The following is a 127376-nucleotide window of genomic DNA, read 5'->3' as shown; positions in this document are numbered from 1 at the left end:
CCTCCACGACATCGATTCAAACCAAGCAAGAAAATCTGTCCGCCATATGTTGTAATTATTCGTGAATGCGATGCAGATTGACCAACATCAATTCAAAACTATGCAGGTTGTTGAGGTGGTAAATTTTCAAAAAACTCTTCTACAAGTGCCTGTTTTTTCTTTCCTTTGAATTCTTGTTTGCAGGTATATTTCTTAATTCTTATTCACTTAACTTTCTCAGTGGCGGGAGGGGTGGACCGGAGCTCAAGCTCGGCCTTTACCAGCTAGGCGCTGAAGAACTCGTACTAGAGATGTGATAGTTGGGGCTTAGTTGAATGCAATGAGCTGCTCGAGCTCTAGCTTTGTATAATAATAGCTGCGTAAAGTTACTGGTTCACGCTGGCATTCAACGACAAGATCGGAGGGTTCGCGGTACAATTGATGATGGGCAACGGACCTTGCCAGACAATTGAATCGGGTTCATAATCATGTACTCATTCACCACCTTCTTCACAAACTTCAGCCCTAATGCCACCACATTTGTGGTCCCCGCTGAGATCTTCCCACTGCAGCTCAGGTCGACGTGTCTTGGCATATATGCCGCAGCTGACAAGGCTGGGTCCTTGGTGAATGCATTCCGTTTTGTGCATGCAGTGGACAGGATCAGTGTCAAGAAGACCTTAATCACACTCGGCGTGACCAATTTCTTTGGGATAGTCTTCATCTTCTTGGTGCCAGAGCCAAGGGGCCATTCGCTCGAGGAAATCTCTGGAGAGCATGAGGAAGATACTGCAGCTGAGTCGAGGACTGTCCCCGTTTAAACAGGCCTCAAAGTCTCCACATATGAGCTTTCTAGCAGATTTTGTCTATGTAAACTAGCTCTGGTACAGTTTTAGACCGTATTAGCTCTGAAAGCTGCCTTTTTTGGCCTCTGATCATGTTGACCTTTGTCGAATAGATTCATGCCACCATCGTTGCAGCTTGAACCATGGTCATTGAAGTAGAGGCAGATGTATCTCTGTGGTCATGTAATCTCGTTTTGACAAGTTAATCTAAGTTCTTAGCCCAGTAATAAATTCACATAACTTCCTATTCCTGCTTGCAATTTCCTTCTTGTTCTGCACTGATAGTTAGATCTTCTATCATCGATCATAGAGAGAGAAGTCCCTTTCATCTTGAGTTTCCGTACTTATTGCCCGTCAAATTGATGAAACTTTCAGCCGGATAGTTTCAATTCATTCAGAAGAATATCAATGTATAAGTATCCACTTCACAGAAATAGAAATTGATGATGATTGCGATGAAAGACCATTCCTCAAATCCTGACTAATTCGAAGTGGAGCTTCAAATTTGCACACAAGCACGAGTTCTGCTCGAATGAAAATTTTGGAAGATCGAGCTTTGAATGTAAAGTATGCATGCCCGGTTCCTTTGAGACGACCATCATCGTCTGGGGCTGGGCCTCAAGAAGCATCTTGCTTTCCAAATGCAATGAAAGACACCTTGAAGAATCCATCTCTCGTACAAGAAATGAATAGCATATTGTGAACCAACTCTTAGTACTTAAAATGCGACATCATTCCCATCGAATGTATAAAGGCATAAAGACAAGCTTACAGCAATGTGAAGTCCCCAGTTAGGGACATGAAAGGGAAAATAAGGATTAAGAGAATAGCAGAATCGAAGAGAGAGACACGCAATCAATTTCTCACTCGATTTTCTCACTACATGACTCTTCTCTACCTGAAAACAACAAATTATTTCACAACCTCGTAACTTATTAAAGCTTGAATTGAAGCAATTCATGCACTCACTGCATTAATTCCTCAGTTCAATAACTCTATTAGTTTCAAGCCTTCCCAGCTTTGCCCTTTAATGGCATAGATGAAGGCTCCTCATGACCATCTTTAGAAAAGTACATTGGCGTTCCGAGAAACAAGATCTTAAAGCAAGTAACAAGCAAATCACGTGGTCAAAGAGAAGCTACATATTGATCATACGGCAACCGGCTTCAGCTTATGTGCTATGCTCACCCTACAGACATACTCTCCAACCCCTGAAATCCAAAGCTTCAGTCATCTTCATATCTAAATGGAAGAAGGCAAGGAAGGGGTTTTTGTCCAAAGCTAGACAATTTTAGAGAAATACATAGCGTGGGCAACAATTGCAGTTTTCAAGCAATGCAGATCCCATGCCATCATTCAGTTCTCACATAAACATGATCTATGTGAAAACCAAAATATTGTAGTAAAATGTTGGGGACTATCGAAGAACATTAACATCAATATTTATGGAAAGCAGGCGCGATAAACATGTTTAATTCGCATGAATGGTCAGCACACAATTTCAACAATTCAAATCTACTCCTATAAACCCCCCACCCCAAAAAAAAAAAACAAGAAGAAAAGAAAAGCCTTGTTGGGTTTACTGTTAGAGCCAAACCAGCAGAGGCAAATTCTTACCATATCATGAAAATGTTAAGCAGAAACCAGAAGCAACTTATAAAGCAAGTCAGGACGCATCACCAAACCAGTAGACATGCAGTCTATAAATGCATTTGAAATGGAGTGAAGCAATATATGATCCCAAATCAAAATCACCACTCATTTAGTATTTACCATCAGACCTAGAGAGACAAACATAGATGACAATCAACAAAACATATGCAATCATTTCAACTCCCCACCGCCAGTTTTCCCCCGCAACGCTGTGAACTTTACTAGACTGAATAGTTTCTGTTTCAATCAGAAGACATAGATAGCCCGATGATGAATTCATCCGCCTCCTGCAGATTACCACGAAAGCATTACTCAGAGACGTCCATATCTAGCTTACTGACAATAACAGAGTCAAGTTCCAAACTCGAGGATGCCATAAAAACCGACAAAGAAGAAGAATTTCGACCCCTTTTTCTGCAATGTCCTTAGAAGTCGCTAACCTTACCGTTAAATTCATTACTGAGCGCATCTGGCGAATGCGCAAACAGTTCATAGATCACAGCAGCGAGAAAAGCCAGACATCGGAGCTTACCGTCGGAGGCCAAAAACAAAAAAGCCTTTGCTGGAGCAACGCCGGTGCGAGACAAATCCCAAATTTACGCCGAGGGAGAAGAACCCACCTCGCCAGCTTGGGTCCATCTTACGGCGCAGGGCATTAGGGGGGGAAAGGAAATTCCGTTCTTTCGGGAACTGCAGCGGCACGAATAGACCGAGGAGCATCGAAGAAGAGAGGATGCGGAAGCCGGGGTCTTTCCCAAGAATTTGCAGGCTCCCTGACCGTAATCGGAACGGCCCATTCGGGCTTGGGAAGAGCGCCTCGCTGCCATCGGTGGGACATTCCACAACGAGCCCGCGCCTTGTCGCCGCGTTGCTTCGACAAGCTGCGATCGCTGTCTCTTGGGCGAACTGCACCGACTTGAACAACGCTAATCTCGGTCGAACAGGAGTGAAGCTTGCGGATGAAGGACTTGAAACTTGCGGACGACGGAAGCTGGGAGAGAAGAAGGGACGGCCGCGATTGAAGCTCGCCAGGAGCGGCCGAGGACCGGAGCGGCGCGGCGGAGGATCGGGCGAGCGACCTGCTTAAGCGGCGGGAGAGGAGATAGAAAACGTGAAAATTTTGAAAATACTAATTCAATTCGGGGATTTTCTTTAAATTTTTTACCTAATTGCAAATTTCGGACCAAATTAACTCCATTCTAATAGCTGGAAAATGTTCATCCGCGACCATTTGGTCGGCTGGCAAGTCCACTGAGCTTTTTTTTTTTTTTAGAGAATGATCCACTTTAGATTTTTGTTTGAAACTTTTTTCATAGATTATATTATAATGTATACTTATTTTGACTTAGCATATATTTAGCGATTTTGAAATTGTAAGTTTCACTTATTTTACATAAATGAATATTGAATCTTCCGATGGTAGGTAAAAATAATTTTTAAAATTACATAAAGTGTGTGTAATTATTAGTAACTAGTGTGGTATTGTAATTAATTTTTTGGGACGAATATAGTGTTGCAATTCAACAAGTGCAAATAAGTACTAAGAAACTAACGTCAAACACTGTTTACTGCAACGGAGGTGGGACAATATTGAACTGCATGGTCATCTATAAGTATTGATTATGAAGGATGAACTTCTCTTTTTTGACTTAATTGACAAGTAACCTGTTCTTAGGAAAACTTGTTTTGGCCTCAGAAAAAGATAAGATCAAGAGCCATTTCCCAATGGTCGTTAGGATCCTCCCTACTCCAAACAATCGTAAGCCTTTTAAGTTTTTCAACTTTTGGATGGCCCATCGAACTTCTTGAGCTGGTAGCACAGGTATGGGATTCTTCCTACGTTGGCTCGGCCATGTATTCGCTTTGCTGCAAACTGCGTGCTCTAAAGTACAGACTTAAAGGCCTAAACAGGACAGCCTACTCGGATATCTCAACTCGTACGGAGGAAGCTAGAAGTCTACTGTTGATTGCCCAAAATGCAATTCAATTAGACCCGCTCAACCGTCTTTAGCTGATACGAGAGAGGATCGCTTGCGGGCTTTCTCAGATCTTCGCATCCAAGAAGAGTCCTTCCTCAGACAAAAGTCTAGAGTGCGCTAGCTTAAAGAAGGTGACCGAAACACGAAATACTTCCATCACTCGGTCAAGCGGAGCCATCTCCAAAATAGAATATTATCAATTATGGATGGAGATCTCTTGACCCCTCCGAAGTTCAGCAACTCTTTATCTCCCATTTTCGTAACCTTTTGGCGGCTTCCCCCCCTGCTGTAAAGCCTTCGTCTGATGATATTCGTGCTCATTTGAATCATACTATCAGCGATGCTCATTTTCTTAGCCTCTCTCGACTGCATTACGGATGATGAGATTCGGGAAACCATGTTCTCCCTTGCAAATGGTAAAGCCCCGCCCGGATGGATTCAACGCAGATTTCTTTAGCGGTCGTGGGACATAGTTGGTCCTTCGGTGATTTTGGCGGTTGCATTTCTTCAACTCGGGCCAACTCCTTCGACATTAATGCCACTATCATCACCTTGATTCCTAAAATCCCAAATGCCTCGACAAATGACTTTCGCCCCATAGCCTGTTGCAACACTATATATAAATGCATCACCAAGATTCTTGCTAACGGGTTAGCTTCCATTCTTCCTTCTATCATCAGCCCTCCTCAAAACGCCTTTGTTAAGGCGGAAGGATTAGCGATAATATCCTGCTAGCCCGTGAATTATTCTGTGAATTCCATCGTGAACCGTGCCGGCCTAAATGCATCGTTAGGTTGATTTTTCTAAAGCTTTTGACTCGGTGGATTGGAATTTCATTGAGCTAACCCTTAAAGCTTTTGGCTTCCCGGTGTGTTTATTGACCGCATCATGGCTTGTATCCGGTCACCCATGTTCTCCATCTCCCTAAATGGTGAGCTTCATGGTTTTTTCTCAAGCGGAAGGGGAATTCGTCAGGGTGACCCGATGTCTCCTTACATCTTCACTCTCGTTATGGAAGTATTCACTGGTATCCTTAACCGCCAATCCAATAAGCCAAAGCTTCGATTACTTTTGGAGATGCAAAGCCACTAAGCTCTCCCATCTCTTCTTTGCGGATGATGTCCTATTATTCTCGAAGGCCAGCTTGACCTTGGTGCGAATCTTAATGGATGGGATCCATCTCTTTGCCGATTGGTCGGGCCTATTACCCAATCTTCGCAAGAGTGATATATTTATCTCGGAGGGCCTCCTTCTCTTACGGATGCCCCAGTAAATGCCTCGAGCTTCCAATTAGGATCTCTTCCGTTTAAGTACCTTGGTGTGCCTATTATTTCTACTAGACTTAGGAAAGTAGATTGTGCTGCGTTGAATACTATCACCTCGAGAGTCCAATCTTGGACCAACCGATTCTTGTCCATGGCGGGCAGGTTGCAATTGATAAAATCGGTCCTCCACTCCATCCAGTGTATTGGTCGAGTGTCTTTATATTGCCTTCTTCGTTTATTAAGCGAATTGAACAAATCTTTCGACAATTCCTTTGGAAAGGGCCTACCTTGAGTTCGGGTGGGGCTAAGGTGGCTTGGGAGGATGTTTGCCTACCTAAGGAGGAAGGTGGGTTGGGGATTCGATCCATTCGAGTAAGTAACTTGGCGGCAATGATCAAGCACTTATGGATCCTCTTTACTGATAAAGAGTCCCTATGGTGTAAATGGATCCACTCAAACTTCTTAAAGCATAAGAATTTTTGGATAGTGCCTAAGCCAACGTCCTGTTCATGGGCTTGGAAGAAATTACTTGGTCTCCGTGACTTGATCCAGCTTTAGTTTAGATGGAATGTTGGCAATGGCTCTTCAGCCTCCTTCTGGTTCGACTATTGGCATCCACGTGGCCCTTTCTATAAGATCTTCTCTAATCGTGATATCTATAGCTCCGGTATTCCACGTCTTGCTACAATTAGAACTGGTTTGGCAGCCCTGTCCACCCCTTCCTCATTTGCGGGTGTTATTGCGACTTGGGAGGAGCCACTTTCGATCCTTAATGGGGAAAATGATCGACCGGTTTGGCCGGGTCACCCGTCCGGAACCTACTCTTCAGCTTCGCTTGGAATCTCCCCGAGGACGAGGAAGCCATTTAGTCACCGCTACAAGTTTATTTGGAGCCCCTCTCTCCCTCCTCGTTATCAAACTCACACATGGCTGATTACTGCAATCGCCTACCAACTCGAGTGAGGTTGCTCACCCATGGAAGAATCCCGGATGTGTCTTGTGCATTTTGTTCAATTAGACCGGATTCAATCGATCACCTTTTCTTTGGCTGCTCCATTACTCGCGGCCTTGCGGCCTTTTGGGCAGCGAAGTTTAATCTTCCTTGGAGAAACCAGACCTGGAAAGTGAACCTTTTGTGGGCTATTAATCATTTATCTGATTCAGGGTTCCATCAATCAATGGCTAGGTTTTCCTTTGGTGCCTTATGTTATCTTGTCTCGGAAGGAGAGAAACAATATCATCTTCCGCAACCAACAGCTCTCCCTCCCGGCCATGAAAGCCCATCTAATCAAAGTTGTCAAAGACAAGGCCCTTACATTCTCCAAGGTCCCGGATATCCCACGCAACAAACGTCTTCGGCTTAGTTGGGGTATCCACCCTTCTATCTTTGAGTAAGCGTTTCGGCCTCCCCTTTGAAGAGATCATTTGGCCGTCTCCGTTCATGTCTTTCTTTGCATTGATGATGCTCGTGGGTAGCCCCTCTTCCCCTTGTTTGGGTGGTTCTCTATCTCGTCTTACCCTTGGTCTTTTAGTCGCTGTTGTTGCTGCTTCCAGTTCACCCGGCTGCTGCTTTCATTTGGTTGTATCCTGGTGTTGTGGGGTTGTATTTTTGCCCTCCCTCTTCGTTTATTTTTGGCATGCTTTCGCCCTGGCTGCGTTGTTCGTCGGCCTCTTTTAGCTGCCTGTTTTTCTGTTTCCTTTTTCCTTCTCTGCAGCTCGAGTTGGCACCCTTCCACTCGAGTGGTACTCTGACATTCTGAGTGCAAGTTTTTGGTGCCGGCTCTTCCCTGATGTTCTTTGTATGGCCTCCTGGCTCTCTTGTCTATCTATATTACTTACCTTTACCAAAAAAAAAAAGATAAGATCAAGAGAGAGAGAGGTCTTTGCAATCTCACCATAACTTCTGCCGTCTGATCTTGTGGTAGACAAATTGAAAACTTTTATTTTCCAAACTTTCCATGGTCGTTACTGAGTGCGCATTCGAAAAACCCATCACGAGACATATTAAAGGAAAGCATGTGTGAGTGGAAAAATCGGGAATTTGTATATATTGCAATCTTGAGTCTTTGAATTTATATCTTACAATCACTGAAGTATCGGGAGACACTGACATTCATGAGAATCATGTAACCGGCAAGTGTGCTCGTAAGTTGCGAAGTGAAGATGATTTACAATCGAAGAAGGATGTGTTGTATGAAACGGATGGGACTGGGGGAGGCGCGGGAATGCAGTAGTACTCAACAGAACCTGCGCAAAGAGAAGATTTGCAACTTAATCTTATGTCGGCACCACAATTCATACGAACCTCAAACATATGGCTCTGAAAGTTTGAAGTTTATGTGAGTTAATGGGCAGAGTCTGCATATGAAACTATCGAGCTTCACATTTGGGGATTAGATTTTTCTTTGATCTTCTCAGAGCCGCATCATCCATGTATTTCGCCATATAACTCGAGCAAAAAATTGGCGAGTTACACTTTTTTCCCCTTCTACTGCAGAGAACCAGTCAAATGATTTCTTGCTTTAAGACAAAGTGTTTGGTTTATCTGCTGTTACAATTCCTGGTACCTTGTGAACACAGAGTGATTAGAAAAGAGTAAGCTCCCAGTTTAAGATGACACGGGGAAGGAACTTGAAATCATCTTCATTGTTGAGGTGCGTCCACTTCCAACCCGCTTCGCACTGGCATTCGAATCCAAATAGAGTGCTGGCGAGCAGGACGCACGACCCCTTTCCACATTGCACTTCGCCGCATAGCTCGTCTGCAAAATCGATACTGCTAGAAACATTTTAGAGTACTCATGAAACTCCAAATCGAGAACTGCTAGGTTATGTTAGCCATTTCCTTGGCCCATTGTGCTCTGAAAACCTCTAATTCATGACGTTCTCCCCATCCCCATTGAGCGACGCTTGTGGCACTCTTGACTCTGAGTCCTTCGCTTGCCCGAATCACATGCTTCCGTCGGATCATCAGCTCCCCCCAAGCATGTGTCACTTTTTTTGTTGTCACCGTTCAAACATAACATATTGGAAGCCACATCAATAGATTTTGTTAATTTGAATTAATGAATGACAACATTGAACATTTTTCATATAGTCTAGGAAGTACATCTACTAATAGTTCAGAAATCGCATTGACCAAATTGAATACCCAAAGATAACATTGCACATGGGACAAGGTTCAGGTTTGTCAAATGGGTAGATATGGATTGGGTCCGAATTGGGTCAATTAAATGTTATTTCTTTTGATTGGTAACTTATTACACCCTCAATTGGCCAGTTAGCAAGTGCCAGCGGCCATTCAAATGGCTGGAATCATCCTTTGATTCCTGAAAAAAGGGCACATGTCGTGCGGTGTGCAAAAAAAGCAAAACATGAGTTAAATCTAAATTTAAAAGATAATACCCATGATAAACTTATAATACAAAGAGATTCAAAAGTGAGAAATTGGATGTGAATGAGCCTTGGATATATTAAGTTGTTAGGCTTGTAGCCACGAACATCTTACTCGAAATTTTAATCATCGTATTTGATTTATTGCAATGTTATATTTACGTTAAACATAGGCATGATGCAATGTAAGTCGGAAAAAATCAAGTCTGAGTCAAATGAAAAGGTTCATGGCTGAGGCTCTCGAATGGCAAAATCGCAACAAGAAATCAATATCGAAAGAGAACTAATGAACTTGTGTGTTTAAGGATTCTCAACTAACACCAATGAAGGCAGATTGTGGCCTATGAATGAATCAAGACTAATGCCAGATCCATTCTCAATTCAGAAGTCCATCCTTCTTTCATCAGTTCATTGTATTAGCAAATTCCACAACAAGATCAGTGGATCTAAGTAGGGGCGTCAAGAACCGAACCGAACCGAACCGAAAAATTGAAAATGAATTTTTCGGTTCGGTTCGGTTTTCGGTTCTCATTAAAAATCAATATTTTTTTTATGGTTCGGTTTTTATTGGTTAACCAAACCGAACCGAACTACGAACCGATAAAATCTGTCCTCCTCTCCTTCGTGACTTTCAATTCGCCGATCTCCTCCATTGACGGACGGGGTTCGTTCTTCAGGAGTCTCAGATCTCTTCCTCTCGCTCTCTGCGTACATCGTATTTTGGTTCCAGTTCTTGTTTTTCTCTGTATCGCTCGTGTTTCTCGTTTCTTGATTCGAATCAATGGCGTCCGCTACTGGAACCTCCCTTTGCATGAAGCTCGCTTCGTGCTCTCTGAAGCAGACCCAGGTAATGATTTGTCCTGATCTTTTCTGGGTCTGCTGTTTCATGGCGAGATTCGCTGCTCTCTGTGTCGAAAGCTTTGATTTTTGCGATTCGGAGAGCTTCACGAAGACGGGGTTGACGGACAACCAAGATGCCTTGATGGCGGTGGCGGCGGCGGAGTCTTCGGACTCACCGTTGTCTAAGGCAGCGTTGTTCCACACCTGAAGCTCCGGCGCGTTGAACGCATCTGGGTACCCAAGAACACAGAAACCGAAAACCAAAAACCAAAAGCTAAAAACCGAAAAACCGAACCGAACCGAACCGAACCAAAATTTTCGGTTCGATTCGTATTTGGTTCGGAAGATTTCTTTAACGGTTCGGTTCGGTTCGGTCTTTCAAAAAACCGAACCGAACCGAACCGTTGACACCCCTAGATCTAAGTGTGATTCAAACAAATTCAACATGTGGACGCAACAAAAACGCATCAGATTCAATTTAGCTCCATACAATAGATTCTTGGCCCAATCCAGCAATACTCGGAATCGAATTTATGTCGCGAGAACACTAAACGTATCGAAGTGCATAGCTCCTAGAATCATTCTTAATGCAAGACAACAGAACTTGGGGAATGCCTATACAGCAAAAAACGATCAACACACATCCATATACAATGAGGAAACCGACGAAATTGCCTGTTAATGAGCTAATTTGGGAACTGGAAGGTCTCAGTTAAGAACACATTAGGCAATTAAACATTGTAGCATAGCAAAATTTCTCGACTCAATGCTAAATATAAAGGAGAATGACCTCGGCTTTTATTTCTTCCAAAATGATCGAGCTTAGGAATATCGCCGACTATGTAGCAGGCGCTTGACCGGTGAACAAAATGAAACGGTAATGGAGAGAGATTCACAGCCAATGTAAAACACAATCGACACGGAACATTCAAGGTTCTCATGATAGCTTCAGAAAGTCACAATTTCCATAGCGATGGAATTAAGAATTCTCGGTTTCTACCTCGGTAAAACAGAGCATGAAGAAATATACCTTGAAAGTGTAGGTGCTGGCCCCGCCATCACCGGAGACGATGAGGATGATGATCGGACCTGGGGAAGGAGAAACGAACAATCTCCGAGGACGTCGAAGACGCTGGCTGGAAAACAGGGGCGAACGAAGCACTTCCAGTGGCCGCGATGCTGGTGGTGTTCGGCGGTGGCCTGCGGCTGCGATCACTGACAGAGAGGGCGGCAAAGATTCAAAGAGGAAAAATCGACGGAGAATTGCTACTCAATACGAGAATTCCTTCTCTGTACTCCCTGCTCTGCTCTCTGAGATTCGAACGTAAAGAGCGTGTGTTGGTCGGCAATCGGAGACGAGTGGCGGCTACTAGTGGACTGGAGGTGGCCGAGTGTATGGAGACTGGAGAGGGAATCGCGACCATCTCGAGTTCGTTTCCAACGTTCAGATTGAGAGAGGACCGGGCTCGATCCAAATCTTTATGGGTTCCATCGAATTGGGCTTAATGGGTTTTATTAGAATTTTATGGGCCTTGTGTGGCCTGGGCTTCTTTTGTGGATCTGATGGACTGAGTATAATTGGGCCAGGTGCTTGATGGGCTTGACTTGAGGTCTGGGCTACGCTTGCGGTCGGACCGGGTTGGGCTATAACAAGGTGATCAAACTGGGCTGGAGCGATGGGCTTTGATGGACCTGATGCTTTATTTTTTATTTTATTTTATTTCCTGTTTATTTTTCATCATTATGTTTTCCTTTTTATTTTTTTATTTTATTTTCTATAAATAGTTTTTTTTTTATAACAAAAAATGAATGTTTGACTTGTTGGTGAAAATTCAGATGCTAATACTATTGTGATCCAATTGGACCTTTTCCACAATATCACGAATAATCAAAATTATATGTTGTCATATTTATCAATCCAAATTTGATGAAATTGACAAGCGTCAAAATACCAGAAACTTAGAACTCTCTCCGTAAGTTGGCACATAGAAAACATACGTAGATTTATTCTTTGGGTAATGTGATAGACAAAAATAAATAAAATGTATAAGCTATATGAAAATTCGTTTTTTTCTTTTAAATAAGATCTAGTGTGGGATCTAGAGATTCTTGAAATGTGAATACCTTGATCTAATAAATTTAATTTATGCAATTGGGTCTTTTAAAAGGACTCAATCAAAGGGCACAAACAAATACTCACTCGTGTAGTTGTGCATATAAGTTAGGGGAGTTTTTTACGTAGTTGTACTGGTTGAACAAATGTGGTCTTGGGGACTAAAAGGATGTTAAATACTAAATTGCATCAGTATGTCATCATCGTTGGTGTCATCATCATTCTCACTCTCTTTCGGCATTTTGCTGGGCAGTAATTGAAGGAAGCAATGACAGTCAAAACCTACAAGATCTTGGATCTTAATAAATATGGTCACCTCAAGATTAAGCCTTTTTCTTCTTTCCATGATAGTGCTGCGTTTGGTTTAGCTTTCCCAAGGCATTTTCGGCCTCCAAAACCCCTTGAGAAAATATTAGGGGTGTTTGACAAGCTTTTTGAAGTGGCATTCTACTAAATGCTAACTTTGGGAATGTTGAAACTAGGGTTAATTATTTTTTTCTTCTAAAACTATTCTCACTAATTATTCAATTTTCTGATTTTGCCTCTTGTTGCTACCATTCAAAACTACTTTACTCAAAGTTGCTTTACAAAGGTTTTTTTTTTTTTTAATTAAATACAATTTGCATTACCCCAAATCTCTTTAGGCTAAGGCCTTTGTATTTCTCTATTGGGTTTGAAAATGCTGAACTAAATGTACCATAAATAGTTTAACTAAGGCCTTTGTAGCTCTCACAGGTAACATTGCTTGAGTAAGCTCCTTGTCAGATGGCAATAAATGTGTCTTGGCACATTGAATCTTAACAAGATTTCTTTTCGGTAGATTCGTGATTTGGTGATGGATTGGATGGCCTTTAGCCAATCCAACGAAGCGGGGAATGATCATTGGGATGTGAAAGCTTGAAAAAGTGGGGGTCTTGGTAGAATAGGAAATGTCACCGCCCACTATGATTTGACAACAATGAGATATTAACATTATAAGTAGGAGAGTTTTTGACACTCAAAATCTCATGTGAGATGGTAAAGAACTTAAGATGAAAGTTGAAACCTACTCCAAAAACCACAACCTAAGTACTTTTTTGGAGAGTTTGACTCATGTTGAATGCTTCGAGTCATTACATGTGTTTATTCAAATTCAATAAATTTGTTTCACCAAGCAAAATAACGATAAGAAAGTACCTATAGCTATCAACCAAAAAAAGAGTACCTATAGCTAGTCTTACTCTAGCGCATTAGAATGCTAATTCTAGATCTGATTGACAAAGCGTCCGGTCTGAATTTGGACTGAATGTGGATACTATTTTCAAGGTGGCAAGCCTGAGCCACAAGCCTCACGAACTTGAAGTCATTGAGCTGGTCAATCCCCTTGCATGCTAATGGTTAGAGAAAGGAATGATAAGAGTGACATGTTAATTAGAACTGCAAAATTATTGTCCCTAAGTGAAGAACATGAGAAACTTCACACCAAAATTAAAGTAGAATTATTCACTTGCACGGTTGCCAAATGGCATGTCTTTCTTTGTGCTCCTATGAAGTAGCTCGCGTCATTGTCTGCCAGTGAATAGTGAAGAGTTCAACTCAATTTGCAAGGATCATATTTTCCACTTCGAGGGAAGGCTGTTTTGGGAGTTCTTTTTGGTACAAGTTCAGTGAATATACTTCAACTTCAATATGCAAGGCCGTGCATAAGTTTGTGAATTATATTAGGAGAGAGTTGATTACTAAGTGTTTAATTATTTTGAAAATCTTGAGTAAATTTAGTGATGGTTTGTAGGGAATTATGCATGTTAGACACTGTGTCAGGTTTTTGACATTAAGAAAATATATATATTATGTGAGTTATTGGGGACTAAGAAAAATTGAAAGTCTTTGAATGACTCAAGCATGGTTATAACCTTTGCTATATTGCTTGATCAATAATGAAATTTTATGTTACTCTCTCCATGGACAAGGTCATACTGATCAAATCATGTAATATGATGTTCATTATGCTTTTCTATATTTTGATTTATTATTCTGATTTAACATATTATTCTTATCTCGGGTTCAACCATGCTTCTTTGCATGGCCATCCCAAGTGGTGTGTCGTTGAACTGATCTAGACAAATTTCAAGTGTGATTCATAGATATTATCTAATCATGAACTTGAATAGCATTTTCTTGTTGAGAAATGGATTTATTAAATGCCAATACTCATTTGATTGGATGGAATTATCTTTTGACTTTACTGAATAAAGGGCTACCTATGCGTGTGCCAAAAAGAAGAAGCGATGAGTAAAATCTAAATTCGAAAGATAATGCCCATGATAAACTTATAATACAAAGAGATTGTAAAGTGAGCAATAAATTGTACGTCAATGGACTCCAGATATATTAACCTTTTAAGGTTTGTAACTATCAAAATCTTGCTCAAAATTTTAATCACCACATTCAATTTATTGCAATGTTATTTTTACGTTAAACATAGGCATAATGCAACGTAAGCTGGAAAAGATCAAGTCCGAGTTAAATAGAAAGGTTTGTGGTTGAGGCTCTCAAATGACAAAACCGCAACAAGAAGTCAATATTGAAGAGAACCGATGGACCCGAACCTACTGTATAAATGAATCAAGACAAACACCAAATCAGTTCTCGTTTCAGAAGTCCATCCTTCTTTCATCCGCTCATTGTATCAGCAAATGAACTATAATTTTATCCCACAACACAAGCAGTAGATCTAAGAGTGATTCCGGCAAATTCAACATGTGGACTCAATGAAAACACATGAGATTTAATCCAATTCCATACAAGAGATTTTTGCCCCAATCTAGCAATACTCAAAATTGGATTTGTGTTGCGAGAACACTGAACATAGATTTAAACCAAGGCAGAAATGTATCTGTGACGGCTCGAGTGACGGTGCGCGAGGAGGAGGGATGGCGGTACGTCTGCGCCTCGGTCCCCGGACGTGCGCAAGGAAGGGGTCCCTCTTGTCCTGCATCGCTTAGGGAGGGAGTCCTGGGCCAGTTTATAATGGCTTTGGCCCCTCTAATCTGTTGACGCGTTTTAAAGCCGTGAGGACTCAGTGTCCAAAGTGGACAATATCACACAGTGAGGCCCGAGTCGTTACAAATTAGTGTGACTGCTTGAGTGGCGGTGCACGGGGAGGAGGGATGGCGGTGCATCCGCGCCTGGTCCCTGCACGTGCGTAAGGAAGGGGTCCTCTTGTTCCACATCGCTTAGGGGGGAGTCCTGAGCCAATTTGTAACGACCCGAGTCCCACTGTGTGATATTGTCCGCTTTGGACACTGAGTTCTCACGGCTTTAAAACGTGTCACACAGTTAGCGTCGGCTTTAAAATGAGTCATCACGGCTTTAAAACGCGTCACACAGGTTAGAGGGGCCCAAGCCATTATAAACTGGCCCATGACTCATTCCTTACGCACGTCTGGGGACCGAGGCGCGGACGCACCGCCATCCCTCCTCCCCGTGCACTGCCGCTCGGGCCATCACAGTATCGAAGTGCATAGCTCCTAGATTCATTCTTAATGAAAGGCAAAAGAACTTAGGGAATGCCAATATAGCAAAAAACCATCAACGTAAATCCCATAGTCAATGAGGAAATCGACGCAAATGAACTGTTAATGAGCTAATTTCATAACGGGAATGTCTCGGTTACGGACACAAGAGGCGATTAAACATTGTAATGCAGCAAATTTCCCTTCGTTGAGCTTCTCCAGTGCACGTGCGCGAGTTCGTTTCCAACATAGAGAAAGAAAGATAGTGGGGAAGAGGGGGGCCAGTTCCGATGAGGTGGATCGGCTCAATTCAAATCTTTATGGGTTTCATCGAATTGGGCTTACTGGGTTTTATTAGAATTTGATGGGCCTGGTGTGGCCTAGGCTGCTCTTGTGGATGTAATGAGCTGAGGCGAATTGGGCCAGGTGCTCGATGAGCTTCGCTAGTGGTCTGGCTACTCTCATGGTCGGACCGGGCTGGAGTGATGAGCTTTGATGGTCCCGGTGCTTCATCTTTTTATTTTCTTTTTTAAAAATCTTTTATCATAATTTATCACCATCATTATTTTTTTTTTCTTTTTACAAAAAAAGTATGTTTGACTTTTCAGCGATAATCTAGGTGTCAATGCTGCTGACGCAGATGGGCCTTTCCCAGAATATTACAAATAACCAAATGAGATGATACTATTTTCACAAATCCAAATTTGATGAGAATGACAAGTATCAAATACGACAAAGTTAGAACTCTTTTTGTAAATTGAAAGTTATAGAAAATATACATAAATTTAATCTTCCAGTAATGTGATAGACATAATTAATTAAAGTGAAGAAGCTATATGAAAATTATTAGTAAGATCCAGCATAAATTTTAGATATTCTTGAAATGTAATTATCTTGATCTAGTACTTTACCAAAAAAAAAAAAATTATCTTGATCTAGTAAATTTAATTTATGCAATAATCACTCGTGCAGTTGTGGCTACATCTTAAGCGTACTTTTCATGTAGTTGTACTAGTTTAACACTTGCGGGCTTGTGACTAAAAGGATGTTAAATACCAAATTGTACTTGCATGATTGTTTCATCGTCGTCATCATCATTATTCTTACTCTCTTTCAGCATTTTGCTGGGCAAGAAATGAAGGAGACAACAACAGTCAAATCTTACCAATTGATTAATAAGCACCCTAAAGGTAATTTCTTCAAAAGACAAGTCGTGGTTGTAGTGTCACTTTTGAAAAAGAAAAGGGAAAATGAGACAATTATTGTCCTCTAAGGACTTGCAAGGGACGGTGGACTTTATTATATAGACTTTTGTTACTTCATGTCCGAATAAAAGAATATTACTTGAAAATTCTTTAATCATTGAACACTTATGAAAATGTTTTGTCAATCTTCAAAATCAATTTGGAAAATTTCCTCAACAAAAACAAAGGATGGACAGGCAAGTCATGAAAAGACCAAGATCATCCTAATGTGAAACACAACACATCACGTTTCTCCTCGAAGATGTTAATGTTACTTTGGAAGAAAAAGCAAAAGAAGCGGTAGACATTATTGTCCTAGGACCTGTAGAGGACCGCGGACATTTAAGACAACGAATTGACATATGAGACGCGTGAAGACCAATATGATCTTGAATTTGCAACCGCTCATCCAAAAAATTTGGGATAAGAATGATGTCGCAGTCATAATTATTGTATCTACTCCACTTTGATTTCAAATAGAACAATTATCAATTCAATTTTAAAAGTGTTTATTGTGTGAATTTTAATGTAATCATAAATTTATCAATTTTGCTATTACTGTTCTAAATCTTTCCGTAAGTTTTCAATCTAATCATCTCAATCAATTTTCTCCTACAATTGTTAATGTGTTGGTCCAGTTATTATTGGCAATCTTATATGGCACGTGCGACAATATGATACTGCGCTCCCCGTGGATTAGATCATACTAACTGAATCAAATATATTCTATATCCCATTTACTTTTTTGTTTTCTGGTTTATTATTGTTCGACCATTTGTTTTTGCAACAAAAATGAAGATAAAATACCGACATGTTTATTCTTAGTTTGACTTATATGTAGTCTTTTGTATTGACCGATTCCTTTGTCTAGTCTACTATTGGCCAGTCATTATAAAATTGACAGCATATTTATCCATTTTGCAAGTTTTTTCTACAATAAAGCAATAAATTTTAAGACACAAGATGTATATGTCGATGTGTAAACTTCAATTAGTCCCATGCACCTTCATGGCTCACATTATATTCATTTTGAAAGCGAGAGCAATTATTAGGTCCATATATGGGCGTGCATGGAAACGTTCCAAAGAAACGTTTCTGGAACACTTTGATTTGATTTTGTTTTAGAGAACGAAAAAATGTAAACGTGTTTGGTTGCGTTTTTTTTTTTTTTTTTTTTAACAAAATAAGAACAAAAAAAAAGAAACAACAAATTGTTGTTTCTTGTTCCAGAAACAAAAATGAAAAACGTTTTTGTCTTCTCTCTCTTCTCTTCTCGCCCAACCACGGCGAGGCTGCCAGAAAAAAAAAGAAAAATAAAAAGAAAGGAAAAAATGAAAAATAAAATAAAAATGTTTAAAAATTAAAAGAAATAAAAAAGAATAAAATTTACCAAACGTGTTTCTATTCATTTTTATTCCCGAAACAAACGTTACCAAACGCGTTCTTTTTGTTCAAAATCGTTTAATGTAAACACTTTTTTTGTTTATGTTCCCTAACAAAAAGAACATAAACGTTACCATTCGCACTTATATGATCACTTTCGTTAATAATGACGTATCCACTCTAAAAAATTGTCATATATGTTATGTGAAAAGTTATATAATTTTATTAATTGATTAATAAGCACCCTAAAAGTATTTTCTTAAAAAAAAAAAAAGTGGTGGTTATTTTGATTGAAATTTAACCGTCGATATGAGTACAATTACTCATCTCTTTGGTTCAGGATGTTTAGGACCTCCAGGTCGGTTTGCGAGGCTGCCGGCGAGAAGGATGGGAAAAAGGGAAGATCTATGTTCTCCTCTCTCCATGGGTTTTGATTGGATTTTCTCAAGCCGCTTCTTCCATCAACGACGGGCATTTCGTGACGTTCCAGCTCGTCACTGGCAATTCCAAAGAGGCTCAACTTTAGCAGCGCAAATGACGACTGCAAAGTTAAAGCCTTTCTTTTTCCTTTTGGCTCCACCGACAGTTTTGTTGATCGCAAATTCAGTGTAGCTAGCGCGAGTTTAAAACATTTAAGAAGAAAAAAGAAAAAGAAATGGGCGCCTTGTCTGCCATTATTAGGAGAAGGAAATAAGAAAACAGAAGAGAGGTGAACAGCGGGTGAAGCGCGCAGGCTCGGTGAAGATGGAGACGGTGAGGAAGGGGACCCACAATTTGGGCCAATATGCACTAGAATTGCGGGAGGAATCTTTCCATCTACACGCCGAAGGCAGCCCACTTGATAAAAAGCTGAAATTCTATCTGCCTTTCAATAGGACATTTTACCTCGGGTAGAATCAACGAATGTCGCATTACCCGGACTCTGGCCTCAACGTCCATTTTTCAGCGTAACTGGACGAAAGAGATGTCCACCAAGGCAAAGGCCACCTCGAATCTGACTAGAGTACTTAATGCTTAAAAAGTCTTTTATTCACACCCATCAGCTGGTGCTATTGTCCCGGACGTAAGGACTTTTGTTTCCTCTCCACTCAAAACACTTCCTTTCAAACTATTCAGGCACTCTTGTTTAATCCTCCGCCGCTCCCGGATCAAGCCATCATGCCCATCGCGGAGCTCTTTCTTGGCGCCCTTCTTCCTGTGCTGTTCCAGAGGTTGGCCTCTCCCGAGCTGCTCGACTTTGCACGCCGTGAGGGGATTGATAACCTGCTGAAGAAATGGGAGAAGATGCTGAATAGCATCAATCAAGTGCTGGATGATGCAGAGGAGAGACAACTGACCAGCACTCCTGGGGTGGAGTCGTGGCTCAAAGATCTCGGGAACTTGGCCTATGACATCGAAGACTTGCTTGATGAGTTCGCCACAAAGTCTGCGGAAAATAATTGCAAGGCACAACTCGGCAACAGCAAGGTGCGCTCCCTTCTTCCGAGTTGTTGCTTCAAATTGAGCCCGAGAGCATTTATGTTTGACCGTAAAATGAGATCCACAATCAAAGAGATGGATAACAAACTACAAGATATCATCACTCGGAAAGATACTTTTAACTTTGGAGAGAATAATGGGAATCGATCAGCATACCGTCGACAAGATAAGCCGCTTCCCACCACATATTTGCCCGAGCCTGGTTTTGTTAGTCGGAAGGATGAAATAAGCGAGATCCTTGAATTATTGACCAAAGATGAAGACGATAGAACATGTGCAAATCTAAAAGTGATACCCATCGTAGGGATGGGGGGTGTGGGGAAGACGGCTTTGACTCAACAAGTTTACAATGATGCGAGAGTCACTGACTATTTCGATGTGAAAGCATGGGCTTGCGTTTCCGAAGATTACAACGTGCTTGCTATCACAAAGAGTATCCTAGGGATAACCAACGGTCATTTGTCCTGTGAAGGTAAGGACTTCAATTGGCTTCAAGATAAGCTCAAGGAACACCTTGCGGGGAAGAAGTTTCTTGTCGTTTTAGACGATGTTTGGAATGAGAATTATGGAAATTGGACTACTCTATTGAAGCCTTTTCAATCGGGAGCGAAGGAAAGCAGGATCATCCTCACCACTCGTAACAAGAGCGTTGCTTCATTAGCCAGTGCTCCACCATATTATCTCAAAGAGTTGTCACAAGATGCTTGTATGACTCTGTTGGCATTTCATGCTTTCGGAGTAGGAAATTTCGATCATCATCCAGATCTTAAAGTATTAGGCCATAAAATAGCGGAAAAATGCAAAGGGTTGCCATTAGCAGTAAAAACATTGGCCGGGCTGCTACGCCATAAAGTCAATCCCCAAGAATGGAAAGCTATATTGAATAGCAAAATTTGGGACCTAAGAAATGAGATCCTTCCGGCTTTGAAACTTAGTTATCTTCATCTACCTTCCAATCTGAGGAGATGTTTTGCTTACTGTGCTATATTTCCAAAGGACTACGAAATTGAACAGGACAACTTGATCCATTGGTGGATTGCAGAGGGCTTGTTGGAGGTAAAAGAAGCAAAGAACCTTTGGAATACAGGTTTGAATTATTTTAATGAGCTAGTATCTAGATCATTATTTCAAAAGTCGAGTATAAACGGATCACAATTCTTGATGCATGATCTTGTGAATGACCTTGCAAAGCTAGTTGCTGGTGCAACTTATTTTAGCCCAGAGGAGTTTGAGTTTGAGGGTAATCAAAGTAATGCATCTTTTGCTCGTCATGCCTCATTCATTCCCAGCGATCGCATTGTGCCGAAAAGACTCGAGATATATCATCGAATGAAAGGACTTAGGAGCTTCATATCATTACGAAAGCCCTATGGTTGGTTTTGCTTGTCCCAGAAAGTGCTATGTGACTTGTTGTCGATAGTAAAGTACTTAAGGGTGCTTTCATTGAGTCATTATCGAATAAGAGAGGTACCAGATTGCCTTGGCAAACTGAGGCACCTAAGGCACCTTAATCTGTCGTATACTAATATCGAAATGCTTCCAAAGTCGATTGTTGCATTATATAACCTAGAGGCTTTGATGTTGCGGGCCTGTGAATACCTTACTGAATTACCGAAAGGTATGGAGAAATTGATCAATCTAAAATTTCTCGACGTTACCGATACTCCAAACTTAAGAGCGATGCCAATGTATATAGGTAATTTGGTGGGTCTTGAGATGCTGTCCAAATTCGTAGTGGGAACAAAAAATGGGTTAAGGTTGAAGGAGTTAAAAAACTTGAAAGACCTCAAAGGGGAGTTGTGCATCTCTAATTTGCATAAGGTTCAAGAAGTTGGAGATGCTAAGGAGATCGATTTAATCACGAAGGAGGGAATATGTCGGTTAACCATGCAGTGGAGTCCAGATTTTGAAATTTCTCGGAATGAAGACCTTGAAGCAGAGATCCTTGACTTTCTTCACCCTCACCAAAACCTTGAAAATCTCGTGATATCCTACTATGGTGGCCTAAAATTCCCGTCATGGTTAGAAAGTCCCCCACATCTTAACATTGTGCATTTACGTTTACATGGATGTTGCAAGGCCAAAACGTTGCCATCACTTGGGCAGCTATCTTCGCTTAAAGAAATGTATATTGAAGGTCTAAATGCTATATGCACGATAGGGTCTGAATTTTATGGAAATGATGATAGTTCTTTTCCATCCTTAATTACTTTGGAATTCAAGGACATGCCATTATGGGAAGACTGGTCTCATTGCGTTGGGATTGAAGAAGTAGGAGTTTTGTTCCCTCGTCTTGAGCATCTCCTCATTCAAGATTGTCCTGTGTTGATAGGAAAATTGCCTAGTCAACTAGGCTCCCTCACAAAGCTCGAAATCAAGTCTTGTCCGCATATGGATGCATCGCCCTCCGTCATTAGCCTTCCATCTCTCAAAGAATTAAAATTCATAAGTTGTAATGAGAGAGTGCTAAAGAGTTTGGTAAACTTGACATCTCTAACCTCTCTTGTCATAGAAGATGTCTTTGAACTTACTTGCTTAAATCATGAGTTTACAAGCTCCCCAGTCAAGCTAGAGGAGTTATATATCAAAAGATGTGAAAAGTTAACTTACTTATGGCAAGACAGAGATGTAATCCAAAATCTTGTTTGTCTGAAGAGGTTAGTTGTTGACAGGTGTCCTGAATTCATGTATCTTGTGGTTGAAGAAGGAGATATAGACTTGCCTAGCAACCTCGAGGCCATCTACCTAAGTGATTGTATCAAATTAGAGAAGCTCCCAAGCAAAATGCACTCCCTTAACTCTCTTAAACACTTGTTGGTCGAAAACTGTCCAAATCTTGTGTCCTTCCCCGAAACAGGTATACCGACATCTATGATATCATTACAAATCGAGGGCTACGATAGGTTGCAACATTTACCCAGAGGATTAAATGTTGACCCGGATGAACTAGGCAGCATCAATACCCGAGGGGACAAGATGTCTTGTCTGCAAAGTTTAGTGATCTCCAGCTGCAATTCTTTGCCAACCACTCTGTTCAGCGGGGGCATGTTTTTACCTATAACCCTCAAGAGTCTCGAAATTTGCTTTTGCCAGAACGTGGAGTCGCTCGCGCAAATAAATCTAGCCTATCTTCAATCTATTCAAAAGATTAAAATTGTTAGTTGCTATAAGTTGAGAAGCTTACCCAAAGGCCTAAACACACTCTTCGGCCTCAAATCCTTGAGTGTGTACCACTTGACTGCACTAGAGCTGGAGTGCTTCCCTCCTCTTCCTCTCGGAATCTCGACATTTGAGCTTTACGGTTGTCCGAAGATAAAATCGTTACCTAATCAGTTGCATCGGCTCACGAGTCTTCGACATCTGGATATTAATGGGTGTGAGAGTATCACGCGCTTCCCCAAGGGAGGATTGCCGCCTCAGCTAGAGAGCCTTTGGGTACTTGAATGCGAGAATATGAAGCAGCCGGTGAGGGAGTGGCTTACCCCGCTCACCTCCCTTCGACGTATGATTATCGACGGCAGCGTAGGAGGAGTGGGAGAGGAGGAGGATCTTGTGCTTCCGCTCCCTTCCTCTCTACTCGATCTCTATATCAACGATATGGGGAAAGTGGAAAGACTGTCCAGCAGTCTCCCTCCCTCTCTCCAGTTCTTAAACTTATGGAATTGCCCGAAGCTAAGGGAGTTGCCTCAGGATGGCTTCCCTCCCTCCCTAGAACTACTCCGGATCATGAATTGCCCGATTCTGGAGGAGCGATGCAAGAAAGGGACCGGCTACTATTGGCCCCTCATCCGCGAAATCCCGCAAGTTTCATTGACTGATGACCCCAACAAGTCAATTACTTGAAAAAAAGGATTCGGACTCTGAATATTCTACGCGGAAAAGATTAGGTATTTTTAATGTCTGAGCCTTGGCTCTTTTTGAAGAAGGGGATTCCATAGCATCAATGACCTCCGCTTTTCCCTCTGTCGTCTCTGCACCTCGATCGCCTCCCTAGGCTCCGCCTCTCCACTCGGTCGTCATCCTCACCTTAGATCACCCCAAGTCTCCATCTCCCGAAGATTCCTATGCCTCTGACATACTATTTCCATTCAAAAATCAAGGTATCAATCGATCTCTGCCATTTACTACTCCTCTACTCATAGTCACTTTTGTCTTAATGGATCTGTCGCATTTGGATTTGGATTTCTCGGCTTATTTTTGTGCATTCCATTCCAACAGTTTTCTGCACTGCCCATTCGCCAAGAGTCTAAATCTTGTTCGTCTTGCAGATTACATTGGAATTCCCCCGTTGATGAAGTTTGTCGGCATGGCACAGGGACCCATGGAAAGGTCTATGTTAAGTCTAGGAGGAGGAGGAGGAGGAGGAGGAGAAGCTGCTTTGGAATCAAAGATGCATAGCCATAGACTCTGGAGATGCTGGTTGGCAAGGTTCAAAGGGTAAGTAGATTTGTTTTCACTGTTTGAAAGACACAGGCAATGGTAATGGGGTATAATCAAAATCTAGGAAGAATCTCTTCTGAAGGATTAGCATATTGTCGGCATTCTACTTGTTCATTTCTAGCATTGTATCAAAGCGCATGTCAATGGTTTAAAACTTATCATCTGTTATGTTGTTTGTTATCATTTTCCAGTTATCTCATCGATGTGATTACGTCCACATTCTGGTGGGTGTGTGTGTGTGTGTGTGACGGATCAATTCTATGCAAGGGGAGCGTTAAGTTATACGTTATATATGCATTGCTTGGAAGGTTTCTTAACAGCTTAACTTTTTAAAAACTGCATTTGTGTAACATGCAGCAATCAAATCAAACAGCATGACCAATCAGCCAACCCTATGTTCTTGTTTGGTTCTTTCTTTTAGTGAGTGTGGATTGTCTGAAAGACTTTCCAAAAAGGATTATAAGGCTCTCACAATATCATCAAATTACAACAACATTTAAAGCTTGGACAGTTAAAAGCCGCTTATATGCCAGAAAGCTTTAGTTTATCAAATCTATTATTCATAGTCTGGTTGACTGTTAGTGTCAACTCTTTTTGTTGCCCAAGAAAGTTTTTGAAATGATTGAGCGTAAGTGTAGAGCCTTTCCTTTGGAAGGGAGATCCTGATGCTAAAAAGAGAGCAAAAGTTAGATGGACTGTCCATCCTCTTAAGCAGTTTGGAGGCTTTGGCATTCAAAGACTGGATTTGTGAAATCTTGCTTGTATTTTAAAGTGTGTGGAGAATTTTGTAGAGGTGTGGTCTCTATGTTTTGCCTGGCTTTATAGCTATCATCTTGACTCTAAACCAGATGCTACTTATGCTTGGAGGAATTTATTAAAAGTCAGGAATATTTTGAAACCCCGCATTGGATATATAGCGGGTAATGGAGATAATATCTCTCTTGGTATGATTTGTGACACGATGCTGGGATCTCACCGGAATCATCTCTCAAGGAGAATAACTTATGACTCTTCTCTTCCTCTGCAAGTCAAAGTATCTACTGTACTTCGTTACTCTCATTGGAAATGGCCCGAGGCTAGGTCTACAAGGTTGGTTTCCATCCAAGGATGTGGTGAGATACCGGAGAAGCGATGGACAAAACAGATCGGCCGCGATTGGACCTCATCCGGGAAATCCCACAAGTTCATATAATTTTAGCAGATAGATGAGTAAGTTGAAGCTTTTGAGTGTAACTACTCTAGGGGAATGCCAAGAATAACCCACCCTTCTTCTTTCATCATTATCTCCTCCCCTCCCCCCCCTGTTGTCTTGTCTGCACCTCCATCGCCACCTAATGCTCCTTTGCCTCTCCACTCTGTCGTCCTATTCCCTCTTTTTTATCATGCCGCTGCTCCTTCAGCTCTCGTGCAATGTCATTGCCCCCTCCGTGTTTCCCACCAAAGCCTTCTCTCTTGTCGACAAGGACAGGGTACGGAGAAGGGTTACGTGACTTCTTGGAAGTACAATCTGGTAAAGTGTCTCGATACTATAACTCAATCGGTCCATTTAAACCATGTCAGTAGTAGGGTTACGAACTAAGGCGAGTTTACTTTGAAATAGGGTGGGTTAAGGTGGATTATTTTTTTCTTTCCAGTAATTATGAAGTTATTGCGCTAAAAGGTGATTGCTTTGTGGATTCAAGATGCGTGGAAATCTCTGCTTTTGACAGGTTAGATATAATAATTGTGGTTAAGCAGAGTCGAGATGAATGTTGGAGTATCCAGATTGTGAATTCGGTTCTTGTTCTTAAAGGAAGTTGATGACTTGGATTGGCTTCATTCAACACCAAATGCACTGTCAAAGGCTGTTGTAGGAGCTGTGACTATGTAAATGTGACTGTTAACAGATACCATTTCAGATTGAACTACATGAACCTCTCTTTTTTGACTTAATCGAAACCTTAGGAAGCAAGTAACCCGTTCTTTGGAAAACTTGTTTTGGCCATTGGAAAAAGATAAGATCAAGAGAGAGACGTTTTCAAAATCTCACCTTAACTACCGCTATCTGATCCTGTGGTAGATGAGTTGGAAACTTTTATTCGAGCTTTTCACAGTCGTTACCAATTGTGCCTTCAAAGAATCCAACACTAGACATGTTAAAAGGAAGGTACGCATAAGTGGAAAAACTGGGAATTAGTATGAATTGCAATCTCAAGTCTATGAGTTTATATCTTACCATCACTGAAGCATGGGAAGATGCTAACATTCATGAGAATCATGTAACCAGCATCGCACTGGCAAGTGTGCTGGTAAGTTGCAGACTTCGTGCATGTCCTTCCTCCACAATATATCCAGTAGCAAGCTGCCCAGAAATTCCTTCAATACGACTTATGTACCAAAAGGATGAGGGAGGTGAAGATGATTTACGATCGAAGACAGATGTGTTGTATGGAACGGATGGGACTGGGGGAGACCTGGGCATGCAAGAGTGCTCAACAGAACCTGCACAAAAGGAAGATTTGCAACTTAAGCCTATGTCCACAAAAGCAAAACACAATTCATATGAATCTCAACCATCTCAACCATATGGCTCTGAAAGTTGAATGTTTATGTGAGGTAATGTGCAGAGTCTGCAGATGAAGCTCTCGAGCTTCATGTTCTAGGATTAGTTTTTTGTTTATCTTCTCAAAGTCGCATCATCCATGTATTTCGCCATTTAATTGGAGCGAAAAATTGGCAAGTTACACTTTTTTTCCCATTCTACTGCAGAGAACTAGTCAAATGATTTCTTACTTAAGGCAAAGTGTTCGCTTTATTTACTGTTACAATTACTGCAGCCTTGTAAACACTGAGACGGAACTTGAGGTCATCTTCATTGTCGAGGCACATCTGCTTCCAACCCGCTTCGCACTGGCATTTGAAGCCAAATAGAACTTGAGGTCATCTTCATTGTCGAGGCGCATCTGCTTCCAACCTGCTTTGCACTGGCATTTGAAGCCAAATAGAGTACTGGCATTGACAACGCACGACCCCTTTCCACTTTGCACTTTGCCGCATAGCTCCTCTGCAACATCGATTCAAACTGAGCAAGAAAATCAGTCCGCCATTTGTTGTAATTAATCAACATCGATTCAAACCGATGCAGATAGTTGAGGTGGTAAATTTTCAAAAACTCTTCTAGAAGTGCCTGTTTTTTCTTTCCTTTGTATTCTTCTTTGGAGGTATATTTCTAAATTCTTATTCCCTTAACTCTCTCAGTGGCGGGAGGCGTGGACCGGAGCTCAAGCTTGGCCATCACCAGCTAGGTGCTGAAGAACTCGTACTAGAGATGTGGTAGTTGGGGCTTAGTTGAATGCAATGAGCATTTATCTTTGCGTAACTAAGCATGAGCTCGAGCTCTAGCTTCGTATAATAATAGCTGTGTAAAGTTACTGGTTCACGCTGGCATTCAACGACAAGATCGGAGGGTTCGCAGTAAATTGATCATGGGCAACGGACCTTGCCAGACAATCAAACGGGTTCATGATCATGTACTCATTCACCTACTTCTTCGCAAACTTCAGCCCTAATGCCACCACATTTTTGGTGCCCACTGAAATCTGCCCAGTGCAGCTCAGGTCGACGTGTCTTGGCATATATGCCGCAGCTGGCAAGGCTGGGTCCTTGGTGGATGCATTCAGTTTTGTGCATGCTGTGGATGGGATCGGTGTCAAGAAGATCTTGATCACACTCGGCGCGACCAATTTCTTTGGGATAGTCTTCATCTTCTTGGTGCCAGAGTCGAAGGGCCATTTGCTCGAGGAGATCTCTGGAGAGCATGAGGAAGATAATGCAGCTGAGTTGAGGACTTTCCCTGCTTAAATAGGCCTCAAAGTCTAGACATATGAGGTTTCTAGCAGACTTTGTCAATGTAATCCAGCTCTGGAACAGTTTTAGACCGTATTAGCTCTGAAAGCTGCCTTTTTTGGCCTCTGATCATGTTGACCTTTGTCGAATAGATTCATGCGACCATCGTTGCAGCTTGAACCATGGTCATTGAAGTAGAGGCAGATGTATATCTGTGGTCATGTAATCTCATTTTGACAAGTTAATCTAAGTTCTTAGCCCAGTAATAAATTCACATAACTTCCTATTCTTGCTTGCAATTTCCTTCTTGTACTTCTGGCCTATCTGCGCTGATAGTTAGATCTTCTATCATCAATCATAGAGAGAGAAATCCCTTTCATCTTGAGTTTGCGTACTTATTGCCCGTCAAATTCATGAAACTTTGAGCCGGATAGTTTCAAATCATTCAGAAGAATATCAATGTATAAGTATCCACTTCACATAAATAGAAATTGATGATGATTGCGATAAAAGACCATTCCTCAAATCCTGACTAATTCGAAGTGGAGCTTCAAATTCGCACACAAGCACGAGTTCTGCTCAAATGAGAATTTTAGAAGATCGAGCTTTGAATGCAAAGTATGCATGCACAGTTCCTTTGAGACGACCATCATCGTCTAGCATGCAGTATCTTAGCATTATCCTGCATAATTTCTCTCTATTTTTGTTAAATTCATTGTGCTAATTAACTTATCAGGAATGGCTAATTTCTAGTATCACATCTTATTGAGGATTTGGGGATTTGAAATTTCTAAGTAAACCTGCTCGATTGAAGCCCTGTCTTTGAGGATTAATTAGCGTCTTTAAACGCCACGCGTCTCTCAATCGCGATGCTCATGGCCTCATTAGTGAATCACCAAGAACAAAAATGAAGCTGTTTCGGGCCATTTCCTGGCCCATTGCAAAAGGGAATCAAACCGGCCGGCGGATTGGCTGGCGAAAGCTTGCAGGAACAATACTCTTCCACAAAATTGGCTTCAGAACCCCCCACCTGCCCTGTTTGATTTACTATGTGCTGATGCTTTTAATGTATTTTCTCCACATATGACTTAGTTATTTCAATGAAATCGTTACTTATGACCAAAAAAAAAAGAACTTATCATAATAGAGAAAAGGCCATTAAATCAAAGATTTGAAGTGAGCAATGCGCAATGCTAATTAGGAAGTTCTTCGGAAGCTGCCATGTGCCTTCAATGGCTTGGTTTTTGGGAAGTTCCTCCTAAAGAAAATTTAGACATTAAGTCTCCATTCATTTCATTGAAACAACTTTTAAGAAAATGTTTTTCGAAATTTCCGATATTCATTTCATGAAAAATGAACTGGTCGAAGAAAATATTTTCCATCATAAAAAAAAAAGGCCTTCTAAAATAGAGAAAAATGTTTTTTGCTTTTGAGAAAGTAGGAAACGTTTTCCATCATCTTTCTTCCACTTCTAAACCGAGTGCTTTATAATTCTCACCAAACATCTTTATTTTTAGTTTTTAAATAGAATTTTTAATTTTCTTTTTTTTTCTTTTTTCCTCTTCTTCGACTGATCGTCGACCACGGCGATGGTCGGTGAGCAGCCAAAGACAAGCTCGAGCCTCGCCAAAAGGCGGCGAGGCTCTGCCTCACCTCGCCTGAGGTTACCAAAACACTAAGGAAACTCGCCCAAGCTTGCCAGAACAAGGTTCCAACAACCTCTAGCAAGACTCAAGCCCCACTCAACTCATTGGATTTGGAGAGTCACCTGAGGCCACTAGAGGTCGGTGAGGCTTTAGCGACCTTGGGCAAGGCTTGAGCCTTGCCTAGCTCGCCGACCTTAGGCAAGCTCGACCTCAATGGATCAGGTGATACAGAGCCTCACCACAATATTTGGGAAGCTGGAGCCTTGCTAGCCTATGGCAAGGCTTGAGCTCGCTTATGGTTGGTCATTGGCCGTCGCCATGGCTGGCGATTGATCAAGGAAGAAGAAGAAAAAAGAAAAGAAAAATAAACATAATTAAAATTGATTTAAAAATAAAATAATAAAAAAATCATTGATACAAGTGCACGGAGGAAAATATTTTTTATATCAAATGGTGGAAAATATTTTTCAATTCATTTTCAGGTTTCAGCCAAATACCAGAGAATATCATTATTTCCTTGGAAAATGGTTATGAATACATTTACTCGTCTCTTTGATTCATGATGTTTAGGACCTCCAGGTCGGTTTGCGAGGTTGCAGGCGAGAAAGATGGGAAAAAGGGAAGATCTATGTTCTCCTATCTCCATGGGTTTAAATTGGATTTTCTCAAGTCGCTTCCTCCGTCATCGACGGGCATTTCACAACGTTCGAGCTGGTCGCTGGAAATTTCAATGGGGGGCTCAACGTTAGCATCACCGGTGACGACTGCAAAGTTAAAGCCTTCCTTTTTCCCTTTGCCTCCACAGACGCGGTTTTGTTGATCAACCGACTTTCCTTCAGAGTTCGCTAGAACAACTTTAAAACATTTTCAAAAAAAATGGGCCCCTTGTTTAGGAGGAGGAAAAAAAACAAAAGAGAAGTGAAGGGCTGGTGAAGTCTGCAGGCTTGGTGCAGATGGAGACGGTGAGGAAGGGGACCCACAATTTGGAATAATTTTGGGGTGGATGGAGCCATATTGACGTGGAGCTTCCTTGACTCTGCCTTCGGGCTCATATGCCATGGAGACCTAGTTTTGCGTCAGAATTGCGCTAGAAGTCTTTCCATCTTCACGCCAAAGGCGGCCCGCAAGATTGACAAAAGCCATGTCGAATCTAACTAGAGGACTTGATGTTTAAAAAGTCTTTTATTCACACCCATCATTTGATGCTATTGTCTTGGACGTAAGAACCTTTGCTTCTTCTCCACCCAGTACACTTTGTTTCAAACCATCCGTGCACTCTTGTTTAAATCTCTACCACTCCCGAACCAAGCCATGCCCATCGTAGAGCTCTTTCTTCAGGCCCTTCTTCAAGTGCTGTTCGAGAAATTGGCCTCTCCCGAGCTGCTCAACTTTGCACGGCACAGGGGGATCCACACGTTGCTAAAGAAATGGGAGAAGATGCTGATCAAGATCGACAAGGTGCTCTATGATGCAGAGGATAGGCAATTGGCTAGTGATCCCGAGGTGAAGTCGTGGCTCGAAGATCTTGGGAACTTGGCCTATGACATTGATGACTTGCTTGATGAGTTTGCCCTAAAATCTGTGGAAAAAAAGTCTGATGCAGAACTCAGCCGTAGCAGGGGGCGATCCCTTCTTCCGAGTTGTTGCTTCAAATTGAGCGCAAGTGCATTTATGTTCAACTGCAAAATGAGATCCAAGATTAGAGAGATGGATGGCAGATTACAAGATATCATAACTTTTAAAGACAGTCTGCACTTGAGAGAGAATAACGGGGAGCGATCAGCATACTACCAATTGGATAAGCCGCTTCCCACTACGTATTTGCCTGAGCCTGGTTTTGTTAGTAGAAAGGATGAAAAAAACGAGATCCTTGAATTATTGACCAAACAAGAAGACGATAGAACATGTGTGGATATAAAAGTGATTCCCATTGTAGGGATGGGGGGTGTTGGGAAGACGGCTTTGGCTCAACAAATCTACAATGATGCTAAAGTCACAAGCTATTTTGATATGAAAGCATGGGCTTGTGTTTCTGATGATTTCGACGTGCTTGCTATCACAAAGAGTATCTTAGGGACAACTAGCGCCCATTTGTCATGTGAAGATAAGGATTTGAACTGGCTTCAAGATAAACTCAAGGAAAACCTTTCGAGAAAGAAGTTTCTTGTTGTTTTGGACGATGTTTGGAATGAGAAGTTTGGAAACTGGACTACCCTATTGAAGCCTTTTCAATCGGGAGCAAAGGGAAGCAAGATCATCATCACCACTCGTAACAGCAGCGTTGCTTCATTAGCCGGTGCTGCACCGTATTATCTCAAAGAGTTGTCTGAAGATGCTCGCATGACTCTATTTGCATTTCATGCTCTTGGAGTTAGAAATTTCGATTGTCATCCTCATCTTGAAGAATTAGGTCGGAAAATAGTGGGAAAATGCAAAGGGTTGCCATTAGCAGTGAAGACATTGGCCGGGCTGCTGCGCACCAAACTTAGTCCCTATGAATGGCAAGCTATATCGACCAACAAAATTTGGGACCTACCCGAAGAAAGAAATGAGATCCTTCCGGCTTTGAAGCTTAGTTATCTCCATCTCCCATTCAATTTGAGGAGATGTTTTGCTTATTGTGCCATATTTCCCAAGGACTATGAAATTGAAAGGGATGAGTTGATTTGCTGGTGGAGTGCAGAGGGCTTGTTGGAGGGAAAAGAAGGAAAGAATCATTTTAATGCAGGTTTGAATTATTTCGACGAACTAGTATCTAGGTCATTATTTCAAAAGTCGAGTAGCAATGGATCACGATTCTTGATGCATGATCTTGTGAATGACTTGGCGAAACTAGTTGCTGGTGCAAAGTATTTTAGCTTAGGGGAGTTTGAGTCTGAGGGTTATCAAAATAATGCGTATTTAGCTCGTCACGCCTCTTTCATTTCCAGCAGTCATATTGTGGCAGAAAGATTCAAAATATATCATGGTATGAAAGGACTTAGGAGCTTCATATCGTTAGTGAAGCAATCTAGGTACTATGCTGGGTCCTATTTGTCTGAGAAATTGCTATGCGACTTGTTATCTAGATTGAAGTACTTGAGGGTTCTTTCATTATGTCACTATTACATTAGAAAGGTACCGGATTGCATTGGCAAACTGAGGCACCTAAGGCACCTCAATTTGTCATATACTGATATTGAAATGCTTCCAAAGTCAATTGTTGCATTGTACAACCTAGAGGCTTTGATGTTGCAGAGCTGTGAAAACCTCACCCAATTACCAAAAGGTATGGAGAAATTGATCAATTTAAAATTTCTTGACATTACCGACACTCCAAATTTAAGAGTGATGCCAATGTATATAGGTAATTTGGTGGGTCTTGAGATGCTGTCCAAATTTGTAGTGGGAACAGAAAATGGGTCAAGATTGAAGGAGTTAAAAAATCTGAAAACCTCAAAGGGGAATTGTGCATCTCCGATTTGCATAAGGTTCAAGAAGTTGGAGATGCTAGGGACACCAATTTACTCACAAAGGAGGGAATATGTCGGTTGACCATGCAATGGAGTCCAGATTTTGAAAATTCCCGAATGAAGAGCTTGAAGAAGAGATCCTCGACTTTCTTCATCCTCACCAAAACCTTGAAAATCTCGTGATATCCTACTATGGTGGCCTAAAATTCCCGTCATGGTTAGAAAGTCCCCCACATGTTAACATAGTGCATTTACGTTTACATGGATGTTGCAGGGCCAAAATGTTGCCATCACTCGGGCAGCTATCTTCGCTCAAAGAACTATACATTGAAAGTCTAAATGCTATATGCACAATAGGGTCTCAATTTTATGGAACTGATGAAAGTCCTTTTCCATCCTTAATAACTCTAGAATTTAAGGACATGCCATTGTGGGAAGACTGGTCTCATTGCACTCGGATTGAAGAAGTAGGAGTTTTGTTCCCTCATCTCGAGCATCTCCTCCTTGAAGGTTGTCCTGTGTTGATAGGAAAATTGCCTAGTCAACTAAGCTCCCTCATAAAGCTCGAAATCAATTCCTGTCTGCATATGAATGTGTTGCCCTCCATCATTAGCCTCCCATCTCTAAAAGAATTAAAATTCATAGGTTGTAATGAGCGGGTGTTGACGAGTTTGGTAAACTTGACATCTCTAACCTCTCTTGTCATAGAAGATGTCTCTGAACTCACTTGCTTAAATCATGAGTTTACAAGCTCCCTAATCAAGCTGGAAGAGTTATATATGAAAAGTTGTGAAAAGTTAACATATTTATGGCAAGATAGAGATGTAATCCAAAATCTCACTTGTCTAAAGAGGTTAGTCGTCGACATGTGTCCTGAATTCATGTATTTTGTGGCTGAAGAAGGAGATACAGAGCTGCCTGGCAACCTCGAGACCATCCACATGAGGAATTGCATCAAATTAGAGAAGCTCCCAAGCAAGATGCACACCCTTTACTCTCTTAAAGACTTGTCAGTTGAAAATTGTCCAAATTTCGTGTCTTTCCTCGAAACAGGTATACCAAAATCTATGATATCATTACTAATCTGGGACTGCAATATGCTGCAATCTTTACCCAGAGGATTAAATGTTCATCCAAATGAACGAAGTAGCATCAATTCCCAAGGGAACAAGATGTCTTGTTTGCAAAGTTTAATAATCGCCCACTGCGATTCTTTGCTAGCCTCTCCATTTAGCAGGGGTATATTTTTACCCGTAAGCCTCAAGAGACTCGAAATTTGGTACTGCCGAGAAGTGGAGTCGCTCAGGCAAATAAGTCTAGACCATCTTCAGTCACTTCAAGTGATTCAAATTATAGGTTGCCATAAGTTGAGAAGCTTACCTCAGGGCCTAAGCACACTATCCAGCCTCCATTCCTTGGAATTGGCCTTCTTACTTGCTCTAGAGCTGGAGTGCTTCCCTCCTCTTCCTCCCAGCATCTTGCAATTTCATCTTCGGGAGTGTCCGAAGATAAAATCGTTTCCTAATCAGTTGCATCGACTTCTATATCTCCGTGATATGACGATAAAATTTTGTGATAGTATCCGCTTTCCCGATGGAGGATTGCCGCCCAAACTAGAGAAACTTCAGGTAGGGGGACGCATGAATATTAAGCAGCTGGCGAGCGAGTGGCTTACTCCCCTCACCTACCTTAAAGTACTGGAGATCATGGGCAGCGCTGGAGGATTGGGAGAGGAGGAGGATCTTGTGCTTCCGCTCCCTCCCTCTCTGCTCCATCTCTCTATCTGGAATGTGGGGAAAGTGGAAAGATTGTCCAGCGGTCTCCCTCCCTCTCTCCGGTTCTTATGGATCTCCGATTGCCCGAAGCTGAGGGAGTTGCCCCAGGATGGCCTCCCTTCCTCCCTCGAAGACCTCCGGATCATCAATTGCCCGATTCTGCAGGAGCGATGCAGGAAAGGGACCGGTTGCTATTGGCCCCTCATCCGCGAAATCCCAGAAGTTGAGATATGGAGGTAGAATATCTCTGCCGGCTCTTTGAAAAGGGTTCGTATTTTAATTTGAAAAGGGTGCCCCTTTGTTCGTCCTATTCCCTCTTCTTTGTCACGCCCCGCTCCTCCATGTTCCCCACCAGAGCCTTCCCTCTCGTCGACGAGGACAGGGTACGAAGAAGGATTACGTGAGTTCGTGGAAGCACAATCTGGTAATGTGTCTCGATACTGTAACTCGATCGGTCCATTTAAACCACGTCAGTAGTAGGGTTACGAATCAGGGCAAGTCTGCTCGGCTGCTCGCCTGGCCGAGCGCGAGGGATCGAGTCTTGGCTCGGTGAATTTTTAAGAATGCCTATGCTGATCGTTCTTTTTTTTTTTTCCCGATTGCAGTGTACGTTCCGTTTATAGCCTGATTGGACGGAGATGGACTCGTCGGCCCTCCTGTTCAACCAGCTCAAGGTTCGGAACTCATCTTGTTCTTCTTTCTATAGCCGACCTTAATGCGCTGCGGTTCGATTGATAGTTGATGGCTGGAACTCTTTAACAGGTGGCGGAACTGTTCTTTCTGTTAGCTGGACTGAATGCGATTGAATCAGAGGAACATGTTTTGCACATGGCGAAGCACATAAAGAGCGTTGCTGCAAAGTATGTTCTTGGGCGGAAATGGGGACTTAGAGAGAACGATGCTCCTCGCTTGTTTTGCTCTCTAATTAGTTTTCATCTGACTGACCTTGCTTTCCTCCTAAAATTAAAGCCATTGTTGATTCAAGATGAGCATAGTAGGAATCTTCGATCATGAAATGGGTTCTTAGATGGGTGAAGGTAATAGAAATCTCTGTTCCTCGACCGGTTGGATATAATCATCATGGTTAGCAATGTCTAGATGACTGTTGGAGTATCCAGATTGTGACTTCAGTTCTTAGAGTGATTCGATGTGCTCAATCTTAGACGATTCTTGTTGTTGCGAAGATAATGTCTTGGAAAAAGACTCCAAAATCGGCTATGTTTAATTTTTAAGTCAGCAATCGAGTGAAAGATGTGAGCAGATGGTTTTGTTTACTTGTGTAATTGAACCCACAGAAGCAAGAGCCCTTTAAGTACTCAGAATGCTGTTGAAAAGAAATTATGCATTAATTGTAGGTTAGAGTACTTGTTGATACATGGTAGTCATATTTGTGATCTGAATGAAATTGATAGAGGATTTCACTCCTGAAAAGCAGAGGTTTGTTATGATACTATTCAGTTCTTGATGTTGTGAGAAGCTGATCCATATGGGAATTTTGATGTTGATAGGTGAGACTTCAAGAGTTGTTCAATGAAGAAGGGTGTGAGGCAAAGCTACAGTTGAATGAAGATGGAAAGCCTTACATGTTCATTGTAGACTTGTATCTCAAGACTCCAATTAAGGACGGTTCCACAGCAGGAAAGGAGATATCTTTGCTGGAGGGAGTGGTGGAGCACGGGTTGTTCTTGGACATGGCAACCACCATGATTATGGGGAACGTGGAAAGACTATCCAGCAGTCTCCCTTCCTCTATCCATACCTTATGGATCTTCCATTGCCTGAAGCTGAGGGAGTTACCCCAGGGTGGCCTCCCTCCCTCCCTAGAAAGGCTCTGAATCTTCGGATGTGGGATTCTGCAGAAGTGATGCACGAAACGTTATCGACTCCTAATCCGCGAAACCCCAGAGGTTGAATTATGGTGTATAATAAATTTCTGAGCTGGCTCTTTGAAAAGGGTTCGTATTTTAATTTTAGACCCAAAAATTGTATGTGTACTTAACAAGTGGTTTTTTTTTTTTTCCTATTTCAGCATATTTTTAGTGAGCTGAAGCTTTTGGGCGTAACTAGAGTTCATCTGCTTCCCCTTTGTTGTCTGCACCTCAATCACCTCTGCTTCCGCTCTTCACTCTGTCGTCCTCACCTCTATATCCCTCTGTGTCACATTGCCGCTCCTTCAGCTCTCCCATGACGAGGACAGGGTACGAAGAAGTGTCTACTACAGTTGGAAGTACAATCTGGTAAGTGGTCTCATTACTGAATTCCATTGGTCCATTTAAACCATGTCAGTAGTAGGTTACGTATTAGGGCAAGTCTGTTTGGAAATAGGGGTGGATAAGGCGGTTTTTACTTAATTATGAAGTTATTGCACTAGGAAGTGATTGCTTTGTGGATTTAAGATGAGTATAGGAGGACCCTTTTGATCATGAAATGATGTTCTTAGATGGATTCAATGTGGTGAACGTTAGACAATTCATCTTGTGTGAAGATAATATCTTGGGGAAAAAAAAAACCTGAGAATCGGCTATTTTTATCATTTTTAAGTAGGCAATTAAGTGAAGGTGTGACCGGATGGTTTAGTTTACTTTGTAAAATCAAACACACAGAAACAAGAGCCTTTTTAAGTACTTAGAATGCCGTCGAATATAAATTCTGCGTCAAATGTAGTTTTAGAGGACGATACGTTTTTGATACATGGGAGTCATATTTGGGATCTGACTGGAATCGACGGAGGATTTTGCTCCTGAAAAGCAGGGGTTTGTCATGATACTGTTTAGTTCCTAATGTTGTGAGAAGCTGATCGATTTGGGAATTCTGATGTTGATAGGTGTACTTCGAGGGTTGTTCAATGAAGAAGGGCGTGAGGCACAGCTATGGTTGAATGAAGACGGGAAGCCTTACGTGACAGATAAGTCAAACTTAATTGTGGACTTGTATTTCAAGACTTCCAATTAAGGATGGTCCCGCCGCTGGAAAGGAGATATCTTCACTGGAGGGAGTGGTGGAGCATGGTGACGGGAAGCCTTACGTGACAGATAACTCAAACTTCATTGTGGACTTGTATTTCAAGACTCCAATTAGGACGGTCCTGCTGCCGGAAAGGAGATATCTTCGCTGGAGGGAGTGGTGGAGCATGGTGAAAAACCAGCATTGGTGTGAAGACATAGCAATGTTTTTGTCCAGCAGTCACCTTGGTGAGAATTGTAATCTTCATTAGATTCAAATAGATTGTATCTTGCATCTCTTTAATGGGCAATCATGCTCTGTTTGTTCTAAACAACTGAAATGTCCAGATGGGTCCTCCCATGCTTTAAGTGTAAATCATTTAATTTGCAGCAGCCCTTGTAACGCACATTATCGAGCAATTTTAAATATACTTTACCCATCAGTTTCTGCTGTTATAATAGACAATTGCATTCATGGTTATTACTTGTGATTACACTCCTGTTGACTGTCGCATATCCTTTGTTTATTATTCAATGTTGTTAATAAGACTATGGAAGTGATTCAACTGAAGGGAGACGAAAACCAGAGGTTCCTGGTGTGAAGCGATTTGGCCTTCAATTTTGAACCATTGCATTCATGCATGATAAATGTCATACTTTTTATTTTTTATTTTTGAAGAAACTGAAATTCACAAATACTGTCTACTGTTGAGGATGTTAAGAATTCTAGTTTAATCTTCAGGATTCAGCAAAGTACCATGGATTCGTCTTTGTTAGATTCCATTCAGCTGTCTACCATTTATCACCTTAATCTGATCAGAATCTCTCTTTGAAGATCAAATCTTTATGTGAAATTATCTAGAGATGATGCAATTAGCCTAGCTAAACACAAGGGGTGTCTACCCCAAGACACGTCTTATGATTTTGAAAAACAGTGTTCTGCTAAGGGCGTCAATAGCTCTGCTTGCTAGGCTGAATGCTAAAAGAAAAGCGAAGAAACTTAAGGTCAAGATGTTTCACAGAATACCGGTTCCGTTTGATCCTAGAATGGTTGCGATCTTCGGAAGCCTCGGTGAAGGGAGGAGTGAAAGCACTGGTCTCTTTTATTCATGCAATACAAGGTAGTGTATTGTCAACCAAACAATAGACATGTTTCTATAACAATTCTACACAAGAATGTCAATTCAACAAACAAAGAACAAAGTGCAACGTAAGCCATTGCACGAATTGAAACCGAGTATAATCTATACGTCTTTAGTACGACTCCACATGAAGCCTCAGTCTCGTGATGCCCTCTTCTAGTCCCCATTGAACCGGCCATCCACAGCAACTTCCCAGGTAGGAGTGCGCTGATGAGAAACAATAAATTAGGCATTAGGTTTGGAGAAAATTTCACTAGATTGTAGTTCATAAATATCATGTTTTATGTTCTTAAAGGAAGTTGATGACTTCGATCGTCTTCATTCAACACCAAATGCACTGTCAAAGGCTGTTTACTGCTGTAGGAGGTGGGACTATATTGAACTACATGGTCATTTATTAGTACTGATTATGAAGGACGAACTTCTCTTTTTTGACTTAATCGAAATCTTAGAAAGCAAGTAACCTGTTCTTAGGAAAACTTGTTTTTGCCATAGAAAAAGATAAGATCGAGAGAGAGGTTTTTGGAATTTCACCATAACTTCCGCCGTCTGATCCTGTGGTAGATGAGTTGGAAACTTTTATTTTCCGAGTTTTCCACGGTCATTTCCGATTGTGCCTTTGGAAAATCCAACACGAGACCATATTAAAGGAAAGCATGCATGAGTGGAAAAACCAGGAATTAGTATGAATTGCAATCTCGAGTCTTTGAATTTATATCTTACAATCACTGAAGCATGGGAAGACGATGACATTCATGAGAAATTTGTTACCGGCATCGCACTGGCAAGTGTGCTCATAAGTTGCGAAGCGAAGATGTTTTGCGATCGAAGACAGATGTGTTATATGGAACGGATGGGACTGGGGGAGGCGCGGGCATGCAGGTGTACACGACAGAACCTGCACAAAGAGAAGATTTGCAACTTAATCCTATGACGACAAAAGCACCACAATTCATATAAACCTCAAGCATATGGCTCTGAAAGTTTGAAGTTTATGTGAGTTAATACGCAGAGTCTGCAGACGAAACCCTCGAGCTTCACGTTCGAGGATTAGATTTGTTCTATCTTCCCAGAGTCTCATCATCCATTTTTTTCGCCATTTTACTCAAATGAAAATTGGCAAATTACACTTCTTTTTTTCCCCATTCTACTGCAAAGAACTAGTCAAATGATTTCCTGCTTTAAGGCAAAGTGTTTGTTTTACTTATTGTTACAATTCCTGCAACCTTGTCCACACCAAGATGGAACTCGAGGTCATCTTCATTGTCGGGGTGCATCTGCTTCCAACCCAATTTGCACCGGCATTCAAAGCCAAATGGAGCGCTAGTGTACACATTTCCACATTGCACTTCGCCGCATAGCTCCTCTGCAACATCGATTCAAACCAAGCAAGAAAATCAGTCCGTTATTTGCTGTAACTATTTGTGAATGCAATGCAGATTGATCAACGGCAAATAAAAATGAGAAGCCGTTATTGCAGGCCCTGAGTACGGCAACAGGCTCTAAGAAAGAAGTGCTTGCAATTTATACCAATGAAAGGAGCCAAACTGTCGGCAGCACTAGCAGTCACAGGCAGGAGCACAACAAGACGAGCTAAAAAAGCCATGGTTGTTGAGGAAGCCATCTCTTCAGGAGGAGAGAAAATGTTAAAGAGGATATGATCAGTACAGAAGCTTCTTCAGATATTAGAATACATCAACGCTTGAAACATGTTGAGGTGGTCAATTTTTTAAACTCTTCTACAATTACCCCTTTTTTTCTTTATTTTGAATTCTTGGTTGGAGGTATATTTCATATTCCCTTAACTCTGTCAGTGGCGGGAGGCATGGACCTGAGCTCAAGCTCTGCCTTCACCAGCTAAGCGCTGAAGATCTGGCATGAGAGATGTGGCAGTTGGTGTTTAGTTGAATGTAATGTGTGATTTATCTTTGCGTAAGTAAGCATAAGCTTGAGCTCTAGCTTCATATAATAATAGCTGTATAAAGGTACTGGTTCACGCTGGCCTTCATCAACAAGATTGGATGGCTCGCAATACAATTGATGGGCTTCTTCTTCATGACAGTGTTCATGTTCGCTTTGGCCACCCCTTACCACCAATGGACCTTCCGAGACAATCAAATTGGGTTTGTGATCATGTACTTGTTCGCCTTCTTTTTCACAATCTTCGGCCCTAATGCCACCACCTTTGTGGTCCCCACCGAGATCTGCCCAGCCTGGCTCAGGTCGACTTGTCATGGCATTTTTGCTGCAGCTGGCAAGGCCAGGTCCTTATGGGTGCATTCAGTTTTGTGAATGCAAGATCACTCTCCGCATGACCAATTTCTTTGGGATAGTCTTCACCTTCTTGGCGCCGGAGTTGAAGGGCCATTCACTTAGAGGAAATATCTGGAGAGCATGAGGAAGATAATGCAGTTGAGTTGAGGACTGTCCCTGTTTCAATAGGCCTCAAAGTCTAGAACATGTGAGCTTTTGGCAGACTTCGTTAATGTAAGTTAGCTTTATTGCAGTTTTAGACAGTATAAGCACCGATAGCCGCCTTTTTCAGCCTCTGATCATGTTGACCTTTGAAGAATAGATTCATGCCATCAATCCTAAAGCTTGAACTATGGTCATTGAAGTAGAGGCAGATGTATCTCCATGGTCATATAATCTCATTTTGACAAGTTAATCTAAGTTCTCAGTCCAGTATAAGCTTTCAGATGCCTTCCTATTCCTGCTTGCTATTTCCTTCTTGTACTTCTGGCTTCTGTGCCGATTGTTAGATCTTCTATCATCGACTGGGTCATTAGGTAAGCATAGAGAGAGAAGTGCCTTTCATCTTAAGTTTCCGTGCTTATCCCCATCAAATTCATGAAACTTCCAGCCGGATAGTTTTGATCCATACAGAAGAATAGCAATGTATAAGTATCCACTTGACGGAGAAATAAAATTGATGATGATTGTGATAAAAGACCAATCCTCAAATCCTAACTAATTCGAAGTGGAGCTTCAAATTCGCACACGAGCAAGAGTTGTGCTCCAATGAGAATTTCAAAAGATTGAGCTTTGAACGCAAAGCATGCATGCATGGTTCATATGATACAACCATCATCGTTTAGGCCTGGACTAGTATAGTCCTCAAGAAGCATCTTGTTTTCCTCTTGCGAAGAAAAACTCCTTGAAGAATCTATCTTTCGTACAAGATATGAACAGCATAGCATGAAAAAATCATTGAAGAATCTATCTTTAGCACTTAAAATGTGACATCATTCCTGTTGAATGTAGAAAGGGGTAAAGACAGGCTTAAAGCAATGCAAAGTCCCCAATTAGGGACATAAAAGGGGAAATAAGGATCAAGAGAGTAGCAGAATCGTAAAGAGAGATGTGCAATCAATTTTTCACTCGATTTTCTCACTACATGACTTTCTTGTATCTGCAGATAAATTTTTTTCACAATCTCATAACCAATTAAAGCTTAATTTGAAGCAATTCATACCTCCCTGCATTAATTCCTCAGTTCAGTAAATCTATAATTTTCAATGCTTCCCAGCTTGGCCCTTTAATGGCATAGAGTCCGATCCAAGCCTCAGATGAAGGCTCCTCGAGACCATCTTTAGAAAAGTAAATTGAAGCGCCAAGAAACAAGTGTATCTTAAAGCAAGTAACAAGCAAATCACTTGGTCAAAAGGAAGTCACATGTTGATCATATGGAAAGTGGCTTCAGCCGATGTGCTATGCTCATCCTGCAGATATACTCTCCAAACCCTGAAATCCAAAAGCTTAAATCAAGTTCATATCAAAATGGAAGAAGGCAAGGAAGGGGTTTTTGTCCCAAAGGTAGACAATTTTAGAGAAATAGATGGCCTGGCCAACCATTGCAGCTTTTAAGCAATGCAGATCCCATGCCATCATCAGTTCTTAGTCAAACATGATCTGTGCAAAAACTAAGATGTTGTAGGAAAATGTTGGGCACAATTGAAGAACATTAACATCACTATCCATTGAAAGCAGGGAATAACCATTTTTATTTCCCATGAATGGTCAGTACGCAAGTTCAACAATTCAAATCTGCTCCTAAAAACTCAAAAAAGGGGAAAAAAAAAAGGCTGATAATTAAAGTATTAATTGAACTGTTAGAGCCAAACCAGCAGAGGCAAACTCTTACCATATCGGGAAAATGTTAAGCAGAAACCGGGAGCAACTTATAAAGCAAGTCAAGACCCAGTACTAAACCAGTAGACATGCAGTCTATAAGTGCATCTGAAATGGAGTACGGCAATTTACGATCCCAAATCAGAATCACCACTCATGTACCATCAGACCTAGGGAGACAAAACATAGATAACAATCGACAAAACATATGCAATCATTTCAGCTCCCCGCCGTGAGTCTTCCAGCAACGCTTGCAAGCTTTGCTAGACTGTGTAGTCTCAGTTTCTATCTGAAGACAGAGGGAGCCCAATGATGAATACATCCGTCTCCTGCAGATTACCACGAAAGCATCGCTTAGAGAAGTCCATATCTAGCTTACTGATGATGATAAAGTCACATTACTAACTCAAGGATGCCATAAAAACCGACAAGGAAGAAGAATTTCGACCCCCTTTTCTGCAATGTCCTTAACAGTCGCTAACCTTATCGTTAAATTCACCAACGAGCGCATCTGGCAAGTGCATAAACAGTTCATAGACCACAGCAGCGAGAAAAGCCAGACATCGAAGCTTAACATCAGGGGGCGAAAACAATATTCTCTAAATTTTGATTTAGCACATAGCTAAGGATCGCGAAATTGTAAGTGTTGCAAAAATAAAATTACAATATTGTAAGTTTCCTTTTTTTCCTTTTGTTCTTTTTTTTTTCTATCTAGTATTAACTAAGTCATCATGAAATTTGTAAACAATTTAAATATTTTGCAAATGACCTTTTCTACAAGAATGAAACAAATTCCAAAAAAAAAAATGTAAGTGTTGAGGTGTAAATTTCAATCGCTCATGTACCATCGCACTGGTCAAATTACAAGTATTTCCAAATCGAGGGCAAATATTAGGTCTATGTATATATATTCACATTACTTAATAAAAAATATCCATTTTCTAAAGAATTGGTCCTGCATATTCTAGGGAAAATCCATTTTATGAATTGATTAATAAGTACCATAAAATTAATTACTTTAAAAGTCAATTCGTGTTTATTTTGATTAAAAAATTGTGGTTATGATCAACTTTTTCGTGTTTAATCAAACAATGTCCTCACCCAAATTTTTGTTGTCTTTTAGGTATCCTTTCATTTTACCAGAATATGAAAAGATTATATATAAAGATAAAAAGTATATAAAAAAAAAAAGAATGAAAAAGGTAGAAAAAAAAAGAAAAAAAGGAAAAAGAAAAAGAAGGATAATATCGGGCGGACCGGTGTGTCCATCCCACTTAGAAAAATTTTCAGCCCACCTTCTTGTGTTTTTCCAGGCTCAATTTTCTTTTTTTCTTTTGGGCCCAACATTTCTTTTTCTCTAGCCCATGAGTGAAGCCCAAAAGAGGATAGATATGAAGCCAGGCCCCAGCTTTTTCCTTCCTCCTCGGCACGCCCGTGAAAAGAGCGTCCCTGCTGATCTCTGACTTTTTTCCTCGCTCAAGGACTTCCATGATCGTCTATTTTCCGAAGTTCATCAATTCTGCTGCGATTCAAGTTCAATCCGGCACGGCTCCAGCGATCACTTTGCAGCATCAATCATCATCATTCAAGCCCAGTTACCTTCAATTTGTGGCTGTTCAGCGGAAGAACCAGAGCTAAGTCTCCTCTGTTTTTCTGTGGCTTTTGATTCTGGTTTCAAGCTATCGTGCTGAACTCTCGGTTTGGTTCTCGTGTTCTCAGAAATTTCGTCTTCTACTCTGGAGTTTATCTTCATGGACGTGTTCGTAGCCTCCTCTGTCCGGACTTATTAGGACGTTTCCGCATTGTTCTTGGAGCGCTGTGATTGTAATGTTCGGAGGCGTTAATCTGGCGACAAGGTGGCGGTAAACGACGGTGAGGTTTCGTTTGGTGCACGAGATGGCCGTCCATAAGCGGGGCTTTCTTTCCTCGATAGCAAGTTTTAATATTAAGAATTGATGTATTTATATTCTGGGGAGTGGGGAGGACGAAAGAGAACTAAGGAAGGAGGAAGTTCTCCGTGCTGTGGAAGTGCGGGCCGAAGCTGGATTTTGACGACTTTGGGCTCATTTGAGCTTTGTGTGTTTTGGGTTCTGAATAGGTTGGATGGGCTTGTTAGATTAGCTTCGGCCCGAACTTGATCCGTTGGGATTGGGTTTAGTTAAATGGTGGAGGAATGGGGCTTGATTCTATGAGTTGAACCCCATTGGTTTTTTAATCGATTAAAGCCTTTAATGTGTAAAGCCCATTCGTGTCCTCGAGCCTAATTCGTATGACCTGCAGCAGCCCATTTTCGGGCTGGGCCACAAGTAGCGGCCCGGTCCATATTTTTAGAATAAAATATTTTTAAAATATATATATTTAAAAAATCCAAAAATTTTCAAATAAAAAATATTAAAATATTTAGAAAATTCATAGAAAATTCATAAAAATTCATAAAATTCTAGAAAACCAAAAAATTGGAAAATTCCTAAAAAGTTTAAAATTTGAAATTGACAAGCCATTAGGCTTTACAATAGAATTCTTTATTTTAATTGTCATTTTCTTTTTAGAGATAATGTTAGGATGCTTGCGTGTTTTTTTTTTTTTTGTGACTATACATGGTTGTGCATTTTACTATCTTGGATATTGTTTTCTTTGTTTTAGAAAGGTTAGAACAAAACCTAGGTTTCTTCAATTGGTTGTTATGGCGTTAGCTAGTATTTAATCAAGTTAGTTATCAAAATGGCATTAGTCTTAGGACTACTGAAATAAAGTCCCTAAATCTAGAGTCTTTGATTACGCAAATAGTAAAATATCATATCATATCTTACTTGGTTTCTAGCCAACCTAATAAGGCTAGTGATGGCTCATTAGTTGAAATTCATGTAGGAAAGATTTTTAAAATTTGAACATCCTATATCGCGTGAGCTTTGAGTTTAGGAGAACCCGAATCAGTGAAAGGCCATCGGCCTAAAATTGGCAATATTGATCTACTTAATTTCCCCCTCCCTAGTTCTAAGTGGTTAGGTTACGACAAACGTTGCATGGCCAGTAGAGGCATCAAAGTCACTTTTGGAAATAGCAAAAGGAAAAGTAGACATAATTGTTCTCTAAGGACCTATAGTGGACTGTGGATTTTATTCATGTCCGAATAAAACAATGGATGGACTTGGGAGACGTTAATCTTTTAATTTTATTAATGTAATTATAAACTTTTTCATTAATTTTTTATGTGGCCGTTTTGGTCAATTTTTGTCTAAAATTATTGGGTGGTTGTCCAATCATTGTCGGACGTCCTGAGGGACTTGGTAGCAATCTAACATGGACAAATTTCGGTATGATTCATTGATAGTATCTAATCATGAACTCGATTACCATTTTCTTGTCAAGAATTAGGTTGATTAGGTTACCAATATTATTGAATCGAGTTAATAATAAGAATTTTGGTGAAAAAAAAAAATTCAAGAATAAAATGAGATCCATATCACCATTGTGAATCACATTCAATCCTATATGTTTAAGTATCATATTTAAGGAATGCCATAGACTTTGAAGCTATAACATTTAACATTGAAACTTTGAAGAATGGTGACATTTAATATTGTCCCTGTTACCAAGCTACCTTTCCAAACTCACTACTTAAACTAACTTCTATGGTCGTGTTTGGTTTGTCTTAATAAGCTAATGTTCCATAGAATGAAATTTGATTGAAGTGAAAACATTATCAATTTTCTCATACTCAATCTCGTGTTTGAAGAATGATAGATCTTCTTATGCACTCCGATGAATATATTCGTGTCTGAACTACTTAAGTATGGAAGAAATGGAGAAGGCCAATATCAATTCAATCCATAGTTGAGTTAATTTGTCGGACTATGAACAATTGTTAGCCAGCACTCTCCACTTTTAGAGGTTACTAAGCTAAATAATATTAACAACGGTCGACTAGAGTGATATGTCTAACAAAATGCAAACGGACCTTTAAACATTAAAGAGAAGTTTGAAACATCACATAATTATTCAATTTAATAAATCAGTTTTGCCATATCTTTTTTTTTTTTGTAAAAAGTAATGTCATTCTTTGATCATTGAAGAGCCGTACGGAAGGACATAATTTGTTGGAGAAACGGGAGGACCAGGCTGCACTATATCTTGGCCTTTCCTGGAGTAGAGCAGAGCATTATGGGCTTTAATTGGATTTTCCCAAGCTGCTTTATCCATCAACAACGGGCATTTCACAACGTTTGAGCTCGTTAGTGGTAATTACAACACGAGTGACGATTGCAAAGTCAAGCCTTTCTTTCTCCTTTCGGCTCCACAGACACTGTTTTGCTGATCACACGCTTTGATTCGGTGCAGCTAGCAACTTTACAACATCTAGAAGAAAGAATTTGTCCCCCTTGTCTGCCATTATTAGTGGAAGGAAATAAAAGAACAGAATAGAGGTGAACCGCGGGTGAAGCACGCAGGCTTGGTGGAGAAGGAGACGGTGGGGAAGGAATCGTTCCATCTACACGCCAAAGGCAGCCTACCAGATGAAAAGCCAAAGGTTCTATTCTGCCTTTGCTTTGAGATGAAGCAAGAAACGATGCTGGACATCTTTGGCGAAACATATCTGATTCTTTACCTCGGGTAGAATCAAGGAATGTCGCATTGCTAATGTTACGAGGAAGATAACAGATGCTATCCTAAACATTCGTTCGCCTAATTCTGTGAGCTTTTGTTCCAATGGAGGAGGATCTTCCTTATACCGATGTTCTGACAAGTATATCATGTGATGATGGAAATAGTCATGAGGCGAGCAGATCACGGTCAATCAACCAAATAAAAATCATGCCACGTGACTATCAAAATCCAATAGTCGAATATTATGTAATCACAGATTAATATTAATCTGCTGAAAAAATAAATAATCTAAAGCTGTGATAAGCAATCAACTATGGAAATTGCATGAAAATCTAAAGCCTTTGCAGCTCTCACCGGTAAAATTGCTTTAGTCAACTCCCGGTGGGATAGTGAGCTTAAGTCATGCTGCATACATGAACAAGTCGTTGCACATTGAATCTTAGCAAGGTTCTTTTAGGTAGGTCTGTGATCGGAGACGGACTGAACGGCCTTTAGTTGATCCAACAAAGTGGGGAATGATTGCCGTGACGTGAAAGCTTGAAAAAGTGGGAGAATAGGAAATGTCATTGTCCAATATGAGATGAGAATATTAGCATCATAAGTGGGAGAGTTTGCGGCACTTAAGATTTCACGAAATGGAAAAGAATTGAAGACGAAGTTGCAACCCACTCCCAAAAACCACCCCCAAATACTTTTTTGGGGAGTTTGACCAGCGCTGATTGCTTTGAGGCATTACATGTGTTTATTCAAATTGAAAAAATTCATGTCATCAAGCAAAATAACAATAAGAAAGTACCTATAGCTAACTCCTACTATGGTACATTAGAAAGTTAATTCTAGACCTGATTGACAAAGCATCTAGTTTGAATGTGGGCAGAACCTGGATAGTATTTTAAAGGCGGCAGGTCCAAGCCATAAGCTTCACAACCTTGAGGTCATAGGTCAATCCCCATTCCATGCTAATGGTCTGAGCAGGGAATGATAGGAGATGAGGTGTTAATTAGAATTGCAAAGTCATTGTCCCTAGGTGAAGAATACAAGAAACGTCACACCAAAATTAAAATAGAATTATTCCATCACATGGTTGCCAAATGCCATGTCTTTCGTTGGGCTCCTATGAAGTAGCTCGTGTCATTGTTTACTAGTGAGTAGTGAATAGTTCGACTCAAATTTGCAATGATCATTCCCTCCACTTCTAGAGAAGGCTGTTCCATGAGTGCCTTTTTTACAAGTCCAATGAATGCTTCGCCTTCAATATGCAAGGCTGTGCATAAATTCGTGAATTCTATTGAGAGAGAATTGACCACTAAGTGTTTGATAGTTGTGAAAATCTTGAGAAAATTTAGTGATTGTTTTGTAAGGAATTGTGCATGTCAAATACTGTGTGAGTTATTGAGTGTAATTGAAGGCTTAGGAATACAGAGAATGTTTGAATGACTTGTGCTTGGCTATAGCCTCTGTGGTATTGCTTGATCAATAGTGAGATTCTATATTATTCTCTCTGAGGAAAAGGTCATATTGACCGAATTGCATGATGTGGTGTTCAACTTACTTTTTTGTATTCTGATTTATTACCGCTCGAATGCTTTTTATTTTTAATGCAACTATAGTATAGATAAATGTTACGCCATGTGGATTCTCTTCTTACAAGTTTGACTTGCACGTACTTATATTAGCTTTTTTTTTTTTTTTTTTGTCTATCGTCGCCTGAATTTTGTAACATAGCAAATGATCTTTTCTACAATATTGAAACAAATTCCAAGAACCAAATGTAAGTACTAAGGTGTAAATTTCAATTGATCCTGCACAACCTTACAACTCAAATTCTAGTTGCTTCGAAAGCGATGGCAATTATTAGGTCCATGTATATGTTCACTTTACTTAAGAATGAGACATCCATTTTCCAAAAAATGGTTCCCACATGTTCAAGGGAGAAATCAGTACAACAGAACTTCATCCAAATCAAACCTCGAATGTCCATGGAAATGCCCCATGAATGATTCACGCCATTAGGGTTACTTTAGGGTAAAAGCAAAAGGAGAAGTAGACATTATTGTTCTATGAGGACATGTAGTGGACTATGGATCTTATTATAGACTACTAAAATTTTTAAGGGTGGGAACATGCAGATTAGAAGGTAAGAACTATGATTTCCTTAACAATTGAATCCATGGTTCAAAATAAAGCGACACATAAAAAGTAAAACTAAACAAAATTGAATGGTAACATTTCCTTTAGATAATGAAGTTTATCTGGCCGTTCAGACGCAAACGGGTCTTTCCCTAAATATTAAGAATAGTCAGATGAGATGGTATCATTGTTACCGACCCAAATTCAATAAGTTGACAAAAATCAAAGTGCTTCCATAAATAAGATGCCAGGTCGAATCAACTTCCATTGGATTTGCCAAGTCCATCATCTTAAAAAAGACTTGGTTTCGGTGCAGTTGGAGAAAGTGCTCATAGAGTCTTTGGGTAACGTGATAGGTAGAATTAATTATAACGTAGAAGTTGTATGAAAATTTGGGAAAAGTCTCAAAAAAGTCCTAAATCTTTTCTAGTTGTGTCAATTTAGTTATAAACCTTTTATTGTGCTAATTTAATCATAAACCTTTTGATTTGATGCCAATTAAGTCTTTCCGACTAATTTTGGCTAAATTTTGCTGATTGAGCATCGGTCGGATGACGCAGTATGGTTGGTGTTGACGTGGATAACTTTTAACACTATTTTAATATTTTTAATTTTTAATTTTATTTATTTTTTCTTTTTTCCTTCTCTCCTCGTCCTTCCTCCAGTCCGGCGACCGGCCAAAGGCAACAGCTAACAAGGTCGACCTTTGACCTCACCGGCCTCTGGCGAACCTCATGGCCATTGGCGAGCTCCAGCCCTCACTAGAGGCCGCGAAGGCTACTCGCGCTTGACGGCGAGGCTCACCTCGCCGAATTTGGGGAGGATCAAGCCTCGCCGCCATGGGCGATCTCGCTAGATTTGGCGAGATCGAGCCTCCCCAAGGCCACCCATTCCGCGAGGGTGGCCTTGTGCTAAGGTGTAAGGCTCACCTAGCCTCCGGTGAGTCTACCCTCGCGGCCTAGGCGGCCTCAAGCTAGCCTTGCTAGAGGTTAGGTGGCCTCGAGCTAGCCTCACCACCCAGCACTAGCAACCCTCGCAGCCTCTGGCGAGGGCTCTAGCCTCATCAATTACACTAGTCGTCGCCTCTAGCTGGTCGTCGAGGTTTGGCGATCGGGCTAGAGAAAGCAAGAGGAAAAAGGAAAAAAGAAAAGGAAAAGGAAAATGAAAAGTAAAATTAAATTAAAAATTTAAAAATATATTATAAAAAGTTGTCAACATCAAATGCATTGTGCTATGTCAACCGACCGGCGCTTAGTTAGCAAAATCTCGCTAAAATTTAGCTGGAAATGATTGAATTAGCACCAAGTAAAAAGATTTAGGACTAAATTGGTACCAATAAAAGGTTTAGAACTAAATTGGCACAAATGTAAAATGTTTATAATTTTTTTGGCACTTTTCCCATGAAAATTTACGTTTTTCAATAAAAAATTCTTGATATGGTCTAGTAGATTTAATTTATGCAATACTCACTCGTGCAACTGTGCTTGTGCCTTAGGACTAAAAGGATGTAAAACGCCAAATTACACTTACGTCGTGGTCGTCGATATTCACTCTTTCTTTCAGCATTTGGCTGGGCAATTATTGAAGGAAGCAGCAAAAATCCAAACTTAAAAGAACTCTTGGATCTTGATAGATCTTGATACATAGGGTCACCTCAGGAACAAACCTTTCTCTTTTTTTTTCTTCCCGTGATAATAATAAATAGTTTTACTCAAGCCTTTACAGCTCTCACAAGTAACATTGCTTAAGTCAGCTCCCAATTGGATGATAAGTTAAGCCATGCGACGGATATGAACAATAAATGCATCATGGCATGCTGAATCTTAGTAAGATCTGTGATTTGGGGATCAATTGGACGACCAGTCCAAGAAAGCAGTGAATGATCAACGTGATATGTAGCTTGAAAAAGCGTGGCTCTCGATAGAATACAAAATGTCATTGCCCAGTATGAGTTGACAATTATGAGGACACTGGCGTTATAATTGGGAGAGTTTGTGACCGTCCATATCTCACATGAAATAGAAAAAAGTTTGATATGTAAGTTGAAAACCCCAGTGAAATAGAAAAGAACTTGATAAGTAAGTGGAAAACCCCTCCCAAAAATCACTACCTAAAATCTTTTTTTAGGGAGTTTGACCCACGTGAAATGCTCCAAGTCATTATATGCGTTCATCAAGATTGAATAAATTTGTGTCACCATGTAATATTTGACGAAGCATAATTATGATAAGAAAGTACCTATAATTCATCCTACTCTAGCACATTAGAAAGTTAGTTCTAGACCCAATCGACAAAGGATCTTGTCTGAATGTGGACTGATTGGTACTATTTTTTAAAGCAGCAGGCGCGATCTTTATGCCTCACAACCTTGAGGTCATTGGGCAAGTCAATCCCTACTTCATGCTAATGGTATGAGCAAGGAAAAGAGACAACGTGTTAATTAGAATTGCAAAAACATTGTCCCAAAGTGAAGAATGCCAGAAATATCGAGCCAAAATGAAATTAAAATTACTCAATTGCGTTGTTGCCAAATGCCATGTCTTCTTTGGGCTCCTATAAAGTAGCTCGCATCATTGTCTACTAGTGAGTAGTGAGTACTTCAACTCAACTTGTTCAACTCAATTTGCAACGACCATATTTTCACTTTTAGGAAAGGCCGTTTCGGGAGTGCTCGTTAGTGAATAAATCCACTTCAATATGCAAGGCGGTGCATAAGGTCATCAATTACATTTAGAGAGAATTAATTATGAGTAGCTGTGAAAATCTTGGTAAGAATTCTGTAATTCCTTTGTGAGAGTTATTGATTGTTTCCCAATAAATTGTGCAGGCTAAACCATGTGAATTATCAAATATTCTTATCACCTCCGTTGTATTGCTTGATTAATAGTGTGATCTTATACTATTCTTTCCATAGATTACCGAATCACGTAAATTCTATATTCGATTTACTTTTGGCTCCACTGACACAGTTTCGTTGATCACACGCTTTGAGTCAGTGTAACTAGCACAACTTTAGAACATTTAGAAGAAAGAAATGTGCCCCTTGTCTGCCATTATTAGTGGATGGAAATAAAAGAACAAAATAGAGGTGAACCGCGGGTGAAGCACGCAGACTTGGTAGAGAAGGAGACGGTGAGGAAGGGGGACCCGCAATTTGGAAAAATTTCGCCCTCTCAATTCGTTGGGGTTCGATGGAGCCATTTGACAGGAGAGGAGCAATATCTTCCCACATACTAAAGTTGTGATTCTCGTAGGGCTTCCTTGACTCTGCCTTTGAGCTAATATGCCATGGACATCCGGTTTTGCATTGGAATTGCGAAAGGAATCTTTGCATCTACACGCCAAAGGCAGCCCACCAGATGAAAAGACAAAGGTTCTATTCTGCCTTTGCTAAGAGATAAAGCAAGAAACGATGCTGGACATCTTGGCGAAACATATCCTATTCTTTACCTCGGGTAGAATCAACGAATGTCGCATTACGCAGGTTGTTTCCTCAACGTCCACTTTTCAGTGTAACCGGATGAAAGAGATGCCCACCAAGACGAAGGACACCTCGAATCTGACTGGAGTATTTAATGCTTGTAAAGTCGTTTATTCACACCTATCATCTGATGCTATTGTCCCGGACGTAAGGACTTTTGTTTCCTCTCCACTCAGCACACTTCCTTTCAAACCATTCAGGCACTCTTGTTTAATCCCGGCCGTAAGGCCATCATGCCCATCGCGGAGCTCTTTCTTGGCGCCCTTCTTCCTGTGCTGTTCGAGAGGTTGGCCTCTCGCGAGCTGCTCAACTTTGCGCGCCGTGAGGGGATCGATAAGCTGCTGAAGAAATGGGAGAAGATGCTGCAGAGCATCAATCAGGTGCTGCATGATGCAGAGGACAGACAACTGACCGGCGATCTTGGGGTGAAGTTGTGGCTCAAAGATCTCAGAACTTGGCCTATGACATCGAAGATTTGCTTGATGAGTTCGCCACAAAGTCCGCGGAAAATAAGTTTGAGGCAGAACTCAGCAATAGCAAGGTGCGCTCCCTTCTTCCGAGTTGTTGCTTCAAATTGAGCCCGAGAGCATTTATGTTTGACTGTAAAATGAGATCCACGATCAAAGAGATGGATGGCAAACTACAAGATGTCATCACTCGGAAAAATGCTTTGAACTTTAGAGAGGATAACTGGAATCGTCGACAAGATAAGCTAGTTCCCACCACGTATTTGCCCGAGCCTGGTTTTGTTAGTAGGAAGGATGAAAAAAGTGACATCCTTGAATTACTGACCAAAGAAGAAGACGATAGAACATGTGCAAATCTAAAAGTAATACCCATCGTAGGGATGGGGGGTGTGGGGAAGACGGCTCTAGCTCAACAAGTTTACAATGATGCTAGAGTCACGGGCTATTTTGATGTGAAAGCATGGGCTTGCGTTTCTGAAGATTATGACGTGCTTGCTATCACAAAGAGTATCCTAGGGACAACCAATGGCTGTTTATCCTGTGAAGGTGGGACCTAAATTGGCTTCAAGATAAGCTCAAGGAAAACCTTTCAGGGAAGAAATTTCTTGTCATTTTAGATGATGTTTGGAACGAGAAGTATGGAATTGGACTACCCTATTGAAGCCTTTTCAATTGGGAGCAAAGGGAAGCAAGATCATCCTCACCACTCGTAACAGCAGTGTTGCTTCATTGACCGGTGCTCCACCATATTATCTCAAAGAGTTGTCACAAGATGCTTGTATGACTCTATTCGCATTTCATGCTTTTGGGTAGGAAATTTTGATCACCATCCAAATCTTGAAATGATAGGTCAGAAAATAGTAGAAAAATGCAAAGGGTTGCCATTAGCCGTAAAGACATTGGCCGGGCTACTACGCAATAAAGCCAATCCCCAAGAATGGGAAGCTATATTGAACAGCAAAATTTGGGACCTACCAGAAGAAAGAAATGATGTCCTTCCGGCTTTAAAACTTAGCTATCTTCATCTCCCTTCAAATCTGAGGAGATGTTTTGCTTATTGTGCTATATTTCCCAAGGATTGTGAAATTGAACGGGACGACTTGATTCACTGGTGGATTGCAGAAGGATTGTTGGAGGTAAAAGAAGCAAAGAACCTTTGGAATGCAGGTTTGAATTATTTTAATGAGCTAGTAGCTAGATCATTATTTCAAAAGTCAAGTAGCAATGGATCACGATACTTGATGCATGATCTTGTGAATGACCTTGCAAAGCTAGTTGCTGATGCAACTTCTTTTAGCTCAGAGGAATTTGAGTTCGAGGGTAATCAAAGTAATGCATCTTTTGCTTGTCATGCCTCATTCATTCCCAGCAGTCGCATTGTACCGAAAAGACTCCGAGATATATCATCAAATGAAAGGACTTAGGAGCTTCATATCATGTAGGAAAAGCAATGGTACGATTGGTTTGCGAAGTCCATTTGTCCTGAAGTGCTATGTGACTTGTTGTCGACATTGAAGTACTTAAGGGTGCTTTCATTGAGTCATTATAAAATAAGAGAGGTACCGGATTGCATTGGCAAACTGAGGCACCTAAGGCACCTTAATCTGTCATATACTGATATTGGAATGCTTCCAAAGTCGATTGTTGCATTATATAACCTAGAGGCTTTGATGTTGCGGGCCTGTCAATGCCTCACCGAATTACCGAAAGGTATGGAGAAATTGATCAATTTAAAATTTCTCGACATTACCAATACTCCAAACTTAAGAGCGATGCCAATGTGTATGGGTAATTTGGTGGGTCTTGAGATGCTATCCAAATTTGTAGTGGGAACAAAAAATGGGTTAAGATTGAAGGAGTTAAAAAACTTGAAAGACCTCAAAGGGGAGTTGTGCATCTCTGATTTGCACAAGGTCCAAGAAGTTGGAGACGCTAAGGAGATCGATTTAATCACGAAGGAGGGAATATGTCGGTTGACCATGCTGTGGAGTCTAGATTTTGAAAATTCTCGGAATGAAGAGCTTGAAGCAAAGGTCCTCGACTTTCTTCACCCTCATCAAAACCTTAAAAATCTCATGATATCCTACTATGGTGGCCTAAAATTCCCGTCATGGTTAGAAAGTCCCCTGGATCTTAAAATTGTGCATTTACATTTACATGGATGTCGTAGGGCCAATACGTTGCCATCACTTGGGCAGCTATCTTCGCTTAAAGAACTGTATATTGAAAGTCTAGATGCTATATGCACAATAGGGTCTGAATTTTATGGAACTGATAAGAGTCCTTTCCCATCCTTAATAACTCTGGAATTCAAGAACATGAAATCGTGGAAAGATTGGTCTTATTGTGTTGGGATTGAAGAAATAGGAGTTTTGTTCCCTCGTCTTGAGCATCTCCTCATTCAAGATTGTCCTGAGTTGATAGGAAAATTGCCTAGTCAACTAAGCTCCCTCATAAAGCTCGAAATCAAGTCTTGTCCGCATATGGATGCATTGCCCTCCATCATTAGCCTTCCATCTCTCAAAGAATTAAAATTCAAAAGTTGTAATGAGAGGGTGCTAAAAAGTTTGGTAAACTTGACATCTCTAACCTCTCTTGTCATAGAAGATGTCTCTGAACTTACTTGCTTAACTCATGGGTTTACAAGCTCCTTGATCAGCTGGAGGAGTTATAAATCAAAAGATGTGAAAAGTTAACTTACTTATGGCAAGACAAAGTTGTCGTCCGAAGAGCTTATCCATCATCCTGTTATGATTCATGTATTTTGTGGCTGAAGAAGGAGATATAGAGCTGCTTGGCAACCTCAAGACTCTCCACCTGAGTGATTGCATCAAATTAGAGAAGCTCCCAAGCAAGATGCACACCCTTTACTCTCTTAGAGACTTGTCTATCAAAAACTGTCCAAATCTTGTGTCCTTCCCCGAAACAGGTATACCGACATCTATGATATCATTAGAAATCAGGGACTGCAATAGGTTGCAATATTTACCTAGAGGATTAAATGTTGACCCGGATGAACTAGGCAGCGTCAATACCCAAGGGGACAAGATGTCTTGTCTGCAAAGTTTAGAGATCTGGAATTGCGATTCTTTGTCAGCTAATCTTAGCGGGGGCATATTTTTACCTATAACCCTCAAGAGTCTCAAAATTAGCTTTTGCCAGAACGCGGAGTCACTCGCGCAAATAAATCTAGACTGTCTTCAGTCTATTCAAGAGATTCAAATTACTAATTGCGATAAGTTGAGAAGCTTACCTAAAGGCCTAAACACACTCTCCGGCCTCAAATCCTTGAGTGTGTACCACTTGCCTGCGCTAGAGTTGGAGTGCTTCCCTTCTCTTCCTCCTGGAATCTCGACGTTTGGGCTTGGCGGTTGTCCGAAGATAAAATCGTTATCTAATCAGTTGCATCGACTCACGAGTCTTCGACATCTGAATATTTTTGAGTGTGAGAGTATTACGCGCTTCCCTGTGGGAGGATTGCCGCCCCAGCTAGAGAGCCTTCAGGTAAGTGAATGCGAGAATATGAAGCAGCCGATGAGGGAGTGGCTCACCCCTCTCACCTCCCTTCAAATGTTGGAGATCGACGGCAACGTGGGAGGAGTGGGAGAGGAGGAGAATCTTGTGCTTCCGCTCCCTTCCTCTCTGACCTCTCTCTATATCAATGATATGGGGAAAGTGGAAAGACTGTCCGGCAGTCTCCCTCCCTCTCTCCAGATCTTAGACTTTTGGAATTGCCCGAAGCTGAGGGAGTTGCCCCAGGATGGCCTCCCTCCCTCCCTAAAACTACTCCGGATGACAAGATGTGGGATTCTGGAGGAGCGATGCAGGAAAGGGACCGGCTACTATTGGCCCCTCATCCGCGAAATCCCGCAAGTTTCATTGAGTGATGACCCCAACAAGTCAATTACTTGAAAAAGTCAACTTTGTTATTCTTGGCTCTTTCCGAAGAAGATTAGGCATTTTGTCGATCACCTGTTTCTGCCTTGTCGTCTTTGAAGAAGGGATTCCTAGGCTCAATCACCACCGCTCCTCTGTCGTCTCTGCACCTCAGATCACCCCATGTCTCCATCTCCCGAAGATTCCTATGCCTCGGACATACTATTTCCATTCAAAAATCAAGGTATCGATCAATCTCTGCCATTTACTACTCCTCTACTCGTCGTCACTTTTGTCTTAATGGACCTGTTGCATTTGGATTTGGATTTCTCGACTTATTTTTGTGCATTCCATTTCTGTACTCATCCAGCAATTTTTTCGTCATCTGCACTGCCCATTCGCCAAGAGTCTCTAACTCTTGCTCGCCTTGCAGATTACATTGGAATTCCCCCTTTGATGAAGTTTGTCGGTACGGCACAGGGACCCATGGAAAGGTCTATGTTAAGTCTAGGAGTTAGAAGGAGGAGGAGGAGAAGCTGCTTTGGAATCAAAGATGCATAGCCATGGACTCTGGAGACACTGGTTGCCAAAGTTAAAGGGTGAGTAGATTTGTTTCTGCTGTTTCTTTTGACTGGCTGTTTGAAAGACACAGGTAATGATAATGGGGTATAATCAAAATCTGGGAAGAATCTCTTCTGAAGGATTAGCATATTGTCGGCATTCTACTTGTTCATTTCTAGCATTGTATCAAAGCACATGTCAATGGTTTAAAATTTATCATCTGTTATGTTGTTTATTATCATTCCCCAGTTATCTCATTGATGTGATAATGTCCACATTCTGTTTTGTGTGTTTGTGTGTGTAAGGGATCAATTCTATGCAAGGGAAGTGTTAAGTTATACGTTATATATGCATTGCTTGGAAGGTTTCTTAACAGCATTTGTGTGACATGCAGCAATTGAATCAAATAGCATGACCAATCAGCCCACCCTATGTTCTTGTTTGGTTCTTTCTTTTAGTAAATGTGGATTGTCTGGAAGACTTTCAAACAATGATTATGAGGCTCTCATAAATCATCAAATTGCATCAAGATTTAAAGCTTGGATTGTTAAAAGCCGCTAATTTGCCAGAAAACTTTGGCTTATCAAATCTATTGTTCATAGTTTGATTAGCTATTAGTGTCAACTCTTTTTGTTGCTCAAGAAAGTTTTTGAAATGATTGAGCGTAAGCGTAGAGCTTTTCCTTTGGAAGGGAGATCCTGATGCTAAAGAGGGAGCAAAAGTTAGATAGACTGTCTATCCTCTTAGGCAGTTTGGAGGCCTTAGCATTCGAAGACTGGATTTATGAAATCTTGCTTGTATTTTAAAGTGTCTGTGGAGAATTTTGTAGAGGTGTGGTCTCTATGTTTTGCCTGGCTTTATAGCTATCATCTTGACTGTAAACCATATGCTACTTATACTTGGAAGAATTTATTAAAAGTTGGGAATATTTTGAAATCCCGCATTAGATATATAGTGGGTATTGGAGATAATATTTCTCTTGGTATGATTTGTGACACCATGCTGGGATCTTGCCGAAATCATTTCTCAAGAAGAATAACTTATGACTCTTCTCTTCCTCTGCAGGCCAAAGTATCTGCTATGATTCGTTATTCTCATTGGAAATGGCCCGCGGCTAGGTCTAGAGGGTTGGTCTCTATCCAAGGATGTGGTGAGATTCTAAAGGAGCGATGCACAGAACAGACTGGTTGCGATTGGCACCTCATCGGCTAAATCCCACTAAGTTCATATAATTTTAGCAGATGGATGAGTAAGCTGAAGCTTTTGAGCATAACTACACTAGGGGGGTGCCAAGAATAACCCGCCCTTCTTCTTTCAACATCGTCTCCTTCCCCCCTTGTCATCTTGTCTGCACCTCCATTGCCACCTCTCCACTCCGTTGTCTTATTCCCTCATTTTTTGTCACGCCACTGCTCCTTCAGTTCTCATGCGCCGCCATCGCTCCCTCCGTGTTTCCCACTAGAGCCTTCCGTCTTGTCGACAAGGACAAGGTACGGAGAAGGGTTACATAATTTTTGGAAGTACAATCTGGTAAAGTGTCTCGATACTGTAACTCAATCGGTCCATTTAAACCATGTCAGTAATAGGGTTACGAATTAGGGCAAGTCCGCTTGGAAATAGGGTAATTAAGGTGGATTTTTTTTTCTTTCCAGTAATTATGAAGTTATTGCGCTAGGAAGTGATTGCTTTGTGGATTCAAGATGAGTGGAAATCTCTAGTCTCGATATGTTAGATATAATAATTGTGGTTAGTGGAGTCGAGATGAATGTTGGAGTATCTGGACTGTGAATTCGGTTTTTAGATGGATTCAATGTGGTTAACGTTAGACGATTCATCATGTTGTGAAGATAATGTCTTGGAAAAAACTCGAAAATCAGCTGCATTTCATTTTTTAAGTCGGCAATTAAGTGAAGTTGTGAGCAGATGGTTTTGTTTACTTGTAAAATTGAACAAACAGAAGCAAGAGTACATTAAGTACTCAAAATGCTGTCAAATAGAAATTCTGCATTAATTGTGGTTAAGAGTACATTACTATTGTCAATACATGGGAGTCATATTTGTGATCCGGCTGGAATCGGTGGGGGATTATGCTTCTGCAAAGCAGGGGTTCGTCGTGATACTATTTAGTTCTTGATGTTACAAGAAGCTGATTGATTTGGGAATTCTGATGTTGATAGGTGAGACTTCAAGAGTTGTTCAATGAAGAAGGGTGTGAGGCAAAGCTACGGTTGAATAAAGATGTGAAGCCTTACATGTACATTGTAGATTTTTATCTCAAGACTCCATTTAAGGACGGTCCTGCCACAAGAAAGGAGATATCTTCACTGGAGGCAGTGGTGGAGCACAGGTTGTTCTTGGACATGGCAACCCCTATGATTATGGGGAATGTGGAAAGACTGTCCAGCAGTCTCCCTTCCTCTCTCCAGGCCTTATGGATCTTCCATTGCCCGAAGCTGAGGGATTTACCCTAAGATGGCCTCCCTCCCTCCCTAGAACAACTCTGGATCTTCAAATGTGGAATTCTGCAGAAGTGATGCATGAAACAGTATCGGCACCTCATCAGCAAAACCCCAGAAATTGTATTATAGGTATAATAAATTTCTGAGCTGGCTATTTGAAAAGGGTGTGTATTTTAATTTTAGACCAAAAATTATGTGTACTTAACAAGTGTGTTTTTTCTGTTTCATCAGATTTTTAGTGAGCTGAAGCTTTTGGGCATAGGGTTCATCTCCTTCCCCATTGTTGTCTGCACCTCAATTACCTCTGCTTCCACTCTCCGCTCCATCGTCCTCACCTCCATCTCCCTCTTTCTGCACCGCCACTCCTTCAGCTCTCCCACAACAAGGATGGGGTATGGAGAAGTGTCTATTACACTTACAATCTGGTAAGTGGTCTCATTACTGAACTCCATCGGTCCATTTAATCCATGTCGATAGTAGGTTACATATTAGGGCAAGTCCGCTTTGAAACGGGGAGGTGTGGAAAAGACGGATTTTTTCTCGTAATTATGAAGTTATTGCACTAGGAAGTGATTGCTTTGTGGATGTAAGATGAGTATAGTAGGACTCTTCTATCATGAAATGATGTTCTTAGATGGTTTCAATGTGGTGACCGTTAGACAATTCATCTTGTTGCAAAGATAATGTCTTGGAAAAAAACTTGAAAATCGGCTGCGTTTCATTTTTAAGTCAGCAATTAAGTGAAGTTGTGGATGGTTTTGTTTACTTGTGAAATTGAACACACTGAAGCAAGAGCCTTTTAAGTACCCAGAAGACTGTCGAATAGAAATTCTGCGTTAATTATAGTTTAAGAGGACAACATGTTTTTTTTTTGGTAAGAGGATTAAGAGGACAACATGTTGTCAATAAATGTTAGTCATATTTGTGATCCGACTGGAATTGAAGGAGGATTTCACTAAAAGCAGGGGCTCATCATGATACTATTTGGTTCTTGATGTTGCGAGAAGCTGTTCAATTTGGGAATTCTGATGTTGATAGGTGCAACTTCAAGTGTTGTTCAATGAAGGAGGGCATGAAGCAAAGCTACTGTTGAATGAAGATGGGAAGCTTTATGTGATGGATGACTCAAATTACATTGTAGACTTGTATTTCAAGACTCCAATTAAGGACGGTCCTGCAGCAGGAAAGGAGATGTCTTCGCTGGAGGGAGTGAAGGAGGAGGGGTTGTTCTTGGACATGGCAACCACTGTGATTATGGGGAACATGGAAAGACTGTCCAGCAATCCCCCTTCCTCTCCGGACCTCATGGATCTTTCATTGCCCGAAGCTGAGGGAGTTACCCCAGGATGGCCTCCCTCTCTCCCTAGAAAGACTCGGGATCTTCGGATGTGGGATTCTGCAGAAGCGATGCACAAAACGGTATCAGCACCTCATCCGCAAAATCCCAGAAGTTGTATTATGGGGTATAATAAATTTCCGAGCTGGCTATTTGAAAATTATGTGTACTTAACAAGTGTGTGTGTTTTTTTTTTCAGCAAATTTTTAGTGAGTTGAAGCTTTTGGGCATAACTAGGGTTCGTCTCCTTCCTCCATGTTATCTGCGCTGCAGCTAAATCACCTACCTCTGCTTCTTTGGCTCTCCACACCATCATCCTCACCTTCATTTCCCTCTGTCACGCCGCCACTCCATCAGCTCTCCCATGACAAGGACAGGGTACGAAGAAGTGCCTATTACAAACTTGGAAGTACAATCTGGTAAGTGGTCTCATTACTAAATTCCATCAGTCCATTTAAACCATGTCAATAGTAGGTTACATATTAGGGCAAGTCCACTTTGAAACAGGGAGGTGTGGAAAAGGCGGATTTTTACCTGTAATTATGAGGTTATTGTGCTAGGAAGTGATTGCTTTGTGGATTTAAGATGAGTGTAGGAGGACTCTTTGATCATGAAATGATGTTCTTAGATGGATTCAATGTGGTGAATGTTAGTTAGACAATTCATCTAGTTGTGAAGATGATGTTTTGGAAAAAAAAACTCCTAAATTCGGCCGTGTTTCATTTTTAAGCCAGCAATCGAGTGAAGTTGTGAGTGGATGGTTTTGTTTACTTTTGTAAATTTGAACACACGGAAGCAAGAGCCTTTTTTAAGTACTCAGAATGCTGTCAAATAGAAATTCAGTGTTAATTGTAGTTTAAGAGGACAATACGTTGTTGTTAAAAAAAATATATTTTGGATGTGTGCGCTGCGTGCATGGTTTTGGTATTAGTTATAGTTTTTTGTTTGTGATGTGTGCAAGTGTATAATATATTTTGTGGAGGATGAACAAGGGACAAGATAGGATGATTTGAGGGATATAGGACATGAGATATGGGGGAAATAGTTTTATTAGTTAAACAAACTAGTTTGATAAAAAATACAATTAAGGTCTAAGACCTTTCAAGGTGGAGAGTTCACCCCACATACAAGGTGGAGGGTTTACCTCTCACTCACTAAAATGAATGAACTACAAGCCTATTTATAGGCGTGAATTCACCGCCATACTCCACCGACATTGAGTACAAAAATAATATAAAATTACAGCTTCTTCTTGTCTTCTGCTTGTTGCGACTTCTCCCGCATCTCTGGTGTCTTCTCCATTAATCTTCATTTTTCTATTCTCAGCAGCTTTTGTTGACTTTTCTTTGGCCTTTTTGCTGTCCACGTGTTCTGCTGCCCACGTACCAGAAAGTTCTTCATTATTTGAGAGTTTTCCATGCACGTAGAGCTTATTCTCTTGAAAACTCCAGCAACTACTATAATATTATTTTAAGGTGTGCCCCTTCCTTTTCTTGATCAGCTTGAGGCTTCTTCACGTGTCTTCAAGTTCATTCTCCATTAAGCTAGTATCTTCTAGATTTTGTTGAAAATGGATCACGAATTTCCAACAGTTGTCGATATATGGGAGTCATATTTGGGATCCAACTGGAATCGACGGAGGATTTCACTCCTGAAAAGCAGGGGTTCATCATGATACTATTTGGTTATTGATGTTGTGAGAAGCTGATCAATTTGGGAATTCTGATGTTGATAGGTGCGACTTCAAGAGTTGTTCAATTAAGAAGGGTGTGCGAGGCAAAGCTACAGTTGAATGAAGACAGGTAGCCTTACGTGACAGATAACTCAAACTACATTGTAGAGTTGCATTTCAAGACTCCAATTAAGGACGCCCACTGCAGGAAGGAGATATCTCCGCTGGAGGGAGTGGTGGACCATGGGTTGTTCTTGGACATGGCAACAGCTGTGACTATTTCCAGTAAAACTGGTGTAGATGTGAAGGCGAAGTAACATTTTTGCCCAGCAGTCACCTTGGTGAGAATTGTAATCTTCATTAGATTCAAATAGATTGTATCTTGCATCTTTTTGATGTGTAATCATGTTTAATTTGTTCTAAACAACTCAAATGTCCAGATGGGTCCTCCCATGCTTTAAGTGTAAATCATTCAATTTGCGGCAGCCCTCATAACGCTCATTATCAAGCCATTTTGAATATACTTTGCTCATCAGTTTCTGCTGTTATGATAGACAATTGCATTCGTGGTTGTGACTTGTGAGTACGCTCCTGTCAACTGTTGCGTATCCTTCATTTACTATTTAATGTTGCTAGTGAGACTATGGAAGTGATTCAACTGAAGGGAGACGAAAACCAGAGGTTTCTGGTGTGAAGCGATTTGGCCTTCAATTTTGAAACATTATTGCATTCATGCATGATACATGTCAATAATCTTTTGTTCTAGTTTCTTTTGAGGAAACAGATATTCACAAATACTGGCTATTGGTATAGAAATGGAGAGGGTGCGACTGAAAGATGGACCTGCTAATTGAGGTTGTTGAGATTTCTAGTTTTATTTTCAGGATTCAGCAATATGTCATGGATTCATCCTTGTTATCTGCCATTCTCTCTGTTTGCTATTATATGGACTATCGCTTTTCTATGATTTACCACCTTAATCTGTGACTAATATTTATCAGCATCAGAATCTCTCTGCAAATATCAAATCTTTCTGTGAAATTATCTAGAGATGCTGCAATGAGCCTGGCTAAACACAAGGACTGTCTCCCCCAAGATATGGCTTGTGATGCAATGCTTTGCCTAGGGCGTTGATAGCTTTATTTGCAGGCTGAAAACTGAAAGAAAAGCAAAGAAATGTGCAATCAAGATGTTTCGCAAAACACCAGTTTCGTTTGATCCTAGAATGGTTGCAATCTTCGAAAGCCTCGGTGAAAGGAGTGAAAGCACTGGATCTCTTCTATACGTGTAATATAGTGTAGTGCAGTGTCAAACCATACAATAGACATGTTTCTATTTACACAGGAATGTCACTTCAACAAACAAAGAACAAAGTGCAACATAAGCCATTGCACGAATGGAAATTGAGTATAATCTATACGTCTTTAGCGCAACTCCACATGAAGCTTCGGTCTCGTCATGATGCACTCTTACTAGTTCCGTAGAACCAAAGCCATAGATGCTGTGAAGATGGTCATCCACAGCAACTTCCGAGGTAGGAACATGTGCGCTGATGAGAAACAAGATACTAGGCATTAGGTTTGGTGAAAATTTCACTAGATTGTAGTTCATAAATGCCCTGTTTAATGTTCTTAAAGGAAGTTGATGACTTGGATTGTCTTCATTCAACAACAAATGCACTGTCAAAGGCTGTTGTAAGAGCTGTGACTATGTAAATGTGACTGTTAACAGCTGCCATTTCAGATTGAACTACATGAACTTCTCTTTTTTGACTTAATCAAAACCTTAGGAAGCAAGTAACCGTTCTTTGGAAAACTTGTTTTGGTCATTGGAAAAAGATAAGATCAAGAGAGAGACGTCTTCAGAATCTCACCTTAACTTCCGCTGTCCGATCCTGTGGTAGATGAGTTGGAAACTTTTATTCCAAGTTTTTCAGTCGTTACCAATTGCGCCTTCAAAGAATCCAACACTAGACATGTTAAAAGGAAGGTACGCATAAGTGGAAAAACTGGGAATTAGTATGAATTGCAATCTCGAGTCTTTGAGTTTATATCTTACAATCACTGAAGCATGGGAAGATGCTAACATTCACGAGAATCGTGTAACTAGCATCGCACTGGCAAGTGTGCTGGTAAGTTGCAGACTTCATGCATGTCGTTCCTCCACAATATATCCAGTAGCAAGCTGCCCAGAAATTCCTTCAACTTATGTACCAAAAGGATGAGGGAAGTGAAGATGATTTACGATCGAAGACAGATGTGTTGTATGAAACGGATGGGACTTGGGGGAGGCCCGGGCATGCAGAGTGCTCAACAGAACCTGCACGAAAAGAAGATTTGCAACTTAAGCTTATGTCTACAACAGCAAAACACAATTCATATGAACCTCAACCATATGGCTCTGAAAGTTGAATGTTTATGTGAGGTAATGTGCAGAGTATGCAGATGAAGCTCTCGAGCTTCATGTTCTAGGATTAGTTTTTCGTTTATCTTCTCAAGAGTCGCATCATCCATGTATTTCACCATTTAACTGGAGCGAAAAATTGGCGACTTACACCTTTTTTCCCATTCTACTGTAGAGAAATAGTCAAATGATTTCTTAAGGCAAAGTGTTTGCTTTATTTACTGTTACAATTACTGCAACCTTGTAAACACTGAGATGGAACTTGAGGTCATCTTCATTGTCGAAGCAAATCTGCTTCCAACCCGCTTTGCAGTGACATTTGCAGCCAAATAGAACTTGAGGTCATCTTCATTGGCGAGGCGCATCTGCTTCCAACCCACTTCGCACTGGCATTTGAAGTCAAATAGAGCGCTGGCATTCACGACGCAGGACCTCTTTCCACTTTGCACTTTGCCGCATAGCTCCTCTGCAACATCGATTCAAACTGAGCAAGAAAATCAGTCCGCCGTTTCTTGTATTCATTTGTGAATGCGATGCAGAATGATCAACATCGATTCAAACCGGCACAGGTTGTTGAGGTGGTAAATTTTCAAAAAACTCTTCTACAAGTGCCTGTTTTTTCTTTCCTTTGAATTATTGTTTTGAGGTATATTTCTTAATTCTTATTCCCTTAACTCTCTCAGTGGCGGGAGGCGTGGGCCGGAGCTCAAGCTCGGCCATCACCAGCTAGGCGCTGAAGAACTCGAACTAGAGATGTGGTAGTTGGGGCTTAGTTGAATGCAATGAGCGATTTATCTTTGCATAACTAAGCATGAGCTCGAGCTCTAGCTTCGTATAATAATAGCTGTGTAGAGTTACTGGTTCACGCTGGCATTCAACGACAAGATCGGAGGGTTCGCAATACAATTGATGATGGGCAACGGACCTTGCCAGACAATCGAATCGGGTTCATGATCATGTACTCATTCACCTTCTTCTTCGCAAACTTCGGCCCTAATGCCACCACATTTTTGGTGCCCACTGAGATCTTCCCAGTGCAGCTCAGGTTGACGTGTCTTGGCATATATGCCGCAGCTGGCAAGGCTGGGTCCTTGGTGGATGCATTCGGTTTTGTGCATGCAGTGGACGGGATCGGTGTCAAGAAGACTTTGATAACACTCGGCGTGACCAATTTCTTTGGGATAGTCTTCATCTTCTTGGTGCCAGAGTTGAAGGGCCATTCACCCGAGGAAATCTCTGGAGAACATGAGGAAGATAATGCAGCTGAGTTGAGGACTGTCCCCGTTTAGATAGGCCTCAAAGTCTACACATGAGCTTTCTAGCAGACTTTGTCAATGTAAACTAGCTTTGGTACAGTTTTAGACTGTATTACCTCTGAGAGCTGCCTTTTTCGGCCTCGGATCATCTTGACCTTTGTTGAATAGATTCATGCCACCATCGTTGAAGCTTGAACCATGGTCATTGAAGTAGAGGCAGATGTATCTCTGTGGTCATGTAATCTCATTTTGACAAGTTAATCTAAGTTCTTAGCCCAGTAATAAATTCACATAACTTCCTATTCCTGCTTGCAATTCCCTTCTTGTACTTCTGTGGCCTATCTGCACTGATAATTAATCTTCTATCATCGATCATAGAGAGAGAAATCCCCTTCATCTTGAGTTTCCGTACTTACTGCCTGTCAAATTCATGAAACTTTCAGCCAGATAGTTTCAACTCATTCAGAAGAATATCAATGTATAAGTACCCACTTCACAGAAATAGAAATTGATGATGATTGCGATAAAAGACCATTCCTCAAATCCTGACTAATTCAAAGTGGAGCTTCAAATTCGCACACAATGAGTTCTGCTCAAATGAGAATTTTGGAAGATCGAGATTTGAATGCAAAGTATGCATGCACAGTTCCTTTGAGACGACCATCATCGTCTAGGGCTGGGCCTCAAGAAGCATCTTGTTTCCACTTGCAATGAAAGACTCCTGGAAGAATCCATCTCTTTTACGAGAAATGAATAGCATATTGTGAACCAACTCTTAGTACTTAAAAATGTGACATCATCCCCATCAAATGTATAAAGGCGTAAAGACAAGCTTAAGAAATGTGAAGTCCCAATTAGGGACATGAAAGGGGAAATAAGGATTAAGAGAGTAGCAGCATTGAAGAGAGAGACGTGCAATCAATTTCTCACTCGATTTTCTCACTACATAACCCTTCTCAACCTGAAAACAACAAATTATTTCACAACCTCGTAACTTATTAAAGCTTGAATTGAAGCAATTCATGCACTTGTTGCGTTAATTCCTCAGTTCAGTAACTCTATTAATTTCAAGCCTTCCCAGCTTTGCCCTTTAATGGCATAGATGAGGGGTCCTCATGACCATCTTTAGAAAAGTACATTGACGTTCCAAGAAACAAGATCTTAAAGCAAGTAACAAGCAAATCACCTGGTCAAAGGGAAGCTACATATTGATCATATGGCAAGTGGCTTCAGCCTATGTGCTATGCTCATCCAACAGATATACTCTCCAACCCCTGAAATCCAAAGCTTCAGTCATCTTCATATCTAAATGGAAGAAGGCAAGGAAGGGGTTTTTGTCCAAAGCTAGACAATTTTAGAGAAACGGATAGCGTGGGCAACCATTGCAGTTCTCAAGCAATGCAGATCCCTTGCCATCATTCAGTTCTCACATAAACACGATCTATGCAAAAACCAAAATGTTGTAGGAAAATGTTGGGCACTATCGAAGAACATTAACATCAATATTTATGGAAAACAGGCAATAACCATGTTTAATTCCCATGAATGGTCAGCATACAATTTCAACAATTCAAATCTACTCCTATAAACCGCACCCCCCCCTGGGAAAAAAAAACAAAGAAAGAGAAGCCGATACTTAAAGTTTTTGTTGGGTGTACTGTTAGAGCCAAAGCAGCAGAGGCAAATTCTTACCATATCATGAAAATGTTAAGCAGAAACCAGAAGCAACTTATAAAGCAAGTCAGGACACATCACTAAACCAGTAGACATGCAGTCTATAAATGCATTTGAAATGGAGTGAAGTAATATATGATCCCAAATCAAAATCACCACTCATTTAGTATTTACCATCAGACCTAGAGAGACAAACACAGACAACAATCAACAAAACATATGCAATGATTTCACCTCCCCACCGCGAGTCTTCCAGGCAACGCTGTGAACTTTACTAGACTGAATAGTCTCTGTTTCTATAAGAAGACATTGATAGCCCGATGATGAATTCATCCACCTCCAGCAGATTACCACGGAAGCATTACTCAGAGAAGTCCATATCTAGCTTACCGACGATAACAGAGTCAAATTACTAACTCAAAGATACCATAAAAACAGACAAAAGAAGAAGAATTTCGGCCCCCTTTTGTGCAATGTCCTTAAAAGTCACTAATCTTACTGTTAAATTCACCAACGAGCGCATCTGGCGAATGCACAAACAGTTCATAGATCACAGCAGCGAGAGAAGCCAGACATCGGAGCTTACCGTCGGAGGCCAAAAACAAAAAAGCCTTTGCTGGAGCAACGCCGGTGCGAGACAAATCCCAAATTTACGGCGAGGGAGAAGAACCCACCTCGCCAGCTTGGGTCCATCTTACGGCGCAGGGGCATTGGGAGGGAAAGGAAATCCCTTTCTTTCGGGAGTTGCAGCGGCACGAATAGACCGAGGAGCAGCGAAGAAGAGAGAGTGCGGAATCCGGGGTCTTTCCCAGGAAATCGCACGCTCCGTGACTGAAATCGGAGCGGCCCATTCGGGCTTGGGAAGAGCGCCTCGCCGCCACCGGCGTGATGTTCCCACGACGAGCCCGCACCTTGTCGCCCCGTTGCTTCGACAAGCTGCGATCGATGTCTCTTGGACGAACTGCACCAATTTGAGCGAAGCTCGGCGGATGAAGGACTTGAAGCTCGCGAAGAAGGGCTCGAAAGCTTGCGGACGACGGAACCGGGGAGAGAAGAAGAGACGGCGGCGAATGAAGCTCGCGAGGAGCGGCGGAGGACCGGAGCGGCGCGGCGGAGGATCGGGCGAGAGCAATCTGCTTGAGCGGCGGGAGAGAAGAAAGACAACGGGAAGATTTGAAAATGCTAAATTCAATTTGGGGATTTTCTTTAAATATTTTACCTGATTGCAAATTTGCGACCAAATTGACTCTCTTACTGTTACGACCGAAAAAGGGGGGAAAAAAACTCTGTTGTGGTCGCTGGAAAATGTTGACCAGAAAACTTTTGGTCGGCTGGTGGGTCCATTAATTATTGAAAAATAATTTCACTTTAAATTTTCATTTGCAATTTTCCTTATGCATGCTATAATATTTATTTATTTATTTATATTGACTTAGCGTACATTTAGAAATCACGAAATTGTAAGTATCGCTTATTTTACTTAAATGAATATTGAATGTTCCAACGACAGATAAAAATAATTTTCAAAATTACAAAAACTGTGTGTAATTATTAATAATTCATACAGTATTGCGATTTTTTTAGTCAAATATAGTAGTGCAATTTAATAAACACAAATAAGTTGTAACGAATCACGGTATTGACATGAGCATTTTCGCAAACCGTTCAGGAGACCGACCTCTAGGTCCTAACTCGTCGCGATATCACTTGCATTTCTATGGTAATTCCTGCAAATAGCATCACGACACGCACGAGCTTAAATTAATATCGGGTCCACGAGTGGGGGAATTCATTCTTACCCGATCCGACGGCTATCAATTCTCCAAGTGGCGGGAAAGGACCACGTGGCGCCAAGCCTTTTCCCACATGAATCATGCCTTCGTGTTTGTACTCCTACACAAAGCCGTCCCAACGCACGAAAAGCGAGGGCAATTTGGTTGGGGGCACGGCAAGCCGCGGGCTACATTGCTTATAACAACCACCCCACGCGCTTCCTCTTCTTCTTCCCTCGCTGCCGCCCTAGGAATTCGTCCGTGCTTCCAGAATCGCCAAACCAACCAGCCCATAGTTCTCTCCCTAATGCATTTACTAAATTATATTGATATCAAAACGCTTTCAAAGTCAATTGTCGAAATTCTTGGATTGTACAGGCTAGAGGATTTGACTAAAGGGTTTGATGTTGTGGGTAATTAATATCTTATCGAATTATCTCATGAAGAAATTTATCAAGATTTTTTTGACACTATCGATTCTTTGAACTTAAGAACAATATCGTAATGAATTGGTAATTTGGTGTGTCTCGAAATGTTGTACCAATTTGTAGTGGAAATGGAAAATGAATCAAGGTTGAATGAGTTAAAAACTTGAAGAACCTTCAAGAGGAATTGTGCCTCTCTTATTTGCATCAAGTTCAAGAAGCCAAAGACTTCATGCCCATTTAAATGGAGTGAACATTTTGAAAATTTCCAGGATGAAGAGCGTCCATGACTTTCTTTTCCCTTATTGAAACCTTGAAAATTTCACGATGGCCAAGAATTCCTTTGGAAGTTCCTCATATGTTAACATGTGCATCTACATGCGGTGTCATAGGGAAAAGTATTATCATAACTTGGAACTGTAAATTGAAGGTTTAAATGCAATGCGCATGATGGGGTCTAAATTTTATGGAAGCAAAAGTCCTTTTCTGCTCTTAGTAACCTTGAATTCAAGGACATGTCATTGTGGAAAGACTAGTCTCGTACCATCCTCATTGAAAAAATAGGCGTTTTATCCAATTGTCTTAGCATCTCATCATTTGGAATAATCCTATGTTGATCGGAAGAATGCCAAGTCAAGTAAGTAAAGCTTGATATCAAGTCTTGTCTGCTTATGGATGCCTTGCCCTCGATTAGTAACCTTCCAAAAAGAGTTTAGTAAACTTGACATCTCTAATCGTTTTTGTTGTAGAAGATGTTGCTAAACTAACTTGCTTGAATTATTAGTCTACAAGCTCCTTGATCAAGCTTGAGAAGTCGGAAATGAAACTTGAAAAGTTAACATACTTGTCATGAGATATAGATGTAATTTGAAATTTCGCTTGTTTGAAGGGCTTAGTCGTCAAAAGTTGTCCTCATTTCATATCTTTCGTAATTGGAAAATCTCAAGACTATGGACTTGAGGGGTTGATAACTCCGAAGCAAAATGCATGCCCTCTCCTCTCTTAGAGGTTGATGGTTAATAACTATCAAAAACTTGTGTCCTCCCTCAGGACAAGTCTACCAACATTTGTGATATCATTAATCAGTAAAGACTATGATATGTTGCTATATTTATCTATAAGATTAATTGTTTGTATGGATGAACCAAGCAGTAGTAGTAATAACCACGGAGACATGACATCTCGTATGCAAGGACTGTCATTCTCTACCAACCTCTTCATTCAGCAACAGTAGATTTTTACATGCAACGCTCAAGAGACTTAAAAAAAGTAAAAGTAAGGAGTGGAGTCACTTGTGGAGATAAATGTAGACCCTCTTCACTCGTTTCAAGTGATTGAAATTAGGGACCGCTAGAATTTGAGAAGCTATATAGTTAAAACAAGCTAGTTAGAATTTTAAAAAAAAAAAAAGAATAAACGCATTTATTGCTCAATAACACTTCATAAAAAATTTTTTTATTAAAATCAATAAAATTATTGACTATAAAACACAAAAGTTCCTTAAATAGAAGAGATTTGTAATTTTTTGGTTATAAATTTTCTCTTTAATAATAATAAATTAGAGTTAGTCATAATGTCAAATATTTTTGTGAGAAGCAAATTTCTCTTGCACCTGAGATAATAGTATTATTGAAATATCAACTTATCAACATTTATCTAAGGGAGGCTTGTTTAGCAAAAAATGAATTATTCGGAAAATATTTTTTAAAAAGTAATTACTTGAATCACTTATGAAAATGAATAAACGAAAAATAATTTTATTATCCACGAATGGAATTTAAATGGTGTCTTCACGTATATATCTTATTTTATTTTTAAAAATAGAAGAAGCATTTACATAAGTGATAGCCAATGGCCTCGTCATTACGATGGAATGAGGACTACAAGGACATTTATTATTTTGATGAATATTCCATCCATATTATGAAGCAAATATTTGTAGATTTTCTAAGTTGCCCTTCTTTTATATAATAGAAATATAACGAATTTCTTATAAGGATTAATATCATAAAAAATTCTAAATCGGTATATATGTGACAAATTTATCCTCGTTAGTTTATATCAAATTAGTGAATTGAATGATACGCAATAATTAATGAGCGTATTAATTTAGGGTTTTACCCTCTGTTTTGTCTTGTGATACTAATCCAATTTAGTAGAAATTATGAGATAGTAAATTGTCACAAACTATAACTACTTGAAATTTTTAATGGTCAAAAAATTAATTTATAATAAATTTATAACGAGTAGACTAATTTGGAGTTTTTGGTGGTTAAAAAATTAATTTTGAATCAATTTATCATATATATATATATATATATCAATTTGAAGTTTATCACGGCATTAGTCCTTTTATTACCACCTCCCTTCATAAATGATCATCCACTTTTCTTTCCTTGCATGACTCGTCATTTCTATGTGCATAACGTACCTTTAACCCTAGTACACATTGTGGGATAGGCATGCACTTAGGCCCGTTTGGTTCGGCATTTAGAAGGCTTTTGGCCTCTAAAGGGTTTGGGCAAAAGCGGGTGGTGTTTGGTTAAATATTTTGGGACTTTGGGGAGATGCAATTGCATCTCCAATGGGCTTGAAGGGGCTTTAGGGGAATGGAGGGGGAGAGGTCCATTGGGAAGTTGCATTTTCATAATGCAACTTTTACTGTTCATCTTCACCGGAGAGAAACCGATCGGAGGCCGACGACCGCCGCCAAGGGGTCGCGCGCGCGGCAATGCGCGGCGACCGCCGCCAAGGGTCCCCGACCCGGCGACCGTCGCCGGACCTCGGGCGACGCCCGGGTCGCGCGAACCAGGCGCCGTCGCTAATGCGCGACCCGGCCGTCGCCCGGGTCGCTCGACCCGGCGACGGCGCGGGTCGTGCGACCCCAGGGCGACAGTCCGCCCGAGGTCGCGCGACCCAGCGCGATCCGCCATCCTGTCCAGATCCGGTGGCCTGACTTCAAAAAAAAATAAGACAAATGATTTTTTGTTTTTTTAATTTAATAAAAATCTTTTACAAATGCAAATTTTACCAAACGGTATTTTGGCCAAAGTTGCATCTCAATACAAATTTTACCAAACAATATTTGCATTTCGAAAAACCCTATTCACCCAAAGGTATTTGCATTTTGGCAAATCGTTCCCCAAAAGCAACCAAACGCCCTTAGGGAGGATCAAGTAGCTTTGAGAATTAGCATTTTCAGAATATTAATTGTTTAGTGAAAATTTCCTTTCCCATCTTGCATTAACTAATACATTAGAATTCCCATTTTACCCTTCACTTTTCTTTTTTTTTTTTGGGCACCGGATCCGTACTAGAGGTAAAGGCAAAGTTAAGTTGCGGCCAATCGTGGCTAGGAAGGAAGAAGCTTCGTCGAGGGTGGGGGGACCCCGAAAGCCTTTTTCTCGACGCTGCTTTTCCAATGAAGGGCGATTTGGAATTAAGCAGATTGGTTGTGAGAATGATGAAGTGTCAACGAGTGAGCAAAGTCCTTCCACGCGACCTTATTTCGATTAATAATCCCGCAGAGCTCTTGCTATTTACATTTTTTACAAGTTGCTTTATAACGGATAGGAAAATATAACGAAAAATCATAAATTAATATACATATAATAAATTTATCTCAAATTAACTTTTTGACTATCAAAAATTCCAAACTAGTATATTTATGTTCAAATTTACTCAAAATTAATTTTTTAACTTAAAAAAATCAAAACTAGTACATTTGTGATAATTTACTATTCCATATTTTCTTTTAAATTAGATTAATATCAAGAAAAACCATAAACTGGCATACATATGACAAATGTAGGTAAAACCCTAAATTAATACACCCATCAATTCTCACGTGTAATTTAATTCAGTAATTTGATTGTAAAATTTAACGAAATATAATGAATGGTAAATTTGTTGTTGGTGTACTAGTTTAAGGTATTTGGTTGTCAAAATATTGATTTGGGGTAATATTAACCCTAAGGAGTATTCTACTTACAGTACAATATGTGCGTTAGGTGAAGATCAATAGAATTCCTTATCTAGATGCAAAGCCATAAAGTCAAAGCTCTCCCAACCACATCCTCAGGCATCACGCCTGTGACCATCTCTTAACGTGAACGATGCGGACGGCTAAACATGGACGACCAAATCGTTGCAAAAGGCAACAGCACAGTATTCGCAGGGAGCATCTTTGCGATCCATATCGGGGCGGACCGACCCTCCCGGCCCTAACTCATCGCAACATCACTCGCATTTTCTACGTTAGACAGAGAGTACCACGACGCGCACTGACTCGAACTTAATATCCAGTCCCCGGGAGGGGAGGAATCCATTCTCACTCGATCCGACGAATCATCAACCCTTCCTCCAACCAACCGACGGTCAAAAAGCCCAGACCGGTGCGTGCTGCCAAGCCTGTTCATCTTTCCCTGCACAAAGCCGTCCGAACACGCGAAAAGCGAAGTCGTCTTGCTCTTTAACAACCGCCCCCTTCATTCGGCGCGCGCCCCCGGAATTCGCCGACGCTTCCAGAACCGGCCGAAAACCAACCGAGCCCACAGTTCTCCACCCCCGCGAATTTACCGAACCACCCCCACCATCTCCCCCATTTTTTCTCGAAACCAACCCCCACGCGTTCCCCATATTAAATTTACACCTCCTCCTTTGCGGGGTTTCCTCCCACGGCTTTTCCCTTCGGCTCTTCTCTTCCTCCCTATCGTGAATTGATAAAGAGCACCCAAAAAAAAAAAAAAAAAGGGCAATAATTAAATCTCGCTTAGGAACTCTTACTTACTTAGGCACGTCAGTCGTCACGCTCCTGCACGCCAAGGCCCCCTCCCCACCAAAAAAAAAAAAAAAAAAAAAGGAACACGTCCATCATCAACGAATTTTTCCTACCTTTCTTTTCTCTTTGTCATCGTACGTCTGAATTTCAATCCTACGGGCATTGTCTTGAATCACGAGCGACCAGCAAATCCCGGGTTCCCCGATTTGCCCTTATCTCCAAAGGGTGCATCATCAGCGTCAACCAGCCCGAGCCGGGGCGAATATTTCTTTGTTGTTGTTGTGGTGGTGGGGGGGTTCCTGTGATCTCTGCAGTTCTTTGATTTCTTCCCCTGCTCCCAATTTCTGGGTCTAGGGTTTGCTTCACGCCCCGGATCAGAATTCAGGGTCAAGATCAAAATCCCTCTTTTGTCTCTCCGTTGTCATCTGGGATTTGCTCAGGGATTTGACCTAATCTTTAATATATATACATATATATATACACGCACGTATTGACAGCGGCAGCGGAGAGGAACATCGATCTGACCACGCCTTTGATAGGTTAGGGTTAGGGTTTAGATCTGCTTAATTTTGATCTTGGGAACTTGTTGGGTTTTCTTGCGTGTGACTTGGGTTGTTGCTGTATTTGGGATTTTTTAGTAATTACTTTTTGATTGGGAAAATGTTGGGTTTTGTGGTGTGATGGAATCTAGGTTTTTGGTGGCTGCTGCTTCATCCTTCTGCCAACTCAACCTCCAAAAATCAGAGACCCTGGATCATGACAACGTAAGATGAACCTCGGTCCGCGGGTTATTTTTAGAAATAAAATCTAATTTCATTGATTTTTGCCGAGATTTGACCTTGGACGGAACTGTGATTTATCTTCTTTTTTTTCTTTTTTTTTGGGGGTTTACTGGGGACAATATGTTGTCAAATGCTGCTCATGTTCTTTGCGCTGATCTGATGTGGTATCGAGTGGGGCTGGGATTGGGTCTCATGGCTTGTCTAAATTTGGAAGTTGCTGCAGTGCATGTTTGTTGTCCAATGCATTGAGGGTATTTTGGGTAAAAAAATTAGCTATCTTATCTATGGAATTGTTCATGGCCCCTGCTTGCAGATCATAAATGCTGCTTTAGGATCTCTATGGGAAATTGACAATCGAGGGTGTTCAGATTATTTTATGCTACTGTTGCGAACGTGCTAGCGTTTTGATGCATTCGCTTCCTTTGCTAGTACCTTCATCCATGTCATAGGCTGCTCTAGGAAGATATAAATCATCGCCATTGCTTTGTTAGATATAAATCATCGCCGTTGCTTCGTTATCTCTCTTGGTGTTTTAGAGGAAAATAGCGATTTCTTTCGAGTGTGTTGTTTTGACTAAATGTGTGATGCTCAAGAGAGCATCAGTGCTTTTTAGTTCCTCGTCAGAAGCAAGATAACAGCATTCAAAGTGATTGCTAAGACTTGAATGGAGTTAGAGTTATAAGGTGATATGGATGTGGATAGACTTGGCAGATAACTCCTGCCTGAAGATTAATGCCAGTTAAGCTTGATTAAGTCCTAAGAGCTCATGAATGAGACACGTTACAGCATCTTGTGAAGCTTGTCCTATCTATGAGCAGAAATAGTTCCAGAATTTCGAGTGTGCTTAGCATTAGTGTTGACTTCTAGCACTGAATAAAGATTGCATGCCATAATGGCAGCCTTTGGATTTACCATGTGAGCACATACGTTCTAATTAATAACTTCTTTGTAAAAGAAAATAATAGCTACTTAACTTAATGTAGGTTGTTGTGACTAAGGTTTGATGTGAGATAGCTATTGGTAAAACTTTGTTGACAGGGGACTTTGAAGGGAAAACTTATGCATTGGGCACTTTTTAAGCTACTGGATTTAGAAAGAATCAATGTCGGCTCGTTTGATGATTGAACAATATTTGCATGGTTGTGAAGCTGTTTATGTTTCCCAGATAAAACATTAGTTTCCTTATATCTGCAGAGACCGTCCCTGTCAGTTGTCGTAGTTACTGTTGATTTCTTTCATATTGATTTGCTGTGTGTCAATGACCTGGGTCATGCTTAAAGATGGAGAGCCTCTTTATCTGTATGCCATATTTTCTGTTCACCTCCTGTCACATATAGCTCAGATATTAGTAAGTTCAGCGTACTGTTTAGTTTCCAATCTATTGCCTTTTAGAAATTTGAATACCGTTGTTATTATTCTTTTTGCATATTATCCAGGTCCCCCTATATGTTAGTTCAGCTGGATTGTTCAGGCATCACTGTCTTGGTTTTTTTCTTATCAGAATTGAAATGTACCACAGATCAAATCCTTATTACTTGCATGAGCTAATTTTTAATGGTACGTGTGCTATCCACTCTGTCTATATAAAGTGTTTTGACGACTCCTCCAACTTCATCTGTTCAGAAAATGATGGGGACACTCATGAGAGTTTGCGTTAAAGAAGAGAACGATGAGTTTCCATCAATTCCACCAGGTTTTGAGGCATTTTCTTCGTTTACTCTAATGGGGGTTCAAGATAATAAGAACGAGGATTGTAAACAAGACGGTGAGAGCTTAATCAGTTGCTCAGCATCAGCAAGTGCTTCTGAGTTGCAGTCAGTGAAACTAAAAACTGAAGTTGATAGTGATGATGTCAAAAAAGTTACGCGGTCGCTTAGGCGCAGATCTTGGAGCAAGTATAACCAACGCTCTAACAGTTCCGACGATGAGTCGGATTGTGAGAAGGTTGATCTTTTTGCCTCTTGAATTTTCTCAAAGGTTTTTTTTTTTGGGAGTCTCCATGTGCTCTTTATTAACGTGCTATTTCTAATGCAAGTAGTTACATTTGTCCATTGTTGCAGAGTTTTTCTGCAAGGCCCTCTCTTCCTAAGGGCGTCATTCGTGGATGCCCAAAATGTAGAAATTGTCAGAAGGTTTGGTTTCATCATCAATTATCCCTTCCGTTTACCTTTGTGTTTTCTCCATGAGCAGCTTGGGATCTTGTATGTTTATTATGCTTTTTATGAAAAAAGATCGACTGGTAGGCACTAACCACCTCTACATTTAACGATTTTGACAATATTGTTGTTGACTTCCCCATCTTTGCAGCCGTGTAAAGATGGATTCATTTTACTGATCACAGGCAAAGTGATAGATGATGCACTACCATGAAATAGATTCTATGCAGCATGCATTGTCGAATACATTTATAGTTATTTTTGTCATGGAAGAGGGCTCACAGGTGTTGTATTTTAACAGGTGTGTGCAAAATGGCACCCAGAGGATTCTAGACGGCCTAACCTTGAGGATGCTCCGGTCTTCTACCCTACCGAGGAGGTTTCTTCCTTTTGCTTTTTCTCTTACTAGCTCTTTTAGTATTCATTTTAGTAATGGATGCTTTCCAAATAATACATTTATATTTTTATAAATGAGATCTTTCTATCAGCATACTAAAAGCTAACCTTCTGCTTTCAGGAATTTGGAGATACTTTGAAGTATATAGCAACCATACGCCCGAGAGCAGAGCAATATGGAATTTGTCGCATTGTCCCTCCACCATCCTGGAAACCACCCTGTCCACTGAAGGAAAAAAGCATATGGGAGGAATCAAAGTTTGCTACTCGAGTCCAGAGGGTTGACAAACTTCAAAATCGACATTCAATGCGAAAGATATCCATTATTCAAAGCCAAATGAGAAAAAAAAGGAGAAAATGCACGAAGAATGGTGTAGATTGTGGTAATGGAAATGGGATTAACTTGTGTCATGGTGATTCTTCATCTTCTCAAGGGGATTGGTTCGGGTTTGAACCTGGTCCCGAGTTCACTCTGGACACATTTCAGAAATATGCTGAAGAATTCAAAACCCAGTACTTTACCGGCAATAGAAACATGAATATGCTAGAAAATAGCCAGCCTCCATTTCAGGGTCATTTTGAGCCATCACTTGATAATATTGAGGGGGAGTACTGGCGAATGGTAGAGAATCCTACCGAGGAAATTGAGGTACGATACATTCTTAGAACTTGTCAAATAATTCTGAGTCTTGACTATGTTCATTTTATTACACCTTATTGCCTCTTCCGCATTTGGTTTCTGTGCTGTTGAAATGACGTTTGCGATATTGCAGGTGCTCTATGGTGCTGATTTGGAAACAGGGCCTTTTGGCAGTGGGTTTCCCAAAGCATCAAGTCAGCCTTATCCTGTTTCTGAAGAAAAATATGTAAATTCTGGGTGGAACCTCAACAACTTTCCTAGGCTTCCTGGGTCCGTTCTTTCCTATGAAAGCAGTGACATATCTGGTGTTCTGGTGCCTTGGCTGTACATTGGGATGTGCTTTTCCTCCTTTTGTTGGGTAGGTATATATGTTCCTTTATTTACTTTGATGAGCAAAATGCAGCTCCAGTTACCGTGTGGAAGCACAATGTCATGCGTGTCTTGCATTTTCTCATTGATTTTGTAATATAAATGAGAACATGCTCTTTAGGCATGCTGTATCTTTGAATGAATCTGTCTCAATGACTTACAAGTCTCCAGAATCCTGTCGTGTAGTTTCAGCTAAGAAATATTTAATTACTGTTCTGTTCCCAGTTGTTGCAGAACTGTGACTTTCATGTGCTTTTTGACATTGTGGTTGCTGATCCATTCATGTTGCTGTTTCATGTTCTGAGAACAGCATGTCGAGGATCATCACTTGTACTCGTTAAATTACATGCATTGGGGTGCTCCAAAGATGTGGTATGGAGTTCCTGCGACACATGCTGTTAAGCTGGAGGAGGCTATGAGAAAGCATCTGCCAGATCTCTTTGAAGAACAACCTGATTTACTGCATAAGTTGGTGAGATTGATTTTTCACTGTGGCTGTTTGGATATGTATTGACTGTAGCTGATGAATTACGTATCTGACTATTGTTTTTGCTTGCTGATTCTGCGGCAAATCTTATCCTGTGCATAATCGGTAGGCTATGTTGATGGCAGCTGCAATGAATGTAATGTCCAAGCTGTTTGTAGGGAAAAATTGTGATATAAGGTGTGAAGAATGCTTTAACATGTGTACAAAGGAGTTTTTGCATCTTCTGAGTCCAGAAAGTTAGTGCTTTAGTTTTAATATTTGTGAAGCCTGAATAGGGCCTTATTTTGATATCAGAACTCGTCTTTCTATCTAATAGATGGCCATTACTTCAAAGAACTTAATTTTTGTAGCTAGTTTTAATGTTGCGCAATTACTTGCTACTGGTAAAAACTTACTGCAGATTGCTAGATATCTGCTTTTTACCCCAGATTCACATCTTATTTAATAGAACTTTGGCATGTTGCAACTTGCTTTGTTGGAGAATGAAGTTCCTTGTTAGATGTGGGACAAAGCAATACGCCTTTTAAGAGCAACCCTTTTACTTTTGGCTGAGAACCATTTTAAATGCCCTGCATGTCTGTGGGAAAGGTTTCTCTCTTTTACAATGTTTCATTGTTTTCTTCTCGTAATGCAGGTTACGCAGCTGTCCCCCTCGATACTTAAGTCTGAGGGAGTACCTGTTTATCGTTGCATCCAAAATGCTGGAGAGTTTGTTCTGACCTTTCCTCGGGCATATCATTCAGGGTTCAATAGTGGCTTTAATTGTGCAGAAGCAGTAAATGTAGCTCCTGTTGACTGGTTGCCCCATGGGCAAATTGCTGTGGAGCTGTATCGTGAGCAAGGAAGAAAGACTTCTGTTTCTCATGATAAGCTATTGCTTGGTGCGGCTAGAGAAGCAGTTAGAGCACATTGGGAACTTAATCTACTGAAGAAGAACACTCCTGATAATTTAAGATGGAAAGATGCCTGCGGAAGGGATGGCATATTAGCAAAAGCATTCAAGGTGATTCTAAGTTCTGCCTTTGCTATTCATGTTCATTATCTTCTTATGTACTGCAAGACAGGTCGTAAAACTTTCTTCTTCGAAATAGCAAACTATGGCAGTTTGTCATCTTTGCCTGGAGTAGGTGATTTGGGTTCATAAATAGCATATGAGAAAGAAAGAATTGTTGTGAATTTGAATCACATTTAAGCTTGCTAAATAGTGAAATTGAACTTTCAAGGTACTTCTGGTGGTAATGGGAACATGCAGGCTTGTTTGTGCATTAACTCCTTTTTGACTTTGTACACTCTTGGTCAGACACGTGTCGAGATGGAGCAAGTGCGGAGGGAACCTATCGGTAAAATTTCGCGGGCAGTGAAGATGGAGAACACTTTTGATGCCACTACAGAGAGAATGCACCAAATGTTTCTTTGATCTGCATCTTTCCGCAGCAGGTTGTCGTTGCTCTCCTGATAAATATACCTGTTTGAATCATGCAGAGCACCTGTGCTCATGTGCTTGGGGTTCCAGATTTTCCTTATTTCGTTACGACATAAATGAACTAAATATCCTTGTTGAGGCATTGGAAGGAAAATTAAGTGCTATATACAGATGGGCGAGGCTAGATCTTGGGTTGGCTCTGAGTTCTTATGTTTCGAAGGAGCACCTGCAAGCACCGGTGGTCAATGGTAATTTATCAAGTTCCGGTAAAGGAACTGTTATGAAAGAAGGAAATGCACAAATATCAATTACCTACATGAAAGATCTTCTTGTGAAAAATCTGTCTCAGAGAAGCGTGAAAACATCACAAACTTCTCATGATGCACTTGATGTACAGAAAGTGCATCCTGGCCACCAGTTTGGAAAAGAAGAATCAAGCAATTCTTCTCCTGCAACAAATCACCAAGATTGTCAGTCGTCTCAGGAAATGGCTCATGCAATGGGAAGATTGCTGCAGATGAATCTGGAGCTGAGAAACCTTCAGTTTTAGGACAAGATAATATTATTCTTTTGAGTGATGATGAAGGTGAGGAGCCAGAAAAGTCAGTTTCACTTCTATTGAAAGAAGGATCCTCTGAAGGGATGGCATATTCTTTGGAGAGGCAGGTTCATTCTGACAAGAAGGCAAGTGCTTGCGCTGTGCAGAAAGAAGTGACCTTAACTACCTCCATGACCAGTGCACCATCTAGCAGCCAGGGGGAAAGAAATTTGTCACCTGAAGGGCAGCGGCATGCTTGCGCATCAGCAGCCATTAGTGATGAACTGAATGGGAAAGATGGAAATCAAAAACCCAGTTCTCAATCTGCTCCTTGCATGGGTTCTTTGAGTTTAGAATCTAGACGTGCTGAAGATTCTTTATTTACAAAAGAAGTTGGTGATGACAATAGCAAGAATTCTAGAGCAGCAACTACAGAGGGCTACCTTCAGCATTCTCCTTTATGTAGTAGTGAAAAACACGCTGCTGATGAAAAGCAAGAAAAAGGCGGAAGCAATGTCGCCTGTAATGTGGTGGATAACTCAGCTGATTCTGCAGGAATTTCATCTTTTACTCAAAGCAATCTGGATAAATTCTTCCGCCAGAAGGGCCCCCGAATTGCAAAGGTAGTGAGGAGGATCAACTGCAATGTTGCGCCTCTGGATTTTGGAGTCGTGCTTCCCGGAAAGTCATGGAGTAATAGCCAAACAATTTTTCCTAAAGGTATGGTACATGTGGACCATTGACAGAATAAATACTATCACTAGCTATTCTATCATCTAATGAAGTTGCTCTTTCTTCTCATTATTCAGGATTTAGAAGCAAGGTTAGGTACATCAACGTTTTAGAGCCTGCAAGTATGGGTTTCTATATCTCTGAAATCCTGGATGGTGGAGGAGTTGGACCCCTGTTTATGGTAAGTGCAGTATTACTTAGTGAAATAAAATATTCTCATTGCTATGTTGCTATTGTTAAGTAATCCTTCACAACTATCCTAGATATTTTATGATTCTACTCTCAGCTTTAATGATTAGTTAGATAGGAAAAGCTAATAGGCTTTTGTACTTTTAACTTGTTTATTTGGCTTATGATTGAGGATTCTATTGTTCTTTCCCCCATTCTTGACTGCTTTGTTGCTTTTCCAAAGGTTCTTAAAAGTCTCTTTTATAGTTTATGTTTTGATAAAAAGGTGAATTATCAGATTTCTATTGTAGCTTTTGCTTCCAAGTGCTCCAGGAGCAAGATATGTTAAACTTTTTTTATCAGCCAAAAGGCAAGGAGGGTAGATATGTTTACATGTGAATGGTAACAGTGGAGATCATATTTGATTATGTCCAGCTGTTTGAATAGTTTTTTGTGAATTTATAGGTTCATAGATGTTGGATTAGAAAGCTATGGTGGATGTCCATATTGATTTTGAAGTAACAATTTGTTCCTTTTTGTAACACAAATTCTCCATTTCCTTTTTCAGGTTTCCTTGGAACATTGCACAAGTGAGGTTTTTGTTCATGTTACACCTACTAAGTGCTGGGACATGGTTAGAGACCGATTAAATCAGGAGATCACGAAGCAACACAAAATGGGAAAGATGAACCTTCCTCCTCTGCAGCCTCCTGGCAGTCTCGATGGCTTTGAAATGTTCGGTTTCTCTTCACCAGCTATTGTGCAGGTACTAGGTTTTAGGAATTGCACTTTCCTTGAAGTAAAATGTGGACTATCATTGGGTTTTTGGTGCTTATATATGTTGAAGAGGATTGCATCTAGAGGATTAAGAGCTATTTTCTACATGATTTTGGCAGAATTTTGGAGAGAACAATTGTGAGTTATCACGTGCATCAAGCTCAGGGTATTTTTGAAATAGCAAAACTGAATAATGAAAAGAAGTCAAGGTTTTTGAGCAATTACGGTATATGAAGAAGAGAACCTGGTTCTTTCATGTTTCTGGTAGAAAAAAAACTTGAATATAGTGAACAGAGTGGCGTAGACCTTATCTTGTGTGCAAAGGCTAGAGGTTAAGTTGATGTTTTATTTCTTTTTGTTGTCATCGTTGTCATCCGTCATTGGACAAGTATACAGAAGTCAGAACAGGACTTCCCTACTGTCATATGGAGCCATCCGAGCATGAACATGGAGATACTTTAAGTTCGTCAACTTTTTGGTTCCTAGACTATCTTGATTGGTGTGATCTGAATTCCTTTGGAGCACTTAAAATTCGTAACATCATCATTTCCTCGCAGGCTATTGAGGCTCTGGATCAAAATAGAATCTGCATTGATTATTGGGCTTCCCGACCCTATTCTCGGCCTCAAGTTCAGGTTCCACAGCATTCTTCATTGATAGATACTGGAGAAAATGTTAACAGGACAAACAGGGAAGCAAGCAGTCCAGATGCCACTGGAAACTATGTCAAGCCTGTCGAGGTTGAGACAGCACTCAAAGGCCTTTTCAGGAAAGCCGATCTGCAAGAGTTACGCTCTCTATACACCATACTAAACCAGAATAGGTCAATTCTTAATCAAGACTTGTTAACTACACTCCTTGGTGGTGAGATTCTTAAACGGCCCAGCTGATCCATTCCTTTCCGATCTGTGGGGACTGGAGACCCGAGTTGGTATTGCTGGTTTTTTGACACTGTAAATACAGCACCTCGTTCGGCTGCAACATAGGTGACATCCTGTCCGAGCTTCATTATCCTTTGAAAGGGAGAAGGAGCATATTAAGTGGACAAAGAAGATCGGGTTTTGGGTTCCCTTCATTGGTTTATTTTTGGTTTCTGGAAGAATCAGAAAGCTTATTCCAGTAGACACTGCCTGTTCTGATCTCGATCAGCACCCTCTTTAACATCGGAGTAGAATAAGCTCCAGTGTTCTTTGTTCCTTCTTCCAGTTTCATATACATCGGTGCCGCGAACTTTTAGAGTAGTTCGCTCAGGTCGCTGTATTCTTAACCTTCCCTGAATCGCAAGATGTTGATAGCCGATTTTTTTTTCCCCTCTGGAATAGATGATTCATTCTGCATTTCGACTTTGGCAGGTCCAATAGTACGCTATGTTCAGTTGTTGTGCCGTGTTTTTCAGGTACACTTCTCTGAAGTGGAAGTCCAAAACTACCATAGCTATCCGCTGTGAATTGAAACTACTAGTAACACTCTTCCGGAAATGCATCGTCCGGGGAGGTTGGACATCACAGCAAATATTTTGACTATTAAAAAATGCTAACTACTGTATTGCATGATCAGATGGTACACAGTTTTGATTCTACTGGATGCTGATGACTAAGTGAATGGCACTATTAAGGCAAGTAGGAGTCTTGATCATCTTTGCTTGCCGTCCGAGCACGAGGCCTGAGCAAACATAAGAAAACAGAGGAGGCGATGGATGGTTTAAATTTGTCTATATTGGTTATTTGTCTGCAAGTCCTATTTTGGTTATTTACTGGACGTGGTCCAGAAAACGAATAATATAAAAAAATTCTGAAAATATAAATTTTATCATTAATAAAGATTAATGAATTTTCATCGTATAGTATAACCAAATATAAATGTCAACGATGAAATTGTTTTCTATTGATTAATTATTTTCGGCGATATAAATAATTAATTTAAAAAAAAATATTTTCAAATCATTTATTTTTCGTAAAACGAACATATTAATTTATTGAGAAATATACATAATTACATAGTCATCACCCTCTTGATGATTTATCATATGTAATATATGTATGTATGTATGTATTCATTCTTCACTTCATTAAGTTTCTTCCATTGCTAATCTCTCTTTTTCAATATTAGATATAGATATACTAAGACCGATCTTCTAAGTTGGTTTATTAAGAAATGTGAAAAATTTCGAGCAATCATCCAAATAAATGGCTTCACGTTGAAAAAATTATTTTCATGTCCAAGTTTCTTTTGATCTATTACCATATCCAAGTCAATTAGTTTTGAAAATGTAGAAAATTCAAAATATATCATCAAATATGTATATGTATAGGGGATAAAATATATATATATATATATATATAGATATTTCAATAATTTGTTTTGTGCTATGAAATAATAAATATATGTAAGAGGGATTAAAATAAATATATAAGTTGGTAAACGAAGAAATGTGGAAAATTTCGAGCAATCATCAAAATAAATGGCATCACATTGGAAAAATTAGTAAAATTAGATATATTTCAATAATTTGTTTTGTGCTATGAACCTTTTTATCTATCTCAATCATTTAACTGGCTTTAATTTAACAAGTCAATCCACTAGTTTAACTTGCTAAAATCAGAATGATTTCAAGTAATTTTTTTTTCTCAAGATCAATGATATTCACAGAGGTCTGCATACTTAATCGTTTTTCCTTATAGTAAATTGGTCGAATAGAATAACAGAAGGAAACGTAGTCATCTTTCTCCAAATTAAAATTTGGGATAAAGCCATCGAAAATCCCTAAATTTTTTTTATTTACATAATATAATTCATGAACTTTTTATATGCAATCGAGCCCTAGAAGTATAAGTGCTTTTTCATACTAATCCTTCATTTATAAGTAATGTGGTAAATTCCAGAGGAACAGTTATCCCTCAAACAAGTGCATTATATTCGACTACCCCACTAAGTCCATTAGGTGTGTTTCATCACATTTTTGTCCTCGAAAACAATTTTTATATAGAAATAGTTTTTTTTTTTAAATCCATTCATTGGATGAGTTTCTAAGCATAAAAATGCATTTGATAACTATACAAAATTTCCATTCCTAGAGTAGAAAAGAATAAAAATGCGTTTGGTACAACTCTAAAAATTTCTATTCCCAATTTTTTTCATTTAATTATAAAAAATATAAACTCAACATTTCGTGTTTGAATAAAACTAGACTTTTTAATGATTTAATTGATCAAGATATTCTAAAATACCTAATAAAATCCAACATAATAGTTTGTCAAAGATGGATGGTTGAAAATTGTAGGAGAGAGTCCTATTGGTTTATCACTCACAACACAAGGAGGTTAATAGTAAATCTTAGGGCATTATAGTAAATAAGTGCATAGACTTTTTGAGCTTTCTTAGTTATAAGAAGAAGAGCAAACATTGCTTGGAGTTGACAAGCTTTCATGACCTAACATTGTCTCTAAAAGAAAATAATATTCAAAAATCCATATAGAAAAACCTTAAAAGCTTATTTAATTTTGAATCCAACTTTCATCAAAATATTTTCACATTTTTTTTGCCAAACTAATTATAAACTAGAGTCAACATTAAAATCTAGTAAAACTACCCAAAATCTAGTTTCTAATTTTTTTTTACCTAAATTCATGATTTTTTTTTTTTATTCTAAAAGATGGGGACTTCAATTGGATCAGGAGATTGGACCTTGTGTCGATTGTGTAAGGGTAAGCATTAGGTTACATTGAGTTTATTTTTCTAAAATGACCATACTTATCTTTTTATTTCCAAGAATAAAGAAGTAAGTTTTTGTATACTTCTTGTTTCTGTTTCAAATATATCCCATAATCACTCATCTGTTTCGGTGAATAGGAAAATTAATTGATGTTGTCAAACATATTTTTTTCTTTTTCTATTTTAGAGAACAAAAGAACTAAAAAATAGGAAAACGAAAACACTACCAAACAGGGTACATTGATGTAGCTACTGCTTTTTGTTCTTTTTTATATGCTAATGGAGATATAAAATTTAATAGATAACAACACAAATGATTCCTAAATTTTAATTCGATATGCAATGTCGATGCTTTACTTTTAATTTGTATAAAATGATCCATAAAATTTGGCTAAATGTGCAATGTTGTCCGTGGATTTTTAATTTATTCAATTGATCTTTGAACCATTAGTAAGTTTTCAATGCAATCATTTCATTTGTGCCATTTTCAAATAGTAGAAGGACAAAATTCAACATACCACATTGAACAAATGAAAAGATTGACTATAACATTACACATTAAATCAAAATTTAAGTACTATTCAGTTCTATTTTTTTAATATGGTTTATACAATAATAGCAAATTCTTGTTGGGTGATCAAAAATGATGCCGACTTGTTTAAATAAATGCTCTCTAATAACTAATTACATCATTTGATAAAGTAATTTAAAAAATTTTATGGATTGGTATCCCCTGAAATTGTTTGTATTTGTGCAAATGCTATATATCCAAAGAGTTCGCGAAACCCTAATAGACGAAATCCTGTATTTTATAACTATATAATATGTAATTATGAGGTCAAATTGAACTTTATGACAAGGAATGATTACACAGGTCGTGCCAACCCAAAATTTCATTTCTGTCGGCGGCAGCTTCCCGACACGCAGTACAAGCGGGCACGTGGGAGGGCCGCCCCCCGTGGGGACCACAGGGCGAGGCGCACGTGTCAGCAGTCTAGGCGTGTTGACCGTAGTTTGCGGGCATCTTTGTACGGAATGTTTCCTTTGAATGCTTCTGGTACCCCGATTTCGCTTTCCTCCCGGCGAAAAAGAGGGGGGGAAATCCACTTTCGAAAATAAAAACAAAAACAGGAATGGAACCCAAAAGAGCTAAAATAGTAAAATATAATGAAAGCACTTTCAATCATCATGCTACTAATTTGGAATTTATTTGAATTGATTACCACTCGTTAAGCATCGACTAGTGCAGGTTGGTGGGGAAGCAAAAAACCTAGGAAACTTTCTTCAAATTTATTTAACAAATCAAAAGCGAAAGATCAATTTTTTAAGTCAAAAATCGATCCTTGTTGGTATATATATAGGAGTGGATATATGTATAAACATGTATAGAAGTGGATATTTTATAACAACTTTACTTTTAATAGATTGCATGTGTTCTTCGGGTAATGCGATTGGAAACACTTTTTCTCTAAATTCAGTAAAGCTTATACCTGTTTTGTAATTTGTTTAGACACTTGTTAATAAATTATCGATTATTTTGCTGCGTCAAAAGCATATAATTAATTATTCCATATGCTGCAGACGATGTAAAAGATTATATCCTTTTGTACTTCTTTCTCTAAACCCCATAATCTCTCTTTACGCTTATAATGCCCATGGTTTTGGGGCAACCCAATCCTTTCACACGCGCAAGTATACTCGTGCACACGCGCGTGCGCATACATATAGAGGGCAAAAAGGGCAAGAAAACTTATGTCAATACTTGAAGCTAAAATGGCAAATTAATGAAGTAAAAGATTGCATCATTGAGTTAACAAATTTGTGCCAAAATTTTGATTAATGAATGTTTCTTCGTGCAGTTGTATTATTATGAGATGGTTTTGCATCACAAAAATTGAAGTACCGGTCAAAAAATTCAATGGAGGCAAAGATTCTAACAATATTAAACAGATCAACACTTTGCGAAAGGAATTAGGAAGGACATGAAGGCTTGTGCGGCTTGTTAATTTTGTGTTTTGTAATATTTTTCAGGGTGAAATTGTCTAATCAGTTAAATATTATTGTATGGATATCAATTCATTCCCAAACTTTCCGAATCTTGTCAATTTAGTCATAAATCTTTGTACGTAGTCATTCTAGTCATTATTTGCCAGAAATCATTGACTTGGTGGTATGTCAAATTACCGATGATGACTAGACCACTATTTTAGCAATTTTCGGCAAAATTAACCAAGATGATTACATTAGAATTGGTACACTATTTAGAACTAAATTGGCAAAATTGAAGAATATAAATTGGCATTATACAATAGGTTTATGACTAATTGGACACTTTTTCTAATTTACTAGCTAAGTTTTCTTCTCTTATTTCTGGCTAATGTCTATTATGTTCTTTCTTCTTCTTATGAATTTTCCTAGGCCTTTAGATTTGCATATTGTGTGGTATTTCCTAATAGCAAAGATAAGTCACACAAATTTATTCTAATTATAATTAGGAGGTAAATCAATGTTCTATTATTAGATTATGAAGATTATTCAGGATTTACCGGTTGCATCACCATCGCCGTCCGCAACTTTATTTTGACAATCAAGTTGTTATTAAATGTGAGGAACATATACCATACTCATGTATTTGCTACATTCTTGGACACTAAAGCTTTTTACTTTGGCCACCTTCCATAACGTTCGATATAGTTGATTAGGTTCTGGATTCCACTAGATTAGTGCTTGATCAACTTTTGAACACTCTGGTACATTTCTCTGGGTGGAAGTGATCATTCTCAGAGCGCTTGCCTTTTCACTACAAAACATGGATCGACTTACAGATCCATAGGTCAGCCTGTTGATGCTGAACTATATATGTGAGTAATTGACTACTCTGAGATGAGTCGATGCAGACCCTGAAGTTGTTAATGAACCCTTTTCCTGTAATACTAGTTCATGTGGGAGATGATGAGTGCACCATGTGAGGTGTGAAGCAGAGAAGAATCTCACATTGGAAGTTTGGATTAACAAGGAAGAGATAAGTGTAGTAAATGTTCTAAACGTTTTGGGCACTGGTTGATTGAGTCCTTAACGCTCTAAATTGGTTGATTGAGTTCTAAACATTCTTATTTAGGTGCAACCAAGACCTAATCTTATTAATCGTACCAATGAACATAGATTGTTTGATATTTGGTTTTTCCTTTGATCACGGAATAGAATTAATACCTGGTTGTGTTGATCGTTGGGTGTAGACATTGATTATGGGGATCAAATGGAAATTTAAACTAAATAGCCAGGGAACCCAGTTCTATGATCTTGATTTTTTTTCCCGCTTCAGAAAACATCTCGGATTTATTTTTCACTTATTGCTCATAATCAGATTTCTCACTCAATTTTTAAATGAAATTCAATAGCTGTATTCCTTCTTTATGTGATCAGAATCATGCTTAATTCCAAGAAAGCCTCTGATATCATGCAATTTTCCAATGACAAAAAGTCACCAATGGAGGAAACTAAAACTTTTCAAAATTACTATTAGGTCCATCGCTAGTGTCCATAAAAACTTACATACTCATTTGTTTGAAGGCTAACATGTGTGTTTGGAGTTAGTTTTATAACCAAATTCTTCAACATAGTCACCATCATATGATGAGTGCGTAAATTGTCTCTTACATCAGTAGTAGACCTAATGGAAGTACCTTTCAAACTCTATTGACTAAAGGCCAATATGTGTAGGGCTATTGTTGCACTTCTCTCAGAAAAAAGGAACAATTGATAATGCTTGGTTGTACATGACGAAATACTAGGTTTTCAAGGGAGGGTAGGTCCAGCTAGATGCATCGATGGCCTCAGCAATTTACATCCCCCTCTTGGATCTCCACCAATTATGGAGGCATTAGACTTATGCTGCTTCTCCAGTAGATACACACTGATCTTACCAAGAAAGTTCTTTGAACTTGCATTAAACTGTAATTCTTTTATAGTGAAGAATATTGCCCTTTTTTTCCTGAATAAGAAGATGGTTAGCAATTTAATTTTATGATCTATACCCCCAAAAAGGAAGTTGGAAAAAATGACTGCATTCCTCCTTAAGCTCACTAGAGAAAAAACAATTGATGTTTATGACTATTGTGAATCAGTCGTTTATCATGTAAGCCCGCTTTTACATGGTTGAACAGATTTATCTCGATCTAGGGTTGATTAGATATGAAGCGAGTGAATGATCCCAAAGAAGATGTTCTATGGAGAACTTCGCTTGTCTTAGTCATTTGGAAATAGAGGAATCAAAACTGGAATCCTCCCATGAACTGCCATTGTAATTTCAGCTACATCATCCTACTGCTAAGCATCAGAAGGGTAAAAGAATTTTGCACGGTACTTACTCAAATTGCAATAATTTAAACATACCCACTAAGTAAAACATATATAATATATGTAATAGGCATTGGAAGAACTGAAAAAAAATTCATTGAGCATGCACTCCAATATCTGCAGAGACAGCACAAAAAGTTCATCCAAGACAGGTAAAGACTTAAAGCACATCTTTTCAGTAACTTGAACACCCAAATTAATTAGAAATATAAAGAAATTACTTGGTATATTTTGACATGTAGTACTTACGAGAGACTTGGGACTTGCATATCGAGGGTCTTCATTATAAGACTCGCATGTCTTTCACGAGTAATTAGCGGAGATCAAGCCGAAGAAGACTGATGACATCTAAGTATATTGAAACGCGCATATATCTGTTAGTTCTGATCATACGTTGTCTTTTGCTCCGTGAACTGTTCTGTGCTGTCTCCAAAGATAAGACTAAGGGCAAGAGAGAACTCATCATTGCGATGGCCCCTTCTCCTTGGGCCGCTTGCGCTTCTTCTCGTAACTAACGCCCCTCGCTTTGGCCTGATAGTCACGGACTTCCTTCAAGTAAACCCTCAAACCTCTAGCTCCGAAAGGGTTCGCCCCGGGGTCCCCGCCGTTCTCCTCGTAGGCGGCTCGGAGCCGCCCGATGAGCGCGTCCAGGCTGCCCCAAGCTTGGCGGAGCGGGCACGGGCACGGGGCAGGCGGGTTCGGGAGGCCGAAGAAGGGGCAAGTCTGGTGGTGAACCTTGGTCTTGCCAAACTGGTCCTGGTAGCGGAGGAAGTCGAAAACATGCATGCCGGTACATGCGGCGAGTGGGATCGGCGGCCTGTGACTTCCCAAGTACTGGCAGAAGGTGTTCCAATCCCGGCGTTTCTGGTTCTCATAGCGGCTTAGGGTCGAAGAAGATGATGAATCTGTGGTTGGTGGTCTGGTGATGGAGTTAACTGGAATGTCCGTGTTGCTGAGTGAGTGATGATGATCGTGGTGGTGATAGATGGGATAATCTGGTTCTGGAACTGGTTCCATAACAGTGATATGTAGGAGCTTGGATAGTTTGTCTTATTTAAGAGAGAGACTAATGAAGCACTTGGCTTGTTTAAAGCAAGAGGTTATTCATTGTACTGCACAGGATTTTAGGACACTTGGGTTTATTCAGAGGAGGACAGTAATCCACTTGAAGGAGAAGTAGACAGCCCAAGTGAGCCAGAATGATTAGTGTAAGAGTGGTTGATTTAAGGGGATGCGAGAATCTCTTGCATGGTTTTGGATTGTAATGAAGAGAGGATCTTGGAGAGGGAGGAAGGAGGGAGAGAGAGAGAGAGAGAGAGAGGCGCGGCTAATTAGGGTTTTTGTGCTCCAGATGGTGAAGAATTTAAGGAGGAAGTTTTTGATTGAGAAATTAAAACCAAATGAAAAGAAGGGCGTTGTGGTATTTTCAACAGGCCTTCTGGCGGATTGTCATCTTTAGTTCAAGTGCATACCTCCCTAACTAAATACTTGCTATTCTTAACATCATGGTAACTACATGTATAAGGTCTGGGAATATCAAATGGGAAAGTAACACCATCGATATTGTCATCAACAATCATCAATCAAGCATTTAGTGGAAAAGAAGTGGTCTGCTATCAGAAACTCACCAAGTAACTTTACAACAATTATTTGGGTCGATTCAATCAATCACAATAATTATCGCACCGCCAGGTAAGGCGCTTTGCCGGGGTCAATCCGAGGTCTCGCCGAACTGTTTGCTTCCCTTACCATAGCTGAAAATAATTGATTAGCTGATACATAGGAACCACACAAGGCTTTGCAGGATAGTTTCCAAGTTGTATCCAACAATGTGAATGACGAATGAATTAAGCAGGGCATGGCAAAAAGTCAAGCATGGTTTCTGAAGTGTTGATTTGGACTGCTAGGGTTTCTTCTGTGCATAACCAATGACCATGTCCTACTAGGATCACCCGCATCAAGCTAAGAACTGAGGCCTGTCAGAGTGTTGATTTCTTGTATGATCCCGTGCCGGCTATTCTTAGAATATCATGCATAGTAATTTACCTATGTTTCACTTTATCTCAGAACCACCCATGCCTTAGTTGGTAAGAAAAGAGAACTTAAAAGAGTTATTTTGTCCAGTGACAAAAGTATTGCTTCTCTTGGATCATGTAATGTGCCAAGCCAATTTATATAAGACCGCTTTCTCCGTGTTCTCTGGTGTTGCATATGACATTCAAGAATGTTAGGGGTGCAAAGACCCCGTAATAAATTACATTTATGTAGTGAATATGACGAATTCTTATGGGTTGTTGTTCCAATGCTCATGTACTGTACGAACCATCGATTTATGCATCAATTTTTTCACATCTACCATCACTCTTTACTTTGTTCTTTTGGTTTCTTAGAAGTTCTGTTGTTGCATCTTGTTGAGAGCGCTTTTGACAGCCGGGGTTCTCTTTCGGACCTAATTAGACAGAAAGTGTAATACTAGGTTTTTGATTGTCAACAGTATAATCAAACCATGAAAAGGAAGACTCGGACCCTATCCTTTCCCAAAGATTGAGGCACAGACAGCACTAAAAATGGGGGGAATATTTCAACTTTTCCACTCGAAGCAAGGAATTTAATCCCCTCATTTGGAGTCTCTTTCCTTTGAATAAGGTTTCGCAAGCATTGGACTCCCAAAAAAGTAGCTGATGACCCAAACATGGTGAGTTCGCTCTGTGCCAAAAATAGTAAACATGGAGCAGAATCCAATGTACTTGTGCATACTCCATGTCCTTAGCAACTATTTATGTTAGCACATCGAAGGACCGCTTTCCTAATTTTGTTGTACTTTTCTTTAATTTTGATAGAGTTCTCTTTTTCTATGAATCGAAAGTGTCTGTTTGTTGCCACGACAGTATAAATTAGCTTTTTCTACAGTTTTACTCATCCAAAACTGCATTTTCTTGTAAATATGTCAATCCTTAATATTATTGTTGGTAGAATGATATGTATAATTACAATTGACGTATAATCTTGATGATTAAGTCGATCCAATATGACATTATTACAATATTATGAAGAGATTGAGAATGTCATAAAATGTTACCAATTGTATAATGACAAAGAAAAAGTATGTGCACTTATTAAACCTATTAAAGTGGAAGTGCTGGACTCCTTTCATGTAAATCTATTGTCTTCTCTCTAGTAAAGACAGTGTCGTTAACTACTTCTTCTTTTTTCTTCAAATTTCAACAAAAGAATGAGCAAATTAAAATTTCGAAGTTCATACAATGAGGAGGGCAAATGTTATTCTCCATTCTCAGACGTTGAACTTTTCGGTAAATATGGTAATGTCTGTTTCTAATATCATGACCCAAGACTTATTGGCCACTTTTCAATAACTAAAAAGAAACGATGTGGTGACCACTTATTGACATGTAGCAGGGTAAACGCTTATAGTGTCAATAGGAATTTTTACTGCTCTTTTCTCCATCTATCGATTTAAGGGGGCGAAAAAGGAACCCTAGGGCTATACTCTAGATAAGACTATTCTTGTCGTGAGGAGCAATATGTGACATCATCAATTAATTGAATGAACTGCATCTTCTGAAATCGATTTCTCTCTTTTTATATCTTTCGAAAATAATAGTCATAGAGATTTTTGTCTTCCTTCATAATAGTTCTTCATATGCCATTGCTATATGGACTTGAGGTGGTTTTTATGCGATTAATTTTGTCTAAAATTTAAGTATCATACTAAATTATTCATATTTTCCTCCTAGCAAGATGCATATAACGTTTTTCTAATTTATCTTAATTAGAGATTGCAATGAGGTCGATTTGGGAGGCCTATCCCTAATTTCAAACTCAAAATCAATCAATCATAAATAAAAATCAAGCCTGTCCCAAATTCAAGCTAAGTTTCCAAATAGGAATCTCAAGCATATCCTGCTTAAATATACAAAAGCCGGAAACTTAATAAATTTACATTTTTTGTATATTTTGAATATAAATATTTTAGTACTCGACAATTTGATGATTGAAAATCAATTATATTTTTGTATGCCGTGTTAAGTCACCCAAATTTGGATTGAAATAGGATAGGATAAGTTGAGTTAAATTTTTTTAATATATCCTATGAATTGTAAAATATCATTTTTCATTGGTGCAATCCAACATAGGATTCAAAATCTTTGAAAATTTCACTTGTTCACAAAGATGACACTTTCCAAATCTAGGGCACCATCTTGTTGACGTAATCTTGCACAGCCGAGACTAACACCATTTTGAGCAATCACCATTATCGCCAGACCTCCTCCTTTGAAATCTTCCGATTGTTAGCACAAAATCTCAGATTTGAGTAGAGGACAAGATCAGATGTTGAAGCATCACAGCAAAATCAGGTAACCACCGTTCAAGACCAACATATGAATGCCCAAAACTTCGTGTGTTTTGATTTTTTTTCTTCTTTTTCAAAGACAACTTTTCGAGTCGATCCACCAATTTTGGTCATTCATCAGCGATAGCCGATTCAATTCGACAATTGTCAGAGGACAATCGGCTAGATGTCAATGATGATCGGCATTGGTTGAGATGACGATGATTGCATAGTGGTCAGAAGTGATAGGTTGTCGTGGTAGTGGTCCTATAGGGTGGTCAGGAATTGTTGTGGCAATGGTCCTTGTGCAATGGCCGGCGAAGCTAGACTCCATCACTCCATTGTTGGAAGGAAATTGTTATGTTTTTTTTTTTTTTAATGAAACTTTTTATCCAATCCGCATTTATCCCACCCCTAGCTTGGATTTCTTACCCAACATATTATTTGGGTTTATCAAGTATAGAAGGCGTCATCAAACACTAGATATGATATTTTGTTATCCTATCAAGCATCAAATTTGGACTACCAAACGTAGCCATAGGGTTTTGGGCACTTTAGAAACTCAATATATCCGAATTCTACCATTCATAATATTAGTGGGGAAATTACCAATAAAGTCTTTAATCTGTTATATTCGTGGCAATTCACTCCTAAGCCTATCATTTGTGTCAACTTAGGCGCAAACATTTGTAAGTTTTGTCAATTGAGTCCATCTAACCAAATTAGGCTAGAAATTACTAACATAAAACACCAGTCATCCTAAGTGGCACTACCCATGTTGATGTGAATGTTTTTGTATAATTTTTTTGGTTTTTCCTTTACTTTTTTCTATTATTTTCTTTACTTTTTTTTTTATTGAGGGCTAACAAGGTGTCCAATCAACCCTATCCAACCACAAGCAAGAGTCGAGATGCCCTTACCTAGCCTAGATCTGGCATGGGCCCACTAGCCCTCGCCTAGTGGCCAAGAGGGTTGGGCAACAATGCTTATTGGCCTTGATTCCCCAAAAAAAAAAAGTAAATAAAAAAACAAAAAAGTATTAAAAATTCAAAAAAAATGTTTAGAAAATTGTCCGTGTATGACATAGGATTGTTGACATTTGCATCAATGATTTTCAACCTAAATTGACCAATTAGACTCAATTGACAATATATGAAGATTTATGACTAAATTGACACAAATACAAGAAGTTTAGTACTTTTTTTTGGTAATTTTCCCTAATATTAGCACAAAGCCTATCATGCACCTAGAAGGCAGGTTTCTATTACTAAATGGTAAGATTTTGGTTTCATTGCGCTTCGAGGCATAGGGCTGGGAATTAATCTTGGAACCTTTTTATTCGGATTAGCAAAATCCCATGACGGTGGATGTCTGCAGGAGGTCTCCGCTACCTAAGCACCTCTCTATTTTGTATTGCTCTAGTGACGAAAACTCAAATTCCATGAAAACAAAGAGAAGTCTTGTAAATCCCACATGATCAATGGACATGACAATATAAGAAGTTCAACCATGGCCGGTGCCTCCAGATTGGGAAGCTCGGCCAGGGCATGGCGCAAGCATTGCTCATGACCGGCGACATTGTCAATGCTGTTGGTCCATGGCCAATTAAAGAAGGATGCGACCGTAACTGAAGGAGGAAGAACAATTTTTCTTTTTTCGTTTAATTTCACGTCGGTGGACACATGTCAATTCACGAGTGAAAAACAAAGCTTGAGGAGTAAGTCTTGTACTGATCCCGATCAATGATCCCACATGATCAACATCCTAAATAATTTCCATGGTCTAAGCAAGAACTTGCTACCGGAATTTTGGTCTAAGTCCGTTTAAGTTCGCGTTTTCAGTCAAAATTGAGCTATATGTTCACGTTAGTCCCTATAGCCAAAATGTTAATACTTCTGTTAGGTTTGCTTAAAAATTTTGTTTCGTCCTCAACATTGATTCTCGTCATTTTCAAGTTCGCAAATGTCTCCATAGGAAGTGGCGAATTCATATCCTATCACCTCAAACCTGCATGCCAATATTTAATAGCACTCAAAAGGCAACAAAAATACACACAAACCTCAATCCGTCTACCCAAGTGGAACAGACATTTTCAAAATTGGTTCTTTTCTGAGGCCAAATACCAGATCAAATCAACATGTCATTTCGGTTCAGTTCTGGCTGAAACCTACCAATATGTACTCTTGCTGCTTCGAACTCAGAATATGAAAGTATGCTCACTCGGAAAAAATGAAACATTCTAGTTCAGGAATGAAGGAAAAAAAAAACCAAGCAGAGCTCAAAATACAGGGTAGGTCCAAGTTGCCTATTTCAGCAAGGGTTGCTTCGTGTATTTCACATAGCCCTTAATGTCCCAGGTCCTACCAAATAAGCTTGCATAGTTCTCTCGCATTTTCCCTTGATGAGACTTCAAAGCAGTCCATTACATTATTTCCGACTTCAACAAGCGATGATCTAACTCCTTATGTAAATTTAACATTCTGTTACAAGTGTACTGCCCTTATGTCACCGAACTAGTGTCCACGAGACCCGTTTTAGTGATGAGATGCAAAATTCAAAGTTAAAAAAAGAAAAGAAAAGAAAGAACACCTGACATGGCAAAATTTGACACCCAAGTCGACCTATAAGTGAAACTCTCACTGAAGTTCGTCTGTCATCTATAAAATGATGCCATTATAAAGAGAAAGATTGCCGTCGAAGTGGTGACTATAAGTTCCTGCACATGCATACATTGTCATCAGAGAGCAAAATAAGACTTGGGACCATGTAGAAACAAAGATGGGCATGATGAACACGAAATAATTGCAGAAAGCAATAGATTTGTATTCATTCATCAGAAAGGGAGCAGAATGTAGCAGCAGAGCACTTGCATTTATTTGTTGATATAGCATCTCAGTGAAGGATGTTCACCAAATGAACATAAGACATGCTGGACCTTATACTGTACTTAACAGATCTAATGTGAGTCAAACTGGGAATCAATTGTATGGTGAAACCATGCTCCACGTAGCCAAAGAAAGATGCATCATAAGGTCCATCACAATTATTGTCAGGGAAAAGCAAAGAAAACGGTACCTGGTTATTATAAAGAAAAGCAGGTATAAAACTGCCTACGAATTCTATCAAGTTCAGAAGACCAGTATATGCCTGCAAACACACAATGCAAAGCCATTAGTGAAACTGAGTTGTTAGATTGCAGAACAAAGAGTATTGTGAATGCTAGAGCAAACAAAAAGATAACTTCTAGAAAGATGATCTATGATCAATAACTAACTTCTAGAAAGATGATCTATGATCAATAACTAAGTGGTTGGGGACCCAATAATGTTACTATTATCTGTCTTAGCTATGTAAGGCAGAGAGGGGTTAAACAGGTGAACCCTTCGATTAGTGCCTCAGCAGGAGTCGCCTCTTCCAACTGGTCCCACTGTTGGTCTCGTGACAGATTCGTTCTCAAAGATATTATCAAGAACGGAGAGACATTATTAACATTCACACCTTCATATAAGTCCATATTATTTATAGCAAAAAAATTACTTCGCCAATCTTTGAAGGTGTATGTCGTCTAGAAGAATCAAAGGCACAGGAATCAAATGATCATACCACAATCATCTACTCCAATTGAATATATGTGAAATTTGACCTTGCTAAATTTCCTGCTTGTCAGCAGAGCAGACTCAGCCATAGCATTCAAGTTTGCCTTTGTTCCAGGATATTATGCTATAATACTCGGTGCCATGGTTATTGCCCAAAAATTTCTTACCAATCATCCAGGAATGATGACTAAATGTCTCAACATGTCAGAAATCTCTAATAAGTCAACATGCAAAGTTTGTCGCTTCTTTAAGTGCCTTTTTCTCTATATTAAGGTGAAAAGTTCTTCCTTTGAAGTGGCTAACCAAATGCCAACCACGGCACGTAATAATCTATCCTTTGGGGCATATGATGAAGTTATAAAGGAGATAAACATGAAATACACCAGAAAAGACATCATACCAGAGAAGAAAATGCGATGCAGCCAAAAACTAATGCAAGAGACCTAAGCAACCGTTTTCCCATTCGCAACCCTCTCCCTGGATCCTCCTCACCTTCTTCCTGCAGTTAATATCAATTCAACTGTTTGAGTAACTGTGGCAATAACTTCAGATGGTCCTTCTAACAATGCTAATTTGTGAGAAGATATTCAGAGATCAAAACAAGTAGGCATATACAACTAAAAGAATAATCAATTATGCAATGCAGCTGACTTAGATGAAGGACAGAAAAGGAGGAAAGGACAGATCCAAGTTTCACATAGAAACTTACCGTAAAGGTTGGCGATACAGGCGGTTCAAATGATTTCAACTTCTCAAAGATCCGGTACACGAATGCAAATGTTAAAAATTGTAATGGTTTATATTCAGCATTGCGTTTGATTAGGATCCAAGCTGTCTGCAGAAAATCAAGTTGCTAATTCAAATTAGATAAATGAAGAATATCAGTAGAGCAAAGAGCAGCCTCCAAGGAGAAAAATCAAATCTGAAGTCAAAACAAATGTCTCAAATGCCTTTAACAAGACAATCATGCCTTCCCTAATGCATCTATAAAGTATGGCTACGGCCATGTGTCATGGAGAGTGCCTTACAAATAAGTTAAAAGGTTATCTCATTGTAACCTCTAAGTGTTTTAAAAGAAATATTGGGCATTTTCCTCACTCATTTCTTACAAAAGTAACTGCTCCAGAAAGATCTAATCATCTCCTATAACACACTGAACTGGAGACACCACAGCCAAAAGGGCACTTACGAAGACAGCAGATATTGCCATGTTGATGCGCATGTCTTGTACACTGGACTTGGTGAACCTGGAAGAAAGGGAGAGGAAACAAGAAGAAGCCAATGTAATACCAATGGCAAGGTGCAATCAGAAGAAATTCAATAAGCGATGGTGGTTCAACCAAAAAAAAGAAGCCAGAACATATACTAAAGGAAATATGTTTGATGTAGACTAATTATTAGGTGGCAAGCAATCGAGTCCTAAAACTTCTGAAATCAAGTCCTAGTTAAAACCTTGACAGGAATTATAGTTGCAGGGCCATGTAAGATATTGGTCATCTTTGATTAACGGAGTTGACATAAGGACTTGACTGAACTTTTCAAAGCTTTAGGACTCGATTGTGCATCGAGAAGTTCTATAACTCAATTGCACGCAGTGCAGAACATTAGCTTTAAAGCTTCTAGTGCTGTTATCTAGTTCGATTACAATTATAAAGTCCATCAATAATGTATTCCTCACAGGAAAATGCACTGATGGAATGATGAACACAAACCTCGGTCCCCATGGTACAATGGGTTGCTTATCAGCATATTTGATATCCTTAGAGACCTATAAGGAGCAATTGAGCAAAACAGAGTCAAATATTCTCTCTTTTCAGTCCAAGTATTTTAAACATACAGAGAACACACAACTCATGCACAATGGGAATTGTACCTTGAAAGAACCAAATGTGACGCCCTTTTTCCTGTTGCTTAATTGTGCCATCATCACTTTGTCATAAGCTTTTTCCAGCTGAAACATTATTAATCCCAAATAACCAAACCTATAATGAGTAAATTAATATGATTTCATTGCAACCCAAAATAAAAATTGAGACATACTTGGGAGGCAGCTGCTTCATCACCTCTTCTCTCTGCATCCTTTCGTTTCTTTGTATATGCTGCTTTAATCATGTCAAATCCCTCAATTGGATTAACGCCCAAAACCTGAATCAAGAACAAGGAATTAGACATTTCCATATAAAGATGAGCACAATGCTAAATGTACCAAAAGTCCTAAACCTAGTCCTAAAAATTTTAAATAACCAAAGTGCAGTCAAATCTCAAAACTTTCGAATGGCACAACCAAGTCCTTCTGTTAGTTTCATTTGTTTAAAGTGAAAAAAAAATTCAATGGGGCTTTTTTCATTGTTTTTTTCTTTTTATTAAGGTCTGCCCACCTTCCCTCTAGTTGAGGTCGAGCATCATATCCATCTCTGATGATAGTCGTTAACCAGAGATGGAACACTAAAATGATGACCAGGGAAGGCTCTAGAGTAGAAGATTGGTTTCAAAACCCAGAGCAAAGGCTAAAGTCTGAGACATGCGACACAAAATGCAGTTCAGGGGGCGAAACCGAGCCTACTGCTGCAAATTTACGCAAATGGACGAAATTTCAGGAAGAAAGTATGGCTCCGACAGATTCAGGAACAACGAACAAACGATGCAAGAGAAAGAAACAAAGAACACGACAAAGAGAAGCGCGGGTGGGGGACAGCATTGCGCACCTGGTTCTATACAGCGTTTAAGTTTTCAAGGAAAAACAGAAAGCACTTCAATTGCACTGAATTCACCACATTTACAGTGACCACTGATTCTGAAGCTTGCGAGCATGGTAGAATCAGATCAAAAGCTAGATACTTGAAATGATCTCGAGATCAGAAGCATATGCAATCCCACCTACTAAAACCCTCAACAGTTCAAAGGCCCTATTGCAAATACCATTCACAGCCCATTTTTCCTCAAACTAGCAAAAGCTAGCGACAAGCGAAACTTCAAAAGACAGCGCCATAACCTCGTAAGGGTTGAAGTCCGCGTTGGGGTTCGAACTCCCCGGAGCTGCAGACGAGGAAGCGGCGCAGACCACTCCGATTCTCCACGGAACCGTCCTGGAGAACCTCCGCGAGGGCTGAACGGCGGCGAGCTTGCTGCCCCACCCACAAGAGAAAGTTTCATCAGCGGCGGGAAGAGAGCCGATCGTTACTGCAATCGGATTCCGAAAAAGAAGGCTTTACTCACCTGTGGCGTCTCGAAGGAAGACGCAGGCTCGGGGTGATGGCGAACGTCGCCATGGAAATCGCCATTTCCTCGCGGCCGGAAACGGAAGACGACGTCGGTGGCGATGGTGGTGGTGGTGGTGGTGGTGGGTTTTGAACTACGGAAGAAGATGACGAACAAGAAACTGATCAGAAACTATATAGAGTTGTTGGCTTGTGAATGGGCTTTATTTTGGGCTTGGGCTTAATGTTACTTTATTCTTGGGCTTGCAGAAATAGCCCAATGCATTATTGTTCGTTCTCACCGATGGGTATCCGAAAGTGAATGTTAAATTTAGGACGGCAGATTCGACTCGTGCGCTGTCTAACAATTGGACAAGCCTGTCGCTCCTATCTTACCATGATGCAAATGAAGAGTTGATAACAATGATGCACCTAAATATATGACATGTATAATCAAATGGTTACTACAAGCGGACCCGAAAAAGAAGGCTTTACTCACCTATGGCATCTCGAAGGAAGACGCAGGCCCAGGGTGATGACGAAAATTGCCAGGGAAGTCGCCATTTCCTCGCAGGCGGAAATGGAAGACAACGACGTTGGTGGTGGTGGGTTTCGAACTACGGAAGAAGATGAATAAGTAACTGGTCAGATACCAAGGAGGTTTTTTGGCTTGGGCTCCGTCTTGGGCTTGGGATTGTATTTGGGTTTAATGTTTCTTAACTTCTTTTTTGGGCCTACTTTGGGCTTGAAGAAATAGCCCGTTAAGTACATTTTTTGTTTGCTGTCATCTAGGTATCCCTTTTTCATTTTTTTTCTTTCTTAAACCCGTGTGAGGGTGTCCGACATTGGCCGACTATTATATATCATCCGTAGGTGAATCTTCAATTTGGGGCGGCAAATACGACTCGTGCACCATTGCCAATCGGGCGAGCCCATCACTTCTATCTCACTACGATGTAAATGAAAAGTTGATACCGACAATACATTTGAATATAAGGCATGCATAATCACTATTTGAGATTTGTCATGCGAAAAAAAATATAATTATCTTTGCCAATGATTGCTATAGACATTTTATTCATATTATTGTTATCTATGACTAATAAATGAAAATCAATGTTGCTTTTTCAATGAGCTAGTTTAGCTTTATTGCTTATTATACCCGATCGAGTACTTAAGCTCTTGTTTTATCCAAACGAGTACCTCCACTTTTTCAAATTTGGCTTGATGTAAGGCCTTCATTAATATTGGAAACGGAAAATGACTGGGAAAGACATATTGGATAGTTAAAGTTATCCAACTTGGCACTTTCTCTCTCCCCTTAGCGAGTCACATGAACGAGTTATGTTAGCAAACTCTGCTATACACAGTAGTACTTGTCACGTTATTTTCATACATGTCAAATATGCACGAGGATGATACGTACCTATCAAAAGAAAATTGATTGAATAATGTTTACAGAAAAGTTCATGTAAAGCTTGGTGGGTGTTTTGATCACTATGGTCATGTGGTATTAAAAAGAAAACTAGTGTAGAAACGTAACATCCAAATATTATTTTGGCAACAACAAATAATTTGGATGTGTTTGGGAAAGGGAGACAAAAATACAAGGAAGGCCCTTACACTAGTAGGACAGGGAAGCCCATTGGGGTTCTGGGGTTCACTTTCAACATGATATTATCAGCTTTGGCCATGGCTCACTTGCATTTGCATGAATCACATTATATGGTTCAAGGTTGAGCAAGACTTATCTTTTAGTACAATGATTTAGAATTAGATGATGTGTGATCAAAGATATATCTAAAGCCCAACATCCCACAGTGGTTCCAATATGTAACTGAAGGCAGCCCATAGAATCTTTGTCGATATGATATTGCCTGCTCTAGTCGCAACTCAGCCACATCTAAAGTGTTGTGAATCCCATTATTCTATTTTAAGGTTGCGTGAGACTTGTCTATCCAGATTTTGAGTAATATGGATAAGAGATGACATAACTAAAGCTCAAAATCTGTACCTTGTTCTAATACAACTGGATGCAACTGACCTAGGCTGATCGTCAACATAATATAGCTCGCGCTAGTTGCAGCTCAACCATAACCTCATGGCTGTAAAATACGTTTTGCTAGTTTGAGGTTGCACACCAATGATTTTCCGGGGCAACAGTCCAGTCTTGGGCAATATGGGATCGGAGTTAACTTATCTAAAATCCAACATCCCCCACCCTCATTTTCACACCGCATAAGGCAGCCCACACGAGCTCGAAGTTAGAGATATTTAACCTCTTTCTTCTATACTAACGTGATGGTCTTGCTCAATCCTAAAACTTTATCCTATATGCTTTTCTTATATAATCTACTAAATTAGATGTATTACAAATGAATAAGGATAACATCCTTTTGGAAATGTAAAGACGTCTTAAAGTTTGATGGCCAAACATGGTCGGGAAAAGTGTTAAAAAAGTCATAAACCTTTTGTATTTGGGTCCAATTTAGTTCTAAACCTTTTTTTGGTGCCAAATAAGTCCTAAATATTTTTAAGTTGTGTCAATTCAATCATTTTCGGCCAATTTTGACCAGATTTTGCTAACCGGACACCGGCCGGCCGACGTAGCTTTTTCGGCGGCTTTGACGTGAATAACTTTTAATAATATTTTAATTTTTTTGAATTTTTTTGTTTTCTTTTATTTGTTTCTTTTTTCTTTTATTTGTTTCTTTTTTTTTTTTTTTTCCTCTTCTTCCTCCGCCGATCGCTTGACCTCGGCGACTAGCTAGAGGCGACGGTCGAGGTCGAGCCTCGCCTATGGCTAGCGAGGGCGAGCCCCGCCAGCTCAGTGCGAGGAGGCGACCTCGAGCTGGCAAGGCTCGCCCTCGCGGCCATAGGCGAGGCTTGACCTTCGCCAGATCCAACGAGGGCAAGCCTCACCACCCAGGCCTCGAGGGCGACCTCGTGCCGGGCAGGCGAGCCTCGCCACCTAGCGCAAGGCCGCCTTTGCGGCCACTGGTGAGGTGGCCGGTAAGATAAGATCGACCTCTCGACCTCGCCGTCTAGCTAGAGGAAGAAGAGGAGAATAAAAAAGATAATGAAAAAAATAAAAATTCAAATTCAAATTCAAATATATTAAAATATTATTAAAAATTTTCCACGTTAACGCCAATCAGGCCACGTCAGCCAGCCGGCATCCAGTCAAAAAAATCCGACCAAAATTGACCGGAAAGAACTAAATTGACACAACGTAAAAATCTTTAGGATAATTGGCACAAAAAAAAAAGATTTAGGACTAAAATGGCACAAATGCAAAAGATTTAGAACTTTTTTAACACTTTTCCCAACATGATATATACAAAGCATGAGTCTCTTCGGGAAGGAAAAGGAGTGGAGGTTGGTGGAGTGAGGAATGTTATCTTTTAGCCTTGTTCCAACACACCAAACTAGTTTGATTTGGATAATTAAAACGGAAAGTTGGATTATTTAACGACAGTTGTCTTTTTCATTTCGGACTTAAACCTTCCAGTGCAATGCTTCAAGTCCACTTGGGGCAGCGGCAAAGAGCTGGACGGATCAGGCACAGAATCTTGCCTTTTAAAAAGTTACTTAAAAAGTTATGCATCACGTCGAAGGCGTTATTTAATTGGGCTATTTAGCTATTAAGTCAAAATTAAAATCTTACAGCATGCCCAAGAAAGAGATTTGGGTCATAATGGGCTTGAGCTTGACTTCAGCAGTTTCCTCTTTTTTTTTTTATTTTTTTAAAAAAAATAGATGCCTTTATTAGCTAGAAAGATTTATTTAATTTGTAGAAGAAACTTAATTTTAGGAAGAGGATTAGAACGGCTCTCTCTTCAGTCAATTGATGTAAGTTAATTGCGTCCTTTACCTCACACATACACACATATAGATATATTAAAATTAGAGATTTCAAGGTTAGTTATACAAAATTCACCATTAAAATCATTCGTGGAGTATTCTATATGCAATAGATTTTTAGCCATTTTTCATGCACACGTGTTGTTTTAGAACATTTTTAAAGTTTTTATCACGATAAAAATGTAAGTCATCGCACGTATTGAGAGATAGTGTTTAAATATAAAACAGAATTATATATAAATTCAATAATAAACTACTCGCTAGTTTTCAACAAGGTGATTGATGGAACGAGAACATGCAAATAGTTTCTATGTGGCTAATGGGAAATTAGGGAGATAAGCATGATTATCTAAAAGGGCTATAACACACATTACGGCATGAAGCAAACCAGACAACTTAATTTTCAATAGTAGAGAACTTCTTTTTCCCTTTTCCTTTGCTTGTCTCTTTTATGAGTAATCATGTTTTTTTTATTAAAAAAATTTTAGGGACACCTTTATGATTAGTCAACTCAATTGCGAAAAGCAGAGACAAAAAAAGGTGCTTGCCACTACAAATATGCAGCAACCAAGGTGGACAAGGAGTCTGCACAAGATTGACCTTAGCAATCCTGTACTGCTAGTTTGAAAACTTGCACTATAATGGGTTTGTTAAATAATCTCATAAATTCTAATCGAGTATCAATTACATTGTGATACTCAGGTAAAGGCATTTTGCTTGTTTAGACCTTCATCGGAGTTTCTCATTCTCTCTTGACAAGCCTGCCTCCCCATCCCACATGTATCAGGCAATGAATAAGCCACCATAGCAAAAACACAGATTTCGCCATGATTTAGATCTTCCTTTTGATTTATTTCAAGTACTTGAGAGTATACTAATGAACTTTGGACAAGCATATAAGTATTCACATACAAACTAACTCAGACACGAGTTGCATACATAAAGTTCCGGAAAAATGCCCTTAACTTAGTTTTTCGTTGCTGCTGAAGGACATTAAGAGAATAAGAACACGTGAAAAAAAACAATGTCGGGGTCCTCGTGATTTTCCCTTGAATTTTGTATGCGAATTGTTTGTAGGCAAATCAATAGAAAGGAATAATTCGTTCAGCTAATAGGCCGAGGAAGCGCTCTGTAATTAATTAGGTGAACTTAATTCCCGTGAACACATTCCACTAACATGGTCAACATACGATAATGGATGACGCATCCCGCATCCGTTCCTTTGAGTCGACAGCATTTTCAACATTAAAAACGGGAAAAAAGAAAGAAAGGAAGGAAGATGTCATTTGTACATACCATATTTCCAAAGGATGAGTGGATAGTATTGGACCGGCGGCTGGACGTGATTTTCTCTCTGCCGACGCCCGTAAATATTGACCACCGAAAAGGATAAAGGTTGGACTGCACTTATTGGCGGGACAGAAGCAACCGAGAAGGATGATGAAAGTGAGACTGCGGGAGTGCAGCGAAACTAGAAAATGAACATCAATCGAAAAGAAAACCATTAAAAAATAAGCACGTGCCTAAATGACGCACTCACTCCTTTTTTTGCTTCCAATTCTACAGTCAAACACATTTCCTAGAAGCCACTTTATTTATGCACAGAGAGATAGAGAGAGAGAGAGAGAGTTTGAGTTTTTTGTCTATGAAAAACCATGGATTTTTCATAGTAAAGCCTTTAGCATATGCAAAGACCCACATGGTGGTATACTGTGGAAGACAAGCTAGAGAGAGCTTGGATCATATTGACGACTAGTCTCCTCGAATATAGAGAGAGAGAGAGAGGGAGAGACAAGCTAGAGAGAGAGAGAGAGAGAGAGAGAGATGGCGAGGACACCATGCTGTGAGAAGATGGGGATGAAGAAAGGGCCGTGGACTCCAGAGGAAGACCAGATCCTGATCTCCCACATCCACCAGTTTGGTCACTCAAACTGGCGTGCACTTCCTAGACAAGCAGGTACTTCTTATTCATTTACTCATAACCTTGCGAAGAAATACGAACAAAAGATTTCGCGGTGCGCGATGCAGTCTATAGAATTCTTAAGAAAGCTTTATATACCTACCGCAGGTCTGTTAAGATGTGGGAAGAGTTGCAGACTCCGGTGGATAAACTACTTGCGACCCGACGTGAAGCGAGGGAACTTCACCGACGACGAAAGAGACACCATCATCCAACTTCATCAAGTTCTGGGCAACAGGTAATTGCATGTCTGGGGATATAGTATAGTTTAAATCTTTGTGGTCCGATACTATGTTCTTCCTCTGCATGGCATTATTCTTGCAAACTATATTGAAAATGGTACGAATTCGAAGTTACAGTACAAAATGAAGCTTCGTAATTTAACGGGAAAACGGTCAATGAGTCGTGCTATTTTAGTTTGGTAATCTCTACCGAGTGAATGTTAGGGATTGCTAACCAAACGAACCCACTTCACACCTGGAAACGCATTCTTATTATAGAAAGAAATGCTTACACATCTTTTAATCCGAAATGGCTAAGGAAAGGCAATGTTCTATTCTTTAGAAACTGATCCGATGGAGACGGGATAGGGTCTATAGCTCAGAGAGTTAAAGCACCTGGCTACGAACCCCGGCTTTAGGAACTCAATTCTCTTATCTTGGTAATATCCTTGGATAACGAGGTAGAAACCTTAATCCCAACAGATGCAGCTTTTAACATCTTGTGAAATCCGGTATGTTCAGTCCTATTTGTATATGCCTCAATTGGCATCCCAATAGAATATTTAGTAAATTAAAAAGGAGATCAAATATCGATAAATTACTCAAATAAGAGTTAGCAACCCAAAACTAGTTGGTAAATTAATTGCAAACAATGAATTTTCTTCTTCTTATTTTAATGTCGATTGGATACTTGTTGATCTTTGTTTTAGTAGTAATTATTTCGATGCATATTAACACGTTTTGAAATTTACCGGTATGGGAAAATATCTGTATTTTTTGGACAAAAACAATAGAATTCTACCTAAGTTTGGTCCATTCTAAAGTTCATATTTCTCAATATCTTCTCCTTTTTTGTTGGAATTCCAGATGGTCGGCCATAGCCTCGAGATTGCCGGGGCGAACGGACAATGAAATAAAGAACTTCTGGCACACCCACCTGAAGAAACGGGTGCCACACAGCCTCCCCAACTCAACTCCCTTCACCATAAACCCTACTCATTGCACCACCCTCGATCCCTCATTCCAGAATCCGACCTCCGCGCCGCCGACGCAGAAGTTTCAAGAACCACTGACAACGTCGGAATCGGAGTCGGGCCCCTCGATAGCAGTTCAAGCGAACATCGAAAGCACCTCACAAGCCGTGCCGTCTTCTCGTGCTTCCCAGAAGGTCACGAAGACAAAGAAGGATCTCATCGCGGGTTCAGCCCCGGCTTTTCCGATGGCGGCGGGCTCACAGTGCGGCGGGCAGGGAGTTCTGAGCACGAAGGGAGACAAGGACATGGAGTTCTGGTACAGTCTTCTGGTGAGAGCAGGAGATGGACATCATCAGCTGGGGAACGCCGCCGGGACGCTATAGAAAAGAAAATATGGGAGTTCAAGAATGACCAGCACCTTATCTTTTTTATGGTCTTGTGGGAGAAGTGTTTTGGACTGTGGTGTGGAACAAGAGTGACTTTTTTTTTCTATCTTCCTATCGACTTTATTTACCATAGTCTTTCAGAAACCGCACGGATTCAGCTTGGCATCAACGTCAAACGAGTGACTTTTTAGACGTGATTGATTGGTATATTGTTGATTTGATTTTTAGGAAAGGAAAAGAAAAATTCTAACTTGAATATTTTAGAAAGGAAAGAGATTTGTTGGGAAAAAAACAGAGAAATTAAAAGCTTAAAAAAGCCTTGAAAAAGCTTTTAAGAAAGGAGAAACCCGAAAATCGTTCACGGTGGGACTCAAATCCATAAACTCTTAATGCTGCATATCTTTCGGGGCCAAGACCATTTATCATGACTTCTGCTCGTTACATGCCTTGATTTATGACTGTCCAAATAGCATTTCCTGCTGCAGTTTGAGCAACAAATGGTGTCCTACTTCTTGTATCATTAAATCCATGAGTACCGGCGGAAGACCAAAAATTAACCGACCCTATAACTTTGTAGACATTGATTAGAGAAAAACGTAAAAAAAAAATCATAAATCTTTTGTATTTGTACCAATTTAATTCTAAACATTTTATTAGTACTAATTTAGTCATAAACATTTTGATTTAATGTCAATTTAGTCATTCCGACTAATTTTGGTTAGATTTTGCTGATTAAATGCCGATTGGCTAACGTGGCAAGGCTAGTGTTGATGCGAACAACTTTTAATAATATTTAAATATTTTTTCAAATTTTTATTTTTTATTTTCTTTTATTTTCTTTTTCTTTTTCTTTTTCCTTCATCTCCTCCTTTCTCTAGCCAGTCGCCACACCTTAGCAACCGGCCAAAGAGGTCAAGGTCGACCTCGCCACCTTCTAGCAAGCCTCCCCAGCCATTGGCAAGGCTCGAGCCCTCACCAAAGGCCGTGAGGTAGCACATGCGAGGGCTCAAGCCCTTGCTAATGGCCAAGCGAGGCTTGATCTCATCGGATCTGGCAAGGTCAGGCCTCACCTGTGGTCAACCAGGGCGAGCCTCGCCAACCCAACAGAGGCCGCCCTCGCGGCTTGGGTGGCCTCAAGTTAGCCTCACCCATGGCCAACGAGGGCGAGCCTCATCACCCAGCATGAGCAACCTTCTTAGTCTCTAGCAAGGGCTCGAGTCTCATTGAGCGTCGTCACCTTTAGCTTGGGGGAGGGGGAGGGGAGGAGAAGAAAATATAAAAAGAAAGAGGAAAAAGAAAAAGAAAATAAAAATCGAAACCGCGTCAATCGACCGACGCCTAGTCAACAAAATCCACTCAAAAGTAGGCTGAAATAACTGAATTGGTAACAAGTAAAAAGATTTAAAACTAAATTGACATCAATAAATGGTTTAAGACTTTTTTTGACACTATTTCCCATTTGATTGCATTGATATATTATTGATTTGATTTCGAAGAAAGAATAAAAAAATCTAACTTGAATTCTTCTGAAAGGAAGTTGATTTGTTGGGGAAAAAGAGAGTTTGAAATAAATAGAGAAATTAAAAGACCAAAAAAAAAAAAAACCTTAAAGTAGCTTCTAAGAAAAGGATAAAAGCGAAAATCGTTCACGGTGGGACTCGAACCCACAATCTCCCGCTCCGGAGGCGAGCGCCTTATCCATTAGGCCACGCGAACATGTTGTTGTTACAAGGATCAACATTAAATTTTTATAAGATATTTCATTTTCATTCACACATTCTCTTTGTTATCAGATGAAGGAATTAATAATCAATGCAATGCGCATTGTTTGAGGAGTGAAGCGAATTCCCCCCTTTTTTTCCGCCATTAAGGAGGTAATTTCTTTGTATTACCATAGCCGACATGAAATGATAAATGAAATAAGATTTTGATAACAAATATCTCTGGTGTAATTGTTAAATAATCATCTAAAAATGTCTACAACTTTCAATACATCGTCTCTCTCTCTCTCTCTTTCTTTTTTTATTTATTTATGTGTAACCGATATATTAGATATCGAAATTTTGCCTTATTAAGATTGGCTAACCAAAATCTTGATGCATTTATAATAATGCTCTGATAAAATTAAAAACGAGAGGCAAACATCATTTTATTATTTTTCTCGATTTAACAGAGAAAAGCATAAAAATTGAAAAGAAGGAAATCCAAAAAGGCCCAACTGCAACACCACAAGGATTTTATCAACACAGAGGGATGCCATAAGAGAGATTTAGGTTTAAGAAATGTTTAAGCAACTGTACTTAATCCATCACGATAATAACAGTCTATTTAAGCAATAAATAAATAAATAAAATATGGTTAAAAATTATTGTAGAGTCCACTTGTAATACACAATACACTGTTACTCTCACAGTAGCCTAAAAAGTAAAAACCATTAATGCTAGCAAAGCCTGGCTTGAGATTTCTCTGGTAATTTTTCCAACATGATATGCACATCACAAAGTAAGAAAGAAATCATGTCAAATGAAAATTCCTTAAAGATCCAAAAGCAACACTACAAGGACAATATCAAGGGCTCTAAGAATAAAAAGGCAACCTGCAAGTATATGGTAAAATTGTAATTCAATATAAACTTCCGCATTTAAGTGTCTATCATCCACTATAAATTTTGCCAAACCTTCCCTCCACTTCTGTCGTAGACCATTCAAGCACACTGGCGACTCCGGACATGGAATCACTTTCGAGGCTTCAGACGATACTGGTCATCTCCATCTTTCTGTTGCTGCAACCAGGTTGCGAGGTGTCGTCCCAAAGGCCCCTAACCTTGCTCAAGATCACTAATGGCTTGGGCAATAACAGGAACCTGACGGTCCATTGCGTATCCCCGGCGAAGGGCGCCGACTTGGGGATCCAATTACTCCCGCCCAATCAGTTTTTCTCGTTCCTGTTTACACCGGGCACCGGGGGAGACACTGTATATACCTGCAGCTTTGCATGGCCAGACAATTTTCATAATTATGATATATACGTGCAGACGAGGGACGCGGACTGTCGAGAATGTTTTTGGCTTGTACAAAACCTGGGCCCGTGCAGACTTGATAACACAACCCAGGTATATACAATCTGCGATCAATGGAGTAGCTAGTGCGGGGCATCCGTCATCTTGATGTTCTCGGCTATGTCATATAATCCGACTGAAATAAAATGACTTCTTTTTTAGGGTTGGTTCGTTTCGTGAAAAATTGGCCATTTCCGGAAAATATTTTCTCAGAAGTCATTTTCCAGGAAAATGACAATATTTTCTGGTGTTCGATTAAAACCTGAAAATGTTTCGGAAAATATTTTCCGATATTCGGTAAGGAAAATAATTTCCGCTCTCCAGATTGGCGAGCGTGAGCATCAAGCTTGAGGTCACCGGATCGACGAGCGCGAGTTTAAGATTGACGAGCTTGAGGTTCACCTGGTTCGACGACTAGCCAAGAAAAATAAGTTGGGAAACAAAGAAAAGAAAAAGGAAATTAAAAAAATTCGAATTTAAAAAGAAAAAGAAATTAAAAAATAATTCGAATAAAAAAGAAAAGAAGAAGAAGAAAGGGGAGGAAGAAGTGAGGATTTGAAGAAGTGTGAGATAAGATCAAATGAGGAAAATGTTTTCCACTTTTTTAAAAGTGAAAAATATTTTCCCCTACTTTAGAAGATTTTTTTCCTTTGATGAAAATATTTTCCTCAAAGAATTCATTTTCCGCAAAACGAACGCATTTGGAAAATTCGAAAATGTTTTTCTGGAAATTATTTTCCGCAAAACGAACGGAGCCTTAGTTCTCTCCCGTTTTGTGTTAGATACTGGATACGCTCTTCACTCTAGGTATGTTTGATCTGTAGATAAAGATTCACGTGTGATGATAGGAAGCGTAAACTAGAGACTCGCAAGCAATAAAATAGTCATCAAGCACGACCAGTTCTTCTCATCACACGGGTCTAGCCATTTTAGCACAAACAATTTGGGAAAATCACCAAAAAAAAGTTATAAACATATTGTGCTTTCGCTAATTCAATCATAAATTTGTCAATTAAATTCTAAACATTTTCATCTTTTATCAATTGAGTCTATCCAATCAATGTTTACCAGAAATTGCTTATGTGAATGCTAGCCAATTTACGTGGTACAGCCGATACTGACATTGATAAACTTTTTTTTTCAATTTTTTCGAATTATTTATTTATTCTTTTTTCTTCTTTTTTACTTTCTTCTCTTTCCATCTTTTCTTCTTTCCTTTTTTTTTTTTTTTTTTGGTAGCCAATGAGGATCGCCGAACTAGCAACTGGGTGACGACCATTGGACAAGGGTCATAGTTGGGAAAATAAAATAAAAGAAAAAAAATTCACATCAGCGCTAGTCATGCTACCTAAGATGGTCGACGCCTATGTTAGCGATTTTCACCCAAAATTGGCCAAATGAATTTAATTGGCATAATTATAGGATACGACTCAATTGACAAAAGTGCGATATAATTTTCTCCAAAAAGCTCAGTCCTAAGATGACAAGAATCTTCCTTCCTTCTTTTCCCCTTATACGCGATTCTGCCTTCATTAAAAACACCAGGATGGTAATGGGATCTTCATTGCCAATATATGTACGTTCGCTTGAAACGAACTAGAATGAGCATCAAAATGCAGAATAAAAAACACTGTATTCCTATACCTTTCGTTAAAATGACAGGAAGTCAAAATTGTTAGACCTAAATAAGAGAAAAAACTGTAATCTCAAGGGGTGATTAATTGATAATTTGTTAACGAGTGCCCCTAGCACATTGGTCAAATAATCCCTTAAGAAATTCTGGAATTTTCAATCCATTGTATATTTCGTGTTATGTACAATGAATGTATTGGATATGGAAATAATTCCTTATTAGGCATGATTAACTAGTGCCCAAGACAATCATGAACAAGACCTCATAAAATAACGAAAAAAGGCAAACCTTATATTGTCATTTTAATTAATGTATCAAAGAAAAATAAAGATTGAAAAGGTTGGGTTAAACAAATATCAGCTCCATGTGACAAAATGAGAAAGAAATTATGTTAGCAATATTATGATATTTAGATATCTCTTAGAGATATTTAGGATATTTTCTCTAATTTGTATATATATTTTAATTAGGCATATCTGATTTGATCTTCTCTCATTTCCTTTATGTAAGCCTATAATTAGGCTCTTCATGCACTCTTTTTAATATATCAAAATATACCAAAATTCCCCAATTCTATTTTCTACTTCATATTTAACTATTTCAAATTAAAATTCAAAAAACCAAAATCAACACTACAAGGATAATACCAATTTAGAGGGACGCAGGAAGAGAGAATTTAGGATATGCTGGTTGTATATACCACGAGCACTGGACTCTTCAAATGTAAATGCAACACAAGTATATGGTAATATTGCGGTTTAACTTCCTACTACGAGTGTCTGTGTTCCATTCTATGTTCCAAATTTCGCTGCACTTGTCATAAATCACTTTAACGACGACGACCGTGGATATGGAGTCATCTACCGGACTTCGAATGGTACTGACGACATCCATTTTTCTGTCGCTGCAAGCTGGTCGCAAGGCGATACCCAAAACTTATGTCCAGATCACTGATAATTTGCCCTGCGGAATGTATCTCACGGTTCATTGCAAATCCAAGGACGGTGGTCCGGGGTTTTATTATCTCCTGCCAAATCGATATTGGGCTTTTGCATTCCGACCTAGCTTCGGGGGAAGCACGCTATATTTCTCCAGCATCTCATGGAACGGTCGTTTTGATCGTTGCGATACGTATGTGCAGTCTAGGGATATTCATCGATGCCGAGATCGTTTATGGAGTACATTGCCGGATGGTCATTGGAATTCTTCTGCAGATTCATTGCTGCCAAACACGACTGGTTCCTTCAAAGCTGAATAGCTCGTTCTTAATCCTCGAGAAGTGAGAATATCGTAAGAGGATGAAAAACCTTCCATCCTTAGCCTCCTTTTCTACGAGACTTTGCCTTTGATAAAGACGATAGGATGGTAACGGGATCTTCGTTCCTTGCTTAACGTGCTGAAAATGCAGAACGAAAAGCACTATATTCCTGTACTTTCATTTGCAGGAGAGAAGGTTGTCATCATTAGGCCTAAGTAACCAACTAAGAAGGGAATGAATTGGTTTTTCATGAAAATGCAGACTGATGTTATAGAACCGATATCGCTTTTACGTGTAAAGTGAACTAGCACTATATGCAGCGTGTATAAATGGGTTTGGGGAAAGTAAAAACAAACGAGATTTATAGAGGTTCGGCTTAGGTATACCTACTCGTCCTCTCTTCCAACTTTGACAGCTCAGGCTGAATTCCATTGGCCTTTGTTTGTAAAAGTCTTGGGCTTTTAATTCAATTAAGTGATGGTTTTAGAAACCATCACTTAATTGTATTCCATACATAACTTTAAGGAGTCGTGATGTATTTTTTACAGCCAAAAGAACTTAGAAAATTAGACTCAAAACACTGTCTCATGGGCCAACCCATAAGGGTTGGACTGGCCCATGGGCCACGTGCCATACTAGCTCTTTAAGGCCGACTTGTCATGTTGCAACGGCTCATAACGAGCGAGATTTTAAAAGTTCAACTTAGATATGCCTACTCCTCTCTTCCAACTTCAGCAGCCCAGAGAGGTCAAATTTCACTAGATTTTGTTTGTAAAGGTTTATAACTTAATTGAACCAATTAAAAATTTTAGGACTTAATCGCAATCCGTACATAAATTTAGAGATGCGCGGTGCATTTTTCCCGCCATAAAGACTTCAAAAAAAATTAAGCAAAAACATTGTGTCATGGGCCAACCCTTGAGGGCTGGCCCATGGGCCATGTGCCCTGGTAAAGGTTAACTTGTTGTGTCAGCACCGCCTGTAACAGGCCAAGTCGTGCCATGTCTCAACCGGCTCAACCAATCCACCACCTTATATATAAGTGAATACGCTCATTTCTCTTAAATTGAGTTACTATATATTACATCTACCAAAACATCCAACCATAGGGGAACAACCTGATATGTGTTTGATGTTGAAAGTCTAGTTGACCCAACTTCAGTTTCAGAACCAGAAATCGGTATGTCCAATTGCAGGGACATATTGGTATATCTATACTGTCGAAGGGCTGGCCCATGGGCCATGTGCCCTGGTAAAGGTTAACTTGTTGTGTCAGCTCCGCCTGTAACAGGCCAAGTCGTGCCATGTCTCAACCGGCTCAACCAATCCACCACCTTATATATAAGTGAATACGCTCATTTCTCTTAAATTGAGTTACTATATATTACATCTACCAAAACATCCAACCATAGGGGAACAACCTGATTTGTGTTTGATGTTGAAAGTCTAGTTGACCCAACTTCAGTTTCAGAACCGAAATCGGTATGTCCAATTGCAGGGACATATTGGTATATCTATACTGTCGAAACCGATGGAGCGTCTAAGTTTTACGTATATTTTAGCATATAAGCTGAAAGAATTTTGCTATGTTTGAACAAAAAAATAATAGGGACAAAATTTCGGTGACGAAAAGTTCATCTTCTCCAGAAATTGCGTCTAGCACATGTTATGTTCCACAATCTTAAGGATTTTCTTTTTCTTCCTTTATTTAGGTTAGACAAATATATCAAATAGCTGAATTTTAAATGGTAATCTGCTGTAATTACATTTGATCTTTTCTATAATGAGAGTAATCGATAGAGAAGCAATATAAAACTTGAAATGTTAGCGGAGTGAAAAGAGTGTGAATTAAGGAATGTGTTGCGTTAGTATATTTCCTTTTTACTTGAAATCCACATCAGAGGATATATTTTTTTGGCTTTACTAGTATAACAGTTTGTAAACTACTGTTTAAGTAAAAGTACATTATGAGTTACAAATTCTTGAAAGAGTGGACACCACAATGATTTCTAATTATTTTTTATTTGTTTTTGGCAAAAAAAATATTTTTATTCTACAGTAAATTATGAAAAGTCAAATAAGCATTTTTCTATTGAAACATGATTATAGTAAATTGAGTTTTTTTTTTTTCAATCCTACTCTATGCATACTCTACACTCACTCTCAGACTTTTGCCCTGCCTCTTACAGGGCGTGGGAGTTGAAACCCACTCCCGAAACTTACTCGTCCCCACCCCATCCCTTCCTGAGAAGGTGAAGATTTGAACCCCTCACCTTCCCCATCCATGTTGGAAGGGTGGCCACTGGAGCGAATCTCAGTGGTTTAGTAAATTGAGTTTAAAAAAAAAAAAGTTATTACATTCTTCCTTTGTCCTAAAACTTCAATGCTTTTAATTTGCTCCTTATTTTTTTTTAATGAACATATATATATCGAACAGCTGCATCAGCAATTCTTTTAAGAAAATGAAAAAAAAAAATTAGGAAGGCGACACTGACGCCTCTCGATGAGGATCGATGGCCCTCATTGAGGTCCCAAAGAGGTGGCCGGCCATTGAAACTAAACTATATTTTCGATTGCTAATTTGGTAAAAATATAAGAATATGTCACACCCCCAAAGAGAACCTCACCATGAGGTAGGGCTCAATTATTTTAATTTTTTTTTTTTTGTAACCCAAGATCCGCTGGGCCCAACTCGCTTATGATGTAGAGTGCACGGTGCATCCCTAACCAAGTGTCAATACCTATGAGGAAGTTAGCACAGGACCCTACCACCATAGTCCCCACTTAAGACGTATTAGCAGCTGTAAGTTTCGACCATAGGATCTCTACGATGAAGTGCCTAAAGCCGAACAAACTCAACTCCCCACCGGTGGGTTTTAAAAAAAAAAAGTATAACAGTTTGTAAACTACTTGTTTAAGTAAAAGTATAGTGTGAGTTACAAATTCTTGAAAGAGTAGACACCACGATGATTTCCAATTATTTTTTATTTGTTTTTGGCAAAAAAAAAAATTTATTCTACAATAAATTAAGAAAAATCACATAAGCATTTTTCTATATTTTTTCTGTTGAAACATGATTATAGTAAATTGAGTTAAAAAAAATTATTACATCCTTCCTCTGTCCTAAAACTTCAATGCTTTTAATTTGCTTCTTATTTTTTTTTAATGAACATATATATATTGAATAGCTATGTCAGCAATTCTTTTAAGAAAATGAAAAAAGAAAAAGAAAAAGGAATTATTTGGGAAGGTGACACTAACACCTCTCAATGAGGATCAATGGCCCTCATTGAGGTCCCAAAGAGGCGGCCGGCCATTGAAACCAAACTAGATTTTCGATTGCTAATTTGGTAAAAATATAAGAATATGTCACACCCCCAAAAGAGAACCTCACCATGAGGTAGGGCTCAACCATTTAAAAAAAAGGTTAATATCACGAAAAACCATAAACTTGGTACACTTGTAAGAAATTTACTACAAATTAAGTTTTGACTACTAAAAGTCCTAAACCAGTATATATATATGACAAATTTACTTCCATCATCAAATTATTTAGTTGAATGACACATGATAATTAATGAGTATATCGATTTAGAGTTTTACTCTTCATTTATTGTAGGTGTACTAGTTTGTAATTTTTCATAGTATTAATCTAATTAACAGAAAACAACGGAAAAAAAATTTGTTATAAATATACCAAGCTGAAATTGTTGTAGTCAAATAATTAATATGTGATAAATTTATCACAATGTACCAATTTTGAGATATTCGTGGTATTATCCCTTTAGAAAACTTATTTATGTCATTATATGGGTTGATCGATCGTGCAATACATGTTTAGAATATCGGCACGCATGCCTGATCCTCTTTCGTTTGGCATGACGCACATAGGCACGAATGGATGGATAGGGGTGCAGTAATTGACTAACCGCAGACCGTAATTAGCTATCCAATGCTTGTAAGAAAAATGGAAACCTAAGACAATTCTGGCCAAAAGCTTGGAAACGACGTGACGCAATCCATTGCGCATGCTCTCACCTTAGTTTTATTTAATAAAAATATACAGTCTCAGTCATCCATGACATAATTGTGGGGCATTTATTTCCATCATGGAGGTTCTGACTAACCCCCAAAATGATTGCACAAGAAAAAAGTTCATGGGGGAAAAAAATTTAAAAACTCAATTATTGTTTCCCCTCTCTTTGAAATCTATCTATCCCCTCAAGTGACAAATCTCCTTTTATATATATAATAGGAAGCAAGCTACGTGCATTAATCGCTTAGTATTTCAAGTCATTTTCGACAACGATTGATCAAGAGAGGCAACAGCCCTTGGATTTAAAATAATATTGATCAAACTTCAAGAAATCATATCAAATTTTAAAAAAATGATAAATTAAATGAGAAGATGCTTCATGACGTAGTCCCCCTTCTTCATGCATGCGGATGGTCTGCGATTCGGTGGTGGCGGTGCATGTTTCATCGTGCGTGCGTTCTTCTTCTTGGCGTGACACCATAAGACATTGCAGTGTATTCCATTACATATTAACAATTTAATAATATAATAACAACAATAATTTGAGAATAATCATTATAACTATGACTATAACAACAACTGTGATTTACATTGAGCTCAATTTGAATTGCCTTTTAACAAAGTGTAAGAGATTAATGGATAATAATTTAACAAAAGTTCACATGGACTCTTTGGTATCTTTGCTTCTAATTACTTCATTTTGTACACTTACATATAACTAAATTATGCAAAAGGCTACATAATATATCTTAGAGAAATTGAAAAGATTTTGGGATAATAAATGGGAAAATTACCAAAAAAAATCATAAATCTATTGTAATCGTGTCAATTCAGTTATAAACTTAAAAAAAATAAAAAATCAATTCAGTCATAAGCCTTTTACATATGTGTCAGTTTAGTCAATTTGATCAATTTTGGCCCACTAAAGCTAACATGGACATTGGTCGACACCAATTACCTGGTGAATGCTAACGTGAACTTTAAAAAAAAAAAATTCCTCCCCTTCCTTCTACCTTTAATTAGTCACTACCTACCGGAGGCAAAGGCTAGCTAAGCTAGGCAAGGCCCAATCAAATCTAGCAAGGGCTGACCTCACCATTGCTCGGCAAGGACAACCTTGCTAGATCTAGCTAGGCAACGCCTCGCCCTTGGTTGGTTAGAGGTAGAAGGAAGAAGGAGGGAAAAAAAAAGAAAAAATAAAATAATTCAAAAAAATATTATTTAAAAATTCTCTGCGGCCTGCCACCAAGCGTCTACATCTCCGGATCGACGTCTACATCACGTCAACCTACCAAAATTAATTGGATAAGTGCACAAATACAAAAAATTTAAAACTGAATTAACACAATTGCAATAAGTTTATGACTTTTTTGATAATTTTCCCAATGAAAAATAATAGAGAAGTAAGATTAAAATCCTATTTGAAATTAAGTGCCTTATGATATTAATTAAATTTCGTTTTTTTTTTTTTTTGTGATCTAGGAATCCCATACAACCGGCAGCCGGCGAGTTAATTTAGGGAGACACGTAAATGGGAGGACCCACCACCCCGGTGTAAATTTTGTATAAGTTATCATCCACCTATTACTCAAGATAAATGTTCAAAAATTCCTAAACTTAATTGAAAATCACTAATGTAGAAGTCGATGGATGGTCAATGTTAAAGTGGACAATTTTTTAAATTTTTTGTAATTTTTTTATTTTTATTTTCCTTTTTTTCTACCAAGTATACAGAGGGCCGGCAACCCTTGTCAACCATTACGTGAGGTCTTCTCTAAGCTTGGAAGAAAAAAATAGAAAAATTCAAAATTCAAAATTTTAAAAATATATATATAAATTGTCTACGTCATCACGTCAGACAACAAGCTTCTATGTCAACATTTTTCTGTTAAAATTGATCAAATAAACTTAATTGATAAAATTGAAAAGTTTTATAACTAAATTTATGAAAATACAATAAATTTATGACTTTTTAGGCAATTTTTCCCCAATCACTCTCTACAACTGAGCATTAAATTGGTGGATATGCATTATTTCTCGATGATCTACTTATATTTGATATGACAAGGGTGTAGTTAGAAGCCATCCCGACTTTCTAATTATAAAGAATTAGGATCAACGCATGCGTATCCGTGTAGCTAGATAAAATACGCATTAAGTGGGTGTCCACTGAAGTAGATACAAATCTAATCATGATTTAATACAAGGACAATTTTGAAAATACAAAGACGGGACAAGTGCCGTGATTCCCTTAATGAAAATAGACATTGACATGACTGAAAAACTAATTAAATAGGTATTGATAGATAATTAGCTCAAAACTCCAAAATATAGTATTTTCTATGAAGAAGTGAAGACCACGAAAATTATGTTCTCTATTAAATGACTTCGTTTATAACCATTATCTTCACTAAGATGTGGTCTCATTGATGAACCTTTTCATCCATTAAAATGCAGTTAATGACCATTATCTTCACGAACAATTCACTTATGAAAGAAAAAGGCATAACAAAAGCACTATTCATTTCGTGAAAAATATGACTTTTTTGAAAAAAATATTTTTAGGAAACTATTTTCTAAAATAATAATAATAATAATTTTTAATGTTCAGCTGAAATTTGAAAATGAAATTGTTCTTGGTGAATAAACATGATCTAAATTGATTATAGGTGGTTTTTAATTGTATCTTGAAATCAACGACTCAAAAGTAACTTTTATTGTAGTCTTTTTCACGGTGGGTGACTGTGTGTTCCCGCCTCATTCGTCCTTCTTTTGTACCTTCCTATGTCCGGAATACTTATAGCGACCACCTCGGCTTTTGTTTTGTGGTTACAAATCGAAAAAGGTTTGCCTCCAAATCTTTACCGGATTTCATGCACGATAGATCTTTCATTCTTTTCAATAAAAAAATCTATGTATAAATAGGGGAAAAGGTGGGGGGAAAAGAAGGAAAAGAATAGTTTGCCCCCACATGGACAGATGGCAGAAGGGTGAGGAGAAAAAGAAGAAGGAAAAAAGATATTTCTTCATTTAAATCCTTTAAAATATCTCATGTCTCTTCTAAATGAAATCTATTTAATTTTTCATACATAAGATCTCTCTTCACTTATTAATTTAAGTTTTTCAATTAAATACTCCTATATGATATCGGAGTTGAGTGTTGCTCCAACTTTTATTTCAGATGCAGTACTCGTTTGTCAATTTTCATTTTATTCTTTATTCAGTTTGCACGTAAGGAGGAATATCTATCTATTGAATTAAGTCTTTTGATTGGACATTTTAATAATGCACACAAAACCTGCCATGCTCGTGTAATCTTAACTTGCTATTTTTTATAAATTACAGATAAACGACCGTTAATCTTGTCAAGGAATAGGGGAAAAAGAGATAAAGGAGAGATTCCGGGTTTGTGGAAATCCAGTGGTCACTTGCCTTAAAATCCAGTGGCCACTTGCCTTGGTGGGAGAGGCAGACTTTACGGCCTTTTTGGAGTGCCCCACTTATATTAACTTTAATTTGGCCTTTGCTTATATATAGCCCACATGCCAAAAGCAAAGTTTTTGGTGAAATTTTGTCATTGGTTGAATCAACATCATGATTGAGTGAGGGGACATTGTCATTATCTTGTGAAGCACGTCATTATGGATGTGTTTAACCATTGATAACCTAGTCGTGGAGGCATGGCCCATTCTAATAAATATTTAAATTTAATCGACTCGTCTAGATCTATTTCGAGATTCCATTTCTATAGGCTATATTGTCTTAGTGATTAGCGTTCATAAACAAAAAATGACTTTGCGTTCCTTGGGAATATACATGTCAATATAAGTCATACTTATCCGATAATATCCAGGCAAAACTTGATCTATTCGACAATTTGGGATCTCTTGAGCCCACCTAAAATGTGTCCACATGGAGTCGGCTAAGGTTTTTATTTCAAATAACATGTAATTGGTGGGTTGCTTGAGAATGGGTGAGAGCTGTTTCTTACCCCTTTTGTGTAAAAGGCATGTAGGGACTTAAATGACTCCATTAGAGGTAATGTTTGCCACTTCACCATGTTTTGATGAGTGGGTAATTTAGGTTCCACGCCATCTTCAATACCCCACTTTTAGAAGAAAGATAATCTAGAAAGTTTGCTAAATATGCTTAATTTGAAATCACTACATTTACATAGAAATGAGAATCTTCCTTTTTGAAAAGATAGAGTCATTAATGTGAATCCCCCTTCTTCGTGGAGAGAGCTCGAATTCCGTATTAGATGCGTTGTGTGGCTAGGACCTTCAAGCCGCCTTTGAGTCTCCATTCAAATTCTTGGGGGATGACAACTTTTTTTACGTGAATCAACGCGATTTTACACTATCTGATAAGCCGACATTGATAAATTTGAAAGTGACTTGAATTGGCATGAATTTAGTGTATTTAATTTTTTTAACATGCTTAATAAGAATATAATTTTCGCTATTACTCATATTAACAGAAATATACACCGAACTTGACCGCGAATACAAATTGTCAGCCTAATCCAAGGGCCAAATTGCAGTTTTTTAATTTGATTTTTTTATCCGAATTTATCTTAAACCCATCAAATACTTTTGAGGACAAGATCTGTCTATGAGGTATGTCTATATTTGTACTTAAATCCAGTATTCTCTTATAGTATTTAAGATATTCAGATGACTTATTTTTATCTAGTCAAATTATATACTACCGACTTCTATATTCTTAGAATGAAATCCAATTGTAGTGGATAATATTTTATTCCATAGGTGGAATCCCAACCGGTTCTTTTCTTCTTATTATTGGGAATCATGAAACATATTATATATAGGACAGTGGGATTTGAGGAAGTTTTGAGTGGGATGATGAAGCTTGTAATTTGAGGTATTAATGCTGTTGGGTGTTGACGATTTAAGGAGTTGTAGTAGCTCTAGATGAACATGCAAAGGAGTCGATATACTCAGTCCATTTCGAAAGAAGCAATAATTAGTATCAAACTAGCTTCAACTAGATGGTCATGCATGTCGATGCCACCTTCATGTAAAGTTTCGAATAAAAAATCGCCCGACAAATAACTGTCCCTTATCTCTCCCTCCTCTACCGTTACCATCCCGGGTGTTGCAGTTAGTTTTCTAGTCTGAATCAACAAACAAACCGGTCAGTTTACTTTGTCCATTTCGAATGGAGCAATGATTACTACCAAACTAGCTTCAGCTAGATGACCACGTATTCCAATGTCAACTATACGTCAAGTTTTGCCTCGAAGAATCGCACGGTGAACAGCTTCCCCATTCTCTCCCTCCTCTGTCGTTACCATCCCCGGTCACCTCCGCTGTCTCGCCATCGCTATCGCGCGCATGGGGATTCGGCTTTGAACTCGTCACGATAACGCACAATTATTTTCTATTCTTGAAATTGGAAGTGAGTAGATGCCGCTCGATGGGTGGACCTAGGGAGCAAAAGCATGCCCCAACTCCAATGGCGACAGGTTTTTGGAGTTTGTTTCCGAGGTCGAATGGAGGAGACACCTGGTTCTATGAATTTTGCCGGCCCAAATGCCAGCACAAGAGCGACAAAGAGGAGAGGGGGTCCTTTTGCCACCTATAAAACTTTAAAAGGCTTTTTAATTCCCAATAGAAAGTGCAAGGAGACAAGCGTATTAGGTTTATCCTCTTGTATGATAATCCGTGCTAGATTATATAAAATATAAATTTTTCATTTTTTTTTAAGATTTTGCCCCATCCCGAGAAAATTTTAAGATGAGCTTATGGGGTGTGATCTTGGGAAAGTTTTTTATTTTGAAGCAATTACCACTAAAAATCTCAAATTATGTATATTATTACGTATATACCCCAAACTTTTTTTGTCACGAAAATCCCTAAACTTGTAATTTATGACACAAATACCTCAAATTCTTTTCATCTAAATAAATAAATAAATAAAACAAACTCATATATATGTGATATATACTAGGGGTGTGCACTAGGAACCACCTGAACCTAGAATCGCCCAGACCAGACCAAACCGGTCGGTTTTGGACAGTTTCCAAAGAAGGCGGTCCGGTTCCGATTCCCACTTTTGGAACCGGTTGCCGGTCAGTCCGATTCCCGGTTCCAAGGTGGGAACAGGATCAACTGGACCAAACCGATTAATTATATATATAACATATATTTTTAAATCTTTAAGAAAAAATCATAATTCCTCCAAATTTCTCCCATTTTTCATTTTATTTTTTTACCAAAAACAGTAAATTTACCGGTTCCATTAGACCGGTCTAGTCCATCTAGTTCTTGATTCCAAGATCGGTCAACCCGGTTCCCAGTCCCAAAACTTGGAATCAAATTGGACTGGAAACCAATTAATCCTAATATATACCCTCTATTACAATTCC

General features: G+C 39.5%; 8 protein-coding genes, 2 long non-coding RNA genes and 1 other non-coding gene across 40 annotated transcripts in view; 5 read left to right on the top strand and 6 right to left on the bottom strand.

The window, feature by feature from the left end:
• The window catches only part of LOC120290872, a 4229-nt gene extending 660 nt beyond the window's left edge, over positions 1–3569 (bottom strand). Inside the window, exons 1-2 of the long non-coding RNA XR_005548596.1 lie at positions 3010–3569; positions 1–2764 (exon numbers count right to left, since the gene is read on the bottom strand). The exon at positions 1–2764 is cut by the window's left edge and continues 268 nt beyond it. This is a non-coding gene — a long non-coding RNA (uncharacterized LOC120290872). The remainder of the gene's footprint in view (positions 2765–3009) is intronic.
• Positions 3570–8224: 4655 nt separating this feature from the next.
• LOC104432790 lies at positions 8225–11316 on the bottom strand. Its single transcript, XR_005548598.1, has 2 exons — positions 10984–11316; positions 8225–8714 (listed from the first exon to the last, which is right to left on the bottom strand). It is a non-coding gene; the product is annotated as an uncharacterized LOC104432790 (long non-coding RNA).
• Positions 11317–18993: 7677 nt separating this feature from the next.
• LOC104430723 (2-dehydro-3-deoxyphosphooctonate aldolase-like) lies at positions 18994–64138 on the top strand. 30 transcript variants are annotated; one of them, XM_039307482.1, is made up of 6 exons: positions 18994–23766; positions 58012–58177; positions 60317–61023; positions 61637–62017; positions 62134–62353; positions 63670–64138. In XM_039307482.1, the coding sequence occupies exon 1, from the start codon at positions 19346–19348 to the stop codon at positions 23507–23509; it is 4164 nt and encodes a 1387-aa protein (XP_039163416.1). In that variant the 5' UTR covers positions 18994–19345; the 3' UTR covers positions 23510–23766; positions 58012–58177; positions 60317–61023; positions 61637–62017; positions 62134–62353; positions 63670–64138. The 30 variants fall into 30 exon arrangements, 12 of the variants coding, with proteins under 12 accessions (XP_039163416.1, XP_039163417.1, XP_039163418.1 ...); XM_039307483.1 differs by having other exon boundaries at positions 61637–62061; positions 62208–62353; XM_039307484.1 differs by having other exon boundaries at positions 61564–62017.
• Positions 30889–33359, top strand: LOC120290137 (putative disease resistance RPP13-like protein 1). Its single transcript, XM_039305833.1, has one exon. It carries the CDS (start codon positions 30889–30891, stop codon positions 33109–33111), a length of 2223 nt encoding a protein of 740 aa, XP_039161767.1. The 3' UTR covers positions 33112–33359.
• LOC120290698 lies at positions 39683–40512 on the bottom strand. The gene is made up of 3 exons (XM_039307061.1): positions 40419–40512; positions 40093–40254; positions 39683–39786 (listed from the first exon to the last, which is right to left on the bottom strand). The coding sequence occupies exons 1-3, from the start codon at positions 40510–40512 to the stop codon at positions 39683–39685; spliced, it is 360 nt and encodes a 119-aa protein (XP_039162995.1).
• LOC120290697 (low affinity inorganic phosphate transporter 1-like) lies at positions 40773–67298 on the top strand. The gene is made up of 3 exons (XM_039307060.1): positions 40773–40780; positions 40874–40986; positions 66931–67298. Exons 1-3 carry the CDS (start codon positions 40773–40775, stop codon positions 67296–67298), a joined length of 489 nt encoding a protein of 162 aa, XP_039162994.1.
• A 9172-nt stretch (positions 67299–76470) lies between these two features.
• LOC104432534 (putative lysine-specific demethylase JMJ16) lies at positions 76471–85765 on the top strand. Its single transcript, XM_010044988.3, is given in 14 exon segments — positions 76471–76680; positions 78322–78642; positions 78759–78830; positions 79156–79233; positions 79372–79899; positions 80024–80248; positions 80570–80731; positions 81381–81749; positions 82047–82132; positions 82134–82717; positions 82720–83427; positions 83517–83620; positions 84176–84373; positions 84942–85765. Coding segments are annotated over 14 exon segments (3852 nt in total). The 5' UTR covers positions 76471–76596; the 3' UTR covers positions 85275–85765.
• Positions 85766–92497: 6732 nt separating this feature from the next.
• LOC104432532 (protein LIGHT-DEPENDENT SHORT HYPOCOTYLS 1) lies at positions 92498–93790 on the bottom strand. The gene has a single exon (XM_010044986.3). The coding sequence runs from the start codon at positions 93466–93468 to the stop codon at positions 92914–92916; it is 555 nt and encodes a 184-aa protein (XP_010043288.1). The 5' UTR covers positions 93469–93790; the 3' UTR covers positions 92498–92913.
• Positions 93791–98944: 5154 nt separating this feature from the next.
• On the bottom strand, positions 98945–103758 carry LOC104432531. Its single transcript, XM_010044985.3, has 10 exons — positions 103615–103758; positions 103391–103523; positions 102439–102543; positions 102272–102349; positions 102111–102166; positions 101588–101645; positions 101108–101233; positions 100799–100897; positions 99878–99949; positions 98945–99518 (listed from the first exon to the last, which is right to left on the bottom strand). Exons 1-10 carry the CDS (start codon positions 103677–103679, stop codon positions 99456–99458), a joined length of 855 nt encoding a protein of 284 aa, XP_010043287.2. The 5' UTR covers positions 103680–103758; the 3' UTR covers positions 98945–99455.
• A 5310-nt stretch (positions 103759–109068) lies between these two features.
• Positions 109069–111192, top strand: LOC104435269 (transcription factor MYB30). Its single transcript, XM_010048051.3, has 3 exons — positions 109069–109416; positions 109528–109657; positions 110508–111192. The coding sequence occupies exons 1-3, from the start codon at positions 109284–109286 to the stop codon at positions 110995–110997; spliced, it is 753 nt and encodes a 250-aa protein (XP_010046353.2). The 5' UTR covers positions 109069–109283; the 3' UTR covers positions 110998–111192.
• A 1451-nt stretch (positions 111193–112643) lies between these two features.
• On the bottom strand, positions 112644–112716 carry TRNAR-CCG. Its single transcript has one exon. It is a non-coding gene; the product is annotated as a tRNA-Arg (tRNA).
• Between the last annotated feature and the right edge of the window lie 14660 nt (positions 112717–127376).

The sequence above is a fragment of the Eucalyptus grandis genome, chromosome 2, assembly GCF_016545825.1.
Source record: "Eucalyptus grandis isolate ANBG69807.140 chromosome 2, ASM1654582v1, whole genome shotgun sequence".
NCBI classification, from domain to species: Eukaryota; Viridiplantae; Streptophyta; class Magnoliopsida; order Myrtales; family Myrtaceae; genus Eucalyptus; species Eucalyptus grandis.
This window is presented reverse-complemented; position numbering and strand designations above follow the sequence as displayed.

What these genes read in the sequence shown, in the direction of transcription:
- LOC104430723 (XM_039307482.1), top strand. Translation starts at nt 19,346, where the DNA reads ATGCCCATCGCGGAGCTCTTTCTTGGCGCCCTTCTTCCTGTGCTGTTC.
- LOC104435269 (XM_010048051.3), top strand. Translation starts at nt 109,284, where the DNA reads ATGGCGAGGACACCATGCTGTGAGAAGATGGGGATGAAGAAAGGGCCG. An exon ending in TGCACTTCCTAGACAAGCAG is followed by an intron (nt 109,417 to 109,527) that starts GTACTTCTTATT and finishes TACCTACCGCAG; the next exon opens with GTCTGTTAAGATGTGGGAAG. An exon ending in CATCAAGTTCTGGGCAACAG is followed by an intron (nt 109,658 to 110,507) that starts GTAATTGCATGT and finishes TTGGAATTCCAG; the next exon opens with ATGGTCGGCCATAGCCTCGA.
- LOC104432531 (XM_010044985.3), bottom strand. Translation starts at nt 103,679, where the DNA reads ATGGCGATTTCCATGGCGACGTTCGCCATCACCCCGAGCCTGCGTCTT. An exon ending in ATGAAGCAGCTGCCTCCCAA is followed by an intron (nt 102,350 to 102,438) that starts GTATGTCTCAAT and finishes ATAATGTTTCAG; the next exon opens with CTGGAAAAAGCTTATGACAA. An exon ending in CTTTTCTTTATAATAACCAG is followed by an intron (nt 99,519 to 99,877) that starts GTACCGTTTTCT and finishes ATGCATGTGCAG; the next exon opens with GAACTTATAGTCACCACTTC.
- LOC120290698 (XM_039307061.1), bottom strand. Translation starts at nt 40,512, where the DNA reads ATGGCTTCCTCAACAACCATGGCTTTTTTAGCTCGTCTTGTTGTGCTC. An exon ending in CAGTTTGGCTCCTTTCATTG is followed by an intron (nt 40,255 to 40,418) that starts GTATAAATTGCA and finishes TCGATGTTGCAG; the next exon opens with AGGAGCTATGCGGCGAAGTG. An exon ending in TGCAGGAATTGTAACAATAA is followed by an intron (nt 39,787 to 40,092) that starts GTAAAACAAACA and finishes CTCTTTGTGCAG; the next exon opens with GTTCTGTCGTGTACACCTGC.
- LOC120290697 (XM_039307060.1), top strand. An exon ending in GGCCACCCCTTACCACCAAT is followed by an intron (nt 40,987 to 66,930) that starts GGACCTTCCGAG and finishes ATGATGGGCAAC; the next exon opens with GGACCTTGCCAGACAATCGA.
- LOC104432532 (XM_010044986.3), bottom strand. Translation starts at nt 93,468, where the DNA reads ATGGAACCAGTTCCAGAACCAGATTATCCCATCTATCACCACCACGAT.
- LOC120290137 (XM_039305833.1), top strand. Translation starts at nt 30,889, where the DNA reads ATGCCCATCGTAGAGCTCTTTCTTCAGGCCCTTCTTCAAGTGCTGTTC.